The 115,381-nt window shown below is 41.3% G+C and overlaps 1 protein-coding gene across 2 annotated transcripts; it reads right to left on the bottom strand.

Moving 5' to 3' along the window:
- Nucleotides 1-21,134: 21,134 nt before the first annotated feature.
- On the bottom strand, nucleotides 21,135-113,741 carry strn (striatin, calmodulin binding protein). Of its 2 annotated transcripts, XM_080191898.1 has the most exons (18): nucleotides 113,237-113,741; nucleotides 76,739-76,842; nucleotides 65,107-65,180; nucleotides 57,387-57,465; nucleotides 56,022-56,192; nucleotides 53,443-53,593; nucleotides 52,401-52,539; nucleotides 44,269-44,379; nucleotides 42,229-42,372; nucleotides 41,939-42,075; nucleotides 38,814-38,989; nucleotides 36,769-36,816; nucleotides 36,542-36,663; nucleotides 34,511-34,678; nucleotides 33,623-33,760; nucleotides 29,152-29,256; nucleotides 25,364-25,450; nucleotides 21,135-23,752 (listed from the first exon to the last, which is right to left on the bottom strand). In XM_080191898.1, the coding sequence occupies exons 1-18, from the start codon at nucleotides 113,474-113,476 to the stop codon at nucleotides 23,583-23,585; spliced, it is 2,364 nt and encodes a 787-aa protein (XP_080048024.1). In that variant the 5' UTR covers nucleotides 113,477-113,741; the 3' UTR covers nucleotides 21,135-23,582. The 2 variants fall into 2 exon arrangements, with proteins under 2 accessions (XP_080048024.1, XP_080048025.1); XM_080191899.1 differs by lacking the exon at nucleotides 44,269-44,379.
- Nucleotides 113,742-115,381: the final 1,640 nt, after the last annotated feature.

Raw genomic sequence — 115,381 nt, 5'->3', positions numbered from 1 at the left:
TGAAAAGAATCAGTACAGGAGGTTAGTGGCTGGATCATGACATACAAGGCCAGCTGCACAAATCCCACGATCTTGTGAAACTGAATTTGGTAGTTGAGTTGGTCCTTAGGAAGGAAAGTGCAATGTTAGCATTCATTTTGAATACAAAATTGAACACAAAGCAGGGATATACTGCTGAGGCTTTATAAAGGCTCTGGTCGGATCATGTTTGAAATCGAGGGCAATTTTGTGCCATGTATTTAAGAAAAGATGGGCCGGCCTTGGAAAGGGTCCAGAGGAAGTTCGTGGGAATGATCCCAGGAATGGAAAGCTTGATGTTTCAGGAGAGTCTGGGGACTCCACGTGTGTACTCGCTGGAGATTAGAAGGATTGGGGGAGGGGGAAATCTCATTGAGTACTGAAAGGCCTGGATAGAGTGGACGTGGGGAAGATGTTCCCATTAGTCAGAGAGACTGGAATCCGAGGTCACAGCCTCAGAGTAAAGGGACAACCCTTTAGAACAAAGAACAAAAACAGCCCAGGAAACAGGCCCTTCGGCCCAACGAGTCTGTGCCGCCATTTTAACATTACCAGTCCCCCCTCCACCCATGACCCTTATCTATGATTATGGTATTCCACATTAAGGGAAACTAATTTAGGGACAATTTATTCTCCAATCAGCCTAATAGCGCATCTTTGGGGTGTGGGAGGAAACCGGAGCACCCGGAGAAAACCCACACAAGCTCGGGGAGAATGTGCAAACTCCCACAGACAGTGGCCCAAATCCATGTGTCTGCACAGCAAACAGTGATAGTCACTAAGCTGTTGTGTTGCCCAACATCTGGTCCAGTTTAAGCACACACTAACAACATGAAGCATGAGGCTACTCTCGAACATCCAAGAGCGGCCCTAGTACAACCCATCGCATGTATGCCCCTCATTGGTCAACAAGGCGGACCAACTTAAAACCTGTGGATTAAAAGAGAAAAACATTAGTATCATTCCTCGTACTTATACATTACCAGGGACATCCCAATACTAATGAACCTTATTTAAAACAGTCTCCCATATCCTCCCATCTCCAACCCACTCATGTGCCTGTCTAAGTAACTCTTAAATCCAGCATGCCTGCCTCCACCACCTTGCTTGGTAGAGCATTCCATACCACCACTACCCTGTGTGAAAAACCTCCCTCTAATATTCGTGTTATACTTCTCACCCTAAGCCCGTGGCCCCTCATACTGTGCGTCCCTAACATAGAGTAAACAGTGGTAAGCTATTTCCTATCTATACCCTTCATAATCTTATATACCTCTATTAGATCCCCCCTCAGTCGACGTCATTCAAGGGAAAACAGCCCCAATTTGCTCAATCTTTCCTCATAACCCAGTCTTTCCATACCAGGCAACATCCTGGTAAACCTCCTCTGCACTCTCTCCAAAGTCTCCACGTCCTTCCGGTAGTAAGGCAGCCAGAACTGGACACAGTACTCCAAATGCTGCCTAACCAACGTTCTATACAACTGCAACATCAGACTCCAGCTCTTATACTCTATACTCCTTCCTATAAAGGCTAACATACCATAAGCTTTCTTCACAGCCTTCTCCACTTGTACTGCCACCTTCAAAGACTTGTGCACTTGCACCCCGAGGTCCCGCTGCGTTTCTATACTCTTTATAGGCTTACCCTTTATCATATAACTCCCCCCTACATTATTCCTACCAAAATGCATCACCTCACATTTATCAGGATTAAACTCCATTTGCCATATATCTGCCCAATATACCAGCCTATCTATATCCCGTTATATTGCCAGACACTGCTCCTCACTGCCCACCAATCCAGCCATCTTAGTGTCATCAGCAAATTTGCTGATCACACCACTTACTCCCTCTTCCAAGTCATTTATATATACTACAAAGAGAAGAGGTCCCAGTACTGAGCCCTGCAGCACACCACTAGTGACAGACCTCCAGCTAGAAAAGGACCCCTCCGTTACTACTCCGTCTCCTCTTAGCAAGCCAGTTCTCCACCCATCTAGATACCTGGCCTTGTATCCCATGAGCCTTAATCTTTTCTACCAACCTACCATGAGGGACTTTGTCAAACGCCTTACTGAAATCCATATAGACATCAATGGCTCGTCCTTCGTCAACTGTTTCTGTCACCTCCTCAAAAAATTCTACCAGATTCGTAAGGCAAGACTTCCCCTTAACAAAGCCATGCTGTGTATCCCTAATCAGATCGCAACGCTCTAGGTGCTCATACATCCTATCCCTAAGAATCCTCTCCATCAACTTGCCTACCACTGACGTCAAACTCACTGGCCTATAGTTACTGGGGTTATCCCTCCTACCCTTTTTAAACAGTGGTATCACATCCTCTGGGACCTCACCTGTGTCCAAAGAGACAAAGATTTGCGTCAGAGGCCCAGCAATTTCATCTCTCACCTCCCTAAGCAGCCTAGGATATATGTCATCAGGCCCCAGAGATTTATCAATTCTAATGCTACCTAAAAGCCCTAACACTTGTTCCCTTGTAATGGATAGTTCCTTCAATTGGTCTGCAGGTCCCTCCAAGACACCAAGCCCCTCTCCTTCATGAATACCGACGCAAAGTATTCATTCAGGATCTCCCCCATTCCCTCAGACTTGAAGCACAATTCCCCTCCTCTGTCCCTGAGGGGACCGATTTTTCTCCTAGCCACCCTTCTGTTCCTAACATAGGAGAAAACGCCTTTGGATTTTCCTAAATCCTACCTGCCAAAGCCGTTTCATGCCCCCTTTTTGCCCTCCTAACTCCCCTTGAAATCCCTCCTACTCCCTCTGTATTCCTCCACCGCGCTCTCTGTTCCCAGTTGCTTAGACCTAACGTATGCCTCTCGTTTCTTTCTGACATATCTCTAGTAATCCATGGCTCTCTAATCCTACCTTTCCCATCCTTCCTCCTAACTGGTATATGCCTTTCCTGCACCCATTTCAGTTTTCCCTTGAAAGACTCCCACATGCCTAATGTGACTAGAACCGAGATGAGGAGGAATTTCTTCAGCCTGAAGGTGGTGAATCTGTGGAATTCATTGCCACAGAAGGCTGTGGAGGGCAGGCCATTGAATGTATTTAACACAGAGATAGGTTCTTGATTGGTAAGGGGATCAAAGATTACTGGGAAAAGGAGGGAGAATGGGGTTGAGAAACATATCAGCCATAATTGAATGGCGGAGCAGACTCGATGGGCCAAATGGCCTAATTCTGCTCCCAGATCTTATGGTTGTAAGCGAGGAGGAGCAGGAGGTAGGATATTTGCAGTGGAATGAGTGATAAATGCCAAATTTCTGTTGAAAGCCTATTCGCGTGATCATGTCCCCCAGGAGAAGGAAGCTGCCACTCTAACCCAGTCTGGCCTGACCTCCAGTCCTACACCATGTGGTTAACTGTTTATAGCCCTCAGAGCACCACGGACTGGACAATAAATCCTCCTCCACCATTATCAGCCACACCCCTAAGGACAAAACCACAGCATCTTGCCTCATACAGGCTGTTTGCATCTGAATGATATTTAAGACACACCCATTCACCATGACGGACACAGAGAGGTCTTTTGGCTTGAACGTTCATGTGGAGCTGCAGGCTAACAGCTATTGTGTACGATACATGTACAGTTATTTTATAAACTATAACTAAACAGCTTATAATCTGCAAACAGTCAGAAGTCCAGTTTTGGAGATAAGATTGTAAAAGGACCTTTCAGATGTCATCAGAGTCTAGGCCTCAGTGGGATTGGTACGTGATTCCATATTCAAATAAATGGTACAAATATCCAACTTGTGATGCGTGTGTATTTATTGGTCAAAATGGCCTTTGTGATTTGATTGTAAAAGTCTGGAAGCTGTCTAGACCCAAGCTCTGAAATTCTACTTGACCAATCTTTTGGTAAGTTTTTAATATCTGTGAATCAGTGTCAAATTTTTGATCAACTAATGTTTGTGAAGTTTCACAGCATTGCAAATGCTGTTTAGATGCAATTTGTCACTCAAAATGACTCCCACCATCATTGCATGTTTAAAATTGAATTCCCAGTGCTCAATGATCTAAGTGTCTTACTGGTTGATCATGAGGAGAGGGTGGGTGGGGGGTGGAAGGAATTGGTTAGAAGCCAAAAGCAGAGTTGAGTCATCAGAACAACAATGTGGCTGAAGAGATATATCAAATCGTTTGGTGAAAACAGATGCCAGCAAAGTCAGAATATCACTTCTTGAATCAATCTGCAGCAATGGTTTTTTAGACTGGAAGACAACTGGGCAGGGCAAAGATTTTGATTTGATTTATTGTCATGTATTGGTATACAGTGAAAAGTATTGGTTTTTGCATGTTGTACAGCCAAAGCATACTGTTTGTAGAGTACATGGTAAACGGTGCATGGCCTGATGGCACAGTGTTTAGCACTACTGCCTCACAGCGCCAGGGCCCCGGGTGTGATTCTGGCCTGAGGTCACTGTCTGTGTGGAGTCTGCATGTTCTCCCTCTGTCTGCATGGGTTTCCTCCAGGTGCTCTGGTTTCCTCCCTGCCCAGTCTGAAAGACGTGCTGGTTAGGTTGATTGGTCATGGTAAATTCCTCCATAGTGTCAGGGGGATTAGCAAGGTAAATACAGTGGAGTTATGGGGATAGAGGCTGGGTGGGATTGGGGTCAATGCAGACTCGATGAGCCAAACAGCTTCCTTCTGCATTGTAGGGATTCTATAATGAAATATAGGTGAGAAGGGAAGGAGAGTGTGCAGAATGTAGTGTTACAGTCATAGCTAGGGTGTAGCGAAAGATCAGCTTAATATAAGGTAGGTCCATCCAAAAATCTGATAGCAGCAGGGAAGAAGTTGTTCTTGAATCGGTTAGTACATGATCTCAGGCTTTTGTATCTTTTTCCCAACAGAAGAAGGTCAAAGAGACTATGTCCAGGGTGTGTGGGATTATGCTGACTGCTTTTCCAAGGCAGTGGGAAGTATAGACAGAGTCAATGGATAGGAGGAGGCTGGTTTGCGTGATGGACTGGGCTTCGTTCATGACCCTTAGTAGTTTCTTATGGTCTTGGGCAGAGCAGGAGTCATACCAAGCTGTGATACAACCAGAAAAGATGCTTTCTATAATGCATCTGTAAAAATTGGTGAGAGTCATAAAGGGCAGCCAAAGAAAGAAGAGACGTTGATGGACTTTAACTATAGCACCAAAGGGAATTCCTGCAGTGTTATCTCCATGTAACTCAAACAGCTACATCAAAAACAGACAATGCTGGAAAAATCATCGCTAACAGGACTTGATGATTTGAGTTATGAGGAGAGGCTAGATAGACTGGAACTTTTTCCCCTGGGACATAGGAGGATTAGGGGTGATCTTATCGAGGTCTATAAAATAATGTGAGGCACAGATCAGCTAGATAGTCAATATCTTTTCCCAAAGACGTGGGGGGCAGGTTTAAAACCAGAGGGCAGAGGTTTAAGGTGAGAGGGGAGAGATACAAAAAGGATCCAGAGTGGCAATTTTTTTCACACACCAGGTTGAATGTGTCTGGACTGTGCTGCCAGGGGTACTAGTAGAGGCAGGTACAATTTTACCTTTTAAAAAGCATTTAGACAGTTACATGGGTAAGATGGGTATAGAGGGATTTGGGCCAAACACAGGCAATTGGGACTAGCTTAGTGGTAAAAACCGGGTGGCATTGACAAGTTGTGCCACAGTGCCGATTTCGTTGCTGTAAACCTCTATCTCAGGTCTGACATCATCTGTGGAGAGAGAATAAAGCCAATGTTTCGAATCTGGCTCTTGACTCTCAGAAAGGGTTATCTAGACTCAAAATGTTGGCTCCATTCTCTCTCCACAATGCTGTCAGTCCTGCTGAGATTTTCCAATATTTTCTGTTTTTGATTTGATTTATTATTGTCATATGTATTAACATAACAGAACAGTGAAAAGTATTGTTTCTTGTGCACAATACAGACAAAACATACCGTTCATAAAGAAGAAAAGGAGACAGTGCAGAATGTAGTGTTACAGCCATAGCTAGGGTGTAGAGAAAGATCAACTTAATGCAAGGTAAGTCCATTCAAAAGTCTGATAGCAGCAGGGAAGAAGCTGTTCTTGAGTTGGTTGGTACCTGATCTCAGACTTGTGTCCCAGAATGTGATTACACACTGGCTGATCAGTTAACCGGCAGACAGCATGAAACACGTGCGCTGGGAAAGGCTCAGCGCTGTCAGGGAGGGCGGGAAGGGGTAGGCACTGAGAAAAGGGAGAGCTGTGGCTGGCATTTCCAACATGCACCCTTGGGGGGCAGTCACTGCTGAGCTGTCTAGAGAGCTACAGATCCCTGTAAAATAAATCCCAGTGGAAACACAGGGCCCAATTTTACCATCAAGTTGTACCTGTTTTTGGCTGTAAAAAATTGGTAAAGTCAGGTGTGAGGCAAGTAGTGCAATCTGCACCCACCACCATGTCAATTCCCCTTTTACCAAAGCCTGAAAATTGCTGTGATCGGGACAGCACCCAAAACACATGCATTTAAATAGACTTAATGGGCCGCACGCCCAACTTTACCGGCACCCCCCTTTACCATCACATTCGCCCATCCAGAATCGACACAAAACAAATATGCTCCACAAAAGTCTGATTTGGGAGCTCCAGTGAGTGAGGAGGTGAGGGCTGAGCACCTGATGGCTCTCTGGTTAAGATCAGTGGTCTGGGTAGTGGGAGGGTGGGGGAATTAAGGGGTCAGTAATGTTGTGGGAGTGGTGCAATGTGTGTAGGGGCCAGGGGAGGTATTACCGGCCTGGGAGTAATATGGTAGAATTCTGCTCCCCTATCATTTCTTTTTTCTGCACATGTGCAGTTGGAGGCACCGATCAGAGCTGCAGGATTTCGGGCACGTTAAGCCCTGCCCACAGGCTTGTGATATTTTTTCCAGCTAAGTGTGTATGGTGGGGGTGGGGGCGGGGTGGTGGCAGCTGAGAACGGGTTTAAAAGCCAGATCTCAAACACTCCCAATTTCAAGTCCTCCCAGCACTTAGAAGCAAAATGGTAAAATAGAGCCCAGTGTGTCTTGACAGCACATTCCAAAACTCTGTCCCCACACACCTTTTGAAATATTATTTCAGCCCAGACAGTAGATCTGACTCTGGGTCATAGTGAAGCTAAAAGGTAAAGTCCGTCTAGACAATGGGCCACTCCCCCAACCAGCAAAGCAGATGGGCCACAGAAATTGTGTTTAATTGGCCTCAATGGGTTAAATTGCCTGCTTGTCACAGACATGTTTCCAACTCACGTGCCCAATAATCTGAATATTACAAGGAGTGAGTGATGACGTCAGGACGCACACCCTCTTTTTTTGCCATTTCACACGCTTTCCGGCTGGGCACGTACCTGCCCACGCAGCAGAAAATAGTGGCCCAAACTCCCTTCTCAGTTTCTCTCTCTGCTTTCCCTTCTCAATGACAATCCGTCTCAAAAGTACAAACTCTGGAACCATGTATTCAATCATACAATCCCTACAGCGCGGAAGGAGGCCATTCACCCATCGAGTCTGTACCAACCACAATCCCACCCAAGCCCTATTCCTGTAACCCCACACATTTACCTTGCTAATCCCCTGACATTCAGGTCCAATGACCAATCCACCTACCCGCACATCTTTGGAATGTGGGAGGAAACCCATGCAGACACGGGGAGAACGTGCAGACTCCACACAGACAGTGACACAAGCTGGGAATTGAACCTGGGTCCCTGGCGCTGAAAGGCAGCAGTGCTAACTCCCTGTGCCATCTGATCACACTTTCTCCCCTTTGGAAGAAAGTTTTCTTGAACAACAGTTTTGAAAGATAGCAAATTCTTATCCTAAACATTAAAAAAAGCTTTATTACATAAAGAATAGGGAAACTTTTCATATTCGACAGTCTCAAGATTTTCAGGGCTTAACCAAAGCAAAAACAAATGTGAAGCTTAGGATTGGTAGGATTCAGCCATTATAGAATTATCCTGTCAGAATCTTTTTCCAAACACATCCCCCTCTTCAAAGTCTGTACAGAGCCTCAGCAATGGTGGTACTCTTACTGACAATGTGCTCAGGATGAGGAACTGCATAATCCAGCAAAACGATGGAAGATTCTTCATGTGGAATCTCTCTAAAAAGTGGATTATGGCTGTGTAAATTAATGTCTTTCCTTGATTACTCAGAACATAACATCAGATTACTGAACAGTCAAGATTTTTCCTTCTCATTTGTGGAGTATTTTCACTGATATGCATTAGGATAACTGACTGGATGCTATGTACAAATAGCATCATAGAATCATAGAATCCCTACAGTGCAGAAGGAAGAGGCCTTTTGGCCCATCTATTCTGCACTGGCCACAATCCTACCCAGGCCCTATCCCCATAACCCCATGTATTTATCCTAGCTAGTTCCCCTGACACTAAGGGGAAATTTAGCATGGCCAATCCACCTAACTCACACATCTTTGGACTGTGGGAGGAAACTGGAGCACCCAAAGGAAATCCATGCGGATACGGGGGAGACCATGCAAACTCCACACAGTGACCCAAGTGGGGAATCAAACCAGGTCCCTGGCACTGTGAAGCAGCAATACTAATGACTGTGCCACCATGCCACTCTCTTGTAGCAACATCATTCCTACCCCTACATCACTATTAGTTATAGTTATTTTGAATGCTTTATTGAAAAATGAAGCAGTCAAAGTAGCTTAATTTATTACTACTCCAGGGTAGCATGATAGCACAATGGTTAGCATTGCTGCTGCACAGCGCCAGGGATCCAGGTTCAATTCCCACTTGGGTCACTGTCTGTGCAGAGCTGCTCGTTCTCCCCGTTCTGCATGAGTTTCCTCCGGGTGCTCCAGTTTCCTCCCACAATTCGAAAGACGTGCTGGTTAGGTGCATGAGCTGTGCTAAATTCTCCCTCAGTGTACCCAAACAGGCGCCGGAGTGTGGTGACTAGGGGGCTTTCACAGTAACTTCACTGCAGTGTTAGTGTAAACCTACTTGTGACATGAATAAATAAACACAGGTGGTCTAACAAATCTCTGCTCCACTTAAATTTTTCTTGAATAGTTCATTAGTGGAGCAACTACCATGCTAAAATGAGCAACAAGCTTCCTGTAAAAAAACACATTCCTGGGAACTCTAGAATTTCTTGTTCTGTTTTAGCAATAGGAAGGCCAATAAATCTGAACTTTAGCTTCACTGGGAAAAACTCGACATATCCTAAATGGGCAAATTTATCACCAAAATCAGCCTTTTGTTGTCTCTCAAATAGTTCACTTAGGAGTTCCAAATGTTTTTCCTAGATGTTACTTTGGACCAACAGATCATCAATATACACAATAGTTGTGTAATATTAGTTGTGTAATCCAGCAATTACCTGCTTTGTCAATCTTTGAAAGATACTGGTGTGTTCTTCATTCCAAATGGCATTACCTTCAGATTAACTTGCAGGTTCAGTTGGCAGTTAAAAAAGCATTTGTAATGTTAGCATTCATTTTGAGAGGATTAGAATACAAAAGCAGGGATGTGCTGCTAAGGTTTTACAAGGCTCTGATCAGACCACATTTGAAATATTGAGAGCATGGAATTTGAATTATAAAAAAAAAATCTGGAATTAAGAATCTACTGATGACCATGATGGACATTGTTGGACAAACCCATCTGGTTCACTAATGTCCTTCAGGGAAGGAATCCGGCCTACAATGTGGTTGACTCTTAAATGCCCCCAGGAAACTAGGGATGGATAATATGCTGGCCAGCCAGTGACACCCATGTCCCACAAAGGAATAAAAAATAAACTTTGACTCAGTTCAATTATATCATTTTCCAGGATTGAGTCATTAAGTGTTTAGGTTGATGGGTGTAGCATTTCCCACATTAACGTCAGATGTCTGACAGATGGTGTAATGGCCACATTTCCTTATCAGGAGTTCAAACTGAGAACTTCCAATCTCCAACTCATTGAACAAGTGTATTAACGTCACCATTACCAGCTGGGGTACACTCACTGATGCTTCCTTCTATCTAGGATACTAATTATATAGCTTACCTCATTTTATCACCTTCTAACATAATACGGTCCATTAGCTTCCAGCAGTTCACCTGGCAAAGTAACAGAACCAGTATTTTATCCCCAGGTTAAAAAGTTTGAGTTTTAGCTGTCTTATCCACTTAGTTTTTCCTTGCTTGTCACAAAAACTGGTCATATAATCTAAGAGAGTAGCTTCTTCTCTGGGACCATACCTTCTTCTGAGATAGTAATTGACTTCAGGAAGCATAGTGGAGGACATGACCCCGCCTACATCAATGGTGATGAAGGAAAAAAAATGGTCGAGAACTTCAAGTTTCTAGGTGTCCAGATCACCAACAACCTGTCCTGGTTTCCCCCCCCCCATGCTGACACTATCGTTAAGAAAACCCACCAACGCCTCCACTTTCTCAGGAGACTAAGGAAATTTGGCACGTCCACTGTGACTCTCAGCAACTTTTACAGATGCGCCATAGAAAACATTCTTTCCGATTGTATCATAGTTTGGTATGGCTCCTGCTCCGACCAAGACCACAAGGAACTACAAAGGATCATCTCATGAACGTAGCCCAGTCCATCGCGCAAACCAGCCTCCCGTTCATTGACTCCATCTATACTTCCTGTGGCCTCGGAAAAACAGCCAGCATAATCAAGGACCCCATGTACTCTGGGCATTCTTCCAAATTCTTCTGTCAGGAAAAAGTCTGAGGTCATGTGCCAACTGACTCGAGAACAACTTCTTCCCTGCTGCCATCACACTTTTGAATGGACTTTTCTCTATACACTAGCTATGTCTGTAACACTACATTTTGCACCCTCCTTTCCTTCTCCCCTGTGCACTCTATGAACAGTATTCTTAATGCACGACCAACAATACTTTTCACAGTAAACTAATAAATCAAATCCTCCTGAATTAATTTGTGGTCCATTACCTTCATATTCAAAAACCAACTCAATGCATCAACTGGTTCCAGCTCCTTTAAGTGCAATTCTAACTGCAATTTATATATTAAAAAACGCCCTAATCCCATTCCTCAAGATTGAGACAATAAACTCTAAACATAGCTTCTAATGTTCATCTTTCTTGTGCCTCAGACTTATGCTGGTGTGTAGCTGATTAAATCTGCTTTTCTCCTAAACTTATTATCTCCTAGAAATCTGGTGACATGAAATTTAATCCCTGCATTGAGTGACTCTCTCTGGAAGATTCAGACCTGGTGAAAAACCGAATTAACCCTTTGAGTGCCGCTGCTGCAGTAGTTTCTTTCTTAAGTTTAAACTTTAGTTATTAGTGTCAAAAGTAGACTTACATTAATAAAAGCAAATTACTGCAGATGCTGGAATTTTCCTGGAAAAGTGGCAGTGAGCGGGACTTTGACAAAGGGTCATCTGAATTCGAAATGTCAGCTCTTTTTTCTCCTGCCAGACCTGCTGAGATTCTCCAGCATTCTCTCTTTGGCTTACATTAACACAGCAATGAATTTACTGTGAAAATTCCCACATTCTGGCACCTACCGGGGTACGTAGAGGGAGAATTTAGCAAAGCCAATGCACCTAACTTACATGTCTTTCGGACCGTGGGAAGAAACTGGAGCACCTGGAGGAACCCACGCAGACATGGGGAGAATGTGCAGACTCCACACAGACAGTGATCCAAGTGGGAATTGAACCTGGGCCCCTGGTGCTGTGATTGAGTAGACAAGTCCATGATAGTTAGAAGGTATAGATGCCCCATTTTGGTTTTGGGTACAGGCCCCACACAATGCACTAGAAGCCAACTATTGATTGAAGGTAGTATTGGAATCAATAGAGCTAACTTAAGCAACATAACCAGTTGGCACGTGTGACATGTCTGGCTGAATTCAAGTATCTTTTCATGTAATCCCGGTAATAAAAATGCTTCATTTTGTTATCCAGAGTCTTTCTTGCTCCTGCCATTGAAATTTCTTGGGCAATTCTTCAAATTTCCCTGCAATAACTGGGAGGGATAACAATTTGATTGAATATTGTTCATTTCGTTATCCGCTAATCTCTGAGGTTTCATCAATAGATAACAACACAAGCACAGTGGCACTGTTGTTAGTACAGCTGCCTCATAGTACCAGGGACTCAGGTTCAATTCCAGCCCTGGGTGACCATGCAAACTCCACACAGCCATTCTCTTGTATCTGCATGGGTTTACTCCAGGTGCTCTGGTTACCTCTCACAATCCAAAAATGTGCAGGTTCAGTGAATTGGCCATAGTAAAATTGCCCCTCTGTGTCCCAAGATGTGTAGTTAGATGGATTAGCCATGACAAATGTGTAGGGTTATGGTGATAGGGAGGGAGTGAGGACCTGAGTAAGAGAGTCTGTGCAGACTCAATGAGCCAAATGGCCTCCTTCTGCACTTAGAGATTCTGTGATGAACCCTCTCTGATCTTTCCTCAGTTTTCACTATCTGAGCCCATTCCTGGAAAACCAGATCTGCCTCCTGGGCTGCAATCAAGGAAACTCAAGAAATAATTCCCCCTTTTATTAGAGTTTTTATCTCATTCAAACTGCCAAAAAAAGTTCCATCTATCTGATCAACTGAATTATCCCCCATCTCAACTGATTTCACCTCATCCTGTTCAGCCCTACAAACCCGAGCTACCACATATTCTGAGAACAATCCAGGATGTTACACTTACAAAATCTCAGTTCCATTCACCTCAATGGGCTCTCCCAAACTATGAGCTGCTAAAACCCTCCAACCTGCCAAATCATTACCCAGAATAAAATCTGCACGTTCAATAGAAGTAGGAAGAATTCCTATAGTAACAGTTCCATTTACTAACATTGGAGCATAGGGATTTGGAGAAATAGGCAAATTCAGCTCTTCAAGCCTGCTCTGCCATTCAATCAGACCATTGCTGATCTCTCCCTGGTCCCAAATCCACCTCTCCACCTCTTCCCCATGTCCCTTTATCCTGTTATTTTTAAATCAGAAACATATCTATCTCCTTCTTGAAACCAATGATTCAAACTCCACCGCACTAGGGGGCAGCAAGTTCCACAAATTCACCACCCTCAGATGTAGTTCCTCCTCATCTCAGATGTAGTTCCTCCAAATCTACCGCCTCTCAACCTGTACCCTGTGACCTTTTGTTCTAGATTTCCCCACAAGAGGAAACATTCGGTCTACATTTACTTGATGTCTTAATATTTTATATACCTTGATCAGATCCCCTCTCATCCTTCTAAACTCCAGCCAGTACAAGCTCAAACTGTTTAATCTCTCATACATCAATCATAAGTCACTTTATAAATTAACCTTATACAAGGAAACAGGACTCATCTCCCATGAATACCAGCACCCCCTTCCCACCCCAAAACCCAGTCATTGCTTGACAGTTCATTCAACCACAAATCATGTCAACCACCAATTTCTGAACTGCGCCAGTATCTCCCAAAAATTAGTTTGTTTGTTGGAAGAGAATACTTAGAGACAAAACCTTTAGAATCTTCAGTACAAAAACAGAAAATGCTGGAGAAGTCAGCAGGTCTGACAGCATCTGTGGAGAGAGAACAGAACCAATGTTGAGTCCGATGACCCTTCATCAGAATCTTCAGTAACCTGACTCACTTTATATGGTATCCATGGAGGAATCTTCTTGATCTTGAGCTGTAGCCACCACTGTAATAGGCAACTTGTGCTATTGCTACTGTTTTAACACCCCTTTCCTTCACTTGTACATTCCTTTTTGAAGGCGTCTTGGGAATCATTACTACTGCCACTGATTTAACTTGCAACTCCCAATTATCTGCTGCCCATCGTACAGCAATAAAATTATATTGTTTCTCCACATTGCTTTTAACCCTATTTACCCAAAACTTCTCCCAAAAGCCAGAATTTTCCCAAACTTTCTATTTCTTGAATTTACAAATGGATGTCTGCAGCTGCCTAAGTGATACATTGTACCCATCTATCAGAGCTGCAGCTTCCCGTGTTTTAGGAATGTTATGGTCTTTAAGGACCACTCAGTACAACTATTAGCTCTCTTTCACTCCATGACCATAAGTCACTTTGTGATTGCTTCCTCTGTTTGAAGTTCTCTCTCTCTTCCCTGACCACTCCCCCGGGGCTCAATTTCAAACCTTTTATTTTCTCTTACTTTATCCTCTCTATTATGTTCAAGTTTCTCTTTTTCTTTCAGGTTTGAGGCTTTCGCTTTTCTTTTTCATTCAGGTTTGTGGTTTTTGCTTCTTTCGAGTTTGAGGTTTTTGATTTCTTTCCCCCGGTTTGAGGTTGTTTTTTTTTCCAGTTTGAGGTTTTTGTATTTTCCGTTGTCCTCCCAAAGATGGATAGGTTAGGTGGGGTTAACCATAGTAAATGTGTGGAGTTTCTGGGCTAGGGTGGTGGATACGGCCTGCGTGAGATACTCTGCTAGAGAGTCAGTGCAGACTTGATGAGCCAAATTGCCGCCTCCTGCACTGTCAGGATTCTATGATTTAATAATCACTTAACTTCTAATCACAAAACTTCGTCCTGTCTCCTCATATATTGGGTAAATGACACAGAAGAAAGTTGTTCATCCCCAACCAGTGTCTTCTGATCATTATGGATCATTTGAGCCATCTTTCCTCAACTAAATCTAACCCTCTAATTTCTCCTTGCTTGTACGTTTATTCACTTTTAATCACTCATTTTAACCTCTCCTTGTGATAGAGAGTTCCATGTTCTCACCATTCATCAGATACATATTTTTCCTAAACTCCCTGGGTCAAAACCCTGGAATTCCCTCCCTAACTGCATTGTGGGTCAATTCACAGCACTTGGACTGCAGCAATTCAAGAAGGCCGCTCACCACCACCTTCTCAAGGGCAACTAGGGATGGGCAATAAATGCTGGCTGGCCAGCAACACCCATGTCCCGTGAATGAATAAAAACAAAATTCCCCTTATTCACCCTTTCATCCACAAAAAAAATCTTTTAATACAAACATAATTTACCTTTCATAAAAGCACACTGACTGCCTATTATGATTTAAGTACGCTGTTGGTAGCTCTTTATTAATGGAGTCCAACATTTTTTGATATGCATATATGGGAATTAGTATTGTAAATAAGATTGGAGGCGCAGATTGCATTGTGGAAATATGATGTGGTGGTGATAACAGAGGCCTGGCTCAAGGAGGCAGGAATTACTGTTAAATATTCTTGGGTATAAGGTGTTCAGAAAAGGAAGGAAAGGAGGGGGGGTGGTGGTATTGGTTCAGGGGCATGTTACAGTGGAGAAAGAGGATGCCCCAGAGGGCAAAAATCTATTTGTCTGAAGCTAGGGAACAAAAAGGGCACAATTATGTGCTCAGTGTCGACCACCAACTAGTGAGAAGGATGTATAAAAACAAATCTGCAGGGAAATTAGAAATGCAAACATTATAATGAGTAGCTATAAAAGGAGACTTCAGTTGCACTCTTGGGACAGTAGTAGTATAAAAGGTGGAGGGAGGTGCAAAAATTCCTAGATTGTATCCAGGAAAATGTTTATAGCAGTATGTGTCTAGTAGAACAAGAAAGGTTGCACTGTTGGGCCTGGCACTTAGGAATGACGAGGGCAAAGTAGATCACTGGTCAATGGGGTAACATTTAGGAAAGAGTGATCTGTCTCTAGAAGAGTTCACAATTGACGGGTGCCTGACTGTTGGCACTTAATTTACAAAACAGAAAATGCTAGAAAATCTCAGCAGGTCTGACAGCATCTGTGGGGAGAGAATAGAGCCAACATTTCAAATTTGGATGACCCTTTGTCAGAGCGGACTCAAAACATTGGCTCTATTTGCTCTTCACAGATACCGTCAGGCCTGCTGAGATTTTCCAGCATTTTCTGTTTTTGTTTCCGATTCCAACACCCACAGTATTTTGCTTTTATCTTAGCACTTAAAGTTGACAAGGCACCGGATGAGACGTACCAAAGCATATTGAAGTGAGAATGGAAATTGACGGAGTGCTGGCCATAAATCTTCCAGTCTTCTCTAGACTCAGGGAAGGTGCCGGAGGATTGGAGAACTGTAAATGTTGCAAAAACAATTGTAAGAATAGCCCCAGTAATTACAGACCAGTTTAATGTCAGTAGTGGACATGTTTGTAGAAACAATTATTTAGCAAAGAAATAGTAGTTGCATGGGAAACTGTGGGTTGATTTGGAAGAGCCAGCATGGATTTCTAAAGGAGAAATTGTGTTTAACTAACTCGAGTTTTTTGAGGAGGTAACAGAGATGGTTAATAAGGTTAATGATATTGATGTGGTGTACTCGGACTTTCAAAGGCATTCGAAACAATGCCACACAACAGATTAGTTAGAAAAATTATTTAACTCATGGAATAAAAGACAGTAGCAACATGGATACAAGGTTTGTAGTGGTGTTTCACAGGAGTTGCTATTGAAACCCTCGCTTTTCCTGATAATAATGGTCTAGATATTAGTGTGCAGGGGACAATTTCAAAGTTTGTGGATGATACAAAACTTGGAAGTATTGTAAATTGTGAAGAGAGTGATGAAGAACTTCAAAAGGCCACAAGACAAGTTAGTGGAGTGGAGTGGGCTGGGCTGATAGATGGTAGATGAAATTCAATGCAGATAAGTGCGAGATGATAGGAAGCTATAGCAATACAAAATTATCAATATAAAATTAGGAGCAAAATTCTTGAGGTGCAAGCACAGAAGATCTGGGTGTATATGTGCATAGATCATTGGAGGGGGCAGGACAGGTGGAGAGTAGTTAATAAAGCACATAGTACCCTGGGCTTTATTAATAGGAGCATGGAGTATAAGAGAGCAAGGAGGTAACACTGAACTTGTGCAACAGTTAGGCAGATGGAGTACAATGTTAGCAAGTGTGAGGTTATCCACTTTGGTAGAAATAATAGTAGGAGGGATTATCATTTAAAAGGTGAAAAGCTGCAGCATGCTACAGTGCAGAGGGACCTGGGGGTCCTTGTGCATGAGTCGCAAAAACCCAGTCTGCAGGTGCAGCAGGTGATCAAGGCGGCGAATGGAATGCTGGCCTTTATAGTGAAGGGAATGGAATATAAAAGCAGGAGGTCTTGCTGCAACTGTACAGGGCACTGGTGAGGCCGCAGCTGGAGTAGTGTGTGCAGTTTTGGTCGCAGCACTTCACTCAAAGGGTGGTGAATCTCTGGAATTCTCTGCCTGTTGAAGTGGTGGAGGCTACCTTGCTGAATATATTTAAGTCACGGGTAGATAGGTTTCTGATAGAAGGGGAATTAAGGGTTATGGGGAGAAAGCGGGAAAGTGGAACTGAATGGCAGGGCAGGCTTGAAGGCCTACTCCTGCTCCTATTTCTTATGTTCTTATGACCTCAGCTGGAGTATTTGTACAATTCTGGGCGTCACACTATAGAAGAAAGGATGTCAATGCATTGGAGTTTGTGCGGAAGAGGTGTACAGGAATGGTTCCAGGGATGAGAAGGTCTTGCAATCTGCTTTTACATTTCTGGCTCATTCCTTTTCATATTTTACCTCTTTAATGTTTAATCATCCTAAAACTTGTCCAATCATCTGGCTCACTACTGTTCTTTTCCCCATATAGGCCAGTTCTTTTAAACTAATACTATCTTTTTCTTTAGCCAATCAAGGTTGGGTCAAATTTCCCAATAGAATGTAGTTTTGTTGAGAATTTAAGATTATTTTTAATGTTTGCCATTGCTCACCTACCTCTACGTAATTTTATTTCCAAATCAGCTTTACCCAAACTTACTCCTCAAACCAATGTGATTGGCTTTAAGTCAAAAACTTCAGTTTCAGGCTCAAGTATGTCATTCTTAAAGAATGTGGAACTCCTCTGTCCTAGCAGATCCTTTATAATGAGATTAGCCTGGTCTCATTACACAAAATTTAAAATAGCGATACCCTACTTGGTTCCACACTGCATTATTCTAGGAAACCATCCATGAATTTGTCATCCAGAATGCTTTTAGCAATTTGATTTGTCCCATCTATAATGAAGATTAAAGTTCTTCCTGCTTACTGCCATATCCTTTGTTACAGGCAGGACAAGCATGGTGATACTGGCACTGGACTAGTAAACCAGCTTTGGAAACATGGGTTTAAATCCCAGCATGGTAGCTTGTGGAATTTAATTTCAATTAATAGAATCTGGAATTAAAAACTATTCTCAGTAATGGTAACCATGAAATCATTGCCATTTGTTGTGATGCACTAATACCCATTAGGTAAGGTTACCTGCCATCCTTACCTGGTCTGGTCTACATGTGGCCCAGACCCAAAGGACCCAGTTGACACTTCATAGAATCTGTACAGTGCAGGAGGTCATTCAGCCCATAGAGCCTGCACCAAAAACAATCCTATCCAGGCCCTATTCCTGCAACCCCATGTTTTTACCCTGCAAATCCCCTGACACTAAGGAGCAATTTAGCATGACCAATCAACCTAACCCACACATCTTTGTACTGTGGGGAGAAACCAGAGCACCCAGAGCAAACCCATGCAGACACGGGGAGAATGTGCAAACACCTTAGTGACCCGAGTCTGGAATTGAACCTGGGTCCCTGGCACTGAGAGGCAGCAGTGTTAACCACCCTGTCTCTTAACTGCTCCCTCTGAAATGACCTAGCAAGCTATGCAGTTGAAAAGAGATGGATAGAAGTTGACCTTACCAGTGATGCCCACACCCAACAACGTTAAAAAAGTTCCTATTACTTCTTAATACTCTGTCCGTAGGTATAGCTTCCATTAAGAAGCCTGTAAATGAATCGCACCAGCATTAGCTGCCCTTTGTTATTCCAATGATTCTACTTCCTGATCATTTGAGCCAAATTCTTTTCACTATTGCCCTTATGCTATCAGCCATAACTCTGACCCTCTCTTTATCCCATTCCATGTTTTTTCAGTGACATGCATTCCAAAATATTTCGTTTCTGACCTCGCCAGCAGGCTTCCATAGTGGATTAGATCAAACTTATTTGTCTTTATTTTTGTCACTAGCCCTATCCTTCTTGAATATTTGGTACATTCAGACTTTGATTTTTTTTTTGCTATTACTCCTTTGGCTTTGTTGATCCATTATACTGTTAAACATTTTGCCCTTCCTGTCACAATTCACTCATCTTTACCCAAGTACTGCTCCATGGCCAGGATTTTTCTCTAAATTTTCTCTCTAAATTTCCTTTCATCTGACCCCACCCCTTAGATTAAAGCTCCTAATTACAGATCTAGTTATAAAATTCACCAGAACAATAATCCCTGTTGGTTTAATTCAGATTCTTCCCTTTCTCTTTTCCTGGTACTGCTACCAGCACTTGAATCACATTCTCTCCCCCCCCCCTCACCCCACACTGCTCAGGTGGTAGCTCTCTTACCTAGGACAGAAGCTTCAATTTCAGAGGCGTGAGCGCATTATCCAGGCTAAAATCCTGAGCGTTGCACCGAAAGACAGCTTTCACTCTCAGAAGTGCCATCTGTTGGATAAGATGTTAAGCAGAGGCGCTGGAAATAAGAGATCACATCGAACTATTTAGAAGCACAGTAGGTGGTTCTCCCCGGTGTCCTGGACAATTCTGTTGAAGCAGATTATCTGGTCATTATCTCAACTTGGGTGTTTACATTTTGGTATGTATTGAGGTTATGAAAAGTACTGTAAAAATGCAACATTTTATTGATACTTGAAGGTTCTTTAGTTATACAAGATACTAGTACACACCAATTCCTTCCCTAGGAAAATGTGTGCCAGGGAGCTGGCTAGTACACCTTGGCAAAGATTATCCATTCATTTTTAAAATTCCAATGTCCCAAATCATCATCCTTCAATCAGCCTTCTCAACTTACTCATGTATATCAAGACTATGTTGCCATTCAATGGTGCTCAGGGTGAATGCTTGTGAAGAAGGGAATTAGGAATTTCCACATGTTGATTTGTCTATTCTGCAACCCCTCTATTTGATTCTTCCACGTACAGCAGACTGGTTTCTGAATCACATATTCCCTTTGGCTGTGCGCTTTACCTCCCCACTCTCAATTTGTTGGTCACAGCACATTTTGTGAACAGTGAGTGTAACTCTCATCTATTTGTGGATGTCACCATTTGCAATTTACCCCTCTCAGTCAGTGACCAAATGACACAGCTTTTCTTTACCTTCCCCAACCCACAAAGTAGTCTGTTTCCATGGGTGTCATTGGCTAGGCCAACATTTTATTTGCCCATCCCAATTGACAGCTGGCTCAGTTAGTCTTTTTCCACCAGTTTCCCAAACTATCTAATTTAAATTATAAATGTGACATTCATCCCAAAAGAAGTCGCCCAGCTCAGCCAAATTCCGCAGCCTCCACACGCCCAAGTGTTAAGTGCGACATGCTTGGTGACTATGCTGGTGTGAAATATTAACTCTGCTAGTGGCACACAATCACAGTTAGCTTGCTATAACAGATAAGTGCACTAGGAACAGGACCAAGTCTCTCTCGGGCATGTCATGTTGGAGGCTGAAAATCTGACTAAGCTAGCTGACTAAGAAATTACAAAAATCCACCAAGCAAACCAGCCTCCCATTCATTGATTCTGTCTACACATCCCCCTGCCTCAAAAGCAGCCAGCATAATCAAGGACCCCATGCACCCTGGATGTTCTCTCTTCCACCTTCTTCTGTCGGGAAAAAGATACAAAAGTCTGAGATCACGTACTCATGAACAAGAACAGAAATCCGAATCAAGAACAGCTTCTCCCCTGCTGCTATCAGACTTTTGAATGGACCTACCTTATATTAAGTTGATCTTTCTCTACACCCTAGCTATGACAGTAACACTACATTCTGCACTCTCTCATTTCCTTCTCTATGCTTTGTCTATATATATGCAAAAAACAATACTTTTCACTGTATACCAATACATGTGATAATATATCAAATCAAGACTTCCATCTTATCATTTTTAGGACGAACCCTCTGTAGTGCCCAGTTCCATATGAGGAACACATTCAAAAAATGGAAAAGGTAATTATTTATGTACCAAGTAAAACATACACACGCACAACGCTTCAGTTGGAACAGATTAATTTTGTGATGTTGCAAACAAACCAATGCTAACAAGCCCAAATGATAAAATAGCTTTATTATGGACAGGATGACAATATATTGTAGAGGCTGACAAACCTTACTCATGAAAAAAAATTCCTGCTGAGTGGAATCTTCTCTCTGAAAGTCAGGTAATACTTTTCCTTCAGTTGGAGAACTGGACCCAGATAGCCTGAGTGGGACACTTAAACATAGGTGGGAATGGGAATCGTGCAACTCTGTCACCACCTAAAACGAATGTTAAAAAGCTGACCGGTGAACTTCATTAATGAGGGGTGGATGTGCGAGGCTACATGAGGAAGGGGTGGAGAAACACCTTCAAAAGACCAGCCAGAAACAAAAAGGAAAATCCAGTTTCATTGTTCAGCTCATGACCACATTGCCAATAGAAGGAAAGGGAACCAAGTTACCAAGGGGGATCAGTCACACTGAAGAAATGAGGAGTCCATGGGTTCCAGCTGAAAAGTCTTTTCTTCAACTTGAGCGAATGAACACTTGATCTTATTCATATCACACACAACCAAAAGTACAATAAAATTTACTTGAGACGACAGCTCATTTAACAATAAAAGTTAAGACGCTCAAAACTCCATTAAACAGTTGCATCATTGTTTTGAAGACAATTAATTGTCTTGCTGCAATTCCACGTTTAATAGTGATAGGATGCATTGCATCGCTGTTGGTAACTATCTATGGGTTGGGTGCCTTGGCTAAATTTACACACTGCAAATGCATCATTTTCTGAAAGATGGGATTTTTATTACCAATAAATCTATCACTCTCCATTTCAGAAAAGAGATGGGTACATCATAGAATAACAATCAGCTTTTTTTTAAACAAGAAAATTAGCTTTTAGTAGGACTCAAATAATCATGATGTTTAGAATGCTCTGCTATACCGTTCCACCTAAACATGATCACAGTTTTAAAAAAATGTAGGTAGACATAGCAAATGTGCCCAATACACTCATCGCACTATATTAGTCTCTCTCCTTTCAAATACAAGCCACTGTTGGTGTTAAAGGCGGCTCATTTTGAGATACTTCATACACACGTATTAATTTCAAAATCTATTTCCCTTCTTAAATACTTTGCAACTGGACCAGGAAATGGGAGATTATAGCAAGCTAACTTTAAAGCAGGACTCCAGATTTGGAAAAAAACAAACAGCTGCAACTGTTGGCCAATGTCAAATACGTCCAATGGTTAATTTTTTTAAGTAAGAATCGGGTTAGTTTGGATTATTTGTCAATTCGGTCTTCCAATAAAAAGAAATCTTTGCCATAAAATGATCTTGCTTTTGTGCTCAGCAGTATTCAATTGCAGCTGATCGATGCTACTGAAAGCATGTCACTTGAAAACCAGATCAGTAAAATCTCAGTAAAATAGCACAGCTCTCCATTTACCATACCCTCACCCACCGTGCACATACCAGTCCAAGGAAGTGTTAATGCCAAGTTTTATTACAAAACAACCCAAAAGAAAAACGCCCCATCATTATAATACCATTAAACATTCCATTGCCGTGTTTACAATATGTAGTCTTCAGGCCATCTGAAATTAAAATGCATGTTCTGTGAGAGCACTAGACATTCAAATACCTGTTAAAGAATTAAAGTCCCTTTTTTAAGACAAAAATCTATAACTGTGTTTTAAAAGAAAGTATACCTGTATATAACTGTATTTTAAAATGTCAGTGTTTCTGTAAGTGCTAAACAATACCTTGAACATATATTTATACACAATTCTGAACGAACTGTAGTTCTACGCAATTAAATTTATTTACGATCCAAATTTACCTTAAAAAGTGTCTTTTAAGGAGAAGCCTGTTCACGGATCACACTGCTGGCACAAATCTAACAGTCAGGCAGCTAGAACAATAACTACAGATATTGTATCCCATATGTAAACATTCTGCTTTTACTGTACAATTGTTTAAGAGGTCTCCTTTTGTTTAGCAAATTTTGGCATCTTGTCTTCAAAAATACTCTAATGTTGGACTTTCTATATCTCCCTTTAACCTGGAGTTGCTACACTTGCTGCAGCTTGGCACTCCACTCTATTGGCATTCCTCGCTACCTCAAACAACTCAGCTGCCCGGCAAAGAGAACAGACGTTGCCCTTCATTCAGGTGTTGCCAGATGCATTTTCATTTCTCTAAAAACAGGAAATCTACCCCATCCCAACTTTATCCAGGCCTGCCTGGATAAACACGGCAGCCCCAGGATTACAGGAATTAACTTAAGGAAGAACTGAACAGCAAATCCCTCAGACATTAGCACAGTTGGACTCAGAGCAGCCTGAACAAACCAGGTGAAAAAAAACTTGCAGAAAATACAAGTGTTTCAGAACTGTAGACTCTGCAACCCAAGTGTCAGGATTGCTAGGCAGTAAAGGATGTCCCTATGTCTGGCAGTGTCATAGACACTAATTGATAAGAGAGGGTTTGAAGTCGTCTACAGAAAACTGTCATACAAATACTTTAGCCAGTGCGTCTGCCCCAGCACTGGCAATGTAACATTTGGAAGGATGGAATGCCACATCATGGATGGACTCATCAAACTTTTTACGATGTGCAGTGAATTCCTGAATACAAGTCTTGGTCTCAAGGCTCCACAAGCGGATTGAAGAGTCATGACCTTTGGAAGAGGAAAAAAAAATGCCAACAGTTGGTAATTGAGAAACATATCAAAAATCAGATTGTTTTGCTTAGTCAGCCACGTAGAGAAATCCGTCACTTTGCTGAACAGTCTCATGTTCTTTAAGGAAGGATATCTGCTGGCCTTACCTGGTCTGGCCTACATGTGACTCCACAGCCACAGCAATGTGACTGACTCTCAACTGCCCTCTGAAATGGCCAAACAAATCACTCAAAGGCAATTAGGGATGGGCAACAAATACTGGCCCAGCCAGCAATGCCCACATCCCCTGAATAAATAAAAGGTTTAAAAAATTTAAAGTTTATTTGTGTCACAAGTAGGCTTACATTAACACTGCAATGAAGTTACGGTGAAAATCCCCTAGTCACCACACTCCGGTGCCTGTTTGGGTACACTGAAGGAGAATTTAGCACGGCCAATCCACCTAACTAGCACATCTTTTGAATCATACAATCATTGTGGTGCAGGAGGCGGCCATTTGGCCCACCGGGCCTGCACTGATAACAATCCCTATTCCCCCAACTCCACATATTTACCCTGTTTATCCCAACACTAGGGTCAACTTAGCATGGCCAACCAACCTAACCTGCAGATCTTTGGACCATGGAAGGAAACCTGACCACCCGGAGGAAACCCACACAGACACAGGGAGAACATGCAGACTCTGCACAGACAGTGACCCAAACTGGGAATTGAACCTGGGTCCCTGGCACTGTGAGGCAGCAGTGCAGTGTCCTAGAAGGAAGACTGCCAGCCTCTATTGCTCTGCCTCCCATTAGTGAATCAGGCTGACTGGGTCATTGTTAAAAGTGTTGCAGCACTGCAGGCCATTGCCAATCAGAAGTACAGGATTATCCGGTTTGTCAGAGAGGATCAGTTTCACAGTAATAGATACAGCACCTTCAAGCAAACTCAACTGGAAAGAATTCAACTTATATCTCTCCTTCAAAGAGGTGGTCACTATTAGATGAAAAGTTGCTTAACCAGATCTGAGTTGTCATTAGCCTGCCAACCTTCACACCCACCTAGAGATATGTGATCATTTATTAAATGGCACTTCCACTTGCCAAAGGTGCAGAGCTTCAACTCTTACTTTAGCACCCAAATCAGCCTTTCAGGTATTCACTTTACAGAAGCTCTCATCCCAAGCAGCAGAGTTTCCTCATAGCTCTTGTTGTAGTGGAAGGATGAAACAATAAACAGCCTCCTATGTGCTAGATATCTCCACGTCCTCGATATCATATCCAAGCCATACGGCAGACCTGTCACAAACGTGTATCACCTTTCCAGAAGAGCAGCATCATAATTCTTCCAGGAATATATGGGACAGAAAATCCAAGGCCACCCGACACAAAGGAACAAGAGAAGTCCCAATAAATATCCTTGCCTCACACCCGTTTCAGGAGCTACTGGCTCAGTGCAAATCTACTTTGGCATGGACAGGAGCTGGAGCAAGCATGCCATATAAACTGGAGGATTAGGCAGACATTCCAGGAGCTTCAATGTTTACATGGGATATCAACTGAGAACACTTAGATAATTAAGGTATGTAAAGTATTGTGAATTGAAGCATTTTAAGTGGGTACTTACTGCCAGACATCAGATACAAGCCATTTGGATCTACAGCTAAACTTGTGACAGCATCCAAATGGGCTACCATTGAATGAAGAACTTTTCCTGGAAATAAAAACAGTAAACATATTAGAATGGAATGGTAGAGCTACACTACAATGAAGGTGGCTTTTGACCCATTGAACCTGTGTGTATGTCTATACAATAATGCATATATATTTTCTATTCAGCTGTAACTATCTACAATGAGTCAATTTCCTTACATCCTTTTCGATTCATATATTTGAACATAACATTAGAACATAAGAAATAGGAGCAGGAGTAGGCCATCTAGCCCTTCGAGCCTGCCCCGCTATTCAATAAGATCATGGCTGATCTGTCGTGGCTCAGTTCCACATTCCCGCCCTCTCCCCATAACCCTTAATCCCCTCTCTTATCAAAAACCCATCAACCCGCGTCTTAAAAATATTTAGCGAGGCAGCCTCCACCACTTCAACGGGCAGAGAATTCCAGAGATTCACCACCCTTTGAGTGAAGAAGTTCCTCCTCAACTCCGTTCTAAACCGCCCCCCCTTTATCTTGAGGCTGTGCCCCCTAGTCCTACTGTCCTTTCTGAGCGGGAAATAAATAGTTAACAACTCTGCACTATTAATTTTTGGATGGTACGTCAAAGCAAGATTCATTCCGCTTCGACTTACGTAAAACATCTGTGGCACTATTCAGGGAAGGAGGATCTTTTCCTGTGCGCTGGCAGCCAAAACTATTGCAGCTAGCTCATTTAGTTGCTATTTGTGAGACCTTGCTAAATGCAAAACGACTTACCTTCCACTCACCTTACAGGTGGAAGGATGAAAAGCAATGCATTCATTATGAAATACTCAGGTGTAATTCTTTTTTTCACTTATTTATGGGATGTGGATGTCAGTGGGAAGGTCAGCATTTTTGTCCTTCCCCAATTCAGTGGTGATGATGAGTCACCTTCTCGAGGCACTGCAGTCTTTGGAGTGTAGATACACCCATAATGCTATTAGGTACGGTATTCTAGAAATTTTGAGCCAGGATGATGAAAGCGATATATTTCTTAATAGGAAAGCGGTGTGACTTCGAGGTGGTGCTGTCATGCATCAGATCACAGAATTGTTACGGTGAAAGAGGCGGCCATTCATCCCATCACGTCTGCACCAGCCACCCGAATGAGCAATTCCTCCCCTAATCCTGCATTTTCTTCCTTTTCGGCTAACAGTCCAATTTCCTTTTAAATGTTTCCATTGAACCTGCCTCCATCACACGCAGTGCATTCCAACCCTAACCAAGCTGTGTCAAAATATTTTTTCTTGTATCGCTTTTGCTTCTTTTGTCAATTACGTTAAATCATTAGATATTGTGGAAATGTAAACTCTCTCCCATTAATTTAATTAAATTCCTTTTCTTCAGTACATATTACCTGCCTCAATAACTACGATTGTTGCTTTGACTTTAACAGAGTAGTACTGCTCATTGGAACATTTTCCTGACTGTTAGTACAATCTGTCACCAGCTCTGCACATTCAGAAACTTGAAACAGGAACCCAATCACTGTTCATTTAGTTTACCAACGAGCAGAGATTAGTTTACCAATGATTGATTTGGATCCTCCAGTTTTCACAACTAACTTTTATTTTCCTCTCAACTCCTCTGTGGCAAATAGAAGTGCCATCAGAATATAAATGATAATATATTTTTATATGTTTAGGACAGCTGTTACTGATCATTTTAAACTTCTGTCCCTGATGTGATAGCATTCACAACTTTGTAATACTGCAGCTTTAGTATCCTTAGGTGATGCAGAAACTCTGGTCCCGAAAAGATGAATGAGGAAAATGCATATTGGCCTCAAGGACAGTAATTGGCCTTGATATAGTCATGTTCTCAAATGTAAAGTCATTTGCTGATCTCACCAAAGACCACACTGTGATAACTAACTGCATTGATCAATTATTTGCAGTGTTAACAGTTTATTGAACTTGTGGACAACTGTTTGGCTGGGAACAGGTTTGGAAGGAGTAGGGCTCAAGTACATTTCACAGATGACTTGGTGGTCAGATATTTCTGATTCTGAAGAATAAATAGGATGACCTTCACAAGGTTATCTCGGTTCAAGATCGAGACAAATAACTAGAGGTGGTTAAGTGAATCTTTCCGTATAAATGTTATGGATGCTAGTTCAGGTTTAATATTAATAAGTTGAAAATGTAGTCAATGTTTTCAATACTTCTGTACAGGAGGAAGGGGACATTTAAATCCTTGGTAAGTGAAATTTGTTGAGTTGATTTCATTTTGTTTTCATACGGGGCAAAGTTTCACTTACAAGAATAATCCAAGAGAAAAACACAAATGGCAGAGTAAAGTCTAAAAACAAATTAATACTCAATATCAGATGCTAACTCCTGGTCTTTATGTTTGAGTCTTAATATTTTCTAAAGAAGAGGGGAGGCGCATTACCTAACATTGTAAGGAAGCTGATTTAGTGCCAGCATTGGAGAATAGACGAGTCTTTTTACGCTCACAATAATATTGTACACAAATTGCACAATGAAAAAATGTTGCCAAACATTCATTTAGAAAGGTTTCAAAAACAACCCCACTTAACCTTTTGGTTTCTCTTGATCTCCAATTCAGGTTTTGTGCTCTTAGCTTATTTAGCCTCCCCATTATGTTCTTTAAACTCATCTTTGAAGCACTCCAACATTCTTGGCATAATTTAGTATGCTTTGAATAAATTCAAAGTATGTTTCTTAATTGACCTTAGCACAGAATATCAAGCAATGTTATGCTACAGTTGAAACACGATTGATGTAGTGGGGTGAACTGCAGGACAAACAGAAGAATGTTGAAATATAAGTTCACGGCCTTAAGCTTCAGCCTCAGATGTTTGCTGTGCTTGCTCCCAGTTCAAGTTTACATACTAGGTCTGTTAAAATGGTTACGAAGCACCAACTGAAGCAAGCATCAATAGTGCCAACATCAACATTTAATTGGAAATGAAATTTAATCTCCTCACAACAGGGTCAATCTGCAGTCTCCCAGCTACGTGGAAGCAAGATGCAGAAAACTAACATCTACTGACCTCTCAGCCAAGAAATGGAAACTTCTAGATTAGGATCAAAAACTGCTGAGAGAATTCTCTGGTGGTCCAGACATTTTCAATGCCTTCATACACATTTCTTTTGTCCAGGCAAGGACAAGGGCTGACTTTTAAAAAAAAATGTTGTCCATCACATTAATACTGGGTCAAGTAGCAAATGCTGCTGGGCATGAAGGCAGAGACAATTGCCAAGTGCAGTCATTTTCTGGCCTTGGACCCCCTTCCTAGTTTCATGCTTCTGATTTCAAGTGCCATAAAAAGAACTCCACTTATTCTCTTAGATGGGAGCCAGACCACACGAGAAGAACAAATCACTACAAGTAGGGGATTGCATTGAGATTATTCATACATCTTCTGGATCTTCAGCATTAACCTGGCTGGATTATCAGGAGAGCTTTCTTCATAAAGGTCATTAGTCAAAGCTTTATTTCTCAATACATTGAATCTTGCGGCAGATTATTAAGCATTATTAACACTAACCAGATTAATGACATACCATATAAATGTACAGCACTGAAGGGGATGTACACAATGCAAGTTTTGAAAAAACAAAAAGGGAGGCGATGAAGATGGTGGCAGTGATTGAAAATTCAGCTGTTAACAGTATGCTTTATATGGGGGAGAAAGTCTGGACAATTCAAAGACAAGTCTCAGCAAGCAGAAGAAATAAATATTTTCCTACCTGTATTATTGTCAAAGAATTTTATGTGTCGGTCCTCATGGGCTGTGATAGTAACAGGAAGCGTAGGATGACTAATGACCTTATTAATTTGACATATAGATGAAGCTGTTTGGGCAAATAAGGGAGAAATATAATAATTTACACCAGCACCTAGATTGTTCTTCTAGTCACAGTTTACTAAAGTAAACTTTAAAGCCATAAAATGTTAAATATTCATATTATTTCAGACATATGAACTTTTCACTTAGATAGAACGTGATTGGAATAATCCTTAGCATCATATATAATAAAGGCAAACGGTAAAGTCGCCATTGTTCCAGATGACCATAGGCTACTCTCCCCTTTGAGGGGGAAGAAGTGACTGGTGATGGTTTAACCTGAGGATCACCACACCTCAGGTGAGGGGCCAGGGTGAGAAGGCGGGGCCTTCATGAATAACCTCAGTCGATAAGGGAATTGAATTCATGCTGTTGGCGTCACTCTGCATCACTAACCAGCTGTCCAACCAATCGACTCAAACCGTTAGGTAACTGAGGACATCACATATGATAGGCCTAGTACTATGGGAGCTCACAATGAAATGAACTGTTTTGCCAGGGATAGAAGTTGCAAGAGCAAAAGGACCTAATTCAAAGGGGAGGTTGGATGCAAGGTCTTTCGTTTCGGTCTTCACGGAGGAGGACGTGAATAATTTGCCGGGTGTTAGCGATGGAAAGATGGTAGGAGTGGAGGGTCTGAATGACATTATTGTTACTAGAGAGGCAGCGCTCGACAGACTGGAGGGACTGATTGTGGACAAGTCCCCAGGACCGGATGGAATGCATCCAAGGGTTCTGAAAATGGCGGAGGTGATTGTGGATGCCTTGGTGATTATTTTCCAAACATCACTGGATTCTGGGGAAGTGCCGGAAGATTGGAAAGCGGCTAATGTTACGCCGTTGTTTAAGAAGGGTGCCAGGCAAAAGGCAGGGAATTATAGGCCGGTTAGTTTAACGTCTGTTGTAGGTAAAATGTTAGAATCCGTCATCAAGGAGAAAATAGCGAGGCATCTTGAGGAGAACTGTTTGATAGAGCAGACGCAGCACAGTTTCGTTAAGGGGAAGTCGTGTCTGACGAATTTATTGGAGTTCTATGAGGATGTGTCTAGGGCGGTGGATAGAGGAGAGCCGGTGGATGTGGTCTTTCTTGATTTTCAGAAGGCGTTTGACAAGGTGCCTCACAAGAGGTTATTACAGAAGGTCAGGGGGCATGGAGTTGGGGGTAGGGTGTTAGCGTGGATAGAGGATTGGCTGTCAAATAGGAGGCACAGAGCGGGGGTCAATGGGTGCTATTCGGATTGGCAGTTGGTGACTAGTGGAGTGCCCCAGGGGTCGGTGCTGGGGCCTCAGCTATTTACCATTTATATAGATGATCTGGAGGAGGGAACCGAGTGTATGGTGTCGAAATTTGCTGATGACACCAAGATTGGTGGAACGGCAAATTGCGCAGAGGGTGTGGAGAGTCTGCAGAAGGATCTAGATAGGCTGGGCGAATGGGCCAGGAACTGGCAAATGGAATTTAATGTTGGCAAATGTGAGGTTGTCCACTTTGGTCGGAATAATGGTAGGAAGGACTATTACTTACATGGCGAAAAACTGCAGCAGGCGACAGTGCAGAGGGACCTCGGGGTCCTTGTGCACGGGTTGCAAAAACCCAGCCTGCACGTGCAGCAGGTGGTCAGGAAGGCAAATGGGATGCTGGCCTTCATAGCAAAGGGGATTGAATATAAAAGTAGGGAGGTCTTGCTGCAGCTGTATAGGGCACTGGTGAGGCCACAGCTGGAGTACTGTGTGCAGTTTTGGTCGCCGCACTTACGCAAGGATATTTTGGCCTTGGAGGGAGTGCAGAGGTGGTTTACTGGCTGATACTGGAGTTGAAGGGGTTGAGCTACGAGGAGAGGCTGAATAAACTAGGCTTGTACTCGTTAGAGTTTAGAAGAATGAGGGGAGATCTCATTGAGACACATAAGATGATGAATGGGATGGATAGGATAGCGGTGGAGAGGCTCTTCTGCTCAGAAAGGATAATAGGACTAGAGGGCACAGCCTCAAGATAAGGGGGGTGGGGTGGTGGTTTAGAACGGAGTTGAGGAGGAACTTCTTCACTCAAAGGGTGGTGAATCTCTGGAATTCTCTGCCCCGCTAAGTATTTTTAAGATGCGGGTTGATAGGTTTTTGACAGGCAAGGGGATTAAGGGTTATGGGGAAAGGGCGGGAATGTGGAACTGAGACACGACAGATCAGCCATAATCTTATTGAATGGTGGGGCAGGCTCGAGGGGCTAGATGGCCTACTCCTGCTCCTATTTCTTATATTCTTATGTCTTTTTTTCCTTCTAAAGGACTGTGACTAACATTGGAGAAGTTTTTCTAGCTTTTCACGCTGTATGAGCTAAAAATGAGTGCCAGTGGGCTTTTAAACCCAGGGTAAAACATCCAGTCCAAGCTAGCCATCCTCCAACCCTCCACACTCATTTCCCAGCAGACAGCCAAAATCTGTCTAACTTGATCTACACACACTAATTATATCCTTTTGTCTTTCAAATTTCTTAGCTAGATTTGGGGTTAGCACTGGAGCATGGAATGTTTCCAATTTTAGGATCTGGTGTCAGCACCAAGCACTTGCAGGTAACTTCTCCAACATTGTGTCAGAGTGGTTCCTACTGCAACAGCACGTAGGCATTTTTGTACAGGTTGACGATTACAAGAGGATAGGATAGATATGCTGGAAATTATCAATGGCTGAGAAAGGATAGATGGAAACTTGAGTTTTTAGCTAATCTTAATTTCCATTTAAATTAAACTTATTTCCTCCCCACCATATCCCAGCTTAGTATGAGAAACTAAACTCTAGTTGTTAACTGAGTAATTGGCAAGATGTAGAATGGAAATGCAATATGAATGTACTGCAGTGGCCTTGCAGACTGGTTTCCTGTCATTACAAGGTCTAGAATGAGGGTCATTGATACAAGATTAAACATATAAGATTTACAATCCAGAACAAGTAGAACTATAACCAGAAAGAATGGAGGCTATAAAATTCACTTTGAATTGGGACAGAAATATGTCAACATGCAATACTGTGTTGGATAGATGGATGAAAGAAAAGGCTGTACAAATTGCTTAGGGTTATTTGCTCTTATGGAGGAGAAACATCAACATTGACTGAAATAAAACAAAGTGCTGGGAAAACTCAGCAGGTCTGGCAGCATCTCTGGAGCGAGCAACAGTAATAATGTTTCAAGTCCAACATGACTCAAGTCAGAACTGAAGACAGAGAGAGAAATATGATGGATTATATGCTGTTAAAAGAGGGAGGATGGTCAGTTGGAACAAAAGGGGTCAGAGATAAGTTAGAGGGCAGAGCAGGTTAAGCTACAAAGATGTCATGGAACAAAAGGCAAAGGCTGTGGGAACGGTAGCAGTAAAGTAGAAAAGCATTGGTCCACAGTAGGGGCATATAGCAGAATAAAGATCAGCATTGTCTGAAATGCAAAACGTAAGAACAGATACAGACGGGCACAGCGGGAAAAACACAAAATGGAGGACAGACTTCATGGTCTGAAGTTGTTGAAATAGATGTTGTGCCCAGAAGGTTGTAAAGTGGCCAACTGGAAGATGAGGTGCAGTTTCTCAAGCTTGTGTTAAGCTTCACTGAAACAGGCTGAGAATACAACAGAGTCACAGCAAGGTGGTGAATTGAAATGGCATGCTGCCAGGTCAGGAATGGAAAGGGGAACCCTATCATGGTTCTTGGATGGTAGTTCAGCTCTGAAGAAGAGTACTTCACAGATGCTACCAGACCTACTGAGTTTTTCCAGCACTTAGTTTTCATTTCCAATCTCCAGAAACTATAATATTTTGTTTATATCAACATGGACTGGTTAGTCTGAATGGCCTATTTCTGTGATACAACCACAGTGCATCTCTAGTATGCTGTGGGCTATGTCCACAAACAGCTGGATTGAGACCTGACCAAGTACATTTCTGGTCCGAGGTAGGTTGGTATCCAGAGACTAAAGGCCAGGTGTCTAACCTGTGCTCCCCAGAAACCAAAATTTTAATCTCTTACTGAAAGCTTTAATCCATTTAAGTGTAGGAAAAACATTAACTGTTTGCTGTGAAAGAAAGAGATGACCAGTCATGTAATTAGCTAGTCCTTTTCTCAGATTACATTTTCACTCAAAGATTGCCAATTATTTGTTAACTATATAGTTTAGTTTCATCCTGGGAAGGCATCAGATGGGAAAAAGTCACATTGCTAGCGTAATTTAACTGATCATTCGAATTAGTTAAAAACTCAAATCAGACGCATCCCCAAAAATAGCTGTCAGTAATTACTGTCTATAATCCCCCCTTTTACAATCCAGCCTATAGTAGTGCTGGTCTTTTTTTAATCTGATAACCAAGAGTCTCTTATTCCAGGAACCATACCATCAATATTGGATTCAAAGGTGAGGAATCGCTGACATGTCTCCATGTCAAATATGCTTGTCTGCCCGTTCACAAAAGATGATACTAAATGAGAAGGATCACTGCAGACTATGTCAACAGAGGTAGGGATTCCAAATTCTGCAGGAAGAAAACAAAATCATTCACGTTACACAAAAATTATTAGCAGCTTTCATGCTGTACATATCAACCTGCAGTTATATCCGGTAAAGTCTTTAATACAAATAATTCTAATGAGAGACACTGGATGAAAATTCATGGGTAATGGAGGTCACATTTCCAATACAATTCTGGGATGGGGAAGGGAAAGACATCTCAAGTTCGGATTCAAATTTTCTAGTATATGCAACACAAAACCATCCACATTAATCATGAATAATGCTAATTTTCCTTTTAGCTCAGATTGAATTTAAAGCTGCAGAATGTTCTTGATTTTAATATCTTCAGATAGAAACACTTGAGAATAGAACAAAATTACTACTTGATCATTGTGTCCTATGAATTAACCGGAATATAACTGATTTTAGTAACTTCTGATATTTAATGCATAAAACTAATGCTTGAATGCACTTCTGGTCAACATTGCCCATTTTGCAACTTTTATGGCCACATCATTAATCAACTAAAATTTGCCCTGGTGCAATTACATTCTGTACCATTTTGGGTTCTTTCTAGAAATATGGGAACAGGAAATAATCATGGAAACATAAGGATGCATGATTTCAAAATACAAGCCAAATTACATCTGAGTATCCTAGTCAACATCCCCATCCCTAACCCAAAGGGCCTTGCTCTCAACTCAGCACCATAAGAGATCAATCAACTGAGTGCTAGTTAATGATGGAGTCTGGAGACAAATTCAGCCCCTACCTCGGTTCTCGTTAAATATGCAAAGCGAAGGTGCAATTTCAGTGGCATTCCACAAACGTAGAGTACCATCAGCTGAACAGGACAGTAAACGTTGATGTGTTGCACTGTACACCAAACCCCAAACTGCATCACTGTGGCCTTCCAAAGCACCTCGGAGCACTGAAGGATCTGTAAACAAATAGCTTCTTAGAATGAACCAGCACAAACTCACATCAAGCTTTGTCTCAATGCTTTTCCCCTTGTACCCTCCTCTGAAAACTGCCATTCTTGCCACATTGTTCAAGAAATTTCCTGACATCTGATAACTTAATAAGTATACACAAACAAAAGTCTGGATACAGCAGGCTAAGTCGTTACATGAAGGACGATTAAAAGAAGAAAAAAGATCACTTTTTGAGAGGCTTTTTGTGACAAAACTACATAGCTTAAACCCAAAATTATGTCATCGTGTTGCAAAGGCGGAAAGCAACAGCTGGCTATGAAAGAATGATAAAATCCAGTTATTCTGGCAGCTCGGTGGCACAGTGGTTAGCACTGCTGCCTCACTGCACCAGGGATCTGGGTTCAATTCCCAGCTTGGGTCGCTGTCTGTGCGGAGTTTGCACATTCTCCCCATGTCTGCGTGGGTTTCCTCCGGGTGCTCCAGCTTCCTCCCACAGTCTGAAAGACGTGCTGGTTAGGTGCATTGGCCATGTTAAATTTCGCCTCAGTGCACCCGAACAGGCACCTGAGTGTGGCGACTAGGGGATTTTCACAGTAACTTCATTGCAGTGTTAATGTAAGCCTACTTGTGACAATAATAAATAAACTTAATCAAAGAAAAAAGTCTTTACATTTCTTTCATGTCTTTTCACACCATTCAGGATCTCTTGAGAAAATTCACGTCCAATAAATTATTTTTCAAGCGTGGCTACTGTTGCTGTGCAGTAAACATGGCAGATATTTGCACACAGCAAGGTCTGACAAATGAAACTAATGGCCATTTAGTGGTGTTTTATTGGCATTAATGGGAGGGGACATTGATAAGGGAAGACATCACTGGAGAGAATCCCATAGTATAAAATGAGATTGCTTGAAATTTTACATTCCTATATTTGATCTAATGAGCGCAAGATAAAAAGCTTCAGCAACATGACGCTCTTTCCAGCAATATTCAAGTTTTGTACTACTAAGCAACCACATAGGTATGTACTTGAAATGGAAGCAGTGATGTCTCACAAGAATCTATACTAGGGGCCTTTATCTATTCATTATGTTTATAACAATATAGAGGACACAAGAGAGTGTCATAGGTCCAAGTTTATCAATCACACAATGACCACTGGCAGGTAAGTAATGTAAATAGGATATTAAAATTGCAGACACATTACTAAGTTACATTAAGTGTGCAAAACTGTGGTAGATGGATTTCACTGCAGGCAATGGAAAGTTAGCTTTATATCCATAGGGCTAGAATATAAAGTGATGGAAATTTTGCTATAGTTATACAAAGCCCTGGTTAGACCTGGAATACTGTAACTTAGAAAGGATGTACCCTCCTTAAAAGAAGGGAACAGTGTATTACCAATGTTTCAAGGGAGAGAACTGCATAAAACTTGCATTCCCTAGATTAAGGGCTAATTTGATTGACATTTTTGAATTTTGAAAGGAATTGACACAGTGGGGAGTGTCTAGATCAAAGCAACAACCTTATAATCAGAGCGAGGTTATTCAGGAGGCAAGTTAGAAAATATTTCTTCGTACAGAGGAAGTAGTTTGGAACACTTTCCCACAAAAAGCAGCGGAAGCTCACTCAGTTTTAAATCAAAGACTCCATGACTTTTGCTAACCAAAGGTATCAAGGGATATGGAACCAAGACAGGCAGATGGAGTTAGGATGCAGATTATCCATGATCTCGCTAAATGGCAGAATCCAAGGAGCTCAATGACTTATTCCTGCCATTTCTATAACCAGAATGCAAGTAATTCTGTACGCAAGCTGCAGGAATTATAATGTACTAATATAACAGCAGACAATGTAGCCATACGTACCATATGAATCATAGGGATCAATGTTAGGATTGGGAGCATTCCAGCACTGGATTAACCCATCAGAACCGCCACTGAAACATTGTTCTCCACTGGTGCTCATCACAACACACAGCACTGGGCCTCTAACCAACACAAGGGAAACAAAAACCACAAACGTAAATCTCTCATTCATTATATAATTTGAGCAGAGTACTGAATACTGTATGGAACAGATCACTCAGGCCTACCTGTGAGCCCTGAACGTATATATCGGTTCTACGTCCAATGAGGTACTCCTGTGGAATAAAAACAACTTAACTTTGTTGATACATCCTGCAACTTGTGTTTTAGAAGTCTTAACTCCAAACAGATGCCTGGATGAAGCACACTCAGTTTGAAGTGCACCTTCATTGGAAAAAAATGTACAAGTCTTAACTGCAAGTTATAGTTTGACTTCGTGACATGTTCCCCTTTTCCCGCCTAATGAATCAGGCTAGTAACTATTCACATAATGGAAACCATAATTTCCTCTTGTTGCTTTCAAGCTCCAAAATGTTCTTCCATACACTGCCTTCTTCTCTCTCTCCCCCCCCCCCCCCGCCCCCACCCGAGTGTTGAAATCACCATTTCCTTGTATTTTCAAGGATCTCAATCTTTAACCCCTTGTACGGTTACTTGGCTTTTAAAAATGTTGACCTCAAGCTGAGTTTATTTCCAGTTTTACCGGAGTAATACTTCGCAAACAATTCAAGAAGAGACAAACAGCTGCGTAAAAATTGTGCAAAGCAAAACACATTACCACCATTCCAACCTGTCCATACCATGAGCCACAGCTCTTCCAGCATTCATCCCACTAACCTTCTCAGCTTCACCCTGCAGAATTTTCAACACATCCAGCACTCAGTCCTCCACATCTTGAAAAATACAACCAATTACAAATCAACTCATCTCAAACTCTGTCCTTCTTCACTTGCTGCTTGACTTCAGCTTTTATTCTTTTCCATCCTGATTGTTTTTTGAACAATTCCCAAGCTCCTTCTTGTAGTTTCTCAATTAAAGTTCCACTGCCTTGCACTAAGATCAGTTGTGGAGGGATTCAACATAGAATAGCTCAATGGCCAGTTATACAAGTCCAATGTCATTTTTTCCCTCAAGTGTCAGGATTTCTTAAATCTGGACTGAAGATCTAATTCTGAAAACAACATGTTTCAGGTAAACGCCATTCTATTCTGAAAATCATCCACGTAAAGGTAGATGACACAATTTATGTGGCATACAAAAGCAGTTTTAAATGAAATTAAAACATTGAATTGCAACAGTGAGGGAAGACATCACCTTGGCATCCTTGAGATAGAAACAGCTCATTTCAAATTTGAAATAAAATCACAAATAGTTCTCTAAATCTCAATCAGACTTGTTAACATCTGAAGAGAGAAATGGCTAGTTAATGTTTTGAGCAAATACCTGGCTGGTTGTGATTAAGGATTCATCCAAGGAAAGATTCCAAAAAGCTTTGCTTTGAGTAGAGCAACAAGTACAAAGAATTTCATGCAGTATTTGAAATGGAATTATAGTGTTAAGGAAGGAGCTGTCCCATCCTTTCCTGTCCAAGCTGCCCATCAATCTTGTCTTCAATGGTCTCCACTAGCTCCTCAACTCTTAACAGATTTCTCACACAATTCTTAAATGACATATTTTCACACTATTCTTTTCAAACACCATGCCCCAGCTCTCTCACCGTGATTCCAATTCTTCAGTCTATTACTGGTGACACACCAATTCACCATCAAAACCATGCACCCTGGAATTGTACTCTCTCAACTCCTCAGTCTGCACCTCAATCCTGAAGACCTCTTTCACTACAATTGTTATCTCCCATAATGCCTACTGGATGTATTAATTTTCTAACCATCCCATCCTGCCCTTGTATAATATTTTTACTATGAAGCACCTCATAGTAAAAGTATTACACAAGGGCACATTCTTGCTAAAATATGTCAGCATAGCCACTATGTCAACAGACGAGCCATCTTACAATGATGTCAAAACTCTAGAGGATTCCAATATTTTCCAGAGTCCAATCTATGAGAATTGGTTGTCCTTCTGTACTCTGACTTAAATTTATTATTGGCAATAATTCTAATATGATATTTGTTTTTATGATCTTTGAATGATGGAAGAAATGGATTACTAATAGTCCAAATACTAAAACAGAACAACTCAAATTCACCCAGCGACTTAAACACTTTATACGTCAAAAAATATTAAGAACATATTGTGTTCTTCATCATACTTTTTTGCTGGAGCAGTCTTTTGTAAATTCCATAACTTCACAGTGTGATCTTCTGAGGCAGTTACCAAAACAGGTTCAACTGGATGAAAAGCAAGGCCTCTTATTCCATCAAAATGGCTCCGTAATGTGAATTTAGGATTCCAAGTCTTTCTTAATGCATCTTTATTATTAGTAATCTGTAAAACCCCAAAAACATTTCAGAAAGTAGTTAGAAAAATACATACAAGCTCCCAAACATTGGCGTAATTAGGATTTTCATTTTAATCCTCAATTTTTTACAAATGCAATAAAATAACACAGGAGTATTCAGTCTAGCATGCTAGCTTTTTGAAAGAGCTATCCAATTAGTTTTAATCCCTCGTTCCTGCCTCACAGCCCTACAATTTTTCTTCTTTTCAATTTTATGTCCAATTTCCTATAGACAGCCTACTTAGTCTGCTTTCACCAACCTTTCAGGCAGTGCATTCCAGGTCATCATTTCTTGCTGAATAAAAATTATTTTCAACCTTTTTTTTGTTAATTGTCTTCAATGTTTGTCTGCTGATTACCATTCTCCCTGTCACTGGAAATATTTTCTTCCTGCTTTATCAAGACTCCTCTTAATAACATTTTTTTGTTGTTATACGAGGTAAATCAATTTCTGAAGATGATTGAAGGAAGGAGTTTACATAAGACATGGATGATTATCTGAGGTGGAGAGACCAAGTTGACTCAGCTTGTATTCACTGGAGTTTATAAGAATGAATGGGGATCTCATCGACCCAATCTCTCCTTGTACGACAAACATCTGCCTCTACGTGAACTCCTTCCCCACTGAAGCATAAAATTCAGACACCGCTGGATAGACTGGATAGAGATGTTGTTTCCTTGTCCTTTGACGACAAGGAGCCACACAATCTCAGGATATGGGATAAACCATTTAGGACTGAAATTAGGAGTAATTTCTTCACTCAGAGGATGAATTGTAGAATTCTGTCTACCATATAAGGCTGTTGAGGTCAAATCACTGAATGTATTTTAAAAAATGATACACAATTTCCAGACAGTAAAGGTGTTAAGGGGTACAGGGAGAGCATGGGAGTATGGCATTGAAACAGAAAATCAGCTTTTATCACAGAATGGTGGAGCAGGCTGAATAGCCTACTTTAGCTCCTATTTTCAATGTTCACCTAAGTGATTACTTTATTTTAGAGTTGCCTTATTGCATTTCTATTGTGTTGCTGTAGGCTAGCTGAACGATTTTGCACAAATCAGCAGACAACAGTAGTTCAGAAGCAGTGAACACAGGCATTCATTGTACAAAATTTTTGAGAAAACAAATCGTTCCTAATCTAGGATTACTAAACTACAACATGTAACAATGATACCAGATACCATTACGCAAGCACTAAAATTAACACTAACACTCAGGAGTAATAACATTGTTAAAATTCTGCTTGGAAGGGGAAGCTTTATACAAGTCATAATTCAGGGCAGGAAGAACCTAAATACAGTAGAGAACATATGAAAGATAAAAATATGCAATATTTGCAATGCATGCATAGGGCAAGAGACAGATCGTAGAATAAATGTTTGTATAATGTGGAAGAACGATGTTCACCAAATTGTGCTACAAAATTTTTACTGTTCACCTGAGCAGCACATGGGTGCTATATTTTAACATCCATCCAAAGGCTAGAACTTGATTTTTTTTTAATCTCAACATTTTTGTCCCATGTAATCCATTCATTCCCAGCCTGCTCCAAATTGGTTTAATTTCCAACCCCGTTTGGTGACTGCTGGGGATGGCACAGTGGTTAGCACAGCTACCTCACAGCACCAGGTAACTGGGTTCAATTCTGGCCTCAGGTCACTGTCTTTGTGGAACTTACACATTCTCCCGTGTTGGCGTGGATTTCCTCCAGGTCCTCCGGTTTCCTTCCGCATTCCAAAGATGTGTGGATTACGTTGATTGGCCAATCTAAATTGATCCCAGTGTCAAGGGGATTAGCAAGGTAAATGAGGGTTACGAGAAAAGGGCCTAGATGGGATTGTTGTCAGTACAGACTTGATGGGCCAACTGGCATCCATCTACATTATAGGGATTCTGTGAAAAAGCTGGCAAGAATTCAGTAATGATCATGTATAAGCTGCAGCCTACCAGCAAGGGGCCTGCACGTAGCTGAAACATCATTCACAGAGAGAAAGCTGGCACGGTTTCATTAAAACTAATTATTGGTTGTTGCAGGTAAATATGGCTCCTTTGGCAGCTCCCTTGCTGCCCCTTATATATGTTTGTTGTAAAATGCAGAATCTGCTAATTAACTGAAACCTCAATCCTTATTAATTACCTGTCATCCACATTCCTTTCCATAGCAGCATTTCCCACTAGCATTCTAGATAATCTATTCAAACTAGTCCTTCTTAGAAACTAAGAAACTGTACCTATAGCACCTCACTTTGTCCTCAGGATATTGCATAGCATTTCACATCCAGTTAATTACTTTAGCAAAGTGCAGCTATCATTGTTTTACAAGTAAACAGTAATCCATGCCACGAAGCAAGGTCTCCAAAACAGCAAGTAAATGGGCAGTTGGTGTGTTTGTATTGGTGATTGAGGGAGCAATGTTGGCCAGTACTCCGGGGACAGCATCCTGCTGTTCTTGCCTAGAGCAACAGAATATTTAACATTCAAAGAATAGGTAGACCTCAGTGGAAGTCTGATCCAAAGAATGGTACCTTCATCAAGAGAGAACACACTCAGTGTGGTAATGATGTTCTAAGTTCTGGAGTAAGGCTTGAACCGAAATGAACGTTACCAATTTAGCCAAGCCAGAAATTCTGATGTTATACAGGTTATGAATTATACAGGTTGAGAATTTTAAATGTGTCTTACTGTACAGAACAGGATGTAATGCCAGAGTGGTAAAGAATAGATGCTTGCCTATAATTTGCACCATCATGAAACACTATCCCAAGAAGAAGCCAAGTGTTTTTTTTGATGCTTCCTTGAAGATAATCACCTTTGGTCAATCTCATATTGACTGGTCATAAAGTTACACCCACAGCAGTTCTAGGCTGCATTAGAATTCTATTAATGACACTTACAAAACAGGGTTGATAAAGTGATGAAAATTCTAACTTACGTCATAATTTAGAGGGTCTGCTTCATTAGCGACTGTGAGGCCTGCCAGTTCTCCAAGACCCAACGCATTCTCCAATGCTTCATTTGTACCCATGATAAAGGGCTTTCCTGCTCCCGGGGAAAAGGTCAATGCATCAACTAGAAAGAACAGTATTTAAAAAGTGTTTATCTGGATCACCAAAAGTTTTAATTCATATAAATTAAATTAAAAATGAAAATACTGTAACTAAAAACACACTGATTCATGAATGCATAATATTTTCCCAAACGTCCAGCCTTCCTCTCACCCACCTTCTTCTGTCCTGCCAGCTTCATGCTCAGTCAATCGTGTGGTAGCTGGCCTTGGGGGTGAGTTTACTGAAGACTGCAGTGGAGGAAGCTCATCCACGTCTCTTAATGTAGCCAACATATCTTGCAACTTAGATCTGTTTGGCCCTGTTAAGGAACAGAAACAGAGCTATAAGTAATGTTGGAGCTTGTATCCCTCTATCACTTATGAAAAGAATGATTTATCTGCACATTTCCAAGTTTGCCTTCTTAAAATGCTGATTCAATTTTATTAAGAGGAAAAATGATTCAAAGCAAAATAAACAAAAAGAAAAATGTTATGAAATTTTCTTTTTTAACTGTAATTCCAATTATGTCAAATCTTGATCCAGGTGTAGCTGCCTTCATTTTTGATTTGCACTTCTACCCATCTCCAAATAAATACTCTATCAAAGTAGGAAACAGGAACATTGAGCCTTCCAGAGATTGATGGCAATCAGTTACTCTTCCACTACCTCAGTGTACATATAAAACTCCTGTACGCTGTTGAGTTATATTAAATTTTGATGGACACACAACATGCAAAGCACATACAGAAAACCAATAAACTTCCTTGCTTGCTTAATGACTACCGCACTGCAATTGTATATTTGATCCATATCCATGCTCACTTTTGAAGATATTTAAGTCTAAACATATGATAGTGCCTATTTGCATAGCACGAATGATACTCCATGTTCAAGCACCTAAATTGGATTTTGATCATGTATATAATGTTTTGACCACAGGATGACCCATTAATTGACATTTACACGGCAAGTGTTACCTCCTTTGTCAGCCAGGCCTGGATAATTGCTTGTCAACACTAGCCTATATTTTACAAAAACGTAGAAATTGAAAAAAGATAAATTTTTCTGATAAATTTCAGATATTGAACTGACACACATTGATAGAAATTTTGCCACCTGACAAGCAGAAGAGTGGACAGCAAAAAACGTGATTGACTACCCAATGTGAGTAACCCTACTTTTAAACTGCCTAAAACAAAATAAACCGACCTCTAGGATAGGCTTCATGATGACACGGATGATGAAGGGCTATCGATTAAAGTATTATGAAGTGAAGGGCATTGTCACCATCCTGCCCAACACAGCATCTTTTTTGGTTTGGTTTTCAAATATGTTGAGATGCATTCTGCTCAGTGCTAAGTGGAAATTGAACAACTTTCTTCTATTAATATTACTGGCACCAGGACTAAAATATCAGTACAAAGATGGAATCAATTCATTCTGCATTCCCTCGACTGCTTAAATAGAACTTTTCCATCCACTTCAGCATCCTTTTCAGATTTGATACCATTAGTTCAGGGCTTTGTCATCAATGGTTTAAACCTGCAAGAAGAAGGGACCAAGCACAGATCCAGAGCTTCATCCTTTTGAGTTCCAGAAATGTCTTTCTATCCCTCAAACTGGATGAGTCAAAGCACTCATGGGTTTGGGTACCTTGGATCAAGTCATTACCAAGATGAATTCTGTTTACAATTTTGAATACAGTATTGATATTTTTGCAGAATATGTGTAATAAATAGTCACATTAAATAGTAATATTTTAAAGATGTAGTTCCAGTCACAATATTGAAACTTATACTCCGTAAGAAAAGCTTCCCCTCCCAGTCACCCACCCCAGTTGAAATTGGAATAACCTCCAACCATGTTAATAACTGACCAAATAATTTTCCATTTTTTGTTCCTTTGCTTACCTTTCATCTGTTCTGATGATTGACTGCCCTTCAGTACACAAACCCAAAATCTATGACTTGAAATCATTTCCATCTTATTCATTAAAAGGAAGAAACAAAAATTGCAAAATAAAACAGCAGGCTAACACTGAAAAAAATGAATAGTTTTGAGCAGCAACTTCCAAAAAAATTGAAACCAAGGAAGATCAAGAGTAGCTGAGAGTGAGCAGATGATTTTAAAAGGAAGAGTATCTGGATACTTTTTTCTTTGAAAGAGTGGTAAAAGAGGGTTTACGAAAAGTATACCAGATTTTATACGCACTTACTCTTCACCCCCTTTTTCCCCTTTCGCTCCTTTTTGTATTGCTCCTTGAGTTTGGTTAATAGTCCCTGGTCCACGTCCCAGCTCTCTGGTGTGGGACATGCATCTTCCTTGTCTAAACACAGCACAGTGAAACAAATCAGAGATTGCTTTCTGGGACAATCCAACTCTTACACCACATGTAGGACAGTTCCAACATTTTCATTTAAAAACACAGCATTATTGCAAACAACTCAGTCACAAAGTGCAGCTAATATTAGAGCTAAACTGATATCTAGTTCCACAGGAACCTTCTCAGGAAGGCTTCATATTTGTTTCAATAGCCAAAATAAAATTCACCATAATCAAAAAAAAAGTATGTTATTGAGAATTCTCAATTTAAGATTAAATCATCAGGTACATCAAAACACAAGCCTCAGATAACAAATGTTGGCTATTCCAGGAACAAGGTAGCCAATACCACAAGTCGGGGGATGAGACTTGTATACGATCATATCTAAGCTCACTTATCAGATTTCAGACAGCAAATATGTTACTCAGCCTTTTACAAATCAATAGAAAAAAAAGTACACATGTAAGCACTTTTGATCATCGCACAGGCACTGTCGCCATCCATAACACTGACCACAATGTTCTATGAAGTCTCCTCTATGGAAATACAAGCTTAGATTGTAAACTCATGTTTGTCATGTTAACTGTTTGCATATTATTAGATCAAACTACTATCAAATAGATGTTAGCAAGTGAAAGTCATCGATATGCCTTCTGGTCAGAATCAACATCCTGTAAAGGCAGATTGAAATACAGCCCTGTTTTAATCGCGGCTTGAATTCCCTTTCCCAGCATTTGAACACAGGTTACACAACTTCAACGAACCCTATATTGGGCCGACATGAAACACATGAATGTTTGAAGATAATTCATTGATCACTGACTCAGTAAGATGAGCAGATGCCCCGCCATACACGAATAAGGATGAGCACAGTAACTATTGAGGCATTTCCTTGTTAAGCATCATTATTTACACACGCTGCCCTTGTCAGACTAAGTTCTGGCTGAATGTGCTATCCCAGATCCGGGTGTTTTGGTTTTAAAACCTGAAAATCTACAATTGACGTGATCGTCTAACAACTGCAAGAGAAATGCCATGAACAAAGACCACAATATATTGCTTTCACTATCGCAGCAAGACTATCGACCATATGAAGTAGTCTGTTTAAGCTGGAGAAAACTGGCTGCCTACCAGAGCAACTGCTCAATCTTACAGTCTCTGTGACAACATGACAGGCAAAGTCAGCTACGTGACAGGACAACGTCAAAATCCTATGATATCACAGTGGGGTTGAACAGGCGTGCATTAAGGGGCTGATATGCTCTGGCATGTTCTTCTCTTCGCTGCTGTCACGTCTTCAGCTCATCTACAGCAAGTCACTGCTTACATACCAGAAGTGATGGAAAGCTTTTCAGTCTTGCTCACCCGAAATCCAAGTCCTCATCTGTCACACTGATGATGCCACACTAATATACCATATCAAGGGACGAGTTCATGAGTCATAGGGTCATAATCTCCTGGGTATCCATACCTCTACTACAAGGACACCTGCAACAGAATTATGTAGATGGCGGCTATTGACACTGACAACTGGGAGAGTCACCAACTGCTGTCTCCTCTGGAAGCTGACTGCTCAGCCCAGTCTTCCATGCCAGTGTGGCTGCTGGCCTTTAACAAAGTTCACAATCTTGGCCTAAACTACTGTTTTATATGACAGAAGGCTGTCAGAAAACAACCCATGTTGGACTGACATACAACATATATGTTTTAAGTTAACGCAATTATCACTGACTCACCTTCAGCAGCAAATGGACTGACCATCTCACACCTGGAAATAGTTCAATTTGAACATGAAGACGATGTTGTTGTACCACCATCTATCAGCACTGATTATGTGGCATGGGAGGTTGTTGATAGTATCACATATCTGGGCTCCACAAGCAGCAATCTGTTACTTGATACAGAAATCAACACAACAGCTGCAGCTTTTGCTTGCTGTCTGTCCAAGCTGAGTAAGGGAGTGTGAAACAACAGCAAACTGACAGAGCACCAAACTGCAAGCCCATCAACCTGGCATCTTCAGCACGTTTCTCTGCAGTGCTGAAACCTGCACAATGTATTCTAAACAGGAGAGAAGACTGAACAGTTTTCAGCTTCACTGACTCAGTCGTATTCTTGACATCTCTTGGCAGGCTCAGGTCACCAACTCAGAGGTCCTGGAGTGTGTTACTTCTATCAGCTTACATTCGTTGCGAAACCAAAAAGATCTGCCTTGGCCCAACCACATTCATTGGGTGAATGACTACTGTACTTTTTCTGAATGATGAACGAGTCATTGGGTCATAATCTCCTAGGTATCCATACCTCTACTACAAGGACACCCGCAAGAGAATTATGTAGATAGTGGATATTGACACAGACAACTGGGAGAGTCACTAACTGCTGTGTCCTCTGGAGGCTGACTGCTCAGCCTTTAGTCTTCCATGCCGGAGTGCGGCTCCTGGCCTAAACCACCGTTTTATATGACAGAAGGCTATCACAAACAAGCCATGTTGGACTGACATACAACATGAATGTTTTAAGTTAACTCATTAATCAATGACTCAGTGAGATCACCCTTCTCCATTACCACAGTTAATAGATCTGTGCATGCCCTCAAAGGGAATGCAAGCCTGAACCACCACTCCTGCTTTTGTTTTGGATTGCGTAGCCTCTTTATTTTTTGTGTGGCTGTGGATGTGCAGCATTTTAAAGGAGCTGATTGTGCCCAGCCTTGCAGGGGTTTTTAGATTGCTGTACACCCAGAAGTTTAGAGGGAACGTTGGATTGCACACCCCAAACTCAGAAGTCACATGATCTGCACAAGAGATTCATCACCAAAGGTACTCCAACTCATCCAAATTTCACTCCTATGCTGATTCACACTTTTACTACATCTGGCACTAAGCTTCACTATTCACCTTCAACTGAAACTATGCTTCTTACATCTGCCTTCTTTATCACTGTCATTTAAGTCTCCAAATCACATTTCAAATCCTATTATCTACAAATACCTCCAGGGCCTTGCCCAACTCTAGCTTAACAATCTTTTTCAGCCCCTTGTGCTATCCAATGTCTTTCAATGTTCTAATTCCTACCTTTGCGCATTGCCACCCTCCACCACTGTTGGCAAAATAGTAGGCCATTTTGGCTCTTCTCGAAGATTCTTTCAACAGACTCCACACAAATATAGAAATCTTACTGTTCCAGCACCAGTTGCATCTACTGGCCTTCATTGACTTCCCTTCCTAAACAATATATTTGAAAAATCTTTGTCTTCAATCATACATTATTCAAGGCCTCACCACAACTGCCTTGAGGGGTATGTTCCTGCAAGCAACTTATCATGTAACTTCCATGTCCTCTACATACTCCTTCCTCTGCTCCACCTTTGGATGTGGAGTACTCTTCAGCCTCAATTCCTACCACCCCACTAAAAATCAAAAACGTAATCCCATTCTGCAGATACTTGAACAGTTCAACTTTAGAATCATAATAAAAATTATTTAAAACTATACATTTTGGGATTTCCAGATGTTCTCACCTATTAAACTATCTAAGAAGTTATCAGCTGCTATCTGGATCCATGCTTCACACCACTGGTGCTTCAGTGGATATGGTACTCAAGATAAATTGTGCGCTGCATCTACAGTCAAAGTCATGCAGTGCAGAAAAGGCCCATCGAGTCTGCAGCAATGACTACCAGTAAAGTCGCGCTAATTCCATTTTCCTGCACTCATTTTAGGGATAAGTGCTCATCCAAATATTTTTTAAAAGTTGTAAGGTTTCCGGCCTCCACCACCTTCCCAGGTAGTGCATTCCAGATTTCCATCATCCTCAGGTGAATTTTCCCCCCACAAATGCTCACTGAATCTCCTGCCCCTTACTTTAAAACTATGCCCACTGCTACGGATCCCTCAATAGGGAATAGTTGCTTCCTATTCACCTTGTCCATACTCCTCAATCTTGTCCACCTCAATTATGTCTCCCCTCTGCCTCCTCTGCTTTAGAGAAAACAACCCAAGCCAGACTCTCCTCCTCCCTCAAATGCTCTATCCCAGGCAACATCTTGGTGAACCTCCTCTGTACCCCCTCTAGAACAATCACATCATTCCTATAGTGAGGTAACCAGAACTGCACACAGTACTCCAAGCTGTGGCCTAACCAAAGTTCTGTCGAATGTTACAATATGTCATGCCATTCTGAACGCAGCTCCAACATTATCTCCTTATCTTTTACTGTGCCATGACTGATAAAAGTGAGTGTGCAATATGATTTCTTAACTATCCTATTCACCTGCTCTGCTGTCTTCAGGGATCTGTGAATAAGTACCCCAAGATCCATCTGTTCCTCTGAGCTTCCTAGTGTCTTGTCATTCATTAAATATTACTTTGTCTTGCTACTTCTTCCGAAGTACATCACCTCACTGTCCACGTGACCAACCTATCTATATCTTCCTGTATCCTACAACCTTCTTCACTATTAGCCATCCCACCAATCTTGGTGTCATCTGCAAACGTGTTTCTCATTCTCCCCACATTATCATCTATATTATTTATGTTTATGACAAACAATAAGAGACCTTGCATGAACTTTATAGTATGCCAGTGGACACTTGCCTCCAGTCGCTCAAACAGCCTTCTACCACTACCCTTGTGTCCTATTGTTAAGCCAGTTTTGGATCCATCCCACCAAGTTTCCCTGAATTCCACTTGCTTTAATCTTCTCAATCAGTCTCCCATGTGGGACCTTGTCAAAGGCTTTGCTAAAATCCATATAAATTACATCAATTGCACTTTCCTTATCCAAACATTCAATCACATTTTCAAAACATTCTATCAGATTTGTTAGGCATGACCTCCCTCTGACAAGGTCACGTTGATTATCCCTAATTAACTTATGCCTTTCCAAGTGGAGATTAACTCACTCCTTCAGAATTTTCTTAGTTTTCCTACCAATGACATGAGACTCACTGGGCTGTAATTTTCTGGTTCATCTCTACCACCCTTCTTGAAAAGTGGAACCACATTAGTCGTCCTCCAGTCCTCTGGCACTACACGTGGCGAAACAGGAGTTAAAAACGCGTGTCAGAGACCCTGCAATTTCCTGTCTCACCTCTCACAGCAGCCTGGGATGCAATTCATCTGACCCTGGGGATTTATCCACTTTTTAAAAGAGCTTCCACTGCCTCATTTTGTCAAACTGTACGAGGTCCTCGCAATCCTTGTTCCTGAATTCTGTACACATGTTCTCCTTTTCCTGAGTGAAGGCTGATGAGAAGTATTCATTTAACACCCTTCCAATGTCCTGTGGCTTCATACAGATTACCTCCTTGGTCTCCAATGGCCTACTCTTTCCCTGGCTAACCTCTTTCCTTTAATGTATTTATAGAATATCTTAGGATTCTCCATAATCTTGAAAGCAAGTCCTTTCTCACACCCCCTTTTTGCTCTAATTGCTTTCTTAAGTTCTCTCTTGCACTTCCTATGTAAGCATCCAGGGTTCCCTGAACATATTGCTCCTACATTTCCCCCTATAGGGGGCATGTTGGATCTGTACTCTACCCATTTCCTTTTTGAATGCCCTCCCCTCCCCTCGCTCTGCTGCAGACCTGCCTGCAAAGAGCTGTTCCCAGATATTGCCGTATTTTAAGGTATTTCTTGTCCCTATTTTACCCTTATTGAGTTACCATCGAGCTTTATACAAAGTCCAAAGATGTGCAGGTTAGGCTGATTGGACATGCTAAATTAACCGTGTGTGTCCCGGGATGTGATAGGTTAGAGAGGTCAGCAGGGTAACTAAGCAGGGTCAGGGCCTAGGTGGATTAGTGCAGACTTGATGGGCTGAACGGCCTTTGCACTGTAGCGATTCTAATTTCTTTGAAATGTGCCAGGTATCTTCACTATAGGAAAAGGAAACTATATCCAGCCAATTCAATCACACCTTCTGCTTTGCAACTGGTGGAGGTGCTTCAAGGAGTCAGGTAGAGAGACAAATGCAACAGAATATCGAGTCTCTGTCCTGCTCCAATATTCATATTGCTGATTGAGTTAAGTCAATGGTAATTTCCCAGGATGCTGATGGGCATTCAGCAAAGACAATCCCATTGCATTTCACGGGGATGTGGATACACTCTCTCATTAGCGATGGTTATTGCCTGGCACTGTGTGTGACGCGCATGTTGCATGCTACTTATCAGCGTAAATCGTCTTGCAGTGTGCATTAAAATAAGGCCAGTGATTTTCAAGCTCCAATTTATCACAAGGATATAAAAATGATTACAATCATTTTGAAAATTTTACAAACGGGTGGGAAGATCAGCAATGAGGAAATCCTCAATGGAGTACAAAGTAAATGTATTCCTTGAAGGCAAAACGAGATGTGATTAAGTATAGAATTACATGGATCAATAGGAAGATTAAACCCAAACTAAAACTTAAAAGGAGGTATATAATAAAGTTAGACTTGATAATACTAAAGATAATCATAAGGAACAAATAGAGTGCCAAGGTGAAAAGACAAAAGGAGCTAATATGAAAGAGGACAACAGGTAGAAAAGTTAAGGGAGAGTAGAACACCTCTGAGGTGAAGATGCGGGTCTAATTGAGAATGAACATGTGGTAGGAACATTCAAAATATCTTTTGCACATTGATGAAGGAAGTGAGAACACAAATATATCAGCAGAGAAGTTGGAGTAACCAGTGATGCTATATGTAGATGAGCAATGGGTTGAGATGCAGACAACTGCATACTCTAAAGAATAAAAAATCAGACAAATATTGAACTCTGAAGGTACAGCGCTAAGGGAAAGAGTTCTGAATTATTCTGGTAAAGTGTCAGCACAGACATGGTCAACAGTAAAATTCTATACTTCTGCAATTTTCAAATTGCTAAGGGAACTCTAGCTATAAAGATGCACCAAAAGTTGCAACCATCTTCTCCCTAGTTTTCCCTCTTGGTCCTCACACCTCATGCACCACAGCCTTGTCAACAAATATTTTCAAATTAACTAACTACACCCATGTATTCTGCAGTGATCTTCAATAAGCTACACAATATGCCCTTTTCATTAATTTTTTCAATTAATTTGACTGTGTCTATGCTCAGTAAAAATCATGCAGAGCCTTAATTTAACAGGAGATTAAAAATACACACAGACAGCAGTGTACTCATCACCAACAACTTCAGCACTAAGTACCATCATTCAGAAGTACAATTGATTCTTTTTGGATAAAACTGGCTTAAAAAATCAGGTTACTGGCAAAATAGAACAATTCTAAATTTATCAGTATGATAATGCCATCGGCTTCCGCATAAAAGCAGACTTCCTCACGCCCCAATATATGGGCAACCATGGACACACAAACATACATACATGTAGACCCGACAGACCTACACCCCCAAAACACAGGCACACTGATGCATATCTGACATGTGGGCATGCACCTACCATGCGTGCACTCCCACTTGTACGTGCCCCCACTCACCAGATGTGCATGAACACACCCTTGCACGCCCACCTGTGCACCAACATGCACACACATTCATGCATGCGCTGACACACACACAACCCCAACACGCACACCCAGATGAGCGTCTCAACATCTGTGTGCACACGCCCCGACACACACTGCCCCACACGCACACACACACACATCCCTCTGATATACACACACACAATGTGAGTGTGTGCACACCCCTTACCTGCACCCACTCACCAGCCTACGTGCACTCCACTTGAGTAGAAATACCCATTCGCGCATTTCAGCACACATACATACACATTCACACCACATAAGTCAACATATTCTTTAATTCCACTTGAGCTCAGTAATTTGAGATGACCTGCTACACCAAGGAGATGAAGTGACAATTTCCATGTTAGAAAGATGGTCATTAATATGCTTACTTATACTTTATGCAGATACACTTTATATTTAAGTTTACCTTTTACAATGCGTGCCTTACATGTGCAACAATTTTTCACATTAAACAAGATTTTAGGGGCAATTGCCTGCTTGGTAACAAGATAGAAAGTTTTTACCCCATTCTGTTCCATCGCCTGCACTTCTCGACTCCCCTGCTCCTTCATCTTCTGAAGTTCCCAAGAAATCAAATTCTCTCAGCGCTTCCTCAGTGTCCATATCTTCCGTTGGATCCGATAACACTCCTTTGTTAACAAACTGTTTAAAAGATGACAATTTGCACAATTAACAAGCATGCTCATCATACTGCATCATATAAACAGCAACCAACATGAACCAAGCAAACGGTTCCACACATTGCAAATTTCAACAACACCTCTAAAATCTACACAGTGGAAATAGTTATCAAAAATCACCACTGTTAGCAATATCTTTCATCATTGCAAGAAATTTTAAAACAGCCTTCATGTGTTTTTCAGCAGCTATTATATTCACTCATTCTTAACATACACAAGTATACCTTCAGAATAAAGGCATATTCAGAGATTACGTTCCAAAATTACTTTGCTGATTTACAGGCAGTGCAAAATACGTAAAACTGTGTAGTACACATTATACAACTGTGTATTGCACATTAAACAAGCATTGCTACTTAAGAGTAATGTTATGTGATTCATTTACTTAACTATCCCTCCTCTAACATTTTGACAGCTGCTGTTATGCTAAGTTTAACATTCACTGCAATCCTAAATACACACCACCAAACAACGCTGTGCCAAACTATTTGCTGCAGACTAGCTGACACTTTGATAAAGGTATGTAGATTAGAGTTTTCTGTTTATACTTCAATTTGCCACCAGCCCTTCTCTCTTTCCTTTCTCCTCTTTACTTCCATCCCTCCTCTCTTCCTCCAGTCTCTTCTCTCCCAGCCTGGTGTCAACTCCCTTAATGTAAAGTCATAAGATATCAAAATGGAAAATAACATTTTCATAAAGAATCACACACAAAAAAAATTTGACAAGAAAGAAAGAGTAGATCAACGTGATAATAGGGCTAGGGTACTTTCAGGAGAAAATTTTACAGAATTCAGCCTGCACATTTTACCACAAATTGACACATTACTTCACTACATTTATCCACCTACTCAATCATTTAACCTACCGAACTATCGCTAATTGTTCTCTCTTTGCCATTATTTTCATCATCTTCATCTTCATCACTAAATTCCGCTGCTGCGTTTTCAAGGAAAGTCAATGTTTCCAGTACATCTGCTGAATCACTCGAAAGCGGTTTAACTTTCTCCCCGGAATTTCTTTAGGAAAAAAATACAAAAGCATTTTATATAGTCTTTCACATTCCTTCAAACAAATCTAACAGATGAGGGGAAAATAGCATGTTGTTATTCTGTAAAATGTAAAATTCCGCAAAGTGCCATGGTTGATATCACATCCTTTCTTTTCAGTGATTCTCTTTCCCACCCCCTTGCAGTTTTCTACAGACAATAAGCAAGCTGTTCCCAAATCTGATCATATCTGCTCTGTCACAGTCCATTAGGAGGAAAGTGAAAGGCTCCTGGTGAGAACTGGTTTTTTCTTTTACTGTAATACAACACAAATTCCTTTCCATGTACTTCTCACTCCTTTTCCAATAGATGTGCATCAGACCTACAGATGCAATGTTATGAGAGAGAGTCAGGAATGTAATCACTTGTTTCACAAAACTGACTAAAAAACAGCTGGGAGAAAAATACAAAGCAGTCAGAACAACTGTTTAGCCTGGAAGCATACCACAAGATATTCTTACATATTACAGCGCAATAGGAAGTCATTCCACTCATGATGCTACTGTTCTGAAAAAGTTATACGTTGGTCCCAGATTCATGGAACTTTATGGCACAGGAGGCAGCCATTCAGTCCATGCCACCTTTCTGCACAGCACTTCAATCCATCCCATTCCCTTTGCTGTCTCCATGTGGCACTGAACAATGAAGATTTCTCCTCTTCAAATATAACTCTGATTAACACAAAGCAAAATGAGTGGTATAAGTTCACTAACTATTCTTATAAGGGCTATTAAATTAAAACACCTGCTCCTTACCACAGGAACATATTAATGTAATATCATAATACAACTATTCCTTATTCAGTTCCCCAAAACTGTTTTTTAAAAAACAGCATGGTAAATTTAAGCATGTGAGGACATTTAATTTCAAATTTGACTGCAATGAAACTATCTGGTCCAAAAGTTCTCTTATTAACTCACTAATGCTTTATACTGTCCCCACTTCCCACCTCCCTACCCCCCTACCCCAATTCTCCTACTTGTCACTCTTGCACTTGCCGCCTTTCTTGTTCCCTTGCTCACTTCTTGCTTTTCACTGCCCCTCTCCCAAGCTCTCATGCACAAGCGCTTGGGATGGGGACTGAGTGGGGTGGTGAGCAGGAAGCAGAGAGGTTTTGGGAGTGGGAAGCAGTGAGCAGGAGAATTTGGAGGGGGGGTGCAAGGAAGTGGCAGCTGGTTTGTACAGTAACCATGCAGAAATGAAAACCAAGGCATTGCTATTCAAATCATTTCCCTAATTTACAAATCTCACTAAAACAAAAATGTACTGTTAGAATACATTTTAAAAGGGACATACCTGTACCGAAAACTAAATACATGCTACAAGAAAAGGCATCAAAAAACACATTGATCTCACACTGTTCAATGTTGTGGGATACACATTATGCAATACTCAGTTTATCATAAGTCCACGTCTTACCAAGCCAGCAGCAGCACACTGAGTAAGGTCACATTATACTAACACTAATTGTTAAACAACAGCAAGTAAATCCGGATGAACCTTTGCTCCAACCATGGGTAAAAGAAAGCTTTTGTCCATTCTGATAACTGTTGGATTAATTCTGGATCTGGCGGCATCGTGACACAGTGGCTGCCTCAGTGCCAGGGACGCAGATTCAATTCTGGCCTTAGGTCACTGACTGTGCGGAATTTGCAGGTTCTCCCCATGTCTGTGTGGGTTCCCTCTGGGTGCTCCAGTTTCCTCCCACAGTCCAAAGATGTGCGGGTTAGGTGGATTGGCTGCGCCAAATTAATCCTAGTGCTGGGGGGAATTAGCAAGGTAAATATGTGGAGTTATGGGTATAGGGTGTGGGTGAGATCATGGTGGGTACAGACTTGATGGGCCAAATGGTCTCCTTTTTATTTCCCTTTAATAGTGACACTGGATTTATGTTTTGTTTAATAAGGGACACAGCCTTAGATGATAGTAAACCTATAACAACCCAAAAAAGGTAACAATAACTTTAACAACTCAAACATTTTAGTTCAATGTTAAGAAGTTTATGTTTATGATCTCTGTTTATACACTATCTGATAAAATAAAGCACCCACCTATGAATATTTGTTGGATCCAGTGGAAAAGGTCGAAAGAATTTAAATGACTGGGCCAGCTCTAGTCAACTTACAGGGTAAAGCAACCAGGTGTGCCACAGAACTGGAAAATATCTGCCATGGCTTAAATTCAAAAGCTTACCTGTTAGTTTATAGTGAATCTTTAAAAAAAGCAAAATCCAAAACTTGCGCAAGTGCAAAACCCAAGGATGCACAGCAATGATAGTATATTTTAAAAATCTTAGAACTATTACATTCAAAGGAGCATGGATTTTACACAAAGGAATTAAATGGAAGATTTTAAACAAAGTAAATGTACACTGGTGATATTAATTGTCAGCACTTACCCAATCATGTTTGTTCCTTTTATTAGAGTTTCACCACCATTTACAACAGGCTCCAGATTCTTGTTTTCCGATAATTTATCTAGATCATCACTGGAGAGGCCAAGTAGTGCCCGTGCTCGCCTTGACTTCACATCTATTATGGTGTCTGTGCAACCCACTTCCTGCAAGTATCTAGGGAAATAGTGAATTGGAGCATTTGTAAGCTTAGTGACAATATCTTGAAATCTCATCCCAGCTTGTACAGCAAAATAGATGAGCTACAATTGATGCAACAGTTAGAAAAGATGAAGAATATACACACCACAAATCCTTTGCTACACTGCAGTGGGCACTAGCAAAAGAAAAGTCACCCGTACCAGCTGCAGGGTCAAAGTGATGCGTCTCTTTCAGTACCAGCCTCTATAGTCACTGGGAAAATGAAAGATCCCAGCACAGGACCATTGTTAACAATTCACCATTCATTGCATTGTTTGCACTAAGAAACTCAGCCGTTTACTTGTTTAGATTGGTTCAGGGGGTGGGGGGAAGCAGAAACAGATATTTAAGCACTGAATTTTAATACATGTAAACTGAACTAGACCTTTAATATAAGAGAGCAGTAAGCATCCTACCCTGGATCACATTTCATTTTAATTCTGCACATAATGATCTTTAATACTACACTAGCTTCTACGAGCACAAGACAGTCGCTTTAGTGCAGGCACAGTACCCAATGGCGCCGATAGCTTCTTTTTGGCAATCATTCTAATATTAGCTTACTTCATTGCCTACGTATCCCCAAAATGATGCATCACAAAAGAAATGCAACCCAGTGTATCATTCCTTTGAATGAATCAAATGATTTGTCTGAAATTTCTAACAACATGGTAGGTGGGCACATTAAGTGCGGCCGTTTCCTGGTCTCTTCTGTTTTGTTGCCCCTCCCCCCAGTCATTTCTTTCCATATTTTGAAAACTTGATGCAACATTTTAATTGGGGGTTGGGGCAAGGATGGGCAGACAATACCACTTGCTATTGCCAGCCCTGAGGGAATTGGGGTGAGCTGTCCATTGAAGACTAACTTGGATATGGCCAGCAAGGTAATATTTTCAATTTCAGGGTCAATAATGACTGGCCTATGATATTGCCCCCTGTAAAGATGGTGGCTGCACATAAAACAGCACTTGCAAGGCATTGGAAGCAAATACAACCATAAGGTTAACATTTTAAAATGTTACAATTTAGTTTAAAATCAGATTCTACCAGTTTTACACGTGATTTTGAAGAAGGAACAAAAGCAGTTCACAGCTCTCTCAATACAAGGTAAAACACTGAAGACACCAGAATCACCAACCTTTTTGAAATAAAACTACTGCAGATACTCACTGACGAAGGAGTTGTCGCCCTTGCTTCCACGTTAACTGATTATTTTGTGTTGTCTGTATTTCGTTTTCATTTCCTTCATCTAGAAAAGCAATGATCCAGACTGAGTTCCTCACTCCTCAATTTACTTTATTAATAATCTTACTGCAGGCACAATTGGAATCAGGTGTCAGACAGAAATTGTTCTCCACTAACAGTTAGAAGTTACATTTCCACAATTACACCTTCTGTCAGGGGAAAGCAGAGCCCTGATAGCTACATGTGTAACATTAGCAAGAACAGGTGGCAGACAGCTCCCTTTCAACATTAGACTGTGCTGGGCTTTCATAGAATCTCAACAGTGCAGGAGGCCATTCAGCCCATCAAGCCCGCACCTACCAGAATCCCACCCAGGCCCTATCCTTGTAACCACACATATTTACCACATTAATCCTGTCATTATGCGGCAATTTAGCATGGGTAATCCGTCTAGCCTTTCCTTAACACTTCAAAACTGAAGTTAAATATTAAACTTGCAATGGTTAATTAATACTGACTCCTGCACTTCCAACACTGATACACCAGTGCAGTATGGAAGGAATGCTGCACTAATAGAAGCTATGATGTTACACAGAGGTCTTATCTGCCTGCTGCAAGTGAAAATAAAAGAACAAATGGCATCAGCTAAAGAACAGGGAGTTCTCCTTGTCCTGGCCAATATCCATCTCTCAACTAATGGCTAAGAACAGGTTTACGAACCATTTATCTCATTTGCTGTTTTGATGCCACCGCCATGTGTACAAACTAGCTTCTTCATTTGCTTACCCAACAGTGACTGCACTTCAAAATGAATTTATTCACAGTGAAGTGGTTTAGGACTTCTTGAGAATGTGAAAGTGTGATACTTTTATACCACAAAAACTGAAATGATGCAAGGCTACCTCACATGCAACTCCAAATGCTGGCCACCTGTTGAGCAGCAATTATACATTCGATTCTTGAACTGCTAAGGGACAGAGACTGCTCCAATAAATCAGAGTCATAGAGGTTTACAGCATGGAATGAGGCCCTCTGGCCCAACTTTTCTATGCCGCCATTTTTTTAAAACCCCTAAGCTAATCACACTTGTCCACATTTGGCCCATATCCCTCTATACCCATCGTACCCATGTAACTATCTAAATGCTTTTTAAAAGACAAAATTGTACTTGCCTTTACTACTACCTCTGCAGCTTGTTCCAGACATTCACCACGCTTTGTGAAAAATTTGCCCCTCTGGACACTTTTGTATCTCTCCCCTCTCACCTTAAACTTATGCACTCTAGTTTTAGACTCTCCTACCTTTGGGAAAATATGTTGACTATCTACTTGATCTATGCCCCTCATTATTTCATAGATCTCTATAAGATCACCCCTCAGCCTCCTACACTCCAGAGAAAAAAGTCCCAGTCTATCTAGCCTTTCCTTGTAATTCAATCCATAAGTGCCAGTAGCATCCTAGTAAATCTTTTCTGCACTTTAATTTAGTGATATCCTTTCTATAATAGGATGACCAGAACTGCACAGTATTCCAAGTGTGGCCTTACCAATGTCTTGTACATCTTCAACAGGACGTCCCAACTCCTGTATTCAATGTTCTGACCAATGAAACCAAGCTTGCCGAATGCCGCCTTTGCCATTCTGTCCACCTGCGATTCCGCTTTCAAGGAGCTATGAATTACGTACCCCTAGATCGCTTTGTTCTGTAACTCTCTCCAACTCCCTACCATTAACTGAGTAAGTCCTGCCCTGGTTCAATCTACCAAAATGCATCACCTTGCATTTATCTAAATTAACTCCATTTGCCATTTGTTAGTCCACTGGCCCCATTGATCAAGATCCCATTGCAATTGAGATAACTTCCTTCACATTCCACTACGCCACCAATTTTAGCATCATTTGCAAACTTACTAACCATATCTCCTATATTCTCATTCAAATCATTAATGTAAATGACAAATAACAGTAGACCCAGCACTGATCCGAGGCACATCGCTGGTCACAGGCTTCCAGTTTGAAAACAACTCTCTACAACCACCCTCCGAAGCCAGTTTTGTATCCATGAATCCATGAGATTTAACCTTATGAACCTTAACTATTATATAAAACAGAAAATTATGACCTCAAAAAAATCAGCCAGACTCAGAACATTGGCTTTATTCTCTCTCCACAGATGTGGTCAGGCCTGCTGAGATTTTCCAGCGTTTTCTGTTTTTGTTACAGATTCCAGCATTACAGTATTTTGCTTTTATCACAGTGTATTTTATATAAAATAGTGTTTCCACTGCCAACACTAGAATTGTTTCAGCAACTTGCTTAAATATTGCTATTTTTAACTAATCATTAATTTGAAGGTTTGAATTTAATTTTTAAAACAGATTAAATTTGTAATTTCATTTGCGTGACTGTTTTGCACATCACTGTCAGGATGCTGCATGTGTCATCACAAAGAGCAGAAACTCATTTTTAAAAATCTTGGTGAAGTTTATGCTCAAGTTGATCAACAACGCTGCTGGGAAACGAAACACTTTCCAGTCACCCAGTGTTGTGCACTTAACCATTCTTTTGCTCCATGAGAAACAGCTACCCCTGTATAGCATGGCTGTTATTTCTCCATATCAGGCATCCTGTGACTGGAATATTATTGTAAAAAATCAAGCTTATTAACAGGACCTGAAATGGGCACTGCATCGCTAAGGAATGTAATTATGCCCATGTAACTCAACTTTTCATACCAGCCAATATCTAATGAGTGGCATGGTCAGAATTGGATATGCAGTAGAAACATCAGTGTTATGGATTGGCAGGTTGTACAATTTTAGCTGGTTATCATAAACAACATCCCTGAGCACACTTGAATTCCTTGCAACTGGCTCTTGCCTTTGGACCTGCGAGGTACTATTTTACAAGGAATGAATGTGGGCTCTTTAATCCATAAGTTCCCAACAGAAGACCCAGTCAATTAAAAATCCCTGAAGGATTTGTAAATATTCGAGGTGATCAAAAATGACTGGATGAACTTATCCAAATGGTCCACACTTACTGGAAACTGGTTTGACAGTCCCAAACCATTTCCATACTGTCAGATAGAACAGACTTTCATCTCATGAGTTCATGAGCTAGATTCAAACACATTTGAAGTCAAAGGTCAGAGTCTAATTAACTGTGGCACTGATGCCCAAAACAGCATCATAAAACATTTATGCAGGATAGCAGCTTATGCCAGTTTTGCACAATGACTTGTACCAACACATCCAGTGTTCTTCTATTATTAGCATCAAGTTTATTGAAACCGTTCAAGACTGGAGAGGAACATCACAAAAAACGCAGCTTGGCAGATTCACTTGGTGGTACAGTGGTTAGCACTGCTGCCTCACAACACCAGGGAATTCCCGGCTTGGATCACTGTCTGTGCGGAACCTGCACATTCTCCCTGTCTCTGCATAAGTTTCTTCTGGGTGCTCTAGTTTCCTCCCACAGGCCAAAAGATGCGCTGGTTAGGTGCATTGGCTATGCTAAATTCTCCCTCAGTGTACCCAAACAGATGCCAGAATGTGACGACTAGAGGATTTTCACAGTAACTTCACTGTAGTGTTAATGTATGTCTACATGTGATACTGATAAATAAACTTTAAGATGCTATTCTATGAACAGGTGTGTTTCTAACTTCGTGTTCTTCATAGGGAAGGACTTTGTAATCTATACTTTCACCAACAACTTGGTCTATTTATTTACTGTATGTGGGAATATGTGGCAGTACGCAAGATACTGAAATGTGCACTGCAAATCCCTCATTTTCGCTAATGTTTTTCGTATACAGGAAGACATTACATGCATTGAACTGTGGAGGATAAGTGGCAGATCAAGAAAGATGGAAAAAGAAAGATGAGGGGAGCGTCTGGGGGAGGCAAGGAGATGTTTTTGCAGGATTGTGGAGTTCTAGAAAAGCAAATGTCTAATAACAAAAAAGTTACTCAAACTGCAGAAGAAAAAGTTACTGAATGAAAAGTGTGCTGCAGCAGGAAAGGTCAGGAAGATAGAAGAAACTGAAATTGAGAACTAAGTTTCGAAAATTAAAGTTTATTTATTAGTTACAAGTAAGGTTTACATTAACACTGCAATGAAGTTACTGTGAATCTCCCCTAGTGGCCATACTCCAGTGCCTGTTCGGGTCAATGCAGCTAACCAGTATGTCTTTCAGACTCAGGGGGCAACTGGAGTACCTGGAGGAAATCCACGCAGACAAAGGGAGAACATACACACAGTGACCCAAGCTGGGAATTGAATCCAGGTCCCTGGCGCAGTGTATACTACTGTGCCTGAAGTCAACTGTTCAGGATATAAAAGGGTCAATCATTTTTGGAAAGGGTAGAGCTGTTGACACTGTGCAGGTGCAACTTGTGGAGGTTAGAGGAAACGTTAGCTAGAAGCACATTACAGAAGTTGAATCTAAACCGGGAAAAGGGCACAGCTTATAATTTTAATGGTAGTAAAGGATGAAGCAGGAGCAGATGTTGGCAGTGTGGTAAAAGTGCAAGAACGAACTCTTGGTTACAGAACAATCCTGGTGATAGGTTTTGGTGCAATGAAGTTTGCACCTCCTGTGTTAGCTGGAGGTGGCTACCTGAACTCTTGACCATATCAAATCCCATACTGCTCCACTCACCAATCTCTTTTCTTTGTCAGTCGTCACTGGCTCCCAGTTTCTCAGTGCAAGATTTCAAAATCCCCATGTTAAAACCCCTTGCCAACTTCACTTCTCCCTAATCTCACAGCCTTCTTGCATTTCACCTCTGCACCATGAACTGATCTACTGCACATCCTCTTCCTTCACACCATCTCCTATTCCTGCCCTGCTCTTTTCTACCAAATAGGAGAGGTTTAAACCAAATTGTTCTCATATCCCAGAACTTTCTCAATCTGGCTACAAATGTTCCCATTTTCGAAGCCTCCCCTTGTGACAATTCTAACATCCACCATCCCTGACATTCTCCCCAGTTTTGCTTGGCCTGACCCCAAAATTAAGTGCTTTGGGATATAAAAAGCTGTTAACAGTGCTGAATAAAAGTGTCTTATATAGTTCAAAATTGCATCAATTTTATTGACATTTACAAAAGACATGTTGAGAACTAACAAATAAAAACACCAGCTATTTTCACAATGCTCACTGAGTACTATTATGTCCAGTATTTTAAAACTGTCCCTATTAAATGTCAGGACTCCACCCACTTACATATTTAATCCAACTCATTTTGCTCATTCCCTATCCGCCTCTGCAGATTCACTCGAGCATTTCACACTGTTAACAAATCTAACCAGTTGGCACTGAACTTCTGAATCAAGATTGTTGATGTAAACAGACACAGTAAGTGCCACAATAACAAGCTTTGTGGCAGTCCACTCAGCATAGACCACCACCACCCCCAACCCATGCCTAATTAATGTCTGATGCCATGTTTCTGGAATTGTCTCAGGGTTAAGGAGCCTGCAGGGATACCATATATATTTTTTTATGTATATATTTTAAAACGGAGGCAAAAATCAAGAAAACGGGGGAGTAGTTTCTAATATTAATGCTTCCTGAACTCTTAAAGATTTAGCCATTTGGTAGTACAAAATTTGAGTATTGTTGAAAAAAGACAGGCTACCTAAGTTTTTAGTCTTGCACACATCAGGATAGCTCACAAGTGGCCCAACTGTAATGAGGAAAACAATAATTTGTACTGCATGAGAAGGGTACACCACGTATGTCCAAATAGATGGTGTTACCATGAGCTCGCCTCACGGCTGCACACTTGCTAACATCTTCACTAGTTTCCACAAGGCTTCCACCTTCGATGGAACAACTAACCACCCCCCCCCCCCCCGCCCCCAACACCTTTGATGGAATAACTAACCTCCTACCTCTAGCATATTTTCAGTAAGTAAGTGATATGTTTGCTATATTTGAGTCTGTAGTTTCACACAAGAACTTTATTAAACACATTAATCATCTTCATTTGGAGCTCAAATTCACCTTTGGAATGGAGCAATCAAGCTAGCTCCCTTTCCTCCACATGCTGGTTGAGAAATCTGCCACAGGTTCTCCACACTGTCAATTCAAGCCTACCTTCACTGATCAACAAATGCATTGGGATTCCTACAGTTCCATGCACTATAAGACTGGCCTTACCTGTAACCTTGTAAATAAGGCCCAGAGCTATTTTCTCAACTTGTAAGTTTGATGTGGAAATAAGTCAAAGCCATTTTGCAGGATTATGGTTACCCTGATCAGATCATCATTTGCTGTATATCACAGAACTCAAGGGGCCTAAGGACTTCACTTTCAGCCCTGAAAAAAAGTGACTTGTGTACCTCAAATTATCCAGGAATAAGATGTCTCAAGTTCTGAGATGCATAGGTTAGAACTCGATGGGCCAAATGGCCTCTTTCTGCACTGTAGTGTTTCTATGATTCTTAAACATGAAGCAAGCTGTTATTATGCAATAGCTACATGAATGGTATTTGCCACTAGCAATGATGCAGCCAAGCCAAAAAGATGTCCTGCCTGTGACACAAAATGAATAATGTGGTACATGAATTTCAATGCCCGCAATGCCAGGTATATAGGCTATATGTCTTATTAATTGGCACATTGTATCAAACAGAAGATCCCTCAGCTGTTTGCAACAGGTACAAGTTGAAAGCGGTATGGTTGCACAGGGCTTAGCACTGCAGCCTCACAGTACTAGGGACATGGGTTCAACTCTGTCTTGGGTCAGTGTGTGTGGATTTTGCACATTCTCTGCATGGGTTTCTTCTGGGTGTTCCAGTTTCCTCCCACAGTCCAAAGATGTGATGGCCATGCTAAATTGATCCTGAGTGTCCCAAGATGTGTACATTAGAAGGATTACCAGTATAAATAAGTGGGGTTACAGCAAACTGCCTGTGTGGGATCCTCTGTCAGAGTATTGGTGCAGACTCGATGGGCCAAATAGCTTCCTTCTACACTGTAGAGATTCTATCAGAAATACTAACCATGCCCAATCAGCCTGTGCTTGCTAATCTCAAAACGCAGCATCCAATATTAGATGTGATTCTGCAATTGGACTATACCTAAATAATCCTGACTGTGCTAAAAATTATACTGATGGTTAAGACAGTCAGTCCGGATCGCAGTGTGGCTCACTTATGCATGCCCAAAGCCACATATTTTCACATAGCTCTGTCCTTTGCAGACAGAAGGAATACAGCACATCTTATACCATTTTTTAAAAATCTAAGCCAAGACTTAAGGAATTGTCTTCCCCTGATTCATTCCCAAGGGAAATTCCTTAACCAAGCAGAGTGGACCTGTCTAGTTTGGATATCAACAAAGCCGATCAGCTAAATGTTCCATGCTGCACTCTCCATTGCAATGCCTCCAGAGTCCACTTGCCAACCAATCAGCATTCTCTTCTCATACAGCATGAACTGTTCCTCCATTACAGTTTGGTAATCTGGTGAGAGCTATCATCATCAGTGCAAGGCATCTTCTTGATCAAAGGATAGTTCTTCCAACTGTCCTATACAAATACAAGTTTTCGATCTAGTTCATTCACTCTTACTTACACCATGAACCTAGTTTCGACCGCATGCCATTCCTAACGCTTGATTTCACAACTGATACTTAAAGGTGTGTTTGCTACTTTTTTTGCGAAATGCAATCCTCAGCGTTCACATCTTACCAGAGTCATAATTTGGAGGCTTCATATCCCCTTGGTTCAGCTCGGTCCCATATTTCAACTTATGATGTTTAGCTCTGAAAGGAAGATGGGGAAATGTTTACTTGGGGCAACTGATTTTGAGAAATTGACAAGTTACAGAAATGTAGAAAATAGGAGCAGGCCATTTGGCTCTTCAAGCCTGCTCCACCATTCATTACGATCATGGTTTATCGTCGAATTAAATATCCTGATCCCAGATTCCCCCCGTACCCCTTGGTCCCTTTAGCCCAAGAGCTAATTTCTTCTTGAATTAATGCTGTACTAAAATCCTGAATTAATGCAGCACACACAGATCCTTCAAGGAATAATGCAAAATCCAAACTATTCACTATACAACAAAAAAATTACAAGTCATTGAACTGCTGTCAAAAATAAAGACAAGGCAAGCTTCAGAGAAGGATTTTCAGACAGCCGGAGAACCATACTTATAGTTCATACAGTCATAGAGGTTTACAGCATGGAAACAGGCCCTTTGGCCCAGCTTGTCCATGCCACCCTTTTTTAAACCCCGAAGCTAGTCCCAATTGCCCGCATTTGGCCCACATCCATCTATATTCATCTTACCCATGTAACTGTTTATATGCTTTTTAAGAGACAAAATTGTATCTGCCTCTACTACTACCTCTGACAGCTTGTTCCAGATACTCACCACCCTCTGAAAATATTGCCCCTCTGGACACTTTTATATCTCTCCCCTCACCTTAAACCTCTGCCATCTAGTTTTAGACTCCCCTACCTTTGGAAAAAGATATTGACTACTAAGCTGATCTATGTCCCTCATTATATTATAGACCTCTGTAAGATCACCCCTCAGCCTTCCAAGCTTCAGAGAAAAAAGTCCCAATCTATCCAGCCTCTCCTTATAACTCAAACCATCAAGTCCAAGTAAATCTTTTCTGAACTCTTTCCAGTTTAATGATATCCTTTCTATAATCCGGTGACCAGAACCGTACACAATTTTCCAAGTGCGGCCTTACCAATGTCTTGTACAACTTCAACAAGACATCCCAACTCCTGTATTCAATGTTCTGACCAATGAAACCAAGCCTGCTTAATGTCCTCTTCACCATTCTGTCCATCTGCGACTCCACTTTAAATTAGTTTCAGACCAAAAAAACAATAGAGCAACAGGATACAGCAACTGAATATTAGAAAAAGAGGTAGGTCATATGACCCTGATTGCTCAGTCAGAGCTAATCATCGACCTCAACTCCACTTCAACAAAATCAACAAAGATTGACTAAGAAGTTGATAAAGAAAGGAAGGATAGACTATGAAGCTAAACTAGCACTAAGTATAAAAAAGGACAGTAAGAGTTCTTACAAATATATAAAGGAGGCTGGCTAGAGTGAATGTTGGACCTTTAGAGGACGAGAGGGGGGATTTAGTGGTGGGAGATGAGGAAATGGCGGAGGCTTTAAATAAGTTTTTTGCCTTGGTCTTCACGGAGGAGGACGCAAATAGTTTGCCGGATATTAAAGATAGAAGGATGGTAGGAGTTGAGGGCCTGATGCGATTACTGTCGCTAGAGAGGTAGTGCTTGATAGACTAATGGGACTGATGGTGGACAAGACCTCAGGACCGGATGGAATGCATCCCAGGGTTCTGAAGGAAATGGCAGAGATGATAGTGGATGCCTTAGTGATTATTTTCCAAAATTCGCAGGATTCCGGGGAAGTGCCGGAAGATCGGAAAACGGCTAATGCTACGCTGCTGTTTAAAAAAGGTAGCAGACAAAAGGCAGGGAATTATAGGCCGGTTAGTTTAACGTCTGTAGTTGGAAAAATGCTTGAATCCATCATCAAAGAAGAAATGGCGAGGCACCTGAAAAGGAATGGTTTGATAGAGCAGACGCAGCATGGATTCATTAAGGGGAAGTCGTGTTTGACGAATTTATTGGATTTCTATGAGGATGTGACGAGTGCGGTAGACAGAGGGGAACCGGTGGATGTGGTGTTTCTCAATTTTCAAAAGGCATTTGATAAGGTGCCTCACAAAAGGTTGCTTCAGAAGGTTAGGGTGCATGGAGTTGGGGGTAAGGTGTTAGCATGGACAGAGGATTGGTTGTCTAATAGGAGGCAGAGAGTTGGTATCAATGGGTGCTATTCTGATTGGCGGTTGGTGACTAGTGGAGTGCCGCAGGGATCGGTGCTGGGGCCTCAGCTATTTACCATTTATATAGATGATCTGGAGGAGGGGGCTGAGTGTAGGGTGACGAAATTTGCTGATGACACAAAGATGAGTGGGCAAGCAAATTGTGCGGAGGGTGTGGAAAGTCTGCAGAGGGATCTGGATAGGCTGAGCAAGTGGGCGAGGACCTGGCAGATGGAGTACAATGCTAACAAGTGTGAGGTTATCCACTTTGGTAGAAATAATAGGAGGGATTATTATTTAAAGGGCTACAAGCTGCAGCGTGCTATGGTGCAGAGGGACCTAGAGGTCCTTGTGCATGAGTCACAAAAACCCAGTCTGCAGGTGCAGCAGGTGAAGAAGGCGGCGAATGGAATGCTGGCCTTTATAGCGAGGGGGATAGAATATAAAAGCAGGGAGGTCTTGCTGAAACTGTACAGGGCACTGGTGAGGCTGCAGCTGGAGTACTGTGTGCAGTTTTGGTCACCACACTTGCGCAAGGATATGTTGGTCTTGGAGGGAGTGCAGAGGAGGTTCACTAGATACCAGAGATGATGGGGTTGGACTATGAAGAGACTAAATATACAGGGTCTGTACTTGGAGTTTAGAAGGACGAGGGGGGATCTTATAGAGACATATAAGATAATGAAAGGGATGGATAGGGTAGAGGTAGAGAGATTCTTCCCGCTTAGAAAGGTTTGCAGGACTAGAGGGCACAGCCTCAAGATAAAGAGGAGGGGGGGGGGCAGTTTAGATCGGAGTTGAGGAGGAACTTCTTCACTCAAAGGGTGGTGAATCTCTGGAATTCTCTGCCCGTTGAAGTGGTGGAGGCTACCTCGTTAAATATTTTTAAGACGCGGGTTGATGGGTTTTTGATAAGAGAGGGGATTAAGGGTTATGGGGAGAGGGCGGGAATGTGGAACTGAGCCACGACAGATCAGCCATGATCTTATTGAATGGCGGGGCAGGCTCGAAGGGCTAGATGGCCTACTCCTGCTCCTACTTCTTATGTTCTTATGTTCACTTTTCTGCACCATCCCCACATCCCTCGATTTCCTCAGTGTTCAAAAATCCATTGACCTCTGTCTTGAATTTACTCAATTACTGAGAGTATATTCTTAGGTTAGATAGCTCCAAAGATTCACAAAGAAATTTCTCTTCATCTCAGTCCCAAATGGCTGCCCCTTATTCAGAAACTGTGACTCCCAGTTCTAGACACCACAGCAAGGGAAAAACAATAAAAAATGGCAAGTATCTGGGTTAAATAGGCCAGCTGAATTCCATTCTGCATTAAGACACCAAGCTTTCAGGGTCCTTTCTTTGTGTGACATTTTGAAGATTTTTTTGTACCACATGCAAAACCACAGGAAGTTTTGAATAGTTTAAAATTAAAAATAAGTAGGAAGTATTTCCTATAGAATGCCGCACCACATAACCTCAATACCACTTTTCCCTCATTTCCAAATCTGATAGATACTAGCAAAGTAAATAATTTTTTTCAAATATTTACTTTATGTTAAGGACTCTGAAAGGTTATTGTCATTTAGGTGGGTACATCTGTAATTATTGTAAATATAGTGTGGTGAAGATTTTTTGTTTGCTTGTTTATTGTTCATTTACTCAATGTTCATTACATCTTCCAGGTACTTAATTACATGAGTCTTGATTTGATTATATATTGTATAAACTTGCATCTACCAAAGTCAAATGGCAACATAACATATTCAATGAGCCAGAATACAGTTGCAAGGCATCTCCTCCTACTAAAATGAATCACCTAACACTGAATTTCATTTGCCATTTATCCACCCACTCCTGGAAGCCTGGTTATGTACTTCTGTTTATAGATGCTGTCTTCAGCTTTATCTGTCAATTTGCTATCAACTGCACATTTCAACATTATGCATAAAGTTTCCTAGCTCAAATCAATTCCGTACGTGAACACTGATCCCAGCACCAATCCCAAATGGACCCAATGTATATTTTCGTCAATTCCTAATCACACTCTCTCTTGTTGCCAACTTTCAGTATATTCTGCAATCTAGCATCCACCTGACCTTCATCAGAAGTTACTTATGTGGCACCTCAAGGAAGAAATTCTGTAATTGAACATACAACAACAGAGTGGTTATATTACTGTATTAGAATCCAGAGGCCTGGACTAATGACCATGACAGCTCGGCAATTTTAATTCAATTCATCAATAAATCTGGAATAAAAAGCTAGGATCAGTAACAGTAACTATGAAACTATCAAATTATCTTCAAAACTCATCAGGTTCCCTAATGCCCTCCTAGGAAGGAAACCTATCATCCTTACCCTCATCCTTAGAGAGGCTAAATAGACTGGGTCCGTACTCGCTGGAGTTTAGAAGGATGAGGGGGGATCTTATAGAGACGTATAAGATAATGAAGGGGATGGATAGGGTAGAGGTAGAGAGATTCTTCCTGCTCAGAAAGGACAACAGGACTAGGGGGCACAGCCTCAAGATAAGCGGGGGGCGGGCAGTTTAGAACAGAGTTGAGGAGGAACTTCTTCACTCAAAGGGTGGTGAATCTCTGGAATTCTCTGCCCGTTGAAGTGGCAGAGGCTACCTTGCTAAATATATTTAAGACACGGGTAGATAGGTTTTTGGTAGGCAAGGGAATTAAGGGTTATGGGGAGAAAGCAGGAAAGTGGAACTGATCCACTTCAGATCAGCCATGATCTTATTGAATGGTGGGACAGGCTCGAAGGGCTAGATGGCCTACTCCTGCCCCTACTTATGTTCTTACGTACCCAAAAGGACATGAAAGCTTTGGAAAGAGCAAAGAAAGTTCACCAGGATGTTGCTTGGTCTCGAGGCCATTAACTATGAGGAGAGGTTGAATACACTAGGATTGTTTTATTGGAAAGAGGGAAGCCGCGAGGAGACCTGATAGAGGTCTACAAAATTAGGAGTGGCAGAGACAGGGTGGATAGTCAGAGGCTTTTTCCGAGGGTAGAAGTGTCAATTACAAGGGAGCACAGGTTCAAGGTGAGAGGGGGAAAGTTTAAGGGAGATTTGCATAAGAAGTTTTTCCACACAGTGGTGGATGCCTGGAACACACTGCCAAAAGTGGTGGAAGCAGGCACATTAGCAACATTTAAGAGGCATCTGGATGGTTACATGAATAGCGAGGGAATAGAGGAATATGGACAAAGGGCAGGCAGACTTTTTTTTAAAAAGTTTAGTTAGGGCATCATGATTGGCTTGGACAACTGAAGGAACTATTCCTGTGCTGTACTTTTCTTTGTTCTTAACCTTGACTGGCCTACGTGCGATTCCAGACCCAGAGCAAATGGTCGATCTTAACTGACCTAGCTAATTGCTTAATAATATTCAGGACCATAGCATAACACCAACTTTAAACAATTAGGGATGAGTAATAAATGTTGGTCTTGCCAGCAACACCCACATTCCATGAATCAGTTAAAAATACACAACCATTGCATTACCTGCCCTACACTTATTTCGTTAAGGATTAATAAAGCTTGTTAAATGCAATCTTCCTTGTATCAGATTGTTATCTGATCTTTTAGCAATGATTTTAGCATCTTTCTGATTACCAAGTTAAGCTATCTCATTTTTGGAAACTAGATTTCTACATTCAATCAGTGGTTAAACAATGCTCTACAATTATTCCTTTCCCTATTGAACTTTGAAACAGGGATAGAAGTGTCTTTTCTACTTCCTCCCTCAAAGAAAGCCACCCACATGGATTTTTCACTGTTCAACTCACTGACAGCCAGCCACAGGTTACAGGGGCAGGCTCAATCCAACTTCTGATTTAGAATAGCATCCTCCATAAGGGAACTGTTATTTCTCATGAACAGAGCAAGAAAACAGTCTGATTCTTCAATCAGATCGAAGAATAGTCACTGATGTATGCAGAGTCTAATGCAGGAAGTATAAACTACATTTAAATCACTTAAGGGGAGTAGAATAAAGATTGGAGAAGACAAATGGGAGTAAGGAAGAGAGAAATAAGGAACATTAATTACTTTTTAAAACGCACTGACACTAATCAACCTACAAAGAATGGGACTCCAAATTTGCAAAATTAAATTTTCAGAGTCAGACAGATTATTTAGCAATACTTAACAATCATCGGGTCATTAAAATGTTACTTAACGCTAAGCATCAGCCCTAACTTTTCATGCCATCCTTAGTGAAGAATTAGTTAAGTACCACAATATCACACAACTAGGTCTTTCAATGCTGAGTTTATCAGCGTCAACTGCTACTGCATACTCTGTGGAAAACCATAGGGATCTCTGACAGCAAATTCCAGGATTCCATGTTTAAATACATATGTGCAAGTGCCAGAAGCTGCTATCCGATTTACTCCATAATGACAGTGAATATATTAGCTTCGCCATTATTGCTTTGAGTATCTGTGGGTGCAATACTTGTGGATTTTTGCTAAATGCAGGATGCTGTTGATCACAATTTTTAAATTATTTTATAGGAAACGAATGCCACTGGCAATGCCAGCATTTTATTCATCATTCCAAATTGCCCTAAAGTGATGGTGAGCTACCTTCTTGAACTGCTGTAGCTCATCTGGTGTTGGTACATCTAGAGTCCATTGAGTTCATAAGGAGGAGGAGTACGCCATTTGGCTCCTCGAGCCTCTTCCAACATTGGAGGGGATCAGCGCTGAGTTGATTGTGGCTTTAACTCCAATTTCCTGCTCGCCACCTCATAACTGTTGACTCCCTTGGCTATCAAAAATCTATCTTACTCAGCCTTGAATATATTCAATGACTCAGCCTCTAACGATCCTTCTCATCTCTCAAATCCAAGACTCCTCATCTTTAAACTGTGCCCTTTGATCTAGTCTCCCTCAAACGAAGAAAAATATTTTGACTATCCATCTTGTCAAATCTGCTTAGAAATCTTATGCTTCCATAAGATAACCTCTTAGTTTCCAGGATTTAACCAGGGACAGTGAAAAAATAGCGATATAGTCTCAAGTCAGGATGGCATGTGGCTTGTTGGGAAGCTTGGTGGTCTGATGCTCTTGGTTTTTCAAGGTGGAAGAGCTCATGGGTATGGAGATGCTGCCAGAGGAGATTTGGTGAGTTTTTGCAGTGCGTCTTAGAACATAACTAGGAGCAGGACTAAGCTACCTGGCCCCTCAAGTCTGCTCCGCCATGCAATAAGATCATGGCTGATCTTTTGGTGGAATCAGCTCCACTTACCCACCCACTCACTCACCATAACTCTTAATTCCTTTACTATTTGAAAATGTATCTATCCTTGCCATAAAAATATCCAATGAGGTATCCTCAACTGCTTCACTGGGCAGGGAATTCCACAGATTCACAATCCTTTGTGTGAAGAAGTTCCTCCTCAACTCAATCCTAAATCTGCTTCCCCTTATTTTGAGGCCATGCCTCCTAGTTCTAGTTTCACCCGCCAGTGGAAACAACTTCCCTGCTTCTATCTTATCTATTCCCTTCATAATATTTCTGGAAGATCTCACCTCATTCTTCTGAATTCCAATGAATATAGCCCCAGTCTACTCAGTCTCTCCTCATAAGCCAACCCTCTCAACTCCGGAATCAACCCAGTGAATCTCCTCTGCACCCCCACCAGTATATCCTTTCTCAAGTAAGGAGACCAAAACTGTATACAGTACTCCAGGTGTGGCCTCATTAGCATCTTATACAGCTGCAACATAACCTCGCTGTTTTTAAACTCCATTCCCCTAGCATTGAGGGACAAAATTCCATTTGCCTTCTTAATTACGCGCTGCACCTGCAAACTAACTCGAGATTCCCGCACAAGGACACCCAGATCCCTCTGCACAGGAGCATGCTGCAAATTTTTACCATTTATATAGTAGTCCATTTTGCTGTTATTCCTACCAAAATGGACTACCTCACATTTACCAACATTGTATTCCATCTGCCAGACCCTCACCCACTCAGTTAGATTATATCCCTTTGCAGATCAGTATCCTCTGTACACTGCCACTCATCTTGGTGTCATCTGCGAATTTTGACACACTACACTTCGTCCCCAACTCCAAATCATCTATGTAAATCGTAAATATTGCAGTCCCTACACTGATCCCTGAGGCACACCACTAGTCACTGATTGTCAACCAGAAAAACACTCATTTACCCCCAATCTTTGCTTTCTATTAGTTAACCAATCCTCTATCCACACCAATACCATGCAACTTTATCTTACGTAGCTGTCTTTGGTGCGGCATCTTGTCAAATGCCTTCTGGAAATCCAGATACTCCACATCCACAGGTTTCCCAATGTCCACCGCACATGTAATGTTCTCAAAGAATTCCACCAAATTAGTCAGACATGATCTTCCCCTTCATGAACCCATGCTGCATCTTACCAATGGGACAATTTATATTCAGATGTCTCGCTATTTCTTCCTTGATGATAGATTCAAGCATTTTCCCTACTACAGAAGTTAAGCTAACAGGCCTATAGGTACCTGCCTTTTGTCTACCTCCTTTTTTAAACAGTGGCATCACATTTGCTGTTTTCCAATCTGCAGGAACCACCCCAGAGTCCAGCAAATTTTGGTAAACTACATTACCATACTGCATTTGCTATTTCTCCTGCCATTTCTTTTAGTCCCCTAGGATGCATTCTGTTAAGGCTGGGAGGCTCATCTATCTTTAGCCCTATTAACTTGCCCAACACTACCCCTTTTTTGTGATAATGATACTTTCTCGGTCTTCACCTGCCACAACCTTCTTGTCATCAATTTTTGGCATGTTATTTGTATCTTCCACTGTGAAGGCTGGCAAAATACATGTTCAATGCCCCAGCCATTTTCTCATTTCCAATTATTACATCCCCCTTCTCATCCTCTAAAGGACCAACGTTTACTTTAACCACTCTTTTTCATTTTATATATTTGTAGAAACGTTTGCTACTTGTTTTTATATTCTGAGCTAGTTTACTCTCATAATCCATCTTTTCTTTATAGCTTTTTTCGTGGCTTTCTGCTGACCTTTAAAGATTTCCCAATCCTCTAGCTTTGCACCAATCTTTGCCATTTTGAGTGCATTTTCTTTCAATTTGATACCCTCCTTATTTCCTTAGATATCCATGGCTGATTATCTCTTTTTTTTTTACAGTCCTTCCTTATCACTGGTATATACTTTTGCTGAGCACCATGAAAGATCGCTTTGAAAGTCTTCCACTGTTCCTCAGTTGTCCCACCATAAAGTTTTCGCTCCCAGTCTACCTTAACTGACTCCTCCCTCATCCCTCTGTAGTCTCCTTTGTTTAAGCAGAAGACACTGGTATTGGATTTTACCTTCTCATGCTCCATCTGTATTTTAATTGCGATCACTTCTCCCAAAAGGATCCCTAACTGCAAGATCATTAATTATTCCTGTCTCATTACACAGGATGTGGGTATGCCGGCATTGGACTGGCGTAAACACAGTAAAAAGTCTGACAACACCAGGTTTTAGTCCAACCTATTTATTAAATAAATAGGTTGGACTAAAACCTGGTGTTGTCAGACTTTCTACTGTCATTACACAGGACCAGATCTAGGATAGTTTGCTCCCTTGTTGGTTCCATTACATATTGTTCAAGGGAGTTATCGTGGACATATTTTATGAACTCCTCCTCAAGAGTGCCTTGACTGACCTGGTTTGACCAATTGATACTTGGATTAAAATCCCCTATATGATAACTGCTGTACCATTTTTACATGCATCAGTTATTTTATTTCATGCTCTACCATGATGTCATTATTTGGTAGCCTATAGACTACGCCAGTCAGTGACTTCTTCTCCTTACTACTTCTAATTTCCACTCAAATGGATTCAATTTTTTTTTTCCATAGAACCTACATCATCTCACTACCATCCTGATGTCATCCTTAAATATCAGAGCTACACCACCTCCCTTGCCTTCCTGTCGATCCTTCCGATACCCCTGGATATTCAACTCCTGGACATGATCATCCTGCAACCATGTCTCTGGAATGGCCACTAAACCATACTTATTCACAATGATTTGTGTTGTCAACTCATTTGCCTTGTTTTGAATACTACGAGCATTCAGATAAAGTGTCCTTATGTTAGTTTTCGTACCTTCTTTTTGAATTCTAACACTTCCAATAATATCTCCTGAGTTCTCCTTCCTTTTAACTTTCTTCCTGATTTTTGATGTAGTTGGAACATTCTCTCCACATTTTGTCCTTGTTCCCTCCTTCTCGAACTCCTTACATAAATTCCCATCCCCTGGCATATTAATTTAAACCCTTCCAACTGCTGTAGTAAACACTCCCCCTAGGGCATCAATCCCAATCCTGCCCAGGTGTAACCTGTCCAATTTGTACAGGTCCCACATCTCCCAGAATTGGTCCCAATGCCCCAGGAATCTGAAACCTTCCCGCGATACCATCTCTTCAGCTATATATATATATATCCAATATACCCTCTCATTTCTACTAGCTCCCTGTGTTGCGATTTTAGGACCTCATCCCATTTTTTACCTTGTACACACTGATGCCATTGTGCAGTGGTGGTGGAGGGAGTGAATGTTTAAAGTGGACAAATTGCCAGTCAAGCAAGTGGTTTTGTCCTGAATGATGTTAAACATTTTTAGTTGGATGGGGTGGGGTGGTGTGGCGGATGTCTAATAGCAACTTATTCGCTGCAGAATTCCCAGCCACTGACCTGCCCTTGCAGACACAGTATGTATTCAGCTGGTTCAGTTTGGTTCCTGGTCAAAAGTAACCCACAGGACATGGATGGTAGGGATTCAATGAAACAATATGAAAGGAAGATAGTTTAATTTTATCTTGTTGGAGATGGTCATTGTCTGGTAATTGTGACATAAACATTACTTGCCATTCATCAGCCAAAGCCCAAATACTGTCCAGATCTTGCTGTATGTGGGTAATAAGAACATAAGAATTAGGGCCATTAGGACATGAAGCCCTTTAGACATCTTTTGCCATTCCACTAGATCATGACTGATCTGGTTGTGATCTTATCTCTAATGCCTGCCCTATTCTGAATGCCAATTAAAATAGAAACAGATAAGCCTCTGGAGCCAATACAACAGTTTTTCAGATTCAATTCAAATAGAAATACAACACAGCCTTCAAAGCACTGATATAAGAGCAAAATAATGAGACTTCTGGAAATCTGAAATATAGTTAGAGTTAACAAAGCTGAATATTTCCAGAATATTTTGCCTTTATGTTAAAACATAAAGCTGTGTGTAAACTTGATGCTTTTTTATGATTACAAATATGAAACTTAGCTATAATTCTACATTGAAACTGTTAGAACAGTGTGTGGAGATCAGTTTGAACAGATGTAAATCTAGAGGAATCGTTAATAGTATTTGTTTCACAATAATGGGAATCTGCAAAGGGAAGTCGGTTAACTGCACATACATTACAGAATCATTGAAAAATTTAAAAAGTCGCACCTTTCCTGTTTTAGAGCATATTCAAGCATCTTAATTCTTCTAACCAAATCCTTCTTCAGGTTCTCCTGGCCTTTCCTCTCCCCTTGCAAGAAAGAAATCTGTGCCTGAAAGGGAAAAAAAGAAAATTAACCTAAATTCAATCAAAATTAGGGAAAAGATGTAGGTTAGCACATTTTTGAAAGATTTCAAAGCAATTAATGATTTTTCTGGTACAGTGAAAACACACAAAATTGGTAGTCAATATAGCTGTAAATAAAGAGCATTTTAAATCAAAAACTCCATCTTGTAATAAAAAAAATCAAGGACATTCAAACCTTTTAGCACAATTTCAGTTAGTTATAAGCTAAGCACAATGGCAAGGAACATCATTTCTTAATGGTGAAGAAGGAATGCCTTCTCACAGAAAGCAAAACTGGACTGATCACCTAAATTGCTGGCAAGACTCAATTTAGTTTTTGTCATTAACCCATATCTTTAAGAGGTGGAAGAGGAAAATATTTATTTTTGACTTATATTTTAAGTACACAAGCATTGAAAAATCTACAATTCACCTTGAATTGATACACAATTGCAAATGGTTACTACTGGTCTGCACTGCTTCTTTAGAGACTGGGGTCATATGATAGATATAAACATGTCTATATTACATAATCCACCCCTCAGTGAGAAACTCTGGGTTGAGTCATACAGGACAGAGCCCTTCCCATTTTTCCTGCCAGTAATTTCATATCTCTGGGAAAGTTAAGAATGATTATATCACCAGAGATGTTCACATATTCCTTCCCAAGGAAAACTACATGAACCAAACTGATTAGCTAGCAATTGATTGGTGAATCAAGATACTTGTTTCACATACATGAAATAGAGCTTCAAAATGATTGCAAGATGTACACTAAATCTTGGAATAGGAAGATTTTTCTAAATCTTGAAAAGGAGTACATGCAAATTGGTGACTAAAAATTCCATTTAGCCAACATAATGCATTTCATGTATTAATGACTCATCATGTGGAGTTTGCACATTCTCCCCATGTCTGCATGGTTTTCCTCTGGGTGCTCTGCTCCCTCCCACAGTCCAAAGATGTGCAGATTAGGTTGATTGGTCATGCTAAATTGACCCTAATGTCAAGGGGATTAGCAGGGTAAATGAGGGTTACAGGAATAGGGCTTGGGTAGAATTGTGGTCAGTATAGACTTGATGGGCCAAATGGCATCCTTTTGTACTGTTGCTGTTCGTCCATCAACACCATTAGTCATTTTGAGGCTGGATGTGGTGTCCGAAGATGACTGATCAGGCCAATTTGGGCACGGAATGTCCTGGCACATACTGGACAGACTTGTGTAGGCACTGTAGTTGTTGTGCTGGTGGCTCTGGACTTGTGCAGCTTGCGCTTAAGTTGTGCTTCAGCATTGCACCTTGCTTTGTAAGCTTGACAGCCCTTGTGGATGAGGCAGTGCCAGGTAGGGAGGTTTTGTGCCAGCATTTCCCAGGTGATCGTGTCTATGTCAAGCTACTTCAGGGAGGCCTTGCACATGCCTTTGTAATGTTTCTTCTGCCCTCCATGTGAGTGTCTTCCCAGAGTTCCCCAAAAAGGAGCTGCTTGGGTATTTGCTAGTCTGGTATATGGATGACATGATCTGCCCACCAGGTCTGTGCTCTCATCAGATGTGTGTGGGCCGATGGTAGACTTGCTCTAGAGAGAACTTCAGTGTCTGGTACTTTGTCTTGCCATCTGATGCATAATATTCTGCAAAGACAAATCCTATGGAAATGATTGAGCTGTCTTGCATGCCATTGATACACAGACCACGTTTCATAGACATACAGGAGGGTCGTGAGTGCCATGGCGCTGTAGGTCTTCAGTTGTTTCTGGGGGGATTCCTCAACGTTCCCATAAAGTGGAGTACGGTCTACTGAAAGCAGAACTTGCCTTTGCTATTCTGCAGTTAACTTCTGTACCAATAGTCACTGCTCGGGAGACAATGCTGCCAAGGTAAGTGAACTGGTCCACTGCCTGTAGTTTCTGCTCTTTTATTGTGATTATGGGTTCTGTGTACAGTGCAAGAGCAGGCTGGTGCATGACTTTGGTCTTTTTAATGTTGATGGTGAGTCCAAAGTTGTCACAAGCTGTGGAAAGTTTGTCCATGCTGATTTGCATCTCTGGCTCTGAGCCAGTATACAGGGTGCAGTCAAAGAGGAAGTATCTCAGAACAGTCTCCTTCACTTGGTAATAGCTTGAAGTTTCCTCTGGTTGAAGAGCTTCCCATGCACTCTGTACTTGAGGCTGATTCCAGCAACACTGTCCTGGAAGGCATCATTCAGCATGGCAGTAAACATCATGCTGAACAGTGTGGATGCGAGCACACAGCCTTGTTTGACGCCACTGGTGACTGGGAATGCCTTAGAGGATTCTCCGCCATCCAGTACTCTGGCCATCATGGTACCATCTGAATGAATTTGGGGGGGGGCAGCTGAACTTTGACATGATCCTCCCAGGCCTTGTTGGTTGATAGTGTTAAAGGTTTTCGCGAGGTCAACGAAGGTTGTGTAGAGCTCACGATTCTGCTCCTGACACTTCTCCTGAAGTCAGCGCACAGCAAAAATCATGTCATAGACCTTTGCAGAAGCCACACTGTGGCTCTGGAAGCAGGCCCAGCTCCAGATGAGTGACCAGATGATTTAGCAGGACTCTTGCAAGGGTTTTTCCTGTGATGGAGAGCAGAGAGATTCCTCAGCGGTTGTCGCATACTTGCCAATTGCCCTTCCTCTTGTAGAGGTGTATGATGGAAGCATCTTTACGTTCCTGAGGAATGGATCCTTGCTTCCAAAAAGGACTGGAACAACTCGGTGAGCTTCTTAATAAGTACAGGACCAGCAGCTTTGTAGATCTCTGCAGGTATGGTGTCTGCCCCTGGATAGCTGGCTGACATCTTTCGTGACTTCGGTGGGTCATCCACAGCGCTGTTGATATTGACCTGGAGAATCCTCTCTATTGCATCATCATTAATAGTGACAGTCGATTGAGCACAGCTTCAAAGTGCTCGGCCCATCTCTGCAGGATCTGAGCCCTCTCTAATGAGAGTTGTACCATCTATCCTCAGGATGGGGGGAACTCCCGAGAGTTTGAGGTCCATAGAGAGAGCTGAGGGTTAATAGAACCATTTCAAGTCATTTCTGTCAGCGTATCCCTGTATTTCATCTGCCTTGGCGCTCAGCCAGGCATCCTGCATTTTACGTAGTTTATTCTGGACTGTCCTGCGAGCACAGGTAAAGGCATTTTTCTTGGCAGCTGATGATGGGTCGCTCTGACAGGCCCAATGAAGACGGTGCTTTTCAACAAGTAGAGCCTGTATCTCCTCATCACTCTCATCAAACCAGTCACACTGCTTGCAGGTAGAGGGCCCGAGCATCTTCAGTGCAGGTGAATGGACAGCATCTCTGAAGCGCTTCCAGTTGCCTTCAGCACTGCCTGCGAGGTGTAGGTCAGCAAGCTTGATTTCTTCAAGCCAGTGCTGAGGTATGGTGGGGTTCTTTAGCTTGGCCACATTGATTCTTTTCATAACCTTGCTTCCTTGTGGTCACCTCTTGGTCTGATGCGGAGCCTCATTTTGGAGGCAATAAGCCTGTGATCTGTCTAGCAGTCAGCACCACACATGGCCTTGGTCATTCTGACATCCTGCCTGTCTTTTCTCCTGACAATGACATAGTCGATAAGATGCCAATGGTTTGAGCTGGGGTGCATCCAGGAGATCTTGTTATGGTAGACAGATGGAAGGTTGTGTTGGTGATGAAGCGGTCACGTGCTGCACTGGTCTTCATTAAGAGTAGGCTGCTGTTGTTGCACTTGCCCACTCCATACCTCCCAACGACTCCCTGCCAGATTACAGAATCACACCCTACTCTTGCACTGAAGTCACCAAGCAAGATCAGCTTGTCGGTACTGCTCATTGCTGATTGTAGGGCGTCTAGTTCTTCATAGAACTTGTCTTTCATCTCGTCCGGGTTGTTCATTGTGGGGGCACAGACACTGATCAGGGTGTCTTGACTTCTGCTCTGTAGCGGAAGCTGTAATGTCATAAGCCAGTCACTCACACCCTTGGGTAGACTATCAAGTTTCTGAACAAGACGACTCCTGACGGTGAATCCAACTCCAGCATCACGACGCTCATTGCTGCCGCAACTGCTCCAGAAAAAAGTGCATCCACCTCCAGTTTCAGTCAGTTGACCTACGTTGGTCAGCCACACTGTCTTCCCAATTCTCATCTGGATCCAGTGGCAAGGCAAGGGTCAAGACGGCTGGAGTTGGGTCTAGGCGTGATGGATGACCAGGACGTCTTCTGTATCTTGTCCTGCTCTTCGCATTCCACAACACTTGCAGAAACTGCCCTCTTGACCGTTGGACCTTCCATTGGTCTTGTCTGCTCAATCCGCCGGAGTCTGTCTTCAGTCTTTTGTACTGTAGGGATTCTATGGATAACCCAGTGACAATTCAGTGCAAGTTGCAGTTTACAAGGAGCGTGTGAACCTGAGCTGAGTTATCTTGTCACAGAGAAATTCACAATTCCAAAGATCAACAGGGCCCAAAATTGAGCGAAATTTAAATAAAGTGAAATTAATTGGAAAACAACTCCTGTGGAGATAGTCTCTGTACCTTCCACAAATTCTCAAAAGACAGCAATTTAATTCAGAGTTTTGCACGACGTTTTCCAAGTTCAATGATTTGAGGGTCTTTCAGATGGACTGTCCTAGGTCTAACGTGCTTTTTTAAAATAAGAAACTGCTAACCTGTAGGCACAATAGAACTAAGGAGCAGTAACTAATCTGATGTCACAGGAAGAGAATGTGCCTTGGAAAAGCAGCCAGCATAATCAAGGGCCTCATGCACCCCAGACATACTCTCTTCCATCTTCCTGTGTCAAGAAAAAGGTACAAAGGTCTGAGATCACATACCAACCGACTCAAGAATAGCTTAACTCTACATTCTGTACCCTCTGCTTTCCTTCTCCCCTATGTACTCCATGAGCAGTATGCTTTGTTCATATATGTATAAGCATTCATACGTGTATTCCAATGTGACAATAACTCATCAAATAAAAATTGAAATTTGCAGTATCAGCAAAATATCAATCACTCCATGACAAAATTTAAATGGTAGCAATATTGAAAGCAACAGGTATTAAAAAGGTCATACAAGTGACTGAAGTGAGTGAGGTTATATCACCCCAGTCTAACAACGTGTGAAATAAATTGGGATTAACAAAATTAGGAAGAGAAAACTGGAGGAAGTTTCACAGTAGTACATCAGAAATAAGGGGGAAAAATGCGAGGCACAAAGGAAAATGATGTAGGAGAGATATTCTGAGCCAATATAACCAAAGATGTGGGTACTCTGCTATGCCATTCAACACCATCAACTACAAAGCTCTATTCTCAATAACATGCATGCATATAGCAAGTTCAGATGTCAAATTGGCCTTGAATGTTAACCCTCAAAAAGCAACAGGCTCGGATGAGCTCTGATCCTGTATGGACCAACTGGTGGGGGTATTCACAGACATCTTTAAGCTCTCCTTTACACTGATCTGAGGTCCCTACTTGCTTCAAGACGATGACCATCATCCCTGTACCAAAGAAAAGCGAGGTAGCATGCCTTAATGACTGCTGCCTGGTGGCTCTGACATCCATCATTATGAAGTGCTTCAAAAGATCAGTCATAGCATGGATCAATTCCGGTCTCCCTGATTACTTGGATTCACTACAGTTCGCCTATTGCTGCAACAAGTTCACAGCCCTACACTCGACCATGGAACACCTGGATAAAAAGGACACGTCAGACTCCTATTTACTGACTACAGCTTAGCCTTCAACACCATTATCCCAACAAAATTCAAATCCAAACTCCTTGACTTAGGGCTTAGCTCCTCTTTCTGTGACTAAATCTTAGCCTTCCTAACCCACAGACTAATCAGTAAGGATAGGCAACAACACCTCCTCCACAATCATCCTCAACACCGGTGCCCCACATGGCTGTATTCTCAGCTCCTTATTATTCTCCGTATCCACCTGTGATTGCACAGCCAAGTTTTTAAGTTTGCTGATGACACAACCGTAATGGGTCAGATTTCAAACAATAATGAGAGAGTACAGCAAAGATGCAGAGAATCTGGTGAAATAGTGCAAAGACAATAATGTCTCCCTCAATGCCAATGATAAGGAGATAGCCATAGACTTCACGAAATGTAGTGGAGGACATGCCCGTCTACATCAACGATGATGAAATGGAAAGGGTCCAGAGCATCAACTGTCTAAGTGTCCAGATCACCAACGATCTGTCCTGGTCCCTCTGCACTGAAGCTATAGTTAAGAAAGCCCACTAACACCTCTACTTTCTCAGAAGGAAAAGGAAATTTCGCATATCCGCTGCAACTCTCATCAAGTTTTACAGATTCACATAGTTTGCATATTTTCCCCCAGGTGTTCAAGTTTCCTTCCAAAGGTGTACAGATTATGTTGATTGGACATGCTAAATTGTCCCTTAGTGTCAGAAAGATTATCAGAATAAATACGTGGAATTACGGGATAGGGCATGAGTGGGATTGTTGTCAGCACAGGATCAATGGGCCAAATGGCCTCTTCCTGCGCTGTAGAGATTCTATGACAATCAAAAGACCTTTAAATTCCCATTTTGTAAACATAGGATTCAACCTAAGATTTAATTTGTACTCTGGATTATAGGTCTATTATTTCCACAGGAACTGTAGACACAAAACTCATTAGTGCTGGAATTATTTACTTCTAATTTTCTGAGTGATGGATTGAGATCTATGGGTCCATTCCCTAGTACATACTGCCTACGTGAGATTAGTAAAAATCTGGTATCAATGATTTCCTTTTGTCCCCGTTGAGTTATGAAATGCCCAAGGACATAAGAAAAAAAGGAGTTGGGGTAGGCCATTAGCTTTGCCATTTAATAAAAATCAAAGTTAATCTTTGATACCTCAATATTCCATATTCATGATTGACTTTGCATCCAAAGATCTATCAACTTCTCCTGAACATACTGAATGATATGAAATATATCTCGAGTAAAAAATTCCAAAGATTTCCTTTGAAGAAATTTCTCCTCCGCTGTTCTGTTCTTTTCCTTTCCCAGCCAAGGAACATTTAATCACAGAACAGTCTTTCACAGTGAGATGTCTTTCCCCAGAAGTTCTTCCTCTAGTGCAAACTAGACAAGTCTACCAGCCTCCATTTATCTCATCAGGGATTCAATCTTTTCAACTGGAGCACGAACCCTTATGCAAATTCCTCTTTGGTGAACCTATAACTGTTCTCCCTCTCCTCGCAGGCTAAACTTAACTAGGATCTTAGACCCTTGTTCCATCAGAACTCATCTCCATGGCAACGTAAGTGTGTTTTGCATCCGGGCAGAAATGCTATTCCTGAGACACCAACTTTTTTTTGAACCTTGGAAGCAAACGTTAAAGCACAACTGTTTACAACCTACCATGCTCAGCACATTCTTAATATTTTGGAGACTCACAATCCACCCACTGTTACCACAGCATGCTGGCACAGGGCAGCACGGTGACACGGTTGTTAGTACTGCCACTTCAGTGCCAGGCATCCGGATTTGATTCCCGGCTTGGGTCACTGTCTGTGCGGAGTCTGGACCTTCTCCCCGTGCCTGTGTGGGTATTGTCCGGGTGCTCTGGTTTTCTCCCACGCTCCGAAAGACACGCTGGTTAGGTGCACTGGCCATGCTAAATTCTACCTCAGTGTTCAAGGCTCAGCAACTTATGGTGAGGCAAAATGGCCCAGGGTTGTGAATTCCACTCCTCTGCGCAGCAACATGCCCCACTGTGGAAAAAGTGTGGATCCAGAATTAGATTCCTCAGTCATCTGAAGACTCACGAAGCCTGATGGATGCTACCCTCAATTTTGAGCAAAGGCTGCCAACTTTCTCACCTAACTTTGCATTGTCAGAAAACACGGGTATAGTACACTTACTTCCCTCATGTGTCTTTAATGTAGATTGCAAACAGTCAAGGGCTTAGCAATGGTCCTTGCTACACCATAAGGGTAACAGATTGCCCACTTGAAAGAAAGTGGTTTATTCTTGCTCTCCGTTTCCTATCTGTTAACCAATTCTCAATCTACGCTAATCCCTTGATTCCTGATTGTGTAGTAACCTCGAATGCATCATCTTAAACTACTGATGTCAGACTAACTGGCTTTAATTTTCTGTGCTCTCTATCGCTCCTTTCTCAAAGAATTGAGTTACATTTGTTACCTTTCAAAGCACAGGGACCTTTCTAAAATCTAAGGAACTCAGGAAAATTAAATGGAATGAATTCATTATCTCCGCAGCAATCTCTTAAAACACTATGCTGTACGCCATCAGGGTCTGTTAATTTCTCAAGTGTTCTTTATCTAAAAATACATTCCATAACTTCACTAGATTCTTGATTCCTCACCATGTTCCTACAATTCCTCCGGTAGAGATGTGAAAATTGTTAATAGAAAGCACTAATATTGAACTAGCAATTACTGATCCTAAACTGGTCTACAGAAGTGTGAAATTAAGCAAGTAAGAATCAAGCATCTTACTGCTCTATATGCCCATATGGCAGTTCAACTAGACATCTGAATTTACTTTAACTTTAGTAATTGCTATCTTAATAGTTGTGCATTGGTCACTCTCAGCTGCTTCAGTTCACAAATTTCCCCAGCCTTCCCTTACCTGAGACAAAGCTTTTTCTTGAACTGTTCTCGAGGCTGAGATAGCCAGATTTTTAAATCAGTAAGGAAATCACGGGTTAGGGAAATAAGGCGGGAAAATGGGGGTTGAAGATGATCATATCAGACGAGTCACACTGAATGGTGTAATAAATTCAATGAGCCGAATGGTCTACTTCCGTTCTTACGTCTTATGGGTTTGAACATCCCTTGCACTTCTGACTCAAAATGGATATGAATTCAATGAATGTTCTGCGTAGGCGCTAAACTGTTTTGAGAATGATTTCCTCTTATACTGCCACATAATTCAGTATTCTATTTGCTTTGCATTGATTTCAACGAGTGTTACTGAAGTCCTTGGTATTTCAAATTGATTTTTTAGTTATTTCAACAATGTTGATGGAGGAGTTGGATCACCCTTTTCTTTGTATGGGCACTATATTATACTTGTCTATTACATTTTATACACCATTATTCCAGATTATGTTAAAAGGCAGTGCAGTGTTTTGGTTATCCAATTAAACATCTGGAAAACTGAAATCATTGTTTTCAAGCCCTGCTCCAAACTCTCCCTACATGGCAGTTCAAAAACTGAGTCAATTTAAATTTTTTTAAAAATCTTGAAATGGAATGCTAGCATTAGCAAAAGTAACAATGACACATATCATAAATACCAAACTTGTTTGCTGTTGTTCTGTAGGAAAGGAAACCTGTCATTCTTACATGTTATCACTCTAACCCATGGTAATGATTCTAGTTTCTAACATCAACAGTTTTATCAACTACTACTGGCTAACAGCAGATGGAGAATAAACGCCAACTTTGCCAGCAATATCCAAATCCTCAGAGTTTAATTAGTGTAGCTCACAACTTGCCTTGATTTTTTTTGGGTATATAGTCAGTTTGTATTAAACTTCTGAATCAAAGGAAGTTATTAGATGCAAACTCATTGCTAAGTGCGGGTTTTATTGGGTAATAAATAATAAGGAAATAAAATGCTATTATAGAGTACTGGGAGGTAAATGAGAAAATAATAGGACCTCAAGAACTTTGAAATGGGTTCAGAAAACGAGAAGTGGTTAAGTATTTTCTGATGGGTTCAGGCTGTTTCACAGAATTGTAGAAACCCTACAATGCAGAAAGAGGCCATTTGGCCCACTGAGTCTGCACTGACCACAATCACACCCAGGCCCTATCCCCATACCCCTAATATTTACCCACTAATCGCTCTAACCTATGCATCTCAGGACACCAAGGGGCAATTTTAGCATAGCCAATCAACCTAATCCGCACACCTTTGGACCGTGGAAGGAAACCAGAGCACCCAGAGGAACCCATGCAGACATGAGGAGAATGTGCAAACTCCACACAGACAGTGACTCAAGCCTGGAATCAATCCCAGGTCCCTGCTGTGAAGCAGCTGTTCTAACCAGTGTCACTGTGCTGCCCATTTCAACCTATTAGATGCTTCCTGAGCTTTTGGCGAGAGACACTGACTGACAGACATTAATATGCAACAAAGCAACAGTTCAGTATTTGTGAGGTATTTGCTAAAGTTTAAGTACCTATTTTTAGGCACAAAGTGACAGCACAGCTTGTAGGTTTCTACAGTAGGCAACAGAACTGGTGTATAGAGCATCATCTTATTCATAATTGCCAAAAAACTGGGAGAAATAGAACATGACAAAGTTCAAACATGCCTCCTAGTGGCTTGCCAAATACTGATGCTATCCAGTGAAATATACAAGTTGTACTGTCTAACCATTGATAATGTGAAAGCATGCATGTCTCACCACTGGAAAGTGAGGAAAAGTGCAAAGTTGAAAACTGACAGCTGCATAAAGAACAATGAAAATTTGACTGATTGAATATACTGTACATAAAAAATGCATTTGCAAAGGCCCAAAAAAATTGGATTTTGAATTATCAGTAACCAAAAGCTCAAAAATTTGCTGAGCTATAGCAACTGAAAACCAATAATCATGACAATTCATCTGATCCATTTTGTTCAAAACTGCATAGTTTGTAGCCTTTTACGGAGCACACATTTTATTCCAATACTTTATACAGGTTTATGTAGCTGCTAAATGGTCCATTTTCTTTGTACCCATTACTGAATAGAAATATAAATTTATTAAAAATAGGTGAAATAAATTGGTTTTAAAGATTGTCTATTCTGGATGCCTGCTTTTGCATTGGCCTCTCGCTTAATTGAAAATAGGATTAATTAACAATAAGCGTTTGAAACTACAAAGGATCGAGATTGAAGCCGAGTCCACCCACCTTCTTCCTTCAGGAAAAGGTACAAAAGTCTGAGATCATGTACCAACCGACTCAAGAACAGCTTCTTCCTTGCTGCCGTCAGACTTTTGAATGGACCTACCTAATATTTAAGTTGATCTTTCTCTACATCTTAGCTATGACTGTAACACTACATCCTGAACCTTCTCCTTTCCTTCTCTATGGAACGCTTGCTTTGTATGGCATGCAAGAAACAATGTTTTTCACTGTATTCTAATACGTGACACTAATAAATCAAATCAAATTTACTATCCACATTTCAATAACATGTCAGACAGTCATCAAAACTAATTTTAGGAAGATCAACATCTATAAAACTAAGCCTGTCGCCATTCGTCCATTTTGCTTGAACCAATGAGTAGAATCTGGCAGAAAACAACAAATTTCTGACGTGCTCACAAAAATTGCAAAATGTTTGCAGTAAAACAGAAGATTCTTCCAATGTCCAATAGTGCCCATCAGTTTGCATTTGTGATCATGACAGAACTTGGACGATACATCAAGAACTGTACTGAAGTGTTAGCACCAATTCAATGCTCAACTCCACATGAAACAAAAAATTTAACTTTCAAAAAAGGTGTTGCGATATGCTTAGTGATTATTCAACATTATAGAACCACTTACGTGTTAATAGTTTATCAATAAATTCACACTAGAACCAAAAATCTTGTTGCAGCACTGAATAAAATTCTGATATTAACAAATATTTTGTCACCTTTTTAGATAAAGCGCCATTTCTACTTTTAGTGTATTAGATGGGCATTGTGGGCACAGCCTCCATAATCTTTTACATTTTATAAATTGCCGATGGCTTAACTTGCTCACCACGAATAATTGCAACAGAAATTGCTGCTGTTAACACTATTTAAAATCTAATTTTTGATCATTATTTATGCACGTGTTGTGTTCTACCTTTTACATGCTCTGAATAATTTTTAAACTATGTTGTTATCACCTGAAGTATTGGACAAGCATTTTGAACAATATAGTGATGCTTACCTACACACTTTAGAATAACTTCATGAGACTTCAGCCTCACTCAACAGTTTGAGCTTGAAACTACAACTGATATTTCACCCCAGAGTTATCCGGTAGCGCGAGGCATATGGTGATACCCTAGCTTGTGCAGAGTTCCTCCTCCATTTATCAAAACAATTCTGTCATGCCTGACTCCAAGCACAAAATGTCTCACTTCTTGAGTACTTCAATCTTAGAAAATAAAATACATGGAAAATGTTATAAATATTAAGTGGTACACTTTCAGCTCAGGCAACACAAATCAGAAATCCTAAAAGGTTATTTCCCAAGAAACAAAATAATTGAATCAATTAAATGTTAAAAAATGCTTCTCAGATAAACAATTTTACAATTCTCCTTGGTTTGGCAATGAAATGTGAAGGTTTGAATGAATTGCAGTTGTGTACCCAGATGTGTAAACAATCCACCACTTGATGATCACTTCCTAAGAATACATCACGTCCCACCTGCCCATCTTTTCATTGTTCACTCAATGTTGCCGAAAAGAGACACGTTGCCAAAGCTTTTCATCTTGCACGCTGCAGGATAAACAAGCTAAATTTTAAAGGATCACAACAACTTATACTACAAGAGAAAAGGAATGCTGATTGGTTGGCAAGTCAAACTTGATGTGGGTATGCCGGCGTTGGACTGGCGTAAACACAGTAAAAAGTCTGACAACACCAGGTTTTAGTCCAACCTATTTATTTGATAATATACTCACAAGCTTTCGAGGGACACCCTCTTCGTCAGGTGAATGGAGAGTTCTGGCCTCAGACGGAGCATATAAAGCACAGACAGTTTAGAGATTACTGATTAGAATGCGAATCTTTACACCTAACCTGCTGTTCAAGACCTGAAGTGGCTGATAATGTGAGTGGAAGGAGCACTGATCACAGTTTAAAGAGATGTGTATTGTCTCCAGACAGTACAGTAAGTGAGGTTTTGCAAACCCAGGCAAGTCACGGGGGTTACAGATAGTGCGACATGAACCCAAGATCCCTGTTGAGACCGTCCTCATGTGTGCGGAACTTGGCTATCAGTCTCTGTTCAGCGACTCTGCGCTGTCGTGTGTCGTGAAGGCCGCCTTGGAGAATGCTTACCCGAAGGTCAGAGGCTGAATGCCCGTGACCACTGAAGTGTTCGCCAACAGGAAGGGAACAGTCTTGCCTGGTGACTGTCGAGCGATGTTCATTCATCCGTTGTCGTAGCGTCTGCATGGTCTCCCCAATGTACCATGCTTCGGGACATCCTTTCTTGCAACGTATCAGGTAGACAATGTTGGCCGAGTTGCAAGAGTATTTACCATGTACCTGGTGGATGGTATTCTCACGTGTGATGATGGTATCCGTGTCGATGATCCGGCATGTCTTGCAGAGGTTGCTGTGACAGGGTTGTGTGGTATTGTGGTCACTGTTCTCCTGAAGGCTGGGTAGTTTGCTGCGAACAATGGTCTGTTTGAGGTTGTGTGGTTGTCTGAAAGCAAGAAGTGGGGGTGTGGGGATAGCCCTGGCGAGATGTTCGTCTTCATCAATGATATATCATGCAGACGCTACGACAACGGATGAATGAACATCGCTCGACAGTCACCTGGCAAGACTGTTCCCTTCCTGTTGGCGAACACTTCAGTGGTCACGGGCATTCAGCCTCTGACCTTCGGGTAAGCATTCTCCAAGGCGGCCTTCACGACACACGACAGCGCAGAGTCGCTGAACAGAGACTGATAGCCAAGTTCCGCACACATGAGGACGGTCTCAACAGGGATCTTGGGTTCATGTCGCACTATCTGTAACCCCCGTGACTTGCCTGGGTTTGCAAAACCTCACTTACTGTACTGTCTGGAGACAATACACATCTCTTTAAACTGTGATCAGTGCTCCTTCCACTCACATTATCAGCCACTTCAGGTCTTGAACAGCAGGTTAGGTGTAAAGATTCGCATTCTAATCAGTAATCTCTAAACTGTCTGTGCTTTATATGCTCCGTCTGAGGCCAGAACTCTCCATTCACCTGACGAAGAGGGTGTCCCTCGAAAGCTTGTGAGTATATTATCAAATAAATAGGTTGGACTAAAACCTGGTGTTGTCAGACTTTTTACCAAGTCAAACTTGGCCAAGGCATTGCCCTAAAGAACGGAACGGGGAACTATGGGCTCCCCACATTTCTGGGAATTCAAAAAGAGGCATAAGGTTTGAACATTTTCCTTTTGTTTTCAAAAAACTCCTCTGTATACAAGGGTTCTGTATATAAATTAGCATGTATGAGCCAGAGTGCAAACTTGACTGATTACCTTAAATTGGCACTTAGCATAGTTATTAGAGCTGTTTAATTCGATCAGCCAATCACTGAGGTATATTGCCATACATATTCCGCAAGTTGTTCGAAATAGTCAACATACAGCGAGCCCGCACTTGCAAAACTAACAAGTGTACTATTGGATGTGGTTCTATCATTAAACAGCTCTTGTTGAACAATCCTGAGTATGCTAACAGTTACACTAACAAACAATTTATGATTGGTTGAGCTTGTAACATGGTTCATTTATGTTGTGAGAAGTGGCATACATTCATAAGCAGGGACCTGACCTTGACAAACTAAGAGTTCAAGCCTTATACTTTTTTGAATTACTCATAAGCATGAGTCCATAGCTCCCAGTTGCTTTCATCATGTTAATGCCACAATCTTGGTTATATTGTCAACTGACTACATGCCTTTTCTCCTGTAGTATAAATTGCTGTGATCATCTGAGATTCTGCACTCTTAGTTTGACCTGATGAGTACAAGATGAAAAGCTTCAGCAATATGTCTCTTTTCAGCAATACTCAAGTTCTACAAAGTGACTAACCACTCATTTGTTCAGGTTCCAAAGGGGTTAACACGCTGTTTATACAATGACTTATGCCACATTTTGCCATTTCCGGGCGGCACGGTAGCACAGTGGTTAACACTGCTGCTTCACAGCTCTAGGGTCCTGGGTGCGATTCCCAGCTCGGGTCACTGTCTGTGTGGAGTTTGCACATTCTCCTCGTGTCTGCGTGGGTTTCCCCCGGGTACTCCGGTTTTCTCCCACAGTCCAAAGATGTGCAGGTTAAGTTGAGTGGCCATGCTAAGAAATTGCCCCTTAGTGTCCAGGGATGTGTAGGTTAGAGGGGTTAGTGGGTATAATGTATAGAGATACGGGGGTAGGGCTTGGGTGGGATTGTGTTTGGTGCAGACTTGATGGGCCGAAGGGCCTCTCTCTGCACTTTAGGGTCCTATGATTTATGATTTCCCTATTTACTCCACTATTCCATTCACCATTTTTTGCAAAACCTCTAATAAATCTTGAATCACTTTCCAATTAGAGCACCCTTAGCCCTGTTATTGCCACTTGTCTGAGTCTGCTGTACGCTTGTCACTGAACCCACCAACCAGTTTGCAATTGGACATCCCAATGCTTAATCTACTTTCTGGCCAGAAGCAGCTTTTATGTGCCCAAGGATCCCAATACAGATTGGAGACTCCTGGCCCAGAAAACCACTTCTAAAACTCCTACTTCCAATCCTACTTTTTCTCTTCCAACATCTCTTGCTCTGTCTTCCTTCCTTCCCTCCTCTCAAAAATCTGGCAGAGTACAGGATTTCCTCTTCAAGCCATTCTACTACTTTGACAGGAAGATTTATGGTTACTGTGCATCTGAAACAGGAAAATATCTCACTCAGCTATGCCAAATTTCCTCTAGTTGTTAAGCACATTTGTTTTTAAACTTGAGAACAGAGCATTATTTTATTTAAAAATTCCAATTACGAGCACTCTTAATGGGAGCCTGCTTCCCAATATACATATGGTCCTCTAAACGTTTTACCCAACCAGATTCATGTTAGCCCACTATACTATATTTTCTAATATGATGAAATTATTTGATGCCAAATAATGCTAATCAGAACTAGTATCTGTAAATTCTTTATGAAACAAGTAGTACATTTAATACAGTGGACTAATATCTGAAACAACTGATTTCAGTAGCATCTAATCTCATCAGATCAACAGTTAGCAATTTCCACTGAAATCTGGCTTGGATGCATAGCAATGTGCTATAATGCAGAGGAGGAGGAGGATGGAGATTCACACTAGCAATCTCTAAGAGGTCGTAAGTGAAACACAGGACGTCTACAATATAAAAAAAACACAAGGCAAATCAGCCTTTACCATACTAACTTCCAATGTTCCATTACGGGTTTTTATAACTGGTTTTCTAACCTGCGATAATAAGCTTGGTGGAGGAACAGATAGGCTGGAAGGACTGCACTTCAGAGACAAAAGGATCTTGCATTGGGACCTAAAATATTAAGGAAACTAGGTTTCAAGAATTTCCATGCAAACCTGGTTCTTCAGACTCTAAAGATGGAGTACACCCTTTTCTCAGCAGTCAAGGTATCTTTTCTGAAAGCTGCTACTTGCAGCTAGTCTCACTCACAAGAAACACACATCAGGAAAGAAACGCTGCCTCCAATCCCATTGAAGGGATTGGAGGCAGTGTTCCTTTCAAAAGGCATATGGTGAAGGGAAAATGAAAGTGGCTTTTATTTTGTTGAACTCAATCTCACCTTTCAGACGGCAGTTTTTTCAGAGGGAATATCCAAAAATAATACCAGCAACCACATTATAGTGGATGTCAAATTCTGTTTAAAGTCAGGGCTGTCCTCAGCTGTCATGTTGTCAGTCATCAAACACATGCAAATTACTTTTGCACTTGAGGACTGTATGCCCCAAAACAAAACAATGTACCATTGGTGCATTTGAACTTTTGTATATTTAAACAACAAACGCAAATGCAGAAACCACTTATCCATTATACGGCCAGACTCTATTTTGAGGATGACATCTTTTTAAAAGATATTATTCTTAAGCTAACAAACACAGCAAGGAGAAAATCCAGAAACTAAGGATAAAATAAATCCCATTATTAACACAGTATTTCCCATTTAAAAACTTGTTTGTAGGTTCCCTGCCGCTGACTTTTATCAGCTCTTTTAGTATCTCCCGCTTCTCAGAGATACCAATGTCTACAGAACCTGAACTCTATTGCAATATCTAACCTGATCACCAGACAGCTTCTCCCCTCTGGTATCCCATTCTCAGCTAGTGCAATGAAACCAAGAACTTAACATTAGGTTCTATTCTACTTGCCCATAACAAACATAACGCCAACAGTCCAAGTTCCCAGGTTGTCAAGCTCCCTGGTTTGCTGAAGTTTCATTGTGTAAGCAGTCAGCCCATCTAGTCAACAAAACAATGCAGGTTACCTGTTTTTCCATTGCAATTCAGGCCACAATACACCTTAAGATATGAAGGAAAGTACATTTTAAGAGGTAGCTCTCCACTCTTCTGGGAACAGTTGTGCTTCCCCTTCATTTATTAGAGCTTATTTTACCTTAACTTGTAAACGTTGAAGCTACTTGAGCAGATTTTCGTAACTTTTGAGATACGTGCATAGTATTCTTATTGTCTAATGGAGAAGGCATTCAAAGAGAAGGAAGTGGAGAGAATGTTGTCAGTTGTTTCACAAGTCTAAGTCTGTTTGTTCAAGCACTCACAGAAGGCACACCTTCAAGGAGGGAACTGCATAGTTAGATATAGAGTGGGTGCGTTAGTTATGCAATACCAGCTATATTGCAATATTTCACTTATGCTGCTATTCAAGCTATAGACTGTTGTAAAGCCAACTCTCCTCACATTATCAACTCCATCTGAAATGGTAGAATTTCTGGGCAATTTAAAAAAAAAACAATTCTAAACAGGGCATCAGTAAATAAGTCATCATTTTATCATTGGGAACCAAAGAGGGTTACAACACATCTTGGCTGTCGGGTGAAATAATTCAAAACTAATCCCACCATCCTCCTTTCCCACAAACATGCATTTGTCTCCACTCAATGTTTCTCCCCTTCAGGGGATAGCTCGTTGCGGTTCAGTACCCCCATTTTATCTCCTAACAACTCTGCACAAAGAGGCAGGGACAAGTCACTACCAATGTCAACTGTGAAATGGAGCTGCATTATCATTGGGGAAAAAAATTGCATCCTATGTTGTTTTGTCTACCTTAAAGGTTTTTCACAGTAACTTCATTGCAGTATTAACGTAAGCATATTTGTGTCAATAATAGGTACCCTTTCTCTCTGCAGTGTGGCAAGCTAAAAGAATCTGTCAAGCATCAAAAAAATGACTAGAAAAATGGTGGGATTCTTGAGAATGGTGCAAGAGCGTTACTTATAAATGTGCCTTCAAATTGGCATTCGTAATAAATCTAAGGATACCTGGTAGCAAAATCACTGAAATATAAAAGGCAAATGTAACCTGAATGATAAAGATTTTAGAGGAATTGAAAAACTTGGGAATAGAGATCTGCAAATCTTTTAAAGATAACACTAAAAAAGGCATAAAAAAACAAATATAATACTAGGTTTTAGCCATAGCTGCATTGAAAATAAAATAAACGATGTAGTGTTTGTGTTAGGCATTAGTTAAAACAGTGTGGAAGTATTACTTGCAGTACTGGACTCGCTCTTATCAAAATATGAGAAAAAGTATAAGTGTGAGAGAGTGCAACAGAGAAAGCCCTTACAAAGAAATTGAAGAATTTTATTTATCACACCTTTCATTACCCCAAAGCACTTTGAAATGGAGTTAAAGTTGCAATGTAGGGAAGTGTGACAGTCAATCTGTGCACAGTAAGGTCCCCGAACAGCAAGGAGATAACAGAAAATTTGTTTTCAATACTGTTCAAGGGATAAATACTAGATAGAATGCTGGAAAGAACCCTTTTCCTTTGAATGGTGCCACAGGATCCGTCTGAGGGGGGTTGTCAGTTAAACTCATTATTTAAAAGATAGTGACACTGCTGTACACTACCCGTTGTGCACTGTAATTAATTAAACATTGGAAACAGAAAATTATACCAGGAATGAGAAGTTACAGCTTTGAGGAATGATTGAAAATTTGAGGTTTCTCTTTACTGTAAGAAAGTTAAAGGGATCGAATGGACATTTTCAAAATTAAAAAAGAATGAGAACGTAAACAGAGAAAAAACGTTATCCAACCAGTACATTAGTTGATTTAGGAGTGCAGAGGCAGTAGCCAAAATGGAAATATGGTGCCGTTTATACAGTTTAAAGCACATTTAAAAAATAAAAGAGCACACATGGAAAAACAATAAACGTTTCAGAAGTGCAAAAGGACAGTATGAACAGTTTCCACTTGTGTGATGCAAAGGTGACAGTAAAACAGGGTCAGGTACCAACCTGTTTTCAGAACAGTGATGGAAGACTTCCCAGGAGGTCTTAAAACCATTTTGGCATGGAATATAACAGAACACAAATTACATGGGAGGTATTTTAATTGTTTTGAGTGTGTAAACTCCCATCTACAATTAATACATCCAACATTGAGAGGGGAAGGCTGTTCATGCCTTAAATATGTAAACACAGAACTCTCCTTGAACTGGAGAGTTGGGATTCAGTCTTGTACAAATCAGTAGCTAAATGGTAGAGATGGTCTCAACTGCAATGTATTACAATTTAATTTTGAGTTTCATCTCTACCTCCCATACATCACTTCACCCTTTAAATTTCTAACTACATAAAGATAGAGGTACATATTGGGTTGCTTAGGACACTCATGAGGATAATGTTCCCACTATCTCCTGCTTCACTCAAGATACTGGACAAGTGCTGGCAGAATATATGACAACCATGCAATAGGATCCACTGAATAACAATCATGGATAGGAACCCAGGCTTGGGACAATCATAACAACAGTACTGCTGCTTCCTGAACAGGAGGTCAGCACAATTCAGAGGTCAATGGTAGTTTTCCATTCAACGCTCATCATAATGGGTGTTAAAGATTCTCCTGGCTGGAGAATTATTTTGGCCCTGCCAAATTTATTATTAAATTCTAACATTTTGCCAGTGTAATAGAGTAAAGCAAGAAAGAAAGTTGATGCTAAGAAGCTTTTAAATTATTCTTTAAATAAAAAATGGATAAATTAATTAACCCATCTGCTGCAAACAGTAAATCTTTACAGAATTTGGCAGTATCACCTCAATACAAGTTAACTTGACTGAGCCATTTTTAAATGGCTTTGAAGTGACAGCTGTGTCCTGGCAACCAAAAGATCCTAAAAAAGTAATGAAAACAAACTTTTACATTATATCTTTTATGAAATAAAAATGAAACAATCCATGTATAACAGTTAGTGGCAGTGGAGAGCTAGCTGATGAAAAGACCCAGCTGCTAATGACAGACAATTAAGATTTAAATTCTCATTTTTTAGGACGAGCAATAGTCCAAGAGAAAAAGATTTGAAAATTAGTTGCGCAGAATTGCTTCATTTTACAACAAAAAAAGTTAGCTTTCTGGAAAAATCTTCAAAGTATTTTCAGCAATAAGCAAATCAAAGTTATGATAACTCTCTTCCTGTATATTCAAGAAAGAAGATTCAACAACCAAATCTGCAATTTATCTCAAAGTGTTTTGGGGAAATCAACCTTCAAGCTAATGCTCCCCTTCCCATACAAATACACAACACCAATCCACAAGGACTGATGTATTTGAATCTCAAAATTGTCACAAATGCTGCAATGATGATCTTTTGTTTTGTGTGTGAATTGTGTAAAAATGAAATAAATCTCAGTAGACAGTAATTAAGTAAAAATAATCTTACAAAGCAACATGAGGACGAGGGGAATGGGATGGCAGAGCCTTGGCTGGAAAGGAATGGGGGCTGAGCTCACAGAATTTCTTCTTTAGCAACTACATGCTGACCGTGTTTGCAATATACAAGCTGTCACATTTCGTAAGGCCAGTTATAAATGAAGGATATGATATTTTAAGCTTTACTGCTGTGAAGTATTTCCAACTTCTCCCAACAAGACAGGCAGATCTACTACCCATTTTCTTTAAGTTGGCATTACACTGTTTATATACAACTATTATGTACACTATCTTCTATTTTTAGAGCAACGTTTTTTTATCATTCTGCTGTCATTCAGCTTCCTCCCTATTCAATTTTTTTGTCTGTCCTTTTCCTCCTTATCTATTCTGCCTGATTGCCACTCAGTTTCTGCCACTTGTACTTTTTCCCAGCTGTTTCACCATTTCTTCTGTTACTGACCTACTGCCTCGAGTGGGAATCCTGATTCAGTCTCTGAGCTAGTACTTTGCTCTCAAATATTTTCCTTTTTGATAGCTCAAAACATGGTTAAAGCTGATCAGGTTGGGAATGGGGCCCATAAATGCTCCAATTATAAACAAGGAAGTGGTGAACAGATATACACAACCAAAATGCAAAACAGTCATAGAAGTTTACAGCATGGAAACAGGCCTTTCAGCCCAACTTGTCCATGCTGCCCTTTTTTTTTAAAACCCCTAAGCTAATTCCAAATGCCCGTATTTAGCCCATATCCCTTCATACCCATCTTATCCATGTAACTGTCTAAATGCTTTTTAGAAGACAAAATTGTACCCACTTCTACTATCTCTGGCAGCTTGTCCCAAAACACTCACCAGCCTCTGAATATTTTGCCCCTCTGGTCCCTTATGTATCTCTCCCCTCTCACCTTAAACCTACGCCCTCTAGTTTTAGACTCTCCTACCTTTGGGAAAAGATATTGACTATCTACCTTATCTATGCCCCTCATTATTTTATAGAACTCTAAGATCAATCCTCAGCCTCCTACACTCCAGAGAAAAAAGTTCTAGTCTATCTAGCCCCACCTTATAATTCAAACCACCAAGTCCTGGTAGCATCCTAGTAAATCTTTTCTGCACTCTTTCTAGTTTAATAATATCCTTTCTATAATAGGGTGACCAGAACTGCACACAAAATTCCAAGTGTGGCCTTACCAATGTCTTGTACAACTTCAACAAGACATCCCAACTCCTGTATTCAATGTTCTGACCGACGAAAGCAAGCATGCCGAATGCATTCTTCATCATCCTGCCCACCTGTGACTCCACTTTCAAGGAGCTATGAACACGTACCCCTAGATCTCTTTGTTCTGTAACTCTCCAACGCCCTACCATTAACTGAGTAAGTCCTACCCCAGTTCAAACATACGAAGGATTAATTACAACATAATACAATACCAGGTAGAATATATGCACACTTCCACAATAATCTCTAGTATACTTTTATAAAATAAATGCAGATTATTGTTTTAGTGTCACAATGTTGACTCAGACAAAATTTTGTGCTATCAATTGCAATGAACATTTAAGTTTCCTTCTTAATCCAGATGCAAAACCTGAAAACGTTTCCAAAAGTATTTTGGAAATCCTAGTACGCTTGTCTACGTAGCTAGACACTGGGTACTTTTAAACTAATACACTTTGTTGTCTGCTAGCATATGGTCAACTGTTTTTACGACCCATTATGCCCGATGCTTTAGAAGAATAACTGACTTTTCTTAATATTTGTGAGATGAAGGCAAACGAAGAAACTTTAAAAACTTGCCACTAACGGTAGTGACTCCTGAAGACAGGGATCCGAGAGAAGCACAGCACACTGATGAAACAGAGACCCTGCTAAGCGATGCTTCAGTCTTTTATATTCAAGGTGCAGTTCTGCACCTGTTGTCTGATTCAGATTCATCCTAATGAAAACAGAACATAAGCTGACCAGGATACAGTATAAACAAAGAAAATTGCAGCACAGGAACAGGCCCTTCAGCCCTGCACCGACCATGCTGCCTGACTTAACTCAAACTCCCTACCCTTCCAAGGACCATTTCCCTCTATTCCCATTCTATTCATGTATTTGTCAAGACATTCCTTTAAAGTCACTACCGTATCCACTTCCACTACCTCCCCCAGCAACAAGTTCCAGGCATCCACTACTCTGCATAAAAATCTACCTCATATATCTCCTTTAAACCTTGCCCCTCTCACCTTAAACCTATGCAACCTAGTAACTGACTCTTCCACCCTGGGAAAATGCTTCTGGCTATCCACTCTGTCCATGCCTCTCAATCTTGTAGACTTCTATCAGGTCTCCCCTCAACCTCCGTTGCTCCAGTGAGAACAAACCAAGCTTCTCCAATCTGTCCTCATAGCTGATGCCCTCCATACCAGGCAACATCCTGATAAATCTTTTCTGTGCCCTCTCCAAAGCCTCCACATCCTTCTGGTAGTGCGGCGACCAGAATTGAACACTATATTCCAAGTGCGACCTAAGGTTCTATAAAGCTGCCAATTTTTAAACTCAATGCCCCATTGCTGCATGTATTTGCAGGATAAAGGAAATGAAGTGGTTGTAATTTTTATCCTTGGGGTATATTGAAACAGATCAGTGTAATTGAATTGTGATTAGGGTCTGCCTTCCTGCCTTGCACCACATTAAGCATTTCACACCTACACATGAATGGACAGTTAAGCAACAGTCTTTCTTCTATTTTCAAGAAAAATCATTTTTTGCACATTTCAAGCATCACTGCTCTGATAGCCATGATAGACATACACCTTTTCCACATATTAAATACTTTCTGACTACTGAGAAATAAATATCCTAAGTGTCTATTTTTGAGTACTTTTAACAAATGAGAGATCACATGCAATTTGCATATTTGTTGAACATATTTGGCTGGGCAGGCTGTCATGTCTGCATCACATTAGCATCATCCAGGTTTTTGGCATCTAGAACTGCAGCATCTGATAGTGATGCTTTAATTTCTAAAAATTTCCGAAGGTCTCACTGCTCCCAAGACATACTTTGTCATCCTGGAATAGTTGAGCTGTGTTAGACATTGGATACAGGTCCACAGTATGTGGTGTGGATTGGTTAAAGCAACTTGGATTCACTAAATTGTAAGGTCTGAAGTTAAGGTATATGAAAGTCGTGCGTACTTCATGTTTGGGGACAACAACATGAATCACTAAATAGTGATCATTCAGTGTTAAATTGCCAGGATAAACCAATTGATCCGCACCGATGCTGTACCCAGTGAAATAATCTCAATGTTGAGCATTTTATAAAAAGGGCTCACATAAATTTAGATATGGAACATAAGGAAATTATTTTTGGGGAATCTACAGATTTACAGTTTACACAATCAATATGTAACTTTGTTCTAATCATGACGTTAGAGGTGATGACATTAGAGGATAGGAGTTGAGGGAAAATGATATTTGTTACAAAATACATGATAGTTTGCCCAACCAACTTGTCAAAGGTAAAAATGTCTACTAAAGGATATTTATTTACGAGTGTCACAAACAGGCTTATATTAACACTGCAATGAAGTTACTGTGAAAATCCCCAACTCATCACACTCCGGTGCCTGTTCAGGTACACTGAGGGAGAATCCAGCATGGTCAATGGACCTAACCAGTACGTCTTTCGGACTGTGGGAGGAAATCGGAGCACCCGGAGGAAACCCACTCAACATGGGGAGAACATGCAGGCTCTGCACATGACAAACCAGGAATCGAACCTGGGTCCCTAACGCTGTGAGGGAACAATGCTAACTGCTGTGCCACCATGCATAATGGTGGATGAATATATTTATTTCTTATAAAAGTGAGAAATGTGATATATATAAAAAAAGAGAGGATCCCATCATGGTCCCATTGAGTCCCCAGTTAGCAAAAAGCTTTAGTGAAATTGTAGCAATTGACTTGAAGATATGAGATAAGGACAAAAACACATTTCTCCTACACTTCATTGACACAGAAACTTGATTTAGTCTTGATTACGTATTATAATGGGTTATATGAAGTGTGAAAAATTATTGCTTTCTCTGATTTGTGAAATTTTGTCTTATAAAATTTGTTTTAAAAAAAAAGGGAACCTGTTAATATGTCAATTCCATGGATAAGATACACAGGTGAAGGGCATTGTTTAATTCAGTATTTCGGTTACATAGAAACGGGGACAGTTGAGGCACCTGGGGCAAGGAGATCAATGTAACTGAACACAGTCAATAAATTCTCAGTAAAGGACAGCTCTGTGTTTTGGTTTCAACTTCAACTGCCTTGGATTCAGTTGACATATTGCTCAATGTCATTTGATACTCATCGTTTGGGGAGAGTTACAAATTTTCACTACAATTTTGTGAGAAAGTCTTTCCTGCATTCAGTGCTAAATGGATAGCTTGAATAACAAGGTTATTCCCTCGTAGTCCAGATTCTCCCAAGGGGGAGAAATTCTCTGAACTTAAACTGTCAAATCTTTTAATTACAAACAAACAGATCAACCCTCACACAACACAAAAGCAAAATACTAGAAATGTGAAACAAAAAAATGCTTAAAATACTCGGTAGGTCAGGCAAGAGCTAAAGGTATTAAGGGATGAGGGTGGGGATCAGGATATTGAAATCAATGATCAGCCATGATCAAAATGAATGGTGGAGCAGGCTCAAAGGGCTGAATGGCCCACTCCTGCTTCTAGTTTCTATAAGCATTATTCTCCTATATTCATAGCAATGCAAGCCACGTTTTTAAACTGTCTTATTTAATTAACCATCTAAGCGCTAGTCACCATTCCAGTGAATTGGCACTGAACCCCTGCAGGTCAATACAAGCTTCCTGAGGAATGGTATGCGAATTTAAAATGATCATATGAAAATTATGTTTATGCGATCCAAGCCCCTACGTGAAGCTGAATACTGTTCAGGAATGTTTCAGCAGAACCTCTGCAACTACACAGACAGCATACTACATAAACAAATGATAAAATTCCACTGTATGACTTATACAAATTTATGACTTTTTCAGTTTCTAGCCACTTTTCCTTCTCCAGGTTTTACATTGTAATTGCTTCTATGCAGTCAAGCCCCAATGTGAAACTGAATTTACATTAACTGCTCTCCAAATTCAATTTACTAAATTATATTGAATAACATAACTTCTCATTAACGATTTTTCCAAGAATATACTGAATACATCTTCTCTTTAGACGTCTATGACTTGAACTACCCAATACTTTCCAATGTGAGTACAATATTTCTCAAGTACTCCACGTACACTAAGGACATTGATAGGTCCTGTTAAAAAGCATGTGGCTTAAATAAGCAATGACCTGAAACAATCTTTTCATTTAGGATTTAATAATTAGGGCCCATCATTTAAGACTGAGATGAGAAGAAATTACTCAAAGGGCTGTGAATCTTTGGAATTTTCTACCCCAGAGGATTGCAAATGTTCCATTGTTTAAGGCTGGGATAGACAGATCTTTTTGTCTCTCAGGGAATTAAGGGATATGGGTGGGCAAATGGAGTTAAAGCCCAAGATTAACCATGATCATATGGAATAATGGGGCAGACCCGACTGGCCATATGGTGTACCTTTTTTTTCACTCTTGCTTCTATGTCTTGTATTCCCAAGTGAATACTCCCTTCCAGTGAAGGAGCACTGCGTGTTCTAAGTTACCATCCAATTCTAAACTACAGTGTTTGATTTTACAACATTTCGGTTACGACAAATGGCACTTACAAAATTTATAAATTGGCATCCCATTTCGACTTTACATCAGTTTTGACTTTACAGTGCCACGCCAGCACATTCATATGAGCACAATGACATTCTGTGTTGTACTATGAGGTCAAACCATCTTTATTAGTGGGAAACCAGAGTTTTATTCTGTTAATTTTTTTTTACGCAACCACTACAATTGTAATGCATTTATACACTTATCTTCTATTTAGTATGTACTAGGACTCTCAGAAATTCAAAGTTAAATAGACAATCGATCGATCAAATAGTTTCACTACATTAAATCAAGAAATTGGTGCTAAGGCATGCAGGCATCAATAGTCGCCTCAGCAATTGACAGGGTAAGAGCTGAGGCCATTTTACAACACAGCTCCGCAGGAGTAATTTCCAGCCTTGGTTCAGGAACCAATCCTCATTTATATCATTGTTCCAATGGGAAAATCGGTTCAGACAAACGTTTCAACTTACAACATGGCTTTCAGGAACTAAATGTTTTGCAAGTTTGAGGACTACCTGTACATATATTTGCTCTTAAAAGAAAAAGCGGCTTAAAGGCCATCATGTTCTATCAGGAATCACTATGTATGTTGAACATTCAGTATTCCTATTTCTCTTTCACCAATTCATCCTGCTGAAGTGGAACAATTTCCAATTTCAGGGTCAATTCTGTAAACTTTATAGAAATGGTTCTGTAGATATAGGTAATTTATTCACGATGTGGAGATGCTGGCGTTGGACTGGGGTAAGCACAGTAAGAAGTCTCACAACACCAGGTTAAAGTCCAACAGATTTATTTGGCTTTTGGAGTCTCACTCCAACAGGTGAGTGAGGACATGTGTTCACAAACAGGGCACATACAGACAAAAACAGTTTACAAGATAATGGTTGGAATGTGAGTCTTTATCTGTACCTTTAAGACTTGATTACCTGTAATGTGAGTGGACAGGAGGCCAAGCACAAGTTTAAAAGATGTGTATTTTCGCCAGCCAGGACAATTAGTGAGATTTTGCAAGCCCAAGCAAGTCAAGGGGGTCACAGATAGTGTGACATGATCCCAGTTAAGGCAGTCCTCATATGTGCAGAACTTGGCTATCAGTTTCTGCTCAGCGATTCTGCGCTGTCGTGTGTCATGAAGACCACCTTCGAGAATGCTTACCTGAAGATCAGAGGCTGAATGTCCCTGACTGCAATCACAATCCGACACAACACACAATGCAGAATTGCTGAGTAGAAATTGACAGCCAAGTTTTGCACGAGGACAGCCTCAACCGGGATCTTAGGTTCATGTCATTCTCTGTCACCCCCACGACTTGCTTGGATTTGCAAAATCTCACCAACTGTACTGACGGAGACAATACACATCTCTTTAACCTGTGCTTAACCCTCTCTCCACTCACACTGTCTGTACCTTTAAGACTCAATTACCTGTAAAGACTCGCATTCCAACCATTACCTCGTAAATTGAGTTTGTGTCTTTATATGCCCTGTTTGTGAACACAAGTCCTGATTCACCTGATGAAGGAGTGAGACTCCAAAAGTTTGTGCTGCCAAATAAACCTGTTGGACTTTAACCTGGTGTTGTGAGACTTCTAAATGTAATTTAATCAGTATCACGGAGTTCCTTATTGGCTCCCCAGGCCTTCTGTGAAACCTATCAAATTACCTCTTGTTCCCACATTATCTTACAATGCTCAAGTTCTATTTTCCATTTTTTATCTTCTGTGGTACACTGCAGATACTTCTGGGATCAGAGGACAAATGCTCTTAGTAGAGGATTTACATTCAGATTTTCACAGCGACACTTGTGGATTTGGAGAGTGTTGTGACATCTCAGCACCCTGCTGCATGCCCAGCCTGCTGCCCTGGCTGAAATCATTTTCGACATTGAAGCTGCAATAGACACAGCTCAAAGTATTTTTTCTATTGAGGCACACCTTTGGTTCATTTCTCAAGTAAGTTTCTAGTACCAACTCAAAGTACACAATTACCATCTTTTTGGAACAAAGGAGTAAAGGATGCCCAAATTCAAGTTGCTGAAATTATTTTCAATCCTTCGTTAATTTGGTTGTGAATCACGTTCTGATCCATGCAAATTAAAATGCACTGATTTCCAGTAGAATAAAAAACATTTCCTCATACAAAAACAGAACACTATTGAAGTAATAGTGAATTTTGGCAGAACAAAAATTGCTGAAGAAAAAAATATCTTTCCAATTCCATTTATAGTTTTCACTGATTGTTGAACTAGACAAATAATCAAGTAAATCACCTTTGAAATTAAACTTTCATTACTTTCTTGTAATCTAATAGAAAGGAAGAATTTTATTCTTGCATTTTTGTTAAGCAGTTACTTAATATCATAAAACTGTACATCATACCTCAGCAAATAATCCCAAGTTTGCCCACGATTTTAATATTGCTCCAACTGGCAATGGTCACAGTATTTCCCTTACAGTCCAGGACAAGATAATTTTTGAAAGAATTCTGTGATTAGAGTCCACAGCTGAGAGGAGCATTACCCACCCCTTTCTCAGCTCTCATTACAGGGCCGCTGCTCTCTTGAGCATTCCTCTCATTCTTCTGATGCTCAAAATTCAATAACCTACATATTTTTATACTTGTACTTTGAAATCAAGCCTCAAAGCATCATCATCATCTGTTCAGTCATCCTATTCCAAAACTTTCCAGCTTCTTATATTCACAAGTTGAGTTCTAAAAGTCAGCATTTGCTGATTTACCTGATACCCCAGTCGACTCCTGATTTGAAACTTGTCATCCTTTATAATTGACATGAAGGTCTGTTAAGTTTCAGATCATGAGAAATTATATAATCTATAAGTATTAGTGAGTGAGCTATCACAAGTGGCAGCCCATGTTCTTCAGTCTCTGACTTAGCCCTGCTGTTTTGCAGATTGGGAGCTTAAAAGACTCAATGAGATTCATTTCTCATGTATAGCTTTCTGTCATGAACTCATGACTCAAAATTACTGAAGAGAACAGATGGCATGAAGTTAAGTGAATTCTGTAATCCATCTCCTGTTCCTTTTGTGCTTCTCAGTAACAGAAGCTAACTCAAATTAGTAGCTTATCCAGAACAAAATAGTCCATCAGTGGTTCAGGGAGATCAAGAATGTACAGTGACATCTCATATTGTTTCTAGTGCATACCTCAAAGGAGAATGGCCTCATCATATACACTAGGCCCTAACAGATGTTTTGCATATATGACATGTGCCATTTCATAAGAACAAACTTGACTATGGAAGCGTTACTTATGCAGGAAACAAAGCTACTGCTAACAAAGGGTCAAGATCCAAAGGGCATAAAGTGCCTTGATTAAAACTAACCATTAAATATACCAAGTTAATCAGACATCAGGAAGTAAATCCTTTTAACGTAATGAATAAAGAATAGAGCTGCTGTGACAATACACGTTCAATGCATCTTTTCTGCTGTTTCTCCAGTAGTATTTCTGCAGTAACTAGCTGTCCTGCAGCTGCTAACAGGCTCTGTTACAAGTGCATGTGTTCAGCTGACACTGCCAGAGGTTACAACTTTCACAAATTTGTCAGACAGCAAAGTGCACTGAAACCAGCGTCAGAGCACAAAAATCAGTGTATAATTTGCATTGTAACAGAAAGATGTGAAATGTAAAACTTTCCTCTCCTCGAGTGCAGGCATAAAAGAACAAAACACACATTGCTCACAACATAGTCTACAACACTGTCACCATACTATACCAACAAGGGCAAAATGGACTTCAGTCAAAATCCCAGTACTCATCAACTATCTTTCTTGCATGATAATCTTAATTCATTATCAGTAACGTCAGAGCCTATGTCAACACCCCACTTTCCCAGGTAACAAAAGGAAACTTCACGGAGAGGAAAGCCAAGATAAGTCCACAGACACAAGATGTGGTTTGACAAGTGTACCATCTTGCAAGCAGGATATCAGGATCAGAGACACAAAACCTCACAATGTAAAGCCCAAGAATCTAGGCTCGTACTCAGGCCCTGTAGACAAAGGATACTGTCCCCTAGGAGAACCTAAACCTCAAGAGAGTTGTCCAGAAGTCCCAAAAATGGGACATCTCAGGGGAGGACAAACGACTCCCCCATCTTATATATTATCCACAAGATCTAGGAATAGATAATCATAGCCAAGATAAGCATAGAACGATCACACCTATGAGAACAGCTGAAGCTAGGAGTATTCAAACAACCCCTGGGCTTCTAACAAAACAAACCTTCTTATTTAGAGTCATATGGAGACGCCACTCAAGCTCATCAACAGAATCTCACCCATTTCCCATCCTATCAAGGAAACCCTAGCAACAGGAGGAAGTCATCCAGACATCCACTGACAGAATATTATAGGAAAGGACAACGATCTCCTCCCAACAGGATGATTTGCTCATCGTACATTCCAGGAGCTCAACTACCAAGTAACCAACATCACATCCCGTGCAGCCAAGGAAGATACAGGAAACCAAAATATAGGAAAGACTAGACAACCAAGAATGCCTCGACCACACCCGAGAGTAAACTAGTAAGTACTTCCCCCAATTCTAGATATGCTGGAGGTGTCAATCACAACATAACTCACTTTTCAGGATGCATGATCCGTCTGCTTTCATAGGAGACCAACAAGTATTCTTTAACCTCAAAAATAACAAAAGTACAACACCATTAGTTCTAAGGGAGGGTTTTGCTCATCCATTATGACCACATAAGGCCATACCCACTACCTCTATAACAAACCACTTTCCCACTATCCTGCTATGGCACTACTATTATTAACCACAATTAAAATAAAGGATACAATATAAACGTGCAAGATGCCAAGATTACAATATCGCCCAATCCTGCTGCCATACAACCATTCCAGCACACTCCCTATTACAATGATGGAGACCCAGATATCTCCACATTACAAACATTAGAGCCTAAGAATTTGAATGTGACATATGGCCAGAAGCACCCCAGTACCAAATGGAAAGACCAAGATTTAACGGTAACATATTTGACTTTCTTAGTCCACTACAAATAAATGTATATCCCTGGGTTTCAAAGAATAACAGGCGACATATGTCTCCATGCTCATATCAAACACTCATCACAATAAAAGGTAACATCACAAAATCAGGATTACAATCACAAGGGGAGAAGTTTGGCATTAGTGATAACTGCAGGATTATACAGACATCCATGGAGCTTGAACGGGATTGTTGAGCAACAGTAAGGATCCATTCACAGTTTCACCGAGATCTCCACACCTTCACTGTGTCATCGTCCAGTAGTCCTGGCTGGAATCCAGGTCTCAGCAGGTGGTGAGGTCCCATCACATCTGCCACCTCCAGTCCTTCCCTACGAACATTAAAGGTCAAGACAATGCAAGGCCAGTACTCGGGATATATAACTAACCCCAGAACTCAAAGACTTGGACGCACTATGCCTCTTTGAAGGCTGGGCAAATCAAGTTCATAGTGAGATTACAAAAGCACAGCAAACAGTTCTCAAATTCAGCCAGGAATTTATCCTCTGCTCCCCTCAGGAGATCGGCTGCACGGATACTCCTTCTCCGGTCCCGTTGTGATGAATTAGCCAGGATGTCTGACATACCATGCAGCAAGATTTCCAAGGACTAATTGTGTGCCTCCACCCAGAAAACTGCCCTTACAACTGACAGGATTCTTTCCTCCGCTTCATCACTTTCTTTTGGGTATGAGCACCAATGATTTGTTTCGGGGGCTGAAACCTTCATCCACAACTTTAAGAATCATAGAAACCCTACAGTGCAGAAAGAGGCCATTTGGCCCATCAAGTCTGCACTGACCACAATGCCACCCAGGCCCTACTCCCATTTCCCTACATATTTATACACTAATCCCTCTAACCTATGCATCTCAGGACACTAAGAAGCATTTTAGCATGGCCAATCAACCTAACCTGCGCATCTTTGGACTTGGGAGGAAACCGGAGCACCCGGAGGAAACACATGCAGACACGAGGAGAATGTGCAAACTCCACACAATGACCCAAGCCGGGTCCCTGGAGCTGTGAAGCAGCAGTGCTAACCACTGTGCTCCCCAATTTACTCACAATGTCAGCCATCATCTCAATGCTTATAACATTACCAGAGCATGAGCCCGCTCAACAGCTAAACCAATGTGAGCAAGGCCCTACACCAGCAGACTCCAACTGCCTTGATCAAATGAGGATTTTCTTGATTTTGCTTGGCTCCCCATCACTCAAACTTATCCAGGATCTTCAGGGAACATATCACAGAACACAGTTAGGTAATTATGGGCCATGCATCAGGATAAGCAAAAAGGATAAGCATCAGAACTTGTGAAAATGTAGCCACCCAGCATTTGCATCACCTGATCCCCTCTCCTCTCGATGTTGTTATTCTGAGTCTGAGATGAGCTACCAACCAATATATGTGCCATCACCAAGACCATGTGTCTCCACTTCTCTCCATCTCTAACATTGCATAATTCCACCCTTGCCTCTGTTAACTTGACTCTCAACTTTCCAAATGCACTCCTGGCTCCATTGTTCAATCCTATAAACCTGACACCCTCAAACTTCTGCTGCCTGTTCACTGAACACTGCCTGACAGTGACGCCCAGATAAACAATATTTCAATTTGAAAATTCTCATCCTTGCTTCAAAATTCATCCATGGATTTGCCCATTCCTACAACCTGCTGAGATATTAGCACTCCTTTCAGAGGTGGTGTACTTACAACGTCACTGGACCACTAACCCAGAGATCCAGGATAAGTCCCTCAGGACGCAAGTTCAAACCCCATTGCAACCAGTGGAATTTGAATGAGGACAAAGAAGCTATCATCAATTATTCTGAAAAACCAGCTGGGTTTAGAGAAAGAAATCTATTGCCCTTACCCAGTTTGGCCATAACATGACTCCAGATACACAGCAAAATGAATGACTTTTAACTAATGGTTTAACAAGCCAACTCAATTTGGGGGCAATTAGGGTAGGTACCAAATGCTGGCCTTGCCAGTAACACATCCCAAAAAAGGCTCCAACACAGGCCTTGAGCATCCCCTAATTTAAATTCTGTTATTGGCAATTGTTCAAGTCTGGAATTCCCTCATGATGGCACAGTGGTTAGCACTGCTGCCTCACAGCGCCAGAAACCCGGGTTCAATTCCCAGCTTGGGTCACTGTCTGTGCAGAGTCTGTAAGTTCTCCGTGTCTGCATGGGTTTCCTCCAGGTGTTCTGGTTTCCTCCCACAGTCCAAGACGTGCTGGTTAGGTGCACTGATCACGCTAAAAATTCTCTGTGTACCTGACCAGGCGCCGGAGCACAGCAATTAGGGGATTTTCACAGTAATTTCATTGCAGTGTTAATGTAAGCCTACTTGTGACAGTAATAGATAAACTTCAAAAAACTTCAAACTACTTCATTTCTTACTCCTCCTTTATGTTGCTCCTTCTTTGACCAAGCGGTTCAAAGTCACATTTTGGTTAATAAAACTGCAAGGTGGATGTTTAACTATGTTAAAGGTACTTTACAAATGCAAACAGTTGTTCTGTGCAGCATTTTTTCCAATAGTTCAATGAGTCAGGGAACAATTGTTTCACAGAAATCCGAGCATCAATAATGAACCAGAAGAGCTCTTGAATTGATAGGCAGATCAATAATTTACCTCAGTTAGCAACAGTGCTCAGGGATTGAGTGTTGAAGTAACAAAATTGACCTATTTGGTATATTATAAACTCTACATATATAATTATAGAAGAGTGAAATGAAGTCTCAGCTTTTCTTATATTTTAATTTATACAATTAGAATAGCTGGGATTGCCTCATATCCTGTGGGATCCTGAAAACAATGCAATAGGCATATTAATAGAACCAACTGCATCAACAGTATCCCATGGTTACTTCCTGATAATACGCAAGTGATGGAGTGTTCACAAGATACGTGTGCAACCACGATCTAATTTTGGGGACTGTCCTAATCAGAAATACTGGAGCAAAGATTTTTTGCTCCTCATTTATCGTTCTGTCCCCTTTCTCATCAAGCCTTTCCGCAAATTTGTCAGTTTTTCAAATATCCCTTCGAAGCATCATGGAAAAAAGTGACATTAAAAGGCACAATGCAAGTTGTTAAAATGCTATTTTGAACAAGAAATATTATGTGCTGTGCTTCACTGTTAAATATGCAAGATTCAGCCCACATCTAAATGTGTAAACTGTTAGATCATCACCCAAATGAAATGAATTTGACAATTTAAGAGAAAGATGTTTCCGGTCGGTATATCTTGATGAAAAATATCTCAAATCAATTTTGAGGGTTGGGAACTCCGGATGCTTAATTTGTCCAAAGTCATCAGGAATCCTCTGCACTATAGCAACAGCCACTATAACCACATCTAGCTATTCAGAACTGTTTTACTTCCTCTGGAATGTCATTGTGTAACCTTTGGTTGCAATGATTCACTGATAACAACACATAAAACATCAACCATAGATTGCCAAACCATGAGATTTAAATCCCTACTGATGCCCCCTCCTCCAACATTTAGAATACCAATTCCTCGCTTCTTTACCAACAAATTAAATCATTGACATTTATAACTGCTCCACAAAAACTGTCAACATTCCAGCAGATGCCAACTAACCCAGATCACCCCATGCACTCTGAGTGACCAAAACAACTATGGAAAAGGATACTGGATTGGGTGGGGAGAGGGCAATTAATCAATTTTTCTAAACACATCACAGAATCATACAACACATCTCACTGGATTTCCTCTTCCTTATTAGAATTATCCAGTTAGTTCTACTCTCCAGGTCTCTGCCCCATCTCTCTACAGTTCTGCACTCCCACCCAAAAGTATTTATCTGATTCTCATTCCTACTAAAGCTGCTTCTCCTATTCTTTCAGCTGATGCATTCCAGATCATGACAACTTGCTGTGTTAAAATAAATCTCAATCGCTCCTCTAGCTATTTTGCCAATAATCTTAAATCTAAGTCTCTGGTTACTGACAATCCTGACCGCCTTCCCACGGTCATACGTAAAACTGTAGCATCTCTCAGAACCATGCAAGAGTCCATTCGGCCCATTGTGCTCACACTGGCTCTTTGAAAGAACCACACGGAGCAGCACAGTGGCATAGTGGTTAGGGACCTGGGTTCGATTCTCGACTTGGGTGACTGTCTGTGCGGAACTTGCATGTTCTCCCGTGTCTGTGAGGATTTCCTTCCACAATCCGAAAGACAAGCTGGTAAGGTGCATCGCTTGTGCTAAATTCTTCCTGTGTACCCGAATAGGTGACTGTGAACCAATAGATTCTTGCATGGTTCTGTGAGATGCTACAGTTTTACGTATGACCATGGGAAGGCAGAGTGTGGCGATTCAGGGATTGTCACAGTAATTTCATTGCAGTGTTACTGTAAACTAATTTATTAAGCTAAAGGTCAGAATGGAATCATACTTACACTTGGACTAAAACTAAGTCTATGGCCTGATTACTGACAATCTTGACCACCATCTCTGGCATTTCACAGAGCCTTACAGCACAGAAGTCCATTCAGCCCAGTGCAGTCGTACTGGCTCTTTGACACAAACAAATAGCACTCCCCTGTTCTTTGCCAGCCAACATTACCCCCCCCCCCAAACAAGTGGCTTAGCCATTGGAAAGTTATTATTAGATGTGGTGCTTGCATAGACTCTCAGTAATGCAGGGGATTTCTCTGGTTTAAAATGTCACTGCCAAAAGGGAGAATGCATTGGAGACACACAAAAAAAACATCCATTCCCCCCCCCCACCCTGTCTGACAGGAGGGGAGAACTGACCGCCATTTTAGCTTGCCCTTACCCCTGATCTGGGGGGGGGGAGGGTGGTCAGGCAGTAATCGAGGGTCCAGGCCTGAAGTGCGGCCTAGCCCGAGAGGCGGCTTGGGGGGGGGGGGGGGGGGTTCGCATTTACCTGTAGCTCGGCTCTGTCCACCTCCCACTGCGTCCTCTCCACCTCGAAGCGGGCCCACTCATGCTGCAGGAAGTGCAGGATCCCCGGGATGTTGTACTGCGGCCTCTGAGCTTCCCCCTCGGCCCCCGGCTGCTGCGGGTTCCTGCCTCCGATCCCGGGGCCGCCTCCTCCTCCTCCGCCGCCGCCGCTCAGCACCGAGTTATTGCCGAAGAACACCCCGGCTCCCGGGTGCTCGTCCATGGCTGGGCCCCAAAACCCTTCGTCCGCCCCCTCGGCCTCCACGCCGACGGCTTGTAAGAGCAGCGACCGCGGTGACGGTGACGCCGCCCGCCCGGCTGGCCCCGGTCGGTAGGTCAGGCCTCCCTTTCCCCCTGGCTGTGCTCGACTGCGCGTGCGGGGCCGCCCGTTAGGATTTAAACCGCGCTGTGCGCTCCATGGCTACGGACGGCTCAGGAGGCGCTCCAAACGCTGCTGCTGCTGCCGCCGCTCACTCCACTGTCACCACAGGAACCACCCACTGACGGTTAGCCTGCCCCACCCCCCCCATCACCGCGCGCATGCGCCCACTGCCGGGATCGCCATCTCTGATTGGAATCCCGCCCCCACGCAACAACACGTCCGCTTCAGACCCCGCTCCCACGCAGGAGCACGTCCACTCCAGACCCCGCCCACCTGGCCGCTGTCCTCATCCCCGCCCAGACCCCAATCCAGGCCACGCCCCACTGCAGACCCCGCCCACTTGTCAGCTCATCGCTCGCCCCCTCTCCCGCCCAGACCCGCTCGCCACTCCGTTCCCCCGCCCCTTACAGCACCAGACCACGCCCACCTGGCAGCTTCCCTCTTCCCATCCAGGCCAACTCTTGTCCAGACCCCGCCTCTTTCCCAGTCCCTGCCCCTTTTCGTCTCCAGACCCCGCCCATCCTCCCCGCTCCTCTAAGCGCATGCGCCTTTGTTCAAATCGCTCTGCGCTTCGCCAATGACGTCATAGAGGCCGCACCTCCCCAACTGTCAACAGCTCTCCCGTCCCCGCCCCTGCCTTCAGTTTCGCGCCTGCGCATCTTGCTCCCGGCTACCTATCCGTCTGGATATCTGTCCGCGCGTTCACCTGGTGCGTACCTGCGGGATTCCCACGGAGCGCAGCCCGGAGGCACAGGGCCCAACCCCGGCAGCCATCTTGAACATGGAGTAGGCCATTCAGCCCATCCAGCCTGCTCCGCCACTGAACCTATCCAGCCTACCTCACCATTCAGCCTGCCCTACCATTCAATACCACTTCATTCCCTTTGACAGACCCCCAGATATTTATTAATCAAAAACCTATCAATCTCCACCGTACTCAATGAGCTTCAATGACCCTCTGGGGTACAGAAGATTCACGACCCACTGTGTAACGCCTCTAGTTTTCCCAAAAGGCTAAGGAAAGTCGGCATGTCCGCCACGACTCTCACTAACTTTTATGGAAGCACCGTAGAAAGCACCCTTTCTGGATGTGTCTCAGCTTGGTATGACTCCTGCTCTGACCAAGACTGCAAGAAACTACAAAGTGTTATGAATGTAGCCCAGTCCATCACTCAAACCAGCCTCCAATCCATTGACTCTGCCTACACTTCCCGCTACCTTGGAAAAGCAGCCAGCATAATCAAGGAGCCCATGCACCCCTGAATATTTTCTTCCACCTTCTTCCTTCAGGAACATGATACAAAAATCTGAGGTCACGTATCAACCAATTCAAGAACAGTTTCTTCCCTGCTGCTGTCAGACTTTTGAATGGACCTATCTTATATTAAGTTGATCTTTCTCTACACCCTAGCTATGACTGTAACACTACGTTCTGCACCCTGTCCTCTATGAACAGTATGCTTTGTCTGTATAACATGTATATTAATACATGTGACAATAATAAATCAAGTCTTTGTAATACCCCAATAGCCACAGCCTGCTAATTTGAGAATGACTTGTTTACTTTTACCCTCTCTTTTCTGCTTGTTAGCCAATCCTCAATCCATGACAGTATGTTGCCTCCAATCCCAGGTCCTTTTATTCTGCCAATCAATCTCCTGTGGGGGGCCTTTCTCAAAAGCCTTCTGAAAATCTAGATATACTACATCTAATGACTCTCCTTTATCAATTTTGTCAGTAACATCC

Source organism: Carcharhinus amblyrhynchos, chromosome 7, assembly GCF_965287045.1.
Source record: "Carcharhinus amblyrhynchos chromosome 7, sCarAmb.v2.hapA, whole genome shotgun sequence".
Taxonomy (NCBI): Eukaryota; Metazoa; Chordata; class Chondrichthyes; order Carcharhiniformes; family Carcharhinidae; genus Carcharhinus; species Carcharhinus amblyrhynchos.
Note: the sequence above shows the minus strand (reverse complement) of the source record. Positions and strands in the feature narration are given on the sequence as shown.

What these genes read in the sequence shown, in the direction of transcription:
- strn (XM_080191898.1), bottom strand. Translation starts at nt 113,476, where the DNA reads ATGGACGAGCACCCGGGAGCCGGGGTGTTCTTCGGCAATAACTCGGTG. An exon ending in TATGCTCTAAAACAGGAAAG is followed by an intron (nt 65,181 to 76,738) that starts GTGCGACTTTTT and finishes TCTTCCTTTCAG; the next exon opens with AGCTAAACATCATAAGTTGA. An exon ending in CAGACCCTCTAAATTATGAC is followed by an intron (nt 38,990 to 41,938) that starts GTAAGTTAGAAT and finishes GGGGTTTTACAG; the next exon opens with ATTACTAATAATAAAGATGC.